Below are 144,179 nucleotides of genomic sequence, written 5' to 3'. Positions count from 1 at the left end.
CATGAGAGCAGCAGTGGGGTGGAGAAATAGAAAGAGAGACTGAAAGTGAGAGAAAATGAGAGCAAAAAAAAAAAAAAAAATCCTTTGCTCTGCTGTTTCTCTTTTATTCCTTTTTCTGCTTCCTTTCCTCTGCTTTTTTTACTCCTCGTCGCCTCTCCTTTCCTCCTCACTACTCCATCTACCTCCATTTCTTTCTGCTCTCATATCTCGTCTCCTTTATTCCTGAACATCCTATTTCCAGCTCTCCTTGTTGCTTTTTTCCACTCATCCTCCATACGTTGGGTTACTATTTTTCCTCAGGTAATATTAGTACATTCTTCCATGACGGAGATTTTGTTCTGCCTCTGGATCTTGAGTAGTCATGCCAAATTTAGCCACTTCTCCCCTTCATTTCTCAGGGTAAGAGGACAAACATGAACACAAAGAGAGAACCTTGCTACAGCCAGATGTCATCCATTTTACATCTGCCACTGTGGCCTGCTACTTTATAATGTGTGTGTGTGTAGCCACTCCAGTGCTAGCCCGCCCGTTCACTTCGTTGGCTGCCAAACAGTTAGATTTGCTCTCTGAGCACAGACGTTTTCCCCTGCCAGAACAGTTTGTCCCAGTTTCCCACTGAGAAACTCTTATAGACTTTGTTGGGAAATGTGTGCACGTGTGTGTGTGGGCACGTACAGGCATTTTGAATGTCTGTGTGTAGATGGATGTAGACGGAGGTGTTGCTGTATTTCTCTAAGTGTGAATGATGTCAGGTCTTGTGTCCCCGGGGGGATCAGGCAGAGAAGGCACGAGGCGTCGCTTGCATGTAGATAAAAAAATAAAATAAAAAAAAAGCTAAACTCTTAGAACCACACAACATAAGCGCTACTTGGCGTTCATGGTTTCGGGGCTGTCTGGAAGGCTTGTAATTATGATAGGCTTCAGTCCATACAAATCCCATCCTTTGACACTCCATCTTACACACACACACGCACGTTTGAACGCGCACAAATCTCCTCCTAACTTTATCATGTTGTTATATTCCCAACATATCATCCCAACTTGCCCCCAAGCTTAACTCGTTACAGGTCTGATTCAGTGTTACATCAGCTGGACAGGAACGCAAAGGCAACACCGCTAGCAGTGTTCGACATTATTGTAATTGCGCTACTTTTTTCTCAATAGCACAGCAGTGTAGGACATTGCTGTTTTATTTTCTAGTAAAGGTTCTTTCCATTTAATTAAATCCTGTTTTAATAAATATCAAGAGAAATAAGTTTGATTTGACTCATTGGGCTCTAGTTTTGCAGACCGGGCGCAGTGGGGGTGCAGCGCACCTGCGCTTTGCCAACTGGGTGTGGCCAGGCGGATTTTGTAAGTTTGGCACGCCGTGCGCCCTGGCACAGCTACTCCTCTTTCCCACCTCCGTCCCTCCTACCGGCGCAAGTCGGAAAGAGGGACGAGAGAAGGCGTGGAGTGGGTTTTACACACATCACACCAATCAAATGAGCCCCTCTCCTCGCCCCTAAATGCGCCGCGTGAAGGTGTAATGAGAGTTTACTCAATTCGCCATTGCAGAAGAGAGCAGCAGCGTCAGACAGCCAAACTCCTCCCAGGAGGAAACTGATGTTTTGGTCCGGGAGGTCCAAGCTCACAGTGTCCGAATATACGGAACTGCGAGCAGACCTCCACGGGCTGATGATGCAAAGGTAGCCTGGGAGGAGGTCACCACAATTGTAAAATGCTGCGTTTCTCTCGTGCGCGCGCGCTCTCTCTCTCTCTCGCAGTCTTACTCTGTTTCTTTTCTTTTGACTTTTCTAAGATGACAGGTGCTGAATATATACTCCCTATCTGATGCTGTGGCTGTTTGTGGTTGGCTGAGAGGGATGTGAACTCATTAGTTTGCAGCTGTTTAATCAAATCAGGTTGGGTTTCCATTACGCATGCCAAACATGCCAAACGTGCCAAACGGTGCCAATCCCCTTTGATCTGACATCAGATGTGACGGGACAGTCGATATAGAGATACATTTATGTGCTGTTGGGAATAGAATGATTTTATGTGTTTTACTATAAGTTGTGTTTCACTATATAAGTTTTAGATGTGTGAACAATGAGAATACTGAGATGATTTCAGCTGATCTGAATGTGTTTGCTTTGCAGAAGTGGAGAAATACAGGAGAGGAAGAGACATGAAGTCTGAGGAGCACATACCGCAATGCTTAGATAATTAGTTTCATATATGGTAAAAAGAATAGAAAGTGATATACAGATAGTAAGGTACAGCACGTGTAGGGAGTTGTGTTGTTCTCTTGTCTTTCAAAACAGGAACCACGCCCCCACCGCCAGCGGGAAGGAGTCAGATTAACACGAGGCAGGGGCGTGGTGTGGTGAAGGAGGAAGTGGAACTGCCAATGAGAAGAGGACAACGCCTTGCGTGCACAATGACACTCTGTTACGCTCAGATATACTGGGTCAGGGAAAGGACAGGAGGTCAGACTTTGTGAACTGACACACCTTTGTTGTTCATCAGGGACGTGAAGTTGAGACCCAGAGCTCTGTAATTTTATTCCTTTACTGCTTAATAAACTACATTAACTGAGACCGAATATCTTCTCCTATTGCTTCATTAAAGAACACACAGGACTGAGCTCACACATAGCACACTGGAGAGTAGGATGAGTCCAACAGTGCTGATTGCAGATAGTTGCATTGAACAGTGGTTTTGTGGCTATTTATTTTATTATTAATGTGCCTGATATTCTGGAAACTCGCCTGTGAGGTTTTGGTGACGTGTGCGCACTGTCCGCCGGTCAGACAAACTTCGGCTTACACCGGCTGCGCTCCCCCTGCGCTGACAGTAGACCTGGTTTCAGATGGCGAGCTTTTAGCGCACCTTCGGCGAAGCCTTTTGGCACGAAACTGTCACTGCGCCAAGCTGGATCTGTCGACACCTCCCCTTGCTGCGCCGCCACACTCATCTCAGCGCACCTCGGTCTGCCAAACTACCAAACTGAGCGCGCCTCGAGTTGCGCTGCTCGAAACTAGCTCTGCACGGGGTTTGCCACCCTGTGCCACCTGCGCTGCGCTGGGAAACTAGAGCCCATTGTCCTTAATACCTGGGGAAAAAATGGAGATCTTGTCATTATTTGAATATGTTTGCTGAATGCAGTCCAGGGCATCCTGGTGGCCCTGGGGTTTAAATTGGACCTATTATACTTTTCCATTATTTTGTGTCTTACATACTATGTAACAATAAAGGATGTTCATATAACTAAAGTTTCAAATAATGAGGTAAATGTATATGTAGAAGTAATCCCACTGAGCAAAAACCCTGAGGTTCCCAAAACACTCCATTTTGAATAGTTTTTTTCTACTCTTGCTACAGTCAGACTGTTCTCATGCACTATTTGTTCAGTTTACCACAAAAAGTAATGCACCAAAATTTGTACATATCCTATATAATAATGAGCCAACAATTTGTGTTTAACGCATGTATTTGGGTAGTCTGCTAACATGTGACCAATGCACTGAAATAAGTAAAGAAGGAAGTAATCTGGTAAGGAAGCAGATTAATGCCTGGTTCACACTATACAACACTTCTGTCTGTTCTGACACTGTCACTATGTCACATTACGCGAGTATGGAGTCATAAAATCGTGCCATGACTTGGCCGACAAACGTGACACACTACACGATGGTGCACACCAATTATCCCTGGTCATCTTTCATGAAGTGTGTGATGTCATCGGGTTATTCTAGTCCTATTTTTATTATAACTACTATTATTTCAGTCCCTGTGTTTGTGCATGTGCCAACCGACATGTTGTTGTAGTAACGTAAAAAAAAAAAATGCCAGCAGATGGCAGGAGCTACATTTGAAGTACTGTACGCAAACATGCAAGTCACTGAATCCTCCACAACAAGTTCCTGCAAATGTTTCACAATAAAAGCCTATTTAGAAAATGAAGCATTTAAAGTTATAAGGGGCTTTTTGCTTAAAACAGATACATGAAGTGTTGTTTGAAATGAAGGCGCGATGCATTAACTTTATTGGGCTATAATCGGGCTGATATTTTGAAATGTGAACCAGGCATAAAATTGTGAATGGGTCACAGAACATAGGACTCTGCCCTGGGACTTTCCCGAAAGGAGGCCGGAGTTCATAACCATGTGAATTTTCAGTGAACTCTGAGTTATTTTAATGTACATCATCACCATGTTTCTTTTCCTAAACCCAACCACAGTAACTTTACTTACCTAAACCTAAAGACACCCTACCATATTTCTTCTTCAAAACCAGAGGTTGGTAATCTTTGCAATCAAAAGAGACATTTTTGGCCAAAAACTAAATGAAAATCAGCCTAGAGCTGCAAATCATATTTGAGCCTTATAATAGAGGTAAGACAGTCTATTAAATTACCCTATAGGCATTACTAGGTCTAAATGAGCAGTAATGATTTACCACAAGGTAGCTACTCTGTAGTGGACTATTTAAGATTATTTGCAATGATGGTAGTGAAAGCAGACAAATCTGTCCATGCACTATAAAATTATTTATTTTCCCTCAAGAATTTTCCATTTGTGGATTTGGAATCCATAGCCTAGCTAGAGAGAGACTGCTACTGAGGTTCAGCAAAATTTAGAGTAAAAGGAGCCTGGTTGTACATGTATGACGCACATTTTAGTTGACAAAATGTTAAAACTTTTTTTAAGGATAGGATACAGTGTTACAGTATGACATCACTGCAAGTGTTTACATTACATTAAACACACTGCTAAATGAAGCTACATGCTAACGTCGGGGAAACATGTCGTCTCAGTTGCTGATGTTGATAATTTATCCCCGATTTTATATTGGATTCCTCCTGGAACATGTCTGGTTGTGTTTAAAAGCTTTTATTGGTGATGTTTTTTCAGTAAAAAGTGCTGCGATTCTCTGTCACAGTCATTTCCCCACCTGCAATGACTGAATACTCAGAGAAGAGTTTTTTTTTTTTTTTTTTTTCAGAAAGGGGGCCTAAAGAGGCAGGAGCTAAATGAAGCCTTCTCAAACAGAGGGTGAATACAGGTATTCCAGCAAAGACAATACAAGGAAAATTAAGTGTTTTTTGATCATTAAAGCACGTAAACATTTGCAGGTAGCAACCTTAAATACAAGTATGAACCTGAAAATGAGCATAATAGGTCCTCTTCAAGAGGCTGATCATGTCATTGCAGCATCTGTGGTTCAAATCCCTCCTCTCGCTAAACCCTCATTTCCTGTCACCTCTCTACTGTCAGTATCAAAAAGCAAAAAAACATCCTGTCCAGTTGAGAATCTACCATCCGCTGAAGCAAAGTCAGCAAGCAAACTTATCAGACAAAAATGTCAAACAAATGGCATGAACAGTGAGAAATCCTCTAGCCCTCCTTAACGAGAAGATTAGTCTCCGACAGGTAGAGCAGCACAAACACGGAGAGAAACAATTGTGTCAGGTTTCGTGGTAGAGGGAATGCTGCCCATGTCTACATCATCTGTCAAATTCTGAACAAGATACCAATGACAGGTGATGATTGGTATGACTTTTAGAGGGAACGATAAGATTGATAATAAGAGCAATGCAGAAATAAAAATAAAGAGATTTCTAACACTTCACAATGGAACACGCCTCAAAGAAAATAACTGTAACAGGGAAAACATTCAGAAGATTCAGTCATTTTGCCTTCAGAAACTTCAACAAACATCTCAAGTCTCTCAGGGACTTCCGGCAGCTCTAACTCCTGGCAATCCCAAGCAGTTTACTGATTGGTCTGTCCACCCACAGACTGGCAGCAATGCGCTGACTGTCCCCAGTTTGCTGGATGTGCTGGATGTGCAGATTGTTGCCCTTACATCTATTTTCATCCGGCGTCCATCTGTCAGTATTGACTAATTTGATAAGCTCAGTGAAGGAGATGCAATAAATAGAAATAGAGGACATTAAGTGAGTGATTGATTTCACTTATTACTGAATGATATATTTCCCTGTGTGTCCACTTTAAATGCAGGGAATGTGTGAACTTAACACTGAAAGTTCCAGTACGTTACCACAGAGAGTGGGAGGTGTTTACAGAGACAGGTGTTTGAGAATGTCATTACTGACATTATTTTAATGGAAATGTAAAATAAGTCCAGCAATCTTAAAGGTTTTGATTCTATGTCTTTTTCTTTTTGCAAGCACAATTCAGTATGAGTAACTGCAACAACAACAAAGCCATATGCTAGTACAGTATTTTGGGTTGTGATGAAGCGAAAATCGGTGCCTGGAATTGGGCCAGATGGCTCCCGACCTCGTCCTCACCTTTCTTCTTCAAATCGTCCTCTGTGTTAATTTAGTATCTTAGGCTCGGTTGGCTGGTACTCAGAGAAACACTGGAGACCAATTGAATCTGGCACAATCGAGTTTAATGTGTTCACAAGCTTTAACACATACAACTCATGAGTCAGGCTCTGGAGCAAGACTGAAGTTTCACTTTCTGAGCTCTTTATGCTCTTTTATGCTGGTGAAGATTCGAGAGAATCTCCACCCTTTTCCTTTTAGCTCTTCCTACCCGGGCCCAAACCTATTGGTGGCAGGCCTTTTTTGCCTTTGTTCAGATATGCCCGGGCATGTCTTAATGGTGTAATCTTTTTCCCCCGGCCTGGAAACCCCCAAACTCTCCCACCATTAGGTTTGAACTCGGGTTCACACTATTTTTTAAAAACATATGGAATTTGGTACTACTTCTATAAGGTCCCTTGTGCCTTTATGCAATATAATACCTTAAAGTGTGTGTGTGTCTATTATTACACTTCCAGGCAGTACATGGTATAGTATGTGTGTGTGTCTTCAATATATGAATACAAAACGTGTGTAAAAGTGTTTTGCCATACATGGATACATAAAAACATTATTATGTCAACTTCACTGATTAATGATTAATGATTAAATCTTACACTACAGTTGTTACATTCAGAGACGGTATAAAATAATGGATGTAGCCACCATGACGTCACCCATCGGTTTGTGAAGTCCTGTTTTGAAGCCCCGAGTCTGACATTTTGGCCATCGCTGTCTAGGATTTTTGGAGCCAGAGTGACCGTATATGGACAAGAAGGTGAAGCCGCTCCATTACGCTACCTGCTAGCTTGGTTATCTCATCTCGCATTTACAGCTATGATTAACTGGGATCATGCTAATGCTAATTTTTGCTAGCAAAACCAGCCTTAAAACCATTAAAACAAAATGTACTTACTGCAAAAACTGAGCATCCAATTCCTTAGAGGGTCTCTCAGTACAACTAAACACAGTGCAAGACTTTTTTAGGCTAACAAAATGTTTGAACAGAAAACACACAAAAAAAGCGACAAATACAGCTTTGTCTATACGCTGTTAAAGTGGGGTTATGCCATGGTGACATTATGTAACCAGCGTTGTTGCTTTGATAGTGGCATGTCAACAGATGGCACCCACCTGTCACGCCCTTAATTATGCACAACTTTAAGCCTTGATATTATTTAAATGGCTGAGTTATGTAAAAATTCACCTCCTGTACAGTTGTCATGAACAGGGAAATGAGCTGTAGAGACCAAAACTGTATTTTTTGTACCAGGCTGTAATCATGTTTATTTCTGCAGTAAAGTTGGGCACTTTAACGTGGGGGTTAAAGTGGGGATTGACTCGCTTTTGGAGCCAGCCATTGGCTTCATTTTTCAGTCCAGAAGTCACATTACTTTCCCAAGCACTTATATTGGCGTTCATTGAACTAAAATCAACAACAGTCAGACAACTATGAACAAGCTGTCTGTTGCTCAGCTGTCTATCTTGGTTGGAAACCTCTTAATGCATAAGATATCATTCTAATTTCAGAGACAGCTAGGATCCCTGTCTTTCTCAATTACTGAGTGTGATCATTGCCATTTTGTTGCTACAGAACACTTAAAGGTAAAGTGTTTAAGATTTAGGGGGTTTTGCTGGTGTTTAGCAGTGAATTGCAGATTGCATCCAGCTCAAGCTTCTTCCTGCGAGACTTCCTTCAGTGTTCATCGTTCAGGATCTCTTCCATGAGCCAAATTGTCCGAGAGCCAGGGTTGCCAACTCTCACGCATCTGGCGTGACTGTCACTCTCTCACACCCATTTAAAATATCTCACTCCACCGTTGCTGACGGTCATCCAGCCCATTGTGTGGTTTGACCACACAATGGGCGGCATACTGGATGTCCACTGGATCCGTCGCGTGCGCAATTTAGCCACGGCACAGACTCGCTCAGTCCTGTGCTGTCCTGTCCACTGGAACTAAAGCGATGCGCACATGAGCGGCCGGAATTGGCGAATCCTGAGATCATAATGTCACGCGATAATGTGTGGAAACCTTGGAGGCAGAGCCCTTGAATAGTTAGAGTTTTCATGGGTATTTTATTTTGAAAATTGACCGGATACTCTAGTTTTTTCTGTGCCTGACTTCCTGTTTGACTCATTTGGTCTGCGCAAAGGGTCGCACGGTGTCCGTCAAAAATAAACCCGGCGTGTATTTTTAGCGGAGCAGAGCGCCGAGCCACTTCTAGGCTGCAGCTGGTGGAGCAGTTCATATTGACTTGAATGGTCGCGATTAGCTCCAGCCCCCGCACCTCGGCTGGATCGCGCACGTGACGGATTCAGTGGACATCCAGCTAGCGTGGGAAGTCGCCTGTCGTCGATACATTGCTGATTGGAATTGTACCAAGACGAATTTACATTTAACTGTGTTATGAAACCATGTGCCCTGCCTGAATAACTAAAACACATTAAAAAACTTTTTGTTAGATGAGTCTGCTGAATGTCTTTATGCATAAATGTACACAGGTCATTGAAAGTCCTTGAATTTATCTATTTCTGTATGAATTAGCATGAAAATAGGATTTCGGGAGAACCCCCCGAACTCCCCTTGAAATCTTTCTTTTTGTCACAACAGGACAAATTACTGGATTTTTTAAGCAGATGATCAATACTGCCATCAGATTGATGAAACTGACCTTGATCTGCTCCATAAAACAAATATTGAGCATCTATGGACATATGTGGGGCTTAGGCCTGTAGATATGAGTATGTAAACTACACTCATTTCCTCTGTTTGCCACATATGCATATTAAAAAAAAAAAAAAAGATGTGCCACCATGTCCACGTATGTTCATGACCACGCACGCTCAAGCAGATAATATGTCACAAGGTAAAATCTCACTCCGCCCCTCTGATCAAAGTTGGCAACCTTGCAGAATTCTCCTCCTTTCTAAAAAAAAAACAGAACCAGTGACATAACCCGTTGAATTAAGTAGTTTCATGTTACAGTGTATTTCCAACATTGTTTGGCATGTAGGCACGGGCAGCTCATCCACCATCTGCTGAAGTGTACTCACCTTTTTTCTCCTACAACTTAAGATCCAGATGTTCAGGAGGTTTTGAGTGGGAGCTGAGTTACTGAAGAGGTCTCCCCAGAGAAAAGGAAAATTCAAAATAAGATCTCCTCTTTGTCCAGGCTATTTCTCCTAGACATAACCAAGCTCAATGTAGCATCAATATGAGATTTTGACCATTTTCTCATACTTCTTTAATTCAGCTCCTGAGAAAACGCCTTCTTCTCATCTCAGCCCGATCTTATTTGAGATCTTAAAATGCTTTTTTTCCTTTCTCACTGCAGCCATCTTTATTTGTCTGGAATAGTCAGCTCTTGAGATAACAGTAAGATGTAAAAGAAAACTTGATTAGCTTACAATTGGGCCTGCACATTTTCAGATATTTGTCTCAGCTCTGTGTATCTTATCTGTTCTTGGAGTTGAGAAACCTCTGCGAACCCTATGAGAACAGCAAAATAACTGTTGATGTATTCTTTTGTGGGCAGCAAAGTTTTTCTCTGGGTCTTCCTCCTCACAGACCCTGTGATTTAAACTGGTGAAAACACTGAAAAAAATCAGCTTTAAGTTACAAACCAGTGTAACTTTAATGCTGCTTGGTGCACATGAGCTTCTAACTTTGATGGCCAATGCGAAAATGTGAATGGCCCTATCTGGACCAAGTGATTGGTTTATTAGTTCTGGGCTACTGTAGAGACATGATGGTGCGACATGGCAATCTCTTTATACGGAGACCCGCTCCCTATGTAGATATAAAGGGCCTGCTCTCACTCCAAATTCGTCAAAATCCAGCACTTGGGCAGTGACCTACTGCGTCGGAAACCAATGAAAAAGGCGTCCTTTAATGGCATGATACGCAGCTGGTTGCCATTATAGTTTAACAGCACCTGGGGGTGTCAGGGGGAAAAGCTGCAGAACTAGGATGAAAGTTAAGGCGGCGAAAGTCTAAGTGACGCGGGCAGGGGTGGTGGATCGGTCCAACAAACCTCAACTTTCACCCTAGAGAGCAGTGTTTGCATCCCGTAAGATTCTAAAGCCAAAGAATGTTCTTTTTTTCCTAAACCTAACTACATATCTATGTTGCCTAAAACCAACGATGTGTGTTTGTTGTTGAATGACAAAAAAAGTCAATTTGCAGTGTTGTACCGACGTAGTGTGTTTATTTTGAAAGAGACTGTATGTAAATGTTAAATTTCCTGTGAAAACAGAAGTGTATCCTGAAAGAAGACAATGCATGTAACAGGCACAGTCTCCCAGAAGGTACGTTGCATGTTGTATGTGACATGGAAACCAAACGTCAATATGCAATGAGGCCTTTGATATAAACAGCTCATTGTAAGGTAATGAAAACACAATGATTCTTATTTTTAGGTGATTATACACGAAAGAAACCGTTTTCTTATACATATTCTCATACATCTCAGCCAATATATCCATCTAAATCCTTCACACTGGATATTAATTAAAAAACATATGGTACACTTCTTAAGATTCTTTAAAGAAAACTTACTTGATCAAACTCTCGTGTCCTCTTACTGTTTTTTTTCTTCAGTTTTTTCATTTATGTATTAATTCTATACATTTTGCCAACAGGCTTAAGGCTAGCCTTTTGCTTCCAAGCAGATCATTTTGTTCACATCTTCTCTGATGTATACTTTCCCTATTGATCATTATTGATTGGTGTAACAAGTCAATAGCAGCATTAAGTCTGCCTGTCAATAAGCACCACAGTAGAACAAATGTGCAGGTAGCCAGCTGAGTTTAAAAATGCATGTTAGAATGCAATGTTCCTTTTTGTTTTTTGTGTTTTTTTTACTGGTTTTCTAGATGACCACAACACACATGATTATACAAATGAATCCATTCTAAATAATAAATGTTCCTCACATAAAGAAAAGTGTTTTTCTGGCTGTTGCTGGAGATTAGTAACCGTTACCAATTGGTCTTTAAGCAACACGACAGAATTCACTGGGACTGGAAGCAAGTTTTCATTTGTAGCCACAGGCACCACCGAAATGTAAAAAGTGGCAATGACTGTAGATGCTTCATTAAAATCCTGATTCCCGAAACCTTGCAAACAACCTGACTCTCCTCGACAAAGACACAGCACTCTAAAAGAGTTTCCTGCACCTTTAGTGATGTGATGCACTTTCCCAAACTCTAAAACTAAGTTTGAAACAGTTGGAAATGAGACAGTGAAAATGTGGCAAAGTGACAAAAATACACACCATTCACACACACACACACACACACACACACACACACACACACACACACACACACACACAGACACACACCCACACAGGCACACACACACACACACACACACACACACACACACACAGACATGAGTCAAACTCAATAGTCTGGTGCTGTTATTAGGCTGACTATGTGTGCCTCTCTCAGCAATATTCTTTTGTTTTCTATATCCAGCCTCCCTAAACGTAACTAAACCACCTTGTGGGTATCTAATTGTAACCATGGTAATGAACTTGAATGACCCCATCAAAAGGAGCCCTAACCTTAGTCAGCCAAGCCCAGCTGGCAAAGAATAACAATATCAGCAACCCCTACCCTAACACATACCCTAACACATACCCAAACCCACACAAACACACATGCCCTCAGAAACACACACTGATAAATTGCATATGCAGAAAAGGAGAGAGAAAAATGCTATGTGTGTTTATTCATCCCCCATAGTGCTGCAGCATAAAGAAATCACCCCCCAACATCCCTGCACCTGACCTTCAGTGTTATTAAGGAGGCTTCTTTATTCCTGACACTCTCACAGCCCTTCCCTGAAGAAAGCAATTCATCCATTTTCCAATAACTTACCACCCCAGGCAATTATGTCTGTTTTTCTGCCACCTCTCTGCTTCTCAATAAAGTGCTCATAAATGGGGAGGGCAAAGATGTGAATCAAGGAAGTGATTTTGAAAAGATTGCCGGGTGTGTGAGGAAATGAGACAGTGAGAGTGTGTGTGCGTACGGAAGAGCGAGATGGTTGCGTTAAAAGATTTGTGGAGATACCAAAAGTGAAAGTGATATTAAAAAGCAGGAGTTAAAAGGAGAGAGTGAGTGGAGGTTGGGTGGCAGAAGTTGTGAGTTTGATATGTCTGAAGCACAGAGGCTGTGTTCAGCTCAGCTGGGTTCAGAAATTGCTTTAGCTATGCATGCAGTCACAGAAAAACTGTTGGCTTATATTAGAAAAAGAAAATTAAATGATATCTACATTACATCTACCACATGGATCGTTTAATGGCTTTCCTTGTTGATAAACGTACATCGTTTAGTTTTTATGAACAGTTAAATTAAACCATTAATAACTTAAGTTACCTTTGGTGTAACAATAGCTTACATCATTTTTTAAATAATACACTATCAAACAACTAAAGCTGAGCAAGTCAACTGTATCTGTATTTGTTCAGCTCATGGATGTATAAAGCAAACTGTATACAGCGTTGGAGGAGGGGCCCTGTTTATTCCTATGAAAGTTGCTCAGTGGTCTATGAAGGCAAAAGAAGTTTAGTTGCTGCTGTCTGGTCCAACACATTCTCATTCTGATGTTTTGGTCATGGACTTTCCATGTCCACATACGACGTTCAAGGTACCCTGGGTGCATTGGTTGTTGACATTCTGGGACACTGTGTAAAGTTCTGCCTGTTACATGCATTGTCTTCTTTCAAGATACACTTCTGTTTTCACAGGAAATTTAACATTTACATACAGTCTCTTTCAAAATAAATGCACTACGTCAGTACAACACCGCAAATTGATGGGTTTTTTTTCCATTCAACTACAAACACACATGGTTAGGTTTAGGCAACAAAAACACGTGCTTTTGTTGCCTAAACAAAAAAGAACAGGGTTTGGCCTTAGAATCTTACGTGACGTGAACACTGCTCTCTTGGGTGAAAGTCGATGTTTATTAGACCCATCCACCACCCCTCTCTCCTGCCCCCTGATGCTGCCAGGCGCCGTTAAACTATAACGGCAACTGGCAGCGTGTCATGGCAACGTTAAAGGACGCCTTTTTTCATTGTTTTAGATGCCAAAAGCGCCGGATTTCAACGACTTTGGAGTGAGACTGGGCTCTCCATGCCTGTACGTTCAAAACAAAAGTGGGTGTGGCTTAAAATGGAAATGGGTGGAGCCTAAGGAGATCATTTTTGATCATAAAAGTAAAAAATTGAATACAGCTTCCTTCATCATTTTTATGCTCCAACCTTGGTTGGCCCTATGGGCTTGAACAAAAATCCACCACTGAGCCAAAATAACCACATGAGACATGAGACATGAGTCCGTGGGATTTATTAACAAAAGTCATGTAAACAAGGTAGTAAAATCCCAGGCTGAGAGGCAGTAGGATCAGCAGTCCCCACACCACAGGCCTTTTCTTCTCTGCTGCTAGCACAGAGGCTCCTAAGCACCTCCTCCCCATGCCAGGTGCAACGCACCTAGGTAAGCAATGCAGCACACCTGGGTAGATCTACAATGGAGGGGAAAAAGTTAGCACAGAACACATACAGCTGTAATAATCATGAGTATGGATACTGACACATTTTACTCAAATGATACTTGATTAAAGCACATTATCTGTCCTGGCTCAACCCAACAAACAGTAGATTTTATTATGTGCAGCAGGACAGAAAAATATGTCCATAATCATCCATCCATCTTCTAACCGCTTATCCTCTTGAGGGTCGCAGGGGGGCTGGAGCCTATCCCAGCTGACATTGGGCAAGAGGCAGGGTATACCCTGGACAAGTCAGCAGACTATCACAGGGCTGACACATAGAGACGGACAACCATTCACACTCACATTCACACCTACGGCCAATTTAGAGTCACCAATTAACCTGCATGTCTGTGGACTGTGGGGGAAGCAGGAGTACCCTGAGAAAACCCACTCTGACACGGGGAGAGCATGCAAACTCTGCACAGAAGGGCTCTCTTGCTATGAGGTGACAGTGCTAACCACCACACCACTGTGCATAATCATGATTTGTCAATTTACCAGTTTTTTTTTTACCAGTTTTATTGATACACACTGAATGAAATACACTTTATAGTAAATTATGCTTGTTGTTTTTTTGCTGGCTATTTCTGATGTCAGATATTTTTAAAACATAACAGACAACAATGCAAGGGCGCCCAAATCCATGCATTTACATATCAATGCAAACTGAGGATCCTTCAATCAGTCAGTCAATAATGATTGATTTTTTTCTTGCATTACAGAGAAACTAATTCAACATGTATAAAATCTCTATGATAATAACACAGGGTCTCCTAAGCAGGAGCTTTGTATAATAGTATAAGTGTAATAAAAGTATAATAAAGTATAATAAAAAGTAAAGCAAATATAATTGAATCAATTTGTTTTAATTAAACAGTTTAAATCATCATTGCAAATGATTAACAGATGCATTACTTCTGTTAAATTACTTTAATTTAATGTGTCAAGAAAAAAAAGCTGTTAAATCCATCCTGCTGCAGAGCACTAAGGGTGGAACGGAAACAAGCTGCTGAGGCTGATTTGCAGTAAATGCATGAACTATGAAACCCTCACACATAGGTACATGGACAAACACACACACACACACATACTCACACACACAGTTTGTTTCACTCTGTTCTCTCAGACAAAGGTGGTATTGAACAGGATTTTTTCATCCTGTTCAGCAGCACCTTTGTCTCTGATAACAGCTGCCACATGTTGTGACTGTGACTCAGTGAGAGACTTGCAGCCTCCAGCTGTTAAAGTTGACCATGCAGACATCAGTGCGTCAGATGGCCAAGGTTGATTCCATTCACTTCAATTCAATATATCTTTTATGTCCCTCTGGGGCAATTTGTATAGAGGCTTCAGTGTGACACTGAAATAATTATAGACTTTTCCCAGCGTGTAATTATAATTGATTTATTAATTGATATATTGAAACAAGTATGAAGTGATTAATTAAATTAGCATTTGAATTGTGCAATTAAAAAACAATTAGTACAAAAACAGGTTTAAAACTATCTTTACATGTGCCAATTAATAATTCCACTTCATTATTCTGCCCTTAAATTATAAATAAATGAATGAATTTTAGATGTATTTTAAAAAAGGCTTTTAAATTTTAAATGGATTAACGTAACATCTCATGCTTCAAAGTTTCCATTTCATACAGAAAAGATGTGAAGATGATGTGACACACTAAGAAATACAGTGCATCCAACCATTTATCTACAGGTGATCAAACATTAGACCACAGCCGAGGGCTCTGTCTGTGCTCATAACACTAACACAAGGCATAGTCTCAACTATTGTTATCACATTTTTGTGTCTATATTTTAAAGGCATAATCATAAAACCTAATCAGGCAACAAATGTTGGTATTGCTCATTTCTGCAAACATGGATATGTTACATTTGTGAATCATTATGAAGCAGATACATTTAACATACTGTTTTTATAGAATGCTGGGGTGAAGGTGTGGTTAGGTTTAGGCACAACAAACACTTTATATTTAGGAAAAGATCATGTTTTAGCTTAAAACTCTCACGTTTGGTGGCGCAAATTCTGCTGGAAAAGCAAGGCTCAAGTGACTCAAGCGCTGTTGGGAAATGCAGCAATGTGTTATGAAAAACACCCAGGTTTGGTGCCATGAACAGCGATGGAAACGCAATGAAGTGTTGCCAAAAGACAACCAGTAGTCCCTTTTACACTGCCAGATTGTCGGCGAATGTTAGGCCGTTTAGACACACAGAGCTGGATTGGCGAGTTGATCCAAGGTGCCCAATTTTCCACCTCGTAGGGTAGACGTATTGGCAGAACCTTTTTGGTTTAAAAAGAACGAGGCAGCCTTCCGCAACGGGAGGGGCTGTTGATGACTTGTGGGAGGAGCTGTTGATGACACTGCACGTCCGACCCACTGGTGGTGGATAAACAGGAAACAGCTGATAGCAGGAATTAGCGAGAAGCTAGTAGCAAGAGGGAAACACAAACCTAACAGACACTGTAAAGATGAGCAACTGGGGAGACAAGGAATTGCGCGCCCTCCTTGCCCTCGCAAACGAAGAGGCCATTAACTGTCAGATGACGGGAACGGTGAAGGACGGGCCGACTTATGAGAGAATCGCCGAAGGACTGACCAGCCGCGGCTTCCCTCCCAATTCACTGTTTACGTCACACGCTGAGCTACAAGTTTTGTTACTTGCTCACGCCCCCCATTGCCCCGAAAAAGGCGCATTCTGTATAAACAGTAGGAGGCAGGCGGCATTTTGCCACACTCCCACGATTTTTATACTGCCCAAAAGCATTGGGCTTTTCTGCAAATTTATAACAATAATAATAATAATCATAATAAATTTTATTTGTAAGCGCTTTTAACAAATGCTCAAAGACACTTTACTGTTTTTTTAAAAATCATAAAATAAAGCAAGTCAGAATAAAAAACAGCAATAAAACAGTATAAAACACACAAACTTATACATTAAAAGCTAATTTAAAAAGGTGATTTTTGAGCAGGGTCTTGAATGTTGGGAGGTGTGTGCAGATACGGATGGGTTTGGGGAGTGAGTTCCAAAGGGAGGGGGCAGCGACGGAGAAGGAATTTGTACAATCTCTATTTAAAAAGGGCTAGTGTTGTCGTTTGTTGGTCTCAAACAGTGGTCTGCAGCTTTGCAACAATGTCAGCCATATCGCCAAGGTGTCACGCCATCCACTATCCCCTCCACTTCCCTATGACAAGGTCATCTCAGACACTTTTACATGCTACATATGAAGTGCACAAATGTAACATAACCGTGGTTTGCAGAATCGTATATTGCAAACATTTTCTTTTGGCGACTGAGCTGGTTAAAAAGCTGCCACACCCCATCAGAAATATTCATGAATAATTCTGAATACCAGATGAAAGAGTTTGAACTTCACAGAGAACATGCAAACAATATTAACTCATCTGTAGAAACTCTTCTTATTCTGCATATATTTACTTTCAACTCCTCCTTTTTCCCATTAAAATACTGCAAAATAAACCAATCCCCGACACCCTCGTGTCCGGCCCTGTCATGGTCAATTGAGCATCACAGATTGAGCTTAGCAGGATATTCGTGGTTAGAGAGATTTTCCTGGAGCGGCCACAAAATCAACTTTGTATCAGAAATGGTTCCCACTTTTGGAGACTGTTGCTGCAAACCTTTTTCATTATGGGTATGATTAATTTTAAAAATGGAAATTAAAGGAGACGTATCTCTTTAATATTTACCGTTGTGTCTTCTCTGTGGTTTATATTCTCATTAGTGTGCTACTCCCACGGCCTCCCCCCGCTGCCCATGTCTCACAGTTAGTTTCACCTCCTTCCCTGACAATGGTGTGACTTGTTTACAGGTGGAGCTCTCTAGAGAGACTAATAATACCCACAACTTAAATATCACTGCTGCCTACACCACACACCTCGGCTCAGCCAGGGAGAATGAGATGGAGAAAGCCAGCCAGCCAGACAGACAGACAGAGACACAGAGACAGAGAGAGAGAATAGCATTTGTGGTGTTACTTTTGCAACAGGAGAGAGGAAGTAGAAAAGTGTGAGGCATACAAAGAATGAAGTGTATTTTAGTCCCGTTGTTTGCTTGAATAAACATCTGGTATGTGACAGCGAGCTTTAAGGGGAGAGATCTTAACAAACACAGCTGCTGAACACATTTTATATCATGATACCAAGTTCGATTTGCTCATCGATCACAAAGGAAAATCATAATGGTATCACACAGTGTCCTTCCCACATCCATGCAGTATTATGTAAAAACTCACATACACACTTTGAAATGAAGAGATTCACAGAAACAGAAGTATTTTCAATCAACTTTCTTTCAGCTTTAATGTTCTGTCTCTCTCTCTCTCACACACACTCACACACAAACATATCACTTTCATTTGTCCTCCAAACTCTCATCCATTGACGCCAAAGTGCCTGATGATAGCTGGAACTTAGCTGGATTGATAGTTTGGACCCTGTGTATAACCACATATGTGTATGTGTCTACATACACACACACATACAGAACAAATGTACCCAGCAGTGAATGAGCAGTTATTGCAGCGTCTTCTGAAGGATCTGCGGCTGCATGTGCTCGACGTGCTGCGGAAGCTCCAATAAAGAAGGAGATGGAGGGGAGTGTGGGAGGAGGGGGGGGGACGCTGGACAGAGGAAATCATCTCCTCATAATGACTATTAAATCTCACCCAAAATGGAAGAGAGCTTGATCCTCCATGTTCAGTCTCCAAGGCCACAACACCAACTTAAAGGACAACTTCGGTATTTTTCAACCTGGGCTCTATTTCCCCATGTGTATGTGTGTGTATGATTCATGGGTACCACTCGTTCTAAAATTGGTTCAGTATTGAGCCGCGAAACGAGCTAAAACGGTGCTAAAACATATGGTAGCGGCCCTGGGGCAGTGGTGAGTGTGAATGAGTGGAGTCAGCTGTCAGTCAGTGTTGGAGCAGAAAGGCGGAGGGTGTCCCCGCTCGGTATTGTAAATGAGTATGTGTGTGTGAAGTGTGTGTTTTTTTTGCCACTGACTGGTTCAGATCACCAGTGCTATCTCTGTAAATAGCATACTAACTTAGCCTTTCCCTTACCTCTGGGCTGTGTGATGTCACGAGCTTTGCTCCACTGTGTCTGTAGCTCTCTCTACTCGTGGGACAGCCGTTTTCTTGAGGAAGAGGTGTTTCAGGATTGGATGTCTTCTCTTCTTCGGCTGGCAGTAGTCATCTTGGGAGAAGTGAGCACTGCAGACCTGATGGTCTGCAAGGCGCAGTGTCTGGACAGGAGTGTTAGCATCCATTTGTAGCACAACTAGCCACAACTTCAGCATCTCGCCGTCCGACAAAGGCAGCCTATGAAAGCTGTACGGGGTGCTGCGCGACATCCTGTTCTTGCGTTCGGGAAAAAGGCCTGTTTATTTGAGCACTCCAAAAACTCTGGTAACACTCCAGGGGTAGCACGTAAAAGACGCTGTCCTCTGACTCTTCTAGCGTAACACACACTTCACACACATACTCATTTACATTACCCAGCGGGGCAGCCCTCCCCCTCTCTGCTCCAACACTGACTGACAGCTGACTCCACTCATTCACACTCACCACTGCCCCAGGGTCGCTACCATATGCTATTTACAGAGATAGCACTGGCGATCTGAACCAGTCAGTGGCAAAAAAAAGCACTTTTATACGGGATGCATTTGCCCCCATTACCATTTTAGCTCGTTTCGTGGCTCAATACTGAACCAATTTTAGAACGAGTGGTACCCATGAATCATACACACACATACACATGGGGAAATAGAGCCCAGGTTGAAAAATACCAAAGTTGTCCTTTAAGACAGCTGTCTTGCACTATGTTCCTATTAACATTCTCCAGGTGATCTAAATGTTGTGGTTTGTTTTTAGTCATGACTCTGCTCACATTGTAATTAATATCCTCACAGCAGATCAATGACTTAGAGGAATACTTCAGCCCCAAAATGATCATTTGTATATCAATCACTCACCCTGTGTTACCTTGAATTAGAGACGAAAACTTTGTTTTTGTTGCAAGCCTCCCTGGTGAGCGAAGAATCCAAAAACTGAGAAAATTCTTGATGAATTGAAATCATCAGGACCCAAACTGAACAACAGCAGAACTACATCAAAACATCAGTTTATAAACACTCACATAACTCAGTATAATCCAAGTCTCATGTATTGAGTCGTTGGCACAATACTCCCCAACCACATGCATTTTCGCAAACAATTCAAAATACAATTTTAAAACAGTCTCATGCATGGACGAGTAGCATGGCCGGGCAAATGGATACATCTGAACTATGCTTCTGCAATCCATTTAAATCCTGCCTCCTAGCTTGTTTATTGACCAGGAAGTGACAGGTGTGGGTTAGTGAGTGAGCAGCAGAACTACTTTTCCTCCTGTCCTTCCTTTTGGAGCCAGAAGTGAACATATTTGGACAAGAAAGTGGAGCTATAGAGGAGTGAGGGTTGGATCTGACTGCCTGTGGTGACACCCTGCAGATTCCATTCAAGTGGCCTTAATGATGTGTAACTTTAAGCCTTGATAATATTTTAACGGAAGAGTTATATAAGAAATCACCCCCATACAGTTGTCATAAAGTGGGAATTAGCTATAGAGACAAACGGTTTATTTCTGCTGTCAAGTTGGACATTGTAACGTGGGGGTCTATGGGGATTGATTCACTTCTGGAGCCAGCCTCAAGTGGCCACTGCAGTTTTTGGCACTTCCGCGTTGGCTTCATTTTTCAGCCCCGGAGGTTCTTGTTTGGTGAAGTGTTCCTTTAAGCTGCACTCAACCAATAATTTTAGCTACACTCGCAGCGTGGCTCTAATTTTGGTCTCGCCACCACTTTGGTCCAGACTTCATGACATTTCATGACATGAATTGTCAATGAAGTGTTTTAATGCTAACATCACAGTGAGGTTGACAATTTGGGTTTTGAATTAAACTGCCATTGTATTTGTTTAACTTTTCCTCCACCACAGGAGTATTCAATTCAAATTTAATGAGGTCCAGTTACTAAAATTTCTTCCCAGCAAAGGTCCAAACCTCATAATGTCTAAACTGCAGCCTATAGCCTACCCCTTCTTTCAGCCAATAAAATCAATGTCATTTCCATAATTTCAATAATATTTAATGTCAATTTTTAAAATAGGATACGCTTACACTGAACTTGTGTGACACTTGCACTGAAAACAAATAGCTATCTTTACCATGAATTAAAGTACTTTCAGCACAATGAACTCAAGTCTACACTTCAAGTGAAAGAAAACAAGACAGAATCGTCTAAATAAAATAAATGAAAAGTGCAAGTGCAAACAGAGCTTTGAGCAGCCTTCTTTCTCTCTATTTATTTTTTAAATCTTCTTCCTTTCCAAGTGAGAGAAATGGGCCTTCAGTGTGCAGTGCTGCTTTGGTTAGACCAGAGAAAACAGTCTCAGACACAGTCTGGAGCTAAAAAGTAGGTGGTCAGTTGCTTCATGCTCCATGCTGTCATCTCCCTCACATCTCTCCTACACTGTTCTCTCCAACGAACTGTCTACGCATGATAAACAATCAATTTGATTGGCTCAATTAAGTGACGTTATTGCCATCTTATTCCAGTTTCAATCGTTTATTTATTTGTCACATGAAATCATACAAAGTACAACTCCAGTGGAATCTGATTCTATCCTCCTTCAACACGTGAATTATAATTTGGTTCTTTTTTGCCTCTTCTTACACTGTATGCTGCTGCTTCATAACTGTACATGTTTCCAAACAGGCTGCAGTGTGTGTGTGTTTATGGCACCACGGATGGTTCTGGAAATCCATTTCTGGTTGTGGACTGATTAAACTGTAGTTTTGGGTACAGCTGCTTCTGTTGTTTTACAAATTAAATCCACCACAGACTCAATGAATCTACTGATGTCATCGGTGATGTCGACGGCTCCGTGGAGATTAGTATCTGTTCTCATTCATTTATCAGAAATTCACGGATGAAAAAAAAAACAACATTTCTGTTTTACTGAATTGACAAGATCATGATCTCAGAATTGTGATAAAAGTTATAAATTAACAAGATTATAATATCATTAATTTTCTTAATTTAATGAAAACTTTTCTCATAATTCAGAGATAATAACCTTATTAAGTAAGAAAAACAGGGTAAATATATTTTATTCTCAAATGAATGCATTACGCCTCCAGTGACGCACATTTAATTTCGCCAGAGGGCAGCATACTAATTTCCGCTTTCCTTCCCGTGTCAGCAGAGCCGCTCAGCACAAACAACAAGTGCTGCCTGTTCACCAAAAAAGCACAATGTACATGAGTCTTACAAGTTTCTGAGAACTGTGGGTGGCTCTAATGGTCATTGCTGTGTGTCACTTTGCTCAGCTTTGGGTCGATACAACAGCGATTTGAGCTTCCACTGCTCTCCACAAAACCCCAGCCTTTGTGCGCTGTGGATGCACGATATCAGGAGGACAGGGTTTTCGGTGACCCAACATACTGAGGTCTGTAGCCATCATTCAGTGGACAATGAAATCACCACTACTGCTAATGGTAGACAAGTAGTAACAATTGACTCCATCTCATCATAGTTCGACAGAACAGCTTCAGTCGAAGCAGCTCCAAACATATTACCTACAAATCTCATCTGGACATCTGAACAGTGGTTTGCTTCATCACCATAAGACATCAGATTCTCTACCAAGTAAAATCTACAATACACAACTTACTTAGCTGATTGCATTAAGTAGTGACCAGTGTTATGAAGGTTACTTGTAAAGGAAAGGTAACACGTTACATATGAGGATAATGAGTATTTCTTGTTAGTGTGTTGAATTTCTGAAAGTAAATATTCTAAATCTACTGCCTGTTTTACTGCATTATTACTTCATTCCAATTATAGTATCTATATAATTAAAATTCCCCTCATACTATCATCTGATGGCATTTTGATCGAGGCAGCAACAAAATGAACAGAGAATTTTAAGTTATTTAACACAAACACGCAATACACACTGGTCATTACTTCATGCAGTCAGTTAAGTTAGACTAGATGAGTATTGTATATATTTTACCTGATGTCTTTCGGTGATTATGCAAAATGCTGGATGTCCAGATGTTTGGAGCTGCTGCCTCAGCACCTCTGTTTTTTTTTTCATCATCATATCTTCATACTGTTCATGGTCCACACACACAATACGGCTGCCCCCATAGTCGTGGTCCAAGACCATCGAGATGGATTGCTTCAAGTCCTCCTCAGACACTAGGGCTGGGCCAGGTTTGGACTAAGTGGTCAAGCCTAGCGTTCCCAAACACCAGCTTGTGTCTTGCTGATGTAGTTATTCCAGTTGAACGGTGATGGGACGGGACGTATTGTTGCTAATCCTCGTCTACCCTAAGCCATAGTGACGATTTCATTGTCCACGAAATGACTGCTGCATACCTTAGTGTGTTGGGTCACCAAAAACTCTGTCCTCCTGAATTTGTGCATCCACAACGCACAAAGGCTGGTGTTTTTGGAAAGCGGAGGAAGCTCAAATCGCTGCTGTATCGGCCCAAAGCTGAGCAATGCGACACACAGCAATGATCATTAGAGCCACCCACAGTTCTCAGAAACTTGTACGACTCATGTATGTTGTACTTTTCTGGTTTATATGCAGAACTTGTTGCTGTCTGTGTTAAGTGGCTCTGACTGAGATGATATGTAAAGTGGAAAATTGTATGCCTACCCCAGGCGAAACCAGATGTGTGTAACTGTACTTGTGCAGAGCCTATTGGTCACAGGTCTGGATAGCTGTGTTACACAGTGCGGATCTGGACTGCTGTCTGCTATTTAGTGACACCCACTCTAGCCCCATCATCAGGTCAGTATTTCAATTGAAACTAAGATGTTGAACAGGGTAAACATGAATGAATGAATAAATGGATAACAACTATGGGGTGAGGAGTGCTGCACAGTATAAATGTGCTTGCAGATGTACTTACATCGTTGGTTCTATCTGCCGTTAGTCCAAAGAATGTGCACTCCTCTGACTCAATTTCTCTCTGGACCGTATGTGCCAAAATTTCCAATATTTCATTTTGAATGGTGTCGGACATCCAGTTGTCTCTTCTCCCTCGCATCCCCTGGGCAAATCATAACATTATGTCCACTTGTCGTCCACTCCATCATTGCCTGCCATAAAACTCCATCCCAATGGTTGCGCCCCCTGCAGTGGAAGTCTCTCGTGTCCAAGATATTTTATGGATATAGAAAGCAGCTCCAAAACAACTGTCCTGGCAATTTTCTGGTCTCTCTCTGCCTGTTCAGCCTGTCTATACTATTGATTAGCTCCTGCTACTGCAAACTTCTCCCAGCTGTGAAGTGCAGCTGAACCAATGGGCTGACTGTGACCCTTACATTCTTAACTGATGTGATAACATCAAGTCAGATTGGAGGATCTAAGTAAATTCAAACGTTTTACATTTACATTTTTTTTTCATATATTTTCTGACAGGCACCTTATCACATGCTGTTCAAAATGTAAAACAAACATTCAAATACTTAGGATTAAAAAATAAGGCTGTGATAGATTAGTTAGGGTGAAATGGTCAACTATTTACAGACTGTGTTGTTCCACCTCTTGTCAATAGGGGGTGCTGCAGCACCCTTAGCACCCACCTTCCCACGCCTATGACTATGTATAATGTTTAGGATGCCACGTGCAGTGACAGACTCACAAATAAATTATCACCCAATTCTGTTTTTACCTCAAAATTTCTGTAGCTTTTTTAATTCTTGTTGCTATTTGTTCAGCTTTCCAGCCCACAAACTCCCCTTTAATATTTTCCAGCAGCAGCAGGCACCTGTCTCCAGCAAAAAACAATTTCATAAAACCACTGTACACTACCTGCCAAGCACCAAATGACACACAGGCAAAGTTAGAAATGAGATGGTGAACATATCTAGCAAGCTACAGAGCCAGATATTTTCCTCAGTCACTGGTGGAAACAGCTAAAAGCAAAGTGAATATTGGACTTACATTCATCAGGTGGACAGAAACACAACCCTAAATGAATGCTTATGTTGCTAATGTGCCATAACAACTTTATAAGGTGAGAATGACTGATGTGTTTATGGCTTGTCCCGCTCCCCCTAGTTGGCAGAGAAAATCAATTAATGCAGCTTTAAAAGGACTTAAGGCATGACTCTTTATTTTGTGGCCAAAAAATATTTATAAAAAGGGGACTGATAACACAACAAACAGGAGGGCAATAGAGAATACAAACATTCACAGGCCTATGAAGAGCATGAGACCTCCAGAAACAAAAACATTGTAGATCACTGTCCTTGACAACAGTATTTGTTTTTCAGTTCTTCTGATATATTGAGCTTAAAATGTCCATTGAGAAGGAAAGCTAGGTCTCACTTGCAGGGGATTCAGTCCCCCTGTTGTACATCACAGATTTACTACGTGCAGTAGATTATGTAATCAAGGACTTTTATAACTGTCAGCATATCCTCATGCAACAGTTCGTATGATATCCAACAAATTAGCGCCCTGCTAACGGCATCGTAATGATACATACTTAAACTTAAGTTACCTAGATTATGGTTTAGGCAAAGAGAGTTACGTAGCTTGGTTTAGCAGAGTAACTTTATGTAGGTTTAGGAAAAGAAACAGGGTTGGGCATCATCACATCACATATTTAACATGAAGTTATGTAGGCTACTTAATGTAAAGTTACATAGGTTAGGTTTAGTAAAAGAAGAATGGTTGGGAGTCGTCACGTTACATACTTAACATAAAGTTACTTAGGCTACTTCACAAAATGTTTCATAGGTTAGATTTAGGCAAGGAAATTTATGGAGTTTTGTTTAGTAAAATAAATTTACTAGGGCTGTAGTCTCTTGGTCGACTAGTTGATTATTTGGTTGCTATGCTCTCGTCCGACCAAAGTCTCATTGGTCGAATAATCGCCGTGTTACTTTCATAAGGAGAAAAGTGCTACATCAACAGCTTTCCAGGATTAATCCATTATTTCCTCCGGCGGGGGGACAGGCTAAGTTACCTGTGAAAATGGGGGTGTTTTCAAAACACATTATGTTCGTTACCTCTGTTGGATGTTGCTGTTGTCCCTGGTTTTATATGAGAAGAGGAAAAGATTGCTAGGCGCTAGGCTAATTTATACAATGTAAAACGCCATAGACTTGTGCTAATAACGTTAGCATGTTGTATTGGTGGGGGAAATGTGTCCAGATAAAGACAAGTGTTGGTCTGTCAGTTCTGTGATTTATAATGAAGTCAATTTGCGTACTTGTGTTTGAAACTGTCTCTATTAAGCCATGTTTAAAGTGTGTTTTGAATCAACTATATAAATAAAGTTTTATTTTAACTGAACTTTACAGCACTTAACACAGTCCTCCACCGCTGACTAGTGTTTTGGAGGTGTAACTGCAGAGTGACACAGACACACCAACGCACAAGTAAAAATAACGTGCAGGTTTTTTTCTTCCCACGACTAATCGATTAGTTGAAGATTATGTGCGACTTTAGTCAACCAAGATTTTCTTTGGTTGACTACAGCCCTAAAATTTACACGGTTTAGCATCACGTTACGTACTAAAGAACATAAGGTTACGCACTTTGCATAGAGTTACGTGGGTTAGGTTTTGGCAGTTGAAGTTGCATAGGTTGGTTTAGGATAGTACATTTACATAGGTTAGAAAAAGAAACATGGTGACAACGTACCTTAAAATAACTAAAAGTTTACTTGGTTTCACACAGAACACAAACACTGGTCTCTTGAGGGAAAGTCCTGTATTTGTTTGGCCCATTCACCCCAACCTGGGTCCTTGTGCAGAGGTTTGCTTTTTATACTACTTCCTTCTTTACTCCTCTCCTGATTATGTAGGTTATATATGAATTGCTGGCTCATGATCATGTGGGTTATATACAAAACTGGTGCATTACTTTTTGTAGGTACATGTATGAATAGTGCATGAAAGCAGCCTGCAATTGTTATTTGACAGAACTTATGGTGATCTGCAACTGATATGAATAATGCTAATGATAAAATGTACTGATTCTAGGGTTTGGGTTCATAAAGGGACTGGCATTGTGCTGAAACTCTGCTGAGTACTTAACTCCTAGTGAGGATATTGGCTAGAATATGAATTCTGTGGATAGATATAGTATACTCATTTTGTGCTAGTGGCACAGTAAAAATGTTACCTTTTACACTCCTGTATATAATTTAAACAAGCAGAGAGATACTGGAGAGAATATAAATCCATTTCTTTTTCTATTTTCCAAAGGGATGGCCTTTAAATTATCCATAATGTCCAGCCTAAACAGCCTATTAAGCTACCCTGTTTGCCTCATTAGTGGAGATGATAAGAGGGAAAATATGTGGAGTATCAGATTGTACTTCATTATTCAATTGGTTTTCCATTTTGGTGGGGAAACACTTATGAAAAGGGAAGAGGATTATGAGAGAGGCTGGGAAAGTAATGTTTGCCAGCTGATATCATGGGAATTCCTGAATAAATCCAGCACACAAACACACACGCATACACATGCCAGCACATAACACAAATAACTGACCCTTGCTGTTCCCACGACATCTAGTCTAGTTGGTCAAGTAGGAAAGCCCCGATGATCCATCCTAGAACATAAGAGGAATTCACAAAAAACATGAGTGAGTCGGGCCAGAGCAGAAATAGATGAGTGGACATGAGTGGCTTTAGTGAAACAGTGCCATTTTTGTCATTTTATTAGCAGGTGATTAGCAGCACTCTATGATGTAGTAACATTAAGAATAAAGTAGTGATATGCCATGGATGACTCAATCATTCTCACCTCATTAAATACCTCACTGGTGAGTCATTTAAAGCATGGGGGCAGCCTTTCTCTATATATTTTTTTCATAGTGTCAACAAATCCAATGAAAAGAAGAACACCAATAATGTGTTAGCCAGCCTCTCAATACTTGCCGACTTGCCTGCCCTGTCTGCACTCAGCGCCAAGCCCACTCATTCCTACTGACAACCCCGTCTCCTAGAGATTGCGTTTATATATTATTAAATTGCTTTCTCAATTACATTGTGCTTGCAAACGGAGGTTGGGTTGGATGGGCGAACAAAACTCTGAACTTTGACACCAAAAACTCCTGAGTCCCATGTGCGGTAGGGCTACACAATAAATCTTTTTTTTTCTTCTCATCATTGCAATGTCAACTTGTACGATAAACACATCGCAAAAGACTGTGATATTGCACTTTGAATATGGTAACAAGTCTGTGTAGGCGGTGCTATGTGTTGATACGAACCATTCTGTTATCTTTTTGGCCAGTGAGACAGAGCCCTCACTGTTGCTCCCTCCAGGAAATATACAGCACTGGAGTTCTTTGTTACTGAGGGATTTGTCTAAATTGCATTTCAGACCACATCACTGTCATCAAATCCACTGTCAAACTGTTTTAATTATATGACAATTTACAGAATAAGCAGGCATTCATAACACGCAAACTATGATTTCAACCTGGCTATAAATATGCACCGTGAAATGTAAAAACACAGTAAATGTACTTCACTGGCTGCAAGGTATTGAGTCCACTTAAGAACTATACTTCTGTTGCTTCACCTGTCTTTTCGGAGAAAAAAATTGCCCCAACTAAATGTGTCCCCAAAACATAGAATGTAAATGTGATTTTTGGACAACTGCTTATCCTGTTTGGGGTGGGGGGGGGGGGGTGGGGTGGGGGGGGGGGGGGGGGGGGGGGGGTTGCCTGTCCAGGGTACACCCTGGCCAAACTATCGCAGGGCTAACAGAGACAACCATTCACACTCACATTCACACCTACGGGCAATTTAGAGTTACCAATTAACCTAACCTGCATGTCTCTGGACTGTGGGAGGAAGCCAGAGTGCCCGGAGAAAACTCACGCTGACATGGGGAGAACATGTAAACTCCACACAGAGGGACTCCCCACCCCTGGTTTTAACTAGGAACCCTCTTGCTGCGAGGTGACAATGCTAACCACTGCCATTTTTGCATAATGTTAACACAAAGCAAATCAATACTCATTTAATAAATCACATAAATAATATGTGTAAAAAAAAAAAAATCTAATAATGACATGAATAATAATTACTAGTCCATACCCATTGAGTACAGCATACCATACCATGACTTAGTCATACCAAAAATTAGAAAAAAAAACAAACATTCGGCCACAGGGGGAGCCACAGCAATCGGTCGCATTTTAGCCATTTTTAAGCATTTTTCTGTTGTTATAGCGCCACCCAGTTGCCAATTAGAGTTAAATTTCTCCAGTCACTTTGAGGCGTCGTGTTCTACATATCTACCAAGTTCAGTAAAAATCGATATGGTGGTTAGCCCTAGATAAGAAATTAGCTCTCTAGCGCCCCCATTTTGTTTGATGGGGTCAATAATGGAGGGGTCCCCTCAGATTATGTGTGGTCATATGCCTACAAAGTTGCGTGGTGATCGGTGAAACCCTCGAGATGTTATACACCTTTATGTGATGAGCCACGCCCTCCACAATATGCATTGCCTTATAGAAGCTCAGTTTTAGTAAGTTTTTCAAATTTTGCCAAGAGGGAACTTTAGATATTGGTCTCTAGATTATGTTCATCAAGTTTCATGCAGATCGGTCAAACTTCCTAGGAAGAGATCAATTTTAAGTGTTTTTCAAAAAATTCAAAATGGCGGAAAATCTATATAACCAGAAGTTATGGATTCTTGAGGCAAATTTGTTCCTCATGAGGAGAGGCATCTCTGTGCAAAGTTTCATGTCTCTACGACATACGGGGCATGAGATATGCCCATTCAAAGTTTGCAATTTCAAACGGTTGCTATAGCGCCCCCCTTTGGCCAATTGATGTAATATTGCTTCATTTGCATCCTCCCATGACCCTCTACCACTGTGCCAAATTTCACATGGACTGACCAAGTCAGTGAGGAGAAAAACATGGAACAGACACACACACACACACAGTTTTTGTCATTATATAGTAAGATGGCAATTAAACTCATCATTAGGTTTTATCTGATTGGTCAGAATATGCACCCATGGAACTGAGGTTTATTAGACAAGTCCTGCCACACTACACTACATGGTTGATGAGGAGAGTGTGACAAGATGAGTGCAGACAAAAATACAAATGCCGGAGAGGAACAGGTTCCTAAAAAAAACAGCACGTCAGCCATCAAAAGACTGAAATATTTGGTCACAGGAGAGATGATGTGGCACAAGCACTGTGCAAGTCTGAGTCAAGAACTGAGTACATTTTTATTATCTGTTTATTTATCGCAAGTAATATCGTTATCCGGTACTGAACAACCTTATCACATATCACATATTTCCCTATATCGTGCAGCTCTATCTAGTCTGTGGCTAAAAGGAAGCATAATTCAGGTAACATTGTGTTCACTTCAAGACACGTTTTGTTGTTGTTGCAATTGACCTGTATATAAATGCAATTTCCAGGAAAGACAGTTGCTGCATAGGAAGCAAATCTTTAAAGCAGGATTGCAAATATGTTGTTTTATTTTAAACTATATATATCTGGAACTACTTTCAGTGGGTCGATGTTTGTAGTATTGAGTCACAATAAGCTACAGTGCTCATGTTCATCATACTGAAACTTGTCACCCAGTGCAACAGTGAGAATGTTAACATGCCCATTAATATTCCTCTGTTATTCTGAATTTGACAATATTCTGAAAGTGATACAGGCCATGTAAACAGCACACTCCATTTTTGGATTTTCCGAATTAGGCCTTTTTCTGAATTAAGTGTTTTTCGATTAAGGCATGTGGGATATGTTGGTATTATTCAGGGTAAAGGAGCGTTCTTTGGACACGTATACGCATTCAGAGTCATCTCACCTGGGGTTTTTACTGCAATTTGCATTACATGGCCCCTTGTCTGTTTACAGCCGATTCTGTGCGTTGTCATAAAGATGTTGAACACAAACCAACTCGTGACCAGTTTGCAAAGCTAGGGTGTAATGCATGCCCAAAAGAAAAGCCCACATTTCTGGTCAAAATTGAGAAACACATCTAGTATTAAACATTAGAAAAGTCTTGGATATAAACAGGTTTTTGAATATGCACAAATGTCACAACACCGACCTTTTCGAGAAGGTGGATGAAGGCATGAAGGAGCGAAGCTGTGGTTGCACGGTCCAACAAGTCCACCACCAGTAGGAAACTTTGCAAAATCCTAGTTTGATGCAAAGAAGCAAGGTTACAAGCAGCTCCAGCGGTTCCACTTGCTTACATTTTGACTTGATAAATGACATATCAGATGCACAGCTGCATGTAAACAGGAGTAATAGTGGAGTATTCATTTTCTTGACGATGCAAACAGCTTAGTGGGAATATTGCCTTTTTGGAATGAGAGTAAAAACCTGACTATATTGTGTGTGTACATGTAACCAGTGTTGCTATATGTTTTTGATGGTGTTTCTAATAACATTAACAATGGCTTTGTTCCATTCAGGTATCCCAGTAAGGCATGACAGTGTGACCAGCATGCACAATACCAGGACCCTGAAAGTGAAGCAGCTGTATTTTTATTCAGCCATCATTAACTTTTACTATTTACATCTGGGCTTTTCCTGCTGTGATGTATCAACAAGGCCAACGGAGATCTACGGAGAGGAGCGGTATTATACACGAAATCAGGTTTTGACTACAAAGGCAATACTTGTTAGTAGGATCAATTTATTGTTGGTTTTGGTCTTTTCGGGGATTAGTTGACAGTATGGAACTAACCTTGTCCTTTATCTGCTCTGTATCTTCAAGGATTATTTGTGAGGGAATTCAGTATTTCTTGGAAGTTATTGTGCTTTTAACATTTAACGCATTAGTGCCTTATGTGTTTCCTTAATGATGTAACATCACTGTGAAGTCATTTTATCCTTTGATAAACCTAAAAGTTGCGGTGCCTCTAATAGTAAAATGGCAGTTGCACTGTGCTGGGAGTTTGTTGCTCTAATAATGACAGTATTCTGCAGAATTCAGACACCATCATTATGGGTTCAGCCCATGAGTAAGACAACCCGTTGTGTTATGATTGTCATAGAAACCGTTTTATAAACTGCACTTTGGCTTTATTTGTGCGACCCCCTACTATCGCTACCACCACCACTCCCAGCCCCCTGCCGAGTTGGACTCTAAAAGCTGTAAATATGCACCTTTTTATCAGAATGTATTAATGAAATATGGAAGCATTCGGTGCATTTGAATTGTTTTTCATAATGTTTTTGCAAATTGAAGCTTAGAAATACACCTTAGGTGCTTCTCAGTATGAGGCATGTATTTTGATCTGTTGTGCCACTCAAATTGTTGTATTATTCTGGCTAAAATGCAATGAAAATTGTACTTCAGAGTGGTGGCAAAAGGGAAAACTAATCTTGTAATATACCTGTAATTCTGGACAACTTAATCAGCGTAACTAAAACAACACTGATTCAAATGTAGAAATCAACCAAAAAAAAAAAGCAAGAAGAAATTGAAAATGAGGCGCAAGCAGTGAAAAGAGCAGAGAAAGAATACATCAAACATTGCCTGTTTGCAGTTGTTCATTGTCTTATGTTTTTGCACACTCCCAGCTGGCAAAAATGATGTGCTGCTGAAGTCCCCATGAAAAAATCAAAAAAACATTAGCATCATAAAGCAATGCTTGACACATACGTTTTCTGTTTCTCTTTGGGAATGATGGTCAACAATTCTGAGGCAAACACTGTGGCTCTGCTAATTGTTTTTCATGCCGTAAGGAATAGATTAGGACCGACTGGTGACAGACTGTAGGCGGACAATGCTAGCCTGGAACCAGCACCACGGAGCGCTCGTTTTTGTTTTCACCCACATTAGTCACATGGGTAAGGCATCAATATGAGTGAATGGGGATTGGTGAAGCTGAGTCAGGCTTGTGGATTGTTCATGTTGAATTCTGTGTTTTTATACATGTGTGAACCAATTATTTTTCATAGCAGGGCCACTTCTGCTTCACAACTCCTTGAAAAATCTAGTTAGTGTAACATGGCATTATTAGAAAAAGTGGGCCTCCATTCACTTAATAAAGTGACACTTGAAAGCCTGACAGCACAGTGCTGTGACTTTCTTATTTCTAACTTTAGGAGAGTTGTTCATGAATATAAATCAAGACTTAACTATAAAACACTTGGGAAAAATATATGAAAATCCATTTAGAAATTTTGTGGTAAGCAGATGTTGTTTTGAAGACTTTGTTTGTGAGCTGCACTGTACTGCGGACAACCGTTATTAAAGATGCAATGAGAGAATAGAGAATGGGATGCAGAAGAGAAAGTTACAAACAGACCGTGTACACTAACAAGTGCGCACACTTTCTTGTCTGCACACACACACACACACACACACAAACATCAGTAGAGACGATGCTTTTGAAGGGCTTAATAGTGGAGATTATCATGACACACACACATATAATGTGTGGGCCCACATTACAGGCCTGCTCCTCAGGAGTTGGCCCTTCTATGACATTTAGAAAGGGCAAGCAGAGCATCACTCACACACACAGACACACACATACAGCTTTGACCTCCACACCATCAGGTGTCAGCATAGCACCCCCATACAGAAGCTCAATACTCAGATTAACATCAGGAACCGGGATTAGCTTGCCCCTGCAGGTTTTGGACAGCACACACTCATCTCACCTGGCTGTCCTGTAGCGCTCTGGTGCCACCCACGCAACCACACAGCACAGTAACACATAGAGCATCTGGTAGTAACACACACAACCCAGTTGCTAGAAAAAATGCATGCATTTTACGCTTCTGCAAACCACAGATATTTTATATTTGTACAATATTTTGTGTTGGGTACGTGGAAGCTTTACATTTCTCAACAACACTGTGGTGAAGGTGAGGTTAGATTATCACAAAAAGTGTGTGGTTATGGCTAAGAAAAATCACAACACAAATGATTGATGGCACCAAAGCCGCTGGAAAAGCTGGGATGGGTCGGTGAAAAACACCCAAGTTCGGTGGCTCAAACCCTGCTGGGGGTCATGCCACATGTCAGTGAAAAACACCAAGGGATGTAGGCTCAAATGCTGCTGGGAAATGCAGCAATGTGTTAGTGAAAAACACTCACATTTGGCACAAAAGCAGCTGGAAAAGCAGGGAGGGGTTGATGAAAAACACCCAGGTTCAGTGACTCAAATGCTGCTGGGAAATGTCGTGATGTGACAGGTGAAAAACACCCCAAATCATGTACTCAAAAGCTGCTGGAAAAGCAGTGATGGTTTTGTGAAAAACACCCAAGTTTGGTGGCGTAGATGCTGCTGGGAAACACCTTGGTGTGTCAGTAGGAAACACCTACATTTGGTGGCACATAAGCTGCTGGAAAAACAGGGACATGTTGGTGAAAAACACCAAAGTTTGGTGGCTCAAACACTGCTGAGAAACGCTGTTATGTGTTGTGAAAAACACCCATGCCTAGTGGCACAAAAGCTGCTGGAAAAGCAGGGATGGGTTAATGAAAACCATACAAGTTTAGTGGCTCATACGATGCCAGGAAATGTCACCATGTGTTGGTGAAAAACACTGACATTTGGAGGCTCAGACGCTGCTGGGAAACATTGCCATGTGTCAGTAAAAATCACTCAGGTTCAGTGTCACGTCACTGGTGGAAATGTGTCAAAGGGTCACCAAAAGACAACTGGTGTTGTTTGTTCATCTCAAACAGTGATCTGCAGTGGTGTGCAGCTTGGCAGCCGTCTCACCTGGTGTCACGTTGCCATTGCCTCCCCACCTCCTGATGACAAAATCGGCTCCTCTTGTACTGCGTCGTTAAAAAAGTTAATATTCTGTGATAGAAATGTAACATATCTGTGGTTTGTAGAAATGTACAATGTGCACATTTTCTCCTGGCAACCTGGCTGACACATAGAGATGCACGTGCAAATGCATGGAGAGGTTGAGATTTATTGTTTGACATTTACAGATGAAGGCTGACATCAGGGATTAAAGCTAAGGGAATGAGTATAGTCACTCAGGGTCCTCACAAGCATGGTAATATAGATGTTTGTGTGTGTTTTAGAGGAAAACAGTGGGAAAAGGGCCCTTACTTTAACCCTTACTGTATATTCATGAAAATCCCCCTTCTCCAGTTACATAAACAGCAGAATAATGCATTTTTGCTGTTTGTCATTTCACATTCACAAGCATATAAGATTCATTCTGGGACATTATTTCTGCTACAAAGTACAGAATAGTTGAAAAACTGCCTCGGCAACAAAACTCTGCCCCATCCTTGAGTGTCTGTGCTGTCTTACATAACGATGCCTCACCAGCCACCTCACAGCAAGTGAGCTTGTTCAAAATCCTTAAGAGGCGTCTCTTCCGTCTTTTAAATTGTCAGATTTAGCAAAGGATTGCCTGGCTTGACCGGCACACTTCTCACCAGTCAGTCAAAATCAGATCATTGATTTCTCTGATGCGAGGTTTGAGGAAAGGGCACACTAGAAAGTGTCTGAACAAAGCCACATACTGCTGGCCTGGTTTAGAGCGTGGCAGCATGTCAGACCTCTACGCCTCCTCCATTAGAGATGCTTTGTCCCATGATCTTCTCTATTTATTTTTAACAAGGAAATCTGGATGCTTCTGCAGCCGCGGTGTGCTTTTCATTCGGGGAGGTTAGCAGATGAGCTACAGCCTTGAGACTGGGGTCAATACAGCAGGTTTGGCTGTTTTTCATCTTCTCTGTCTGTCTGAGAGGCTGCAGCTCCACTGGTTTGATGAGTCACTCGCCAGGCTGCAGCAGAAAATAACGCTGTTCTACTGCCACCTTGTGCTCACTGTAATTGAACAACTCCAGAATCACTCTACACAAAATTATCTCATTGCTGGAAAAGCATTTGACAGTAGCACTTTTTTGAAAGGTGAAAACATTTGCTTTCACAAGGCGCCTCTGTAAAACAGACTTTAATTAATATTATGCAGAGAAATGAATTCAAATCATTTGTGTACAAAATTAATACCTAGTACCTTGAATCTATTTGAATACTAAATGTTAAATATAGGTAACCCAGAATTACTGTATTGAGATAGATATTGTAATGGAGTGAACACCATGTGGCCAAAAGTATAAGGACATATACCTTTGTGTAATTTTGGTTTAAGGCTATTTTTCAGGGTTGAAGCTTTAAAGCTACAGTTCGTAATTTTTATAACTGTGTGTCATATTCGCTGAAACTGTCACTATATTATGAGAGAAGTACATGATATAATGCCCTTCCTCCTTGTCCTACTGCTTCAATAGCGTTTGCTAGAATTTATCGCCCACGCAGTCAGCAACAACCAATCACAGCCGATAAGGCTCTACCACAACAGTCAATCGTGTCAATCACTGCTCGTGAAATGCGATCAAGCTGTCATACTAGGCAGTACTGATCAAACATGAATCAAGGTTTTACGCCATTGCCTAGTTCTTGCCAAAAATGTTTTAATAAACATATATTAGTGTACCGTTTAGCTGTAAATGAGAGAGTTTGTGAATTGGCTGCCATGTTGGAAATAGTCAACCAAAGTACCAAGCAGCTCCCACCAGCTAAACAGTACACCAAAATATGCTTCTGAAAACGTGAGGTGAGAAATAGGCAATGCGGTAATAGAATCTTATTTCATAGTTGATAAGTGCTGCCCAGTTTGACAGTTTGACCTCAGTTCACGAGTAGTGACTGACGTGATTTACAGCTGTGTTACTTCCTGTTTCAACTTGACAGTGCCCCCATGCACACAGCTAGGTCCACAAAAAAATGATTCAGAGTCTGGATGGGAAAAACCTGACTGGTCTGCACACAAACTCCATCTGACACCTTTGAGATGAAGTGGAATGCCTACTGCGAGCGGGGCCTTATCGCCCACCATCACTGCCTGACTTCACTAATGCTCTTGTGGCTGAATGGGAGCAAATCCTTGCAGCCAGGTTCCAAAATCTTGTGGGAAGCTGAAGCTTGAAACCAGAAAAGTTAAGACTATTATAGCTGCAGATAAATGCTCTTGATTTGGGGATGATATGGATGTCTCTGTGTCCATAAACTTTGGCTACAGAGTGTACTTTAAGATGCACAACCTGGAAGCCTAGGCAGAGGGGATGCTGCAAATCTCCTTCAGCTTTATGCCCTGGGTACATCTGCTGCATTTTTTCCTGTTTAACAAAATTTATAGTGGCCCTATTCGCTCTAAAAAATGATTCATGGGGTTAGTGGATAACACTTTAAATTAAGTTTGTTAAATTAATGTGTTTTAGTCAATTGACAACTTATTTTAAAAAGTTGGTCAAAATCAAAAACATTTTTTGACATTTTTGAGTAGGACGGAATTAAAATAAGTACGTTAGAATACCTTAAACAAAATTATTTGACTACTTAATATCACCCCAACTGTACTGAGTTGGTTCAACTTAATTAAATCATGTAGGTTGTACTAAAGTAATTGGGTTTGGCAGATTATAAAAGGCTCATAAGATTTACCCAATAATTCCAGATTCTTAATTCTTACCTTCATTTCTTTAAGATGAACGAGTGGATTCTTTTTTAGAGTATAACAAGTAAACAAATATGTCACAGTCCTCGCTCATATTTTGGCAGCCTTTGCATTTCTAAAAGCTGTAAAACCTATGTCCCTAACATACTCTCAAACACTCCAGGGTACAGATTGCATACACCTACACACAACGCACTGTAGTACACCGAGTTCCACTGTGCTGTACCTGCCTCTTCTTTCTTTGGTTTTAGGTCCAACAGCAGTTTGACCCAGACACCTGAGAATACAGCAAAGACAAATGTGAGAACAAGACAGAGCGAAAGTTAAGGGAAAGGAGAGAGAAATAGTGTGTGCGTGTGTGTGTGTGTGTGTGTGTGTGTGTGTGTGCGTGTGCGTGTGGGTGTGTTTGTGGGTGGACTTTCTTGTGTGTACATGAGGTACTTTCAATTCAGAAGCTGTGACATCAAACTGTCAGTGAAGCCCAGAAGTGCTGACAGGTAGTACACGCACACACACACCTACCTACACACACACACACACACACACACACACTCTCTCTCTCTCTCTCTCTCTCTCTCTCTCTCTCACATACTGTTGTAATTGAAAGCTGTCACTTTGAGATTTTCTCCTCCACAGGGATTTGCACTGGTTGGCTGCAGCTGCAGGATTTCACTCGTCTCTTCTCTTTGATATTACTCCTCACCTCTAGATTACAGTCCTGACTCTCTCTCTCTCTTACTGTAGTACATGATACACCGACTCCCACTCATTCCTCTCACACACAAACCTGCTAATAAATGACCGTCTCACACAGTTTTAGCTGTGAAAAACAACAACACACTAAACATCTGTAGATGAATAAAGAAAACACGGTGGCTCCTGAAAATGAATCTGATTCAGTTGGGTGACAGCATCAGTCTAATTGGCCACGGTTACACCTTGACTCGCCCAGGTAGTTGTGGCTTGAAAGTGACTGCAGTTCAAGTAATGGTAAAGCCGAGCCGTCCGGAGCAGAATAATTTGTTTGTCACTTCACAAGTCTCGCTATTCTCTGATGTCGAAATCTTCTCTTTCACTCCTCTATTCTCTCTCTACTATGACTAAACAGTGTAATTCATTCATTATGGATTAGGCCCTAAATTAGGTTAGCACATATTTAATCATTCATGTGGGCTCACTTCTTTGACTGGCCTGCTGAATCATTAATTAGGAGTTTTGGAGATGCTAATTTGTTCTATGATCCGCATGAGCATCTGAAAGTTGGATGAACTGCTGCCTGTTTTTATGTCCTGCTCTGTACCTGCACATAAAGAGTTTTCTGCAATATTTATTATCCGAGGACTGAGCATAAATTTTGGAATAATAGGCCAGACCAAGGACTTGGGTCCACTCACCCACACCACACAAACCCACCAGAGGTCATACTTTTTTTAATATCGACATCATGCTTTTGATATTAAGGCACGGGAACAGATGGAGGATGCGAGATAAGATGAGTTTGGATGAGAATATCCAACTAATGTGCACAAATGTGCACACACACTCCTATTCAAATTTTCATATCCCTACAGAGTAGCTAATAATACACTTTATGTGCTACAGTGTGTTTATGCAGTGTGTAAAAAAAAGAAAACTCTAGCAAGGCTTTTAAAACGGAGAATACAATACACATCAAAAGTAATCAGAGAGCTGCTGCACCAGGCTGCTTACTTTACATGCTAACGTCCTATAAGAAATGCATGGGCAGTGCATGACCTAGCTCGTTCAGTGTATTGGGCAAGCTTCCCTGGTGCCTTATTATTGTCATTATTATTACTAGCAGTAGCAGTAGTATTGTTTAATTTTTCAGAATGAAAAAAAATAGAGTATAAAAGAGGGGGGGATGATTTTGATTAGGGTTATTCGTGATTATGCCTGAGAGATAAGCAGACAGCTGACAATTTGGAGGAAGTGAAGCATCTCTTCAGTTTGGGGCATTTTCTCACTGTGGGTTGTGAGAACCAGTTCAGAGTTTAGGCAGTATCTGTTTGTCTGATGTCTGAAAACATAAATAACTACAAACTGTGAATTTGTTAGCTTTTCGCCTTTTTGCAGAATTCTGTTTTGTTATTACCTCTTGCTGAGTCGTCACACACCATATTTCAGGGTTGTGTATTCATAAGCCAGCAGACTGCTGAACAACTGGTGGGATGTGAAAGTTAATCATTTTACTTCCACAGTGACTGTATTGTATGCATTTGTAAAAGTGTCCTTCGCATTTCTGAAGGCCCTAATAATCATTTTTCTGAAAGAGCTTTTATCTATAAACAACGAGGTCCTTCAACGCACTATCAACACATTATTTTCAGCTAGGGTTACTGGTATTTCACTTTTTTCTGTGTTTCTGTCATTGACTTGAAATGGGCGGGGCTCTGTGGAAAGAATATTGTTATATACTTCCCTGGACCAATCAGAATAGAGTGCTGCAGGGATGATGTTTTGTTGTAGGATGAGGCAGAGGTTAGGGTTAGAGTTGCCCTACTTCCCTTGATACAAGCCAATGGAATTTTTCAATTGGATTTTGGATTATTGCCAAATATCAGCTCTGTGGCAAACAAAAGTTTACAATACTTTCATTTTGTTCAGTAAGATCATCTTCACAGATTAACACCACTTTTATGATTTTTTAAGCATAAATGCAATCACCAGACGTAAAAAGATAACATAAGGTTACACACAAACTACATAATATGACCTCAGCATCACCACCACAACGAGGCTGTAAAGCCATATTTGGCTAATGACGTTTTGTGGTCTCATTTAGCCTTTTTAAAGACACCTAAAAGCTTCAAAATTCACGAGTGGGGTATTTACTGACGTAGTTAATACTGTAGAGCAAAAAGTGAAAGTCTTGATAGCTTGTGTTAACGGCAGACCATATTTAAGGCATCTTACCAATAACCCATTTAAAAAAAAACCAAAAAAAAAACCAAAACACTGGCTTCAAGACAAACAGAAATATGCTAACTCATTACCTGGTTTTAATACTCATTTCTGCACTTCTCTATTTAGTAAAATGATCAGAATCTCCCGGGGATAAATTTTGAGGGGTTGTTTCTGATGACATCACACTCACAAGAGAAATACTTAAAGGGACAGTTCACGCCAAAATGAAAAATACAAAATATATATTTTTCCTCTTACCTGTAGTGCTATTTATCAATCTAGATTATTTCCGTGTGAGTTGCCGAGTGTTTGAGATTATCGGCAATAGAGACAGAGCGCAACGCGTCATAATCTGAAAGCCAGGCCCCCAAAGGGGAAACAAGGCTCACTTTCCCCTCCGCTTCTTTGCTCGTTCGCTGTCATTCTGCCTCTGCAGCCCTGCCTTCAAGTCTCCACGACTGAATTGCTAGCTAAAATTATTAGCTATAGCTAGCTAATAATTAGCTAATAATAAGATGGCAAAGGATTATTTTAGCACGCTATGCCTACCAGAGAGGCAACAGTATATTGATAAGCATAATATTGCTGGTCTACCTCAGTGTCCCTTCTCCTTACCTTGCTCGTCTTGGAAAAAAACATGATGTGGAGATTCTTTTTTAAGAAGATGAGCATTTTGGCATGCTCAGCCATCAGTCTGCTCCTACTGCCAGCACACCTTGTTGTTTTGCCTCTACATGCAAGTGCTAGAGCGGACCGCTGGAATGGACTGCTTGAATCGTGGAGCGCTGGGCACAATTATAACAGAAGTTGCATTCATACTGTCAATGCTTTAGCTTAACATACATAAATACAGTTAACTGTTACTCTAAAAAATACATTTGGAGGGTTTGAAAAAGTGTTTGCTGCACACATAGACATACCTCGCTTCCCCTTTGGGGGCGCGGCTTTCAGATTATGACGCCTTGTGCTCTGTCTCTATACAGATGTCTGCTGTCTCTCCAATAAAATTGAACTAGAAGGCATCTGGCCTGTGGTGCTCATAGTGCAATTTCTTTGGACCGAACAACACCTGCCAACTGTATCACTGCACAGAAAAAAGCTTGTATCTACTGCTAGCTCACCAAGTACTTAGAGCTAGCTAACATTACAGCTCAGCCAAGGAGAACGCCATTAATATTTACATGTCACACTGTCACAAGCCCAAACCTCTCATCAATGAGTAGACGCACGCTCCCTTCTGCGCAGTGATACGGTTGGCAGGTGTAGTGCGGTTGAAAAAAAATAGTTCCTACATGAAACTGCTCACAACAACGTTTGTGGATTACTTTGAGTAACTGTGTCAGGATTTTTTATAAAGAGACATTGCTGTTGAGTTTTTCAAATGTATATCTCTTCTTTTTTGGTGCTTTGAGGAAAACAAGCTGAGTGCCATTTAGTTCCATTATATATGAGACAAGGCAGACATCTCTGTGGCCGATATCTCCGACACTTTAATGTGACAGTTCACGAACAATGACAGACCATCAACAACACTAATGCACTCCCCCTCACACAGCAATTGAATTCACAAAGAAAACACTCTTACAGAACGTTCAAGCCAATCGCACCAAGAAGGAAAGCTGTGAAATACTTCTTTGTATTAATATCTAAGGAGCTTTCACATTGAAACAAGTCACTGCATAATGCTTGAATAACATGAGGCAGCATCTTTTATGTTAAATCCCTTGCCAATTAATCTATGCGTGAAAGCTTATGCATGTGCAGGGCTTGATAACTCATTTGGGGAAAATGCCCTCTGTTCCCCGTCTTACAGTTTCAGCTGAACGCCACGGTCCAGCTCTACTGTATCTTATATTCCACGCTCTGCTGCTCCTGGGTGCTTAGCTCTCTATTTGCTTTGGTGACCTGCTTATATTGCGGCCTTATCTCATCTCTTCTCTCACTTGATTACCCAGTGGTGGGGTTGTCTTCCCTCTTCAGTCAGCAAAGTCCAGCTCCAGTTGGATGAACTGATGTCCTCAGTTTCATGTAGTGTGGGCATTATAGCCTTTTTTAAACTTTCACCAACTCCAGCCTCCCATATGGCATATCTTTGAATGCAGCGAGTAGTGACAAGTAAGGCTGAATCATATTTATTGATCAATGTACAGAATAGATTATAGCCTCAGCCACGGCCAAAGTTGCACTATAGGCACATAATGATAGTCAATTCCTTTAGGGGGTGGAATTTTTCTTTGAAAGGACGCCAGAGGACACTGACGGGTATAAAATATACATAGAGCTTATACTCCTGGGGCCTCACATCTGAACTCATGTAGGATTTGCCTCCATATATTAATCCCCAGAACATTACAAAGCAAAAGAAGAGCAGATGTTATGTTTGTACCTTAGTAGAGCAAACACAGATATTTTATTGCACTTTATTTAATGCTGTTTAAAGGTGCAGTGTGTAGGATTTAGGGGGATATAATGGCAGAAATGTAATATAATATAATAACTATGTTTTCATTAGCTCATTATTACCTGAAAGTAAGAAAGGTTGTGTTTCATTACCTTAGAATGAGCCATTTATATCAACATAGGGAGCGGTCCTCGTCCAGAGATCACCATGTGGCACCGTCATGTTTCTGCAGTAGCCCAGACTGGACAAACCAAACACTGGCTCCAGATAGACGCTTGTGTTTTTGTGTTTTCGTGTCAGCCATCGTCGCCTGCAGCCCATCATGGAAAAAACACTGACTTCTAAAACTGGTTTATTCTGTGTTTTTACCGGTTTAAATGACCAGGTCTGTTTGTTTTGGAGTGATAGAGATGTCTGTAGATAATCTAGCTCCTGGTAAAAACCTCCTGAACATTAATCTTAAGTTATCAGAGAAAAAAAGATGAGCATACATCAGTCTCGTCTCATTGTCTCCAACAGGCTAAACAGTATTGGAGAAACACTGGTCTGTTTGTTTAAGAGAGGAAGAGACCTCTGCACAAAATTCGGTCCACAGTAAAAACCTTCTGAACAATTAACGCCGAAGGAATTCCAACCAGGAGAAGTTTCAGCTGGTTACAATGTGCAATTTAGATGTCGCTAAATCCCCCTAAATCATACACGCTGTTCCTTCAAATATTTAATTTCCACTTTGATGCTTTCATGTTTTCTTTAATGTTTTGCCCTGTGGGCTGGAAGAAAAGTGAGCTAATTTAGTGTTAATTGTATTTCACTAACTCGGCTTCTTCTCCGGAACCTTTGTGCTCCACTGTCTCGCAGGTTGCCTCATATCGCACCTGTGCCTGGATGGTGTGTGGTGGTGTGGCTCCTACTACTGCTGTTATCATTAGTCATACTTCTACTGTTATTATACACATATGATTATTATTATCACATACATATACTATCATATTAATATAAACTTACAACATATGCTACCACATTACTGGTATTATTACTAAAATTAATGTTATTGTAAGCTAATATCATCACTGTCTGCCCTTCATCTCTCTCTCTCTGGCTCTGTCTCTGTCTATGTATCATTTTGTCATACGGATTACTGCAAATTTATTATGCTGATCTGTTCTGTACGACATCTATTGCACGTCTGTCCATCCTGGAAGAGGGATCCCTCCTCAGTTGCTCTTCGTGAGGTTTCTACTATTTTTTTTTTTTTTTTTCACATTAAAGGTTTTTTTGGGGGAATCTTTCCTTATCCGCTGTGAGGGTCCAAAGAACAGTGGGATGTCTAACCAGGCGGCTGTTAGGTTGCAACTTTAAGAGAATTTTATGGTAGGATAACCATCTCAGAAAATATTGCAGTTCCACAGCATCACAGTATTACAGAATTTTTTATTATCAGTCAGAATAATCCTTAAAAGAAATAAAAATGGAAGGGTTATTGTTGGTTGAACAAAAGTTGTATTACTGTAACTGAAACGTAATTCTGTTTTATTCATGGAAGTATAACTAAAAAGTCTCCCCTTTGAAAATAACTAAAATAGAGTGGAGATTCTTTGTCCAGTTGCATTTTTTTCTTCAATATCATAGAACTGTACATAGTATGATAACCATCAACTTTTCTATCATGGCATGCCTTGATACCAGTATATCGTTGCAACCCTAGGTAGTGGTCATTTGAGCTTGATATGGCAGCATTGTCTCTTTTAACTGTTCAGACAAGAGAAGAATAAGAGAAACGTGTCTGTGTGTGAGGGAGTGTTATCTTTTATTATTATGAAACCTTTATTTAACCAGGTAAACCCCACTGAGATTACAAAATCTCTTTTCAAGGCAACCCTTGCAAAGATAGCAAGTGTTTCAAACCACAAACATGCAAACATTAAAAATGCATAAAACAAAACACACAGTATCAGCTCACAAAGTCATATACCAAGAGAACAGACAAGAGGATACAGATCTAGCTGAGGAAGCAATTACAAACTCCAAATGAATTAGCCTCCAAAAACTTCACTACATTTTTAAATGCCCTAATTGGACTCAGCCTACCTAACTGCAAATCTGCAAGAACTCAAGGCTGCAGGGGCAGGAAAAAAATAAGACTGTTTACACATTTAAGTGCAAATGGGAATGGAGGGTGTTATCTGAGCACAAACAATATTTACTAGTTTAAGTGAGATATACCCACACCATTGGGCAGAGGCATGCATATTCAACAGATCACAATAGTCAGGAGAGGGAGGAAATGTAGCCACATTTTTTTTTTCTTGCAGATTTTTCAATATGAAGTTTCAAACTTCAAGAAACATCAAGTGAATTACGCAAATAGCCTACACCACCATTGTCACTCAAATTCATACAGTAGCACAATTAAGTCACTAGAGGGCACCCTTGTGTCATGTACTCTCTGGAGAAAACAGGCATTTGTCAGGGTTTGTGGATAATTCATGGTCAAGGGGTGTAATAATCAACCATAAACCAATAACACATGAAACTGTACTGAGCTCCTTCAAAATCTGCCCACCCTTCTATAATATCAGTCGTCATTACCATCATCATTCATTCACAGTTAACGGGTAAGGTATCATTATTTTTTCTTATTAATTTTACCATAATTAGTTTTCAATAATTGCTTCTATTTGTCGTACCATACTGGTGCGATATAATGCAAACTATTTGTTGTCTTTTTTTCTGTTGAATTGTGAATTTTCATGATTTTTATACGTGATGACGTCATTCAAGGACTCGCTGTCGATGTCCGACAAGTCGAACAAGAAACGGAAGTGCAGCATGAGAAGAAAAAAGAGGTGTTTTGTGTATGAAGTTAGTTGGTTAACGTTAACTTACCTCTGAAGAAAGAAGTGAAAGCGGTGGGGAAGCCGAGGGAAGCATTTCTTCCGTCGACACTCCGAAATTAGACAGTCCTCCTGGACTAAGACGTCACTTTCTCTAAGAGCAGGAACAAAGTGTCAGGTATGCTCAGCGAGATAACAAATCGGCAAGCTAACGCTAACTGACAACGCGAGTATCAGACTGTGTCGCTACTTTTGCGTTTTGAGTTGTTGTTCATATATCCACATTACACAGCAACGCTTGATAAAGTAGATAACGTTAACCATGGATGTTTTGTGATTTCACATTGTCAAAATACAGCAACAACGTCAGGCTAACTTACAACAATGCCGACTAACTTGTTAACGTTACTTATAACCCGGTTGGCAAATGCACTAGCTAGCTAATGTTACAGTTAGCCTACTAACCTGTTAACATACATTTTGGAGACTTTAACTTCGGTGCCTTTTCCTGTCGGACGCCAGTTTAAGTTGGTGCAAGAGCGCTAAACATTCATGTTAACGCAAAAATTGCATGTCTCCCCAGTTTAGCTGCTGGTTGCTGGGATCAGTTACAACCGTGGTACAAAGGTAGAGATCACCTATGGAAAATGTTACGTCCAATGGTTTATACTGGTTTGAATCCAGACCTTGGATGGTGCATATTCCTTAATCAGCGTGTCTCAAACAAAATTACCAGGCACATTGAAACCATAAGGTCAGGTACTATAACACCAATATATGGGTTGGACTCTGAGGAAATAATGAAGCTTGCATGTGTTGTCTGATGCATGCACTGCACTTGATGGCTGTCTCAGTAGCACATTTTTTTACCCCAGAGCCCCCAAACTGGTCAATCCAGCTGTGATTAGAGTGTCAAACCTGATTTTGTACTAATATGAAAATAATATGATTCTTTTCAGTTACCTCATTGCGTGATGAAAAGTGCCAGGTTGTTATGGAGTGTCTGCATCTGTTTGGAGAGAGACAGTTGTTTCTGATGGATCACTTGCTTTATTTTGTCTTGTTGAAATCATGATATATTCTGTACTCTGTCAGCCAGGATGGATCCAGCACTTCTGAGAGAGAGGGAGCTGTTCAAGAAAAGAGCTCTGTCAACCCCAGCTGTAGAGAAGAGACAGGCTGCCTCTGACTCTGGGTCACACAAGAAGAAGAAGCCCAAAGCTGACAAAGAGAGTTCCTCTGGGTCCAAACACAGCGCTGGTAAGTGTAGAGGACTTTTTAAAAATAATGCCTGACATGTTTGACTGTTGCAGTGAATGGCTTTGTCCTGGCGTTGTAAGTGAGTCATGTAGAGATGGAAGCCATAGTGCCGCTGACAGAAAGTATCATTGTAATGCATGGTTCTGGTGCTCATCACTGGGCTTGTAAGTGTCAGCAAAGATGCACCAATCAAAATTTTCAGAGCTGAGACAGGTTGTCTTGTAATGTCATTACAGTGGCCAAGGCAGCACCAGTCATTAAGTGTTGTAATTTTAACAGCAAGCTCAAACACAAGGGCCTCTGAAAAAGACACAGCTTTTGACTTTAGTGATGTTCTCTTCAAAATCGGAGAAGCTCCTCCAAAACAAGGTATCATTTTCAGTCTTCAGACCTTCTAATTTCGCGATAGATATTTCTTCTCTGCATACCTCTTTAAATGATCAGATCAAAGAACAGCTTTCAAAATAAAATTGTTTACTACAAAACAGACAATGTTTAAATTGGATGCATCACAGTTTTGTATGTTCATAAACAGAGTTAGAGATCAGAACTGGATTTTAAGCAATGGGGCCTTGCTGTGTGCACACTGCACTGGGGCCAGGTGTTTGTGCAGTACCAGTTGTGCAGTTTCAAGAAAGTAAAAAAAACAAAAAAAAACAAAACAGTTTTATTGATTATTGAAAACCTTGTTTTTACTGAGTGGTAAATTTAGAGGCCAGCAGCTGTGTTGATTGTAATAATAATGTGTGCATATTTTGGCAAAGCTTTGTAAATTTCCTCTTGATACTGTACTATATTGCACATTGGCTACTGTAATGGCTCATAGACTGGCACCTACCAAGCCAAAATTCTTCAGCTTAGTAATCGCACATCACATCATTTGCATGTTGTCATTGCAACGTGGTTGTGCGCACCGTGCGCACCATGCACACTACTCCGCTATCTTGCAGTTGGGTATGGATGGACATAATGTGGCATCTGTAGTGTTTTTGTGGTACTGTTCCTGGAAAAAACAAAGGCTTTGAGAGCATCCCTCGGCTCTTGTACATCATGGCACCTCTTTCCTTTTCTCCAGCCATGGCAACAGCAGCTGAGGGTTGTGCTGTATCCAACTTATAATCATGTCCGTCAAATTGGAATTGGCTCTTGGTCCTTCAGATATTCAAGTGTTCGGGTTTGAGAGTTTGAATGGGGCTGAGCAGGACATTCAGGGTGACCGCAACATCCACATAATAAAGTAAACACGCCAAGTTCGCTCTGTGAGCTAATGCGTTATCGCTAATGAAGGATCAGAAAAGTGCAACAACTTTTTCTGCCAACGCTAGATATCAAACAAAAGCCAGAGACTGTATCGAATTAAGCTGCTGTGAGCTTTAAATTCACAACTTCTAAGCAGAAGGCAGAAGATAACATTATCTCAGAGCCTGACCTGGCAAAGCTTCTCTTCCTCTGGGCAGCCGCCTCTGTCTCACTCAGACTCACCCTGGGTCTGTGTCCGCAGCTGCCTGTACCTGAGAGCAATGTGAAAATGAGGAGCGCTCACCCTGCAGCTAAATCTGGGGATCAAAATATTCCTAGAAGTACATTGATGCTGACTGAACCCCCCCCAAAAATACTGCTTGACTTGAGGAATGTCAGTTGACAAAGGGTTCTCGGACCGATGATTTAAATTTTCAACTTTCAACATACAGCCTAAATTGAGGGTCAAGCTTTTCCAGGAAAGTGCAACTCTTGTGAAATCTTAGGGCTTATCCAATTGGAAATTGGGAAACTTGCATGTTTATTGCAGTGAGTTGTAGGCAGTTGTGGTGACTATATTAGGTTCCCTTATCAGTCCTAACTATTCTTGGAGTCACTCTTTGGACTGTATGTTGACCATTTTCTCATGTCGCCTGAGATATTTTTTTGTTCTCATGCTCCAGCTCTGCTTATAAATGATCTGATTCATAAATGGCTAAAACTAAAACATTCTCATCATCAGTAGCCTCAGGTGCTTTAAAAAACTTTAAATATTTTGGACTTTTTGACACCAGAACATTGTTAAAAACAAATAGTTTGAGAAATACCAGGGAGCTGAGTTTCATGGAATGAAATGAATTAGACAGGATGTCATATAATCCCAGGTCACTAAAGACCTGAGGTGTGCATTCAAGAGTTAATTAGAGTGAACGCTGCAGAGTGATCACCGTTGTGTTCGACACACACCCACACACACTTACAAGTGAAGACAGAAATAGAAAATTGTGCATGTTTGACAAATGTCCACTTCAGTATAAGTAGGTAACTATGACAATATCAATATCATAGTTTTGGCTCTTTGCATTTGACCTGATCTATGCCTACTGGAGAGGCACTTCCAACTAGCACAGCAAGGTGGGCTCAGCCCAGTGTCAGCACAAATGATCATTGTCAGTAAGTACTGTGCTTTGAGAATATGAAGGCTTTATTACGCCTTTTGGAAATTTGAAGTGACAAGGTTCCTTTGATCGTGATATACCTGGAAAAGTTTTGAAATTAGAATGTTTTCCAGGCCTGGATATGGTTTGGAATTAACTGAATGTTTTGGAAAAGATTTGAATTTACATTGTTATGGCTGTTATCTAAAATATGTTCATAAAAATCTGTCCAATGTTATGTGAAAAAGGTTCTTTTTATTACTATTTTTAAATCAACTGCCGCGTGAGCATTGAACCATCACTAGTATCACATGATACACATAAACCAGACCAGCATCGCCAAGGCTGCACTCCCTTTAGGGGTGGGGATTGCACTGTCACATCCGGAGAGAAACAAGAAAATGTCAGAAAAGCTGATGTGTAGCGGTTTAACTAAGACTTTTACACTGAGATCTGAGGCATAAAATATTCGTTAATATTCACTGTCACTTAGGTAAATGGCTAAACGATGCTGGTGATAGTTACTACTAGTGGATAGCTATCGTTAGCTTGAGTAAAGTCATTCAGTATAGCAGCATCAGACCGTTGTCTCCAGCTAAATCTCAGCCTATAGATTAAACAGTTGGCTCTTAACAAGTTGGTTATTTACAGACAACACTTAGCATAGTGATACCCAATAATTCAATCAAATATTCTTATTTGATTGAATCACAAGGTATTATGATCCAGACATCTATATATGTATAGATAACCAGAAAAGCAATACCTGAACACTGTGTTGGGTCATTGACCCAATTGGATGGGGGAGGACTAATGGGCCATGATGGTGATCACCCTTTGTTAAGGTATCGTGTACACTCAGGTTCAGGCAAGTTCACAGAATAATTATTAGACATGAATATGAAACAGACATTTGTTTAACAAGAAATAATTGCATACAGACTTGTCAAGATTATAAACCAAGCACATGTCAAATTGCATCGACATCTGCAGAATCTTTGGTGTTCTATACCCCAAAAGGGGTTCAGCCTTGAAGTACCTGTACGTGCAGGTCTGGTCTCTTGGCATATGCAGGTCGTTGGTGGCAGGAATGTCTAATGAGCAAGTAAAGTTAGTAAGTGCTAGCAGTTTGCTTAGCCACAAATGCCTGGGGAGTGCGTGTGTAATAATGTATGGCTGCATTGCTATATAGAGCGCTGCAGGGATGATGCTTTTTGTAGGCCGGAATGGAAGTTAGGGTCGCTCTGGTTCCCTTGTCAATAGAATTTTTGTCCAATGGATTTTGGAATGTTGCAGACAAAAAAAGGCAAATTAAAGTGTATGAAACGCACATTTTGTTCAGCAAGCTAATCTTCACAAATTAACACAACTTTTATGATTTTTGAAGCATAAATGCAATCACCAGAAGTAAAAAGCTAACGTTGGGCAATTAAAAAAAAACTACACTATGGTTCCATGACCAATATTTCCACCCATCCAAAAACCTATTGACTTTAAGATTAGGGAACAAGGAGTAGCATTTCTGGGTTTTAGGACTCAGTCCTGCACCTCCCCGTAGGCCGACCCTGTTAAACTACTGTAAGTCATGGAAATAGGAGATAGGAGATTCTGGAAAAGTTAGGGAAAATTTTGAAAATCCATTGGTAAAAATATGAGTGAATGCGGAAGTGAAAGTTTGCAAAGAATTAGAAACAATCAAACACATCTTCTTTGTAATTACCCAGCATCACCGTGTAGGTCAGGCTACACTTTACCCTGCCACCCTTCATATATCTTCCCTTTGAAGTTCCCTTCGTACGTCTGTTCTCTTAGCAGAAAAAAAAGGCTGGTACATAATTTAGTGACAATTTATTAAGCATCTTGGGGTTAGGCTTATACATTGTGCTCAAAATTACATGATAAATTACATCACTGTGCACCAACCAAGTGTCACGTGTTATAAGATAATGTTGCGATGCTAAACATGTTGACAACACTGGCATACACTTTACTAGAGAACAGAGAAACACAGGCTTTATTCGAAGCAGCAATGTTGTCCAACAAAGCTCGACCATTTGTTGTCCATCAGGTCCTGTTGGCAAACTGGGATATTGAAGTCTTTAGATTTGGACAGGATTTTCCATCTGTTTACAACATTTTACCTTATCTCATAGAAGCTAATTCTCAGCCAGCTCACAGGTACGTGCAGTACTCACAGGGCAGATGAAAACTAGTTGATATTTGGTCTTATTAGTGTTTTCATGTTAACATGGCCTCACTAGTACTATTTCTAGTACTATTGTTATTATTAGACGACTCGAGTTCTCTGCCTTCCTTCTGGTGGTGTTTCTGGTGTTAAGTATGGCTTTCGGGGTCCGCCTTGTGTGTTAAGTGGTAGTGAATGTACATGTGTGAAGAATTCCTCTGAGCAGGAATGAAAAGCTAACTAGACTCACTCCAAATCAGTGACAAGCCGCCCCCTTTCTTTTTTACATTGTTCTGTTATCTGGTCTCTTCCATCTGTATCTTTTCAACTGTGAGCAACTGAACACTGTTGGGCACGTTTTAGAAGTTCTTTTCTAATTCGGCCAACACTCAGGTCAACCCAGTTCAGAACTGAAAGCCGAATTCCTGCTCTTCCTTATCTTCATCCTTGCCTCACCCTATACCACCTCAGTGTGGGATTCCGGCTCCTTGCAAATGCTGGTCATTAGCTTGCCGCAGCTCCCTGGCCCCTCCTCCTGTAGCTGGTGATGTGTCTTCCCTTTGGCACAGCACCCACAGTCCAGCAGCTCATAGAGCACGGCCAAGGCAGCCAGAGACACGACAGTGAGGATGAAGAGCAGAAGGATAATGAAGCAGGCCACGTTCCAGCCGTCGTGGAAAGGGTAGACCTCCTGGACCTGCATGGAGACATGGGAGAGTGGGACCGCCTCTGGGTGCCACGGGAGATTGCTTGGGTGTATAGCAGAAGTGATGTTTGCCATGATTTCTGGTTTGAAGCGACAAAAACAGGGAGAAAGGCAGATTGTTAACGCTTGTGACAGTGTTCGGTTCTGTGTTTCGCTGCGATGTGGTGACAGGGAGACCAAATTAGAGCAGCGTGGTGGTTATAAAATACTTGTTTCCATGGTGAGAGAATGATTAAAAAATTAAAGTAGTTGAAGGATGTCTTAAAAAATAAAACTCTACAGATCATGTGCCTGAATTTCATTATCACTTTTACATAGCTAATGCACTTTTTGACAGGGACACAGTCTCACTAGAGAAACAATTGTTAGTTAAAAGAAAAGACTGTGTTATTAGAGCAAACAGTAATATTGCAAAAGAGCATAAACCCTACTGAGGCCATCTGCTCAGAACAAAAATAGACTTAAAAGCCTGGTAGAAGAGGATGGCTGCACAGGGGAATGTTACATCTATGCTTGGTTTGCAACTCTTCTGCCGTAACACCTGACACAAATGTTGAAGTCAAGGATCTGTAATCTAGTAATTAAGTTAAAAGATGTTCTGCAGTATGCGCATCGTCAGGCCATTTGGTCTCTCCTCAGCTATCCTTTCACATTTTCAGCCTACCATTTTAAAATCCTCAGGGAAGAGCGTGCCAGCATTTCTGCCCACACACACACACACTCATTCACACATGTGCACATACATGCTCCAAACACACATATGCACACAGACATTTTTATATCACATAGTGAGGCCAAGGAAGCTGACCCAGATTACTTGAGTGAACCACAGAACTGAGGAAGAGGGAGCGTAAGTGCTTCTCTTTACACTGGGCTAATCCTGTAAGGTTACGCTGTGTCTGTGTGTATTTCTTCTACAATCTTATAACTGCAGTTGAATATTTTGTATGTAAAAACAGACACTTTCATGTATGCAGGATAAATTTGTGGCGTCTTAGAGCAGGGTTCAATGTTAATGTGTTTTTTGTTTTTTTGTTTTTTATTTACCCTGCTGGGCAAGTAGATCAGAAAGCAAAGTCAGTTGTTACTTGCTCCTTTACAAATTTTATTATTATTATTATTATTATTATTTTATTAGTGGTTATCAAATCACAAAAAATGCTACAATCAGTTATGTTTACTCATTCTTTTGCCCACATTCTCTAACGCAGGGAAACTCAACTTGCTTTGCCTGGGGGTCAATTCTGCAAAATGACAGGAAGCCAGGGGCCAGGCACAGTAGCCCCGCATAGGTCAGGTGTATGCAGGGGTGTTTCTGGGATTTGGGGACCTTCAGGGCTTAGCCCAGACCTCAGTCAGGGGATCTGAGGGCTCCTTCCTGGCATTATTTTTTGTGTAAACTAGCTCTATTTTGGTGCTTTTTTAATACGCTTCTGCACCTTATTTTAATTAAATATACAAAGAAAAATCCCAGTATGAATGAGTTTATTTTGACTGTGAATTAGAAAACAGTTGGGGGGCCACCCAGCACCGTATCAGGGGCGAGATTTAGCTCATGGTGCGTAAATTGAGTTTCCAGGATACTGGAAATACTCAGTTGCATCTTTACCCGCTGCCATTTTCTTGTGAGTACTGCGCATGTGCAACAGAGATGAGAAGGAAGCGAGACAGCTCACTTTTTGGCGACTTTTATTTTCAGCTTTGATAAAACACCCATTGTGTTTAATTCTTTTTTCACCACGTGCCTGATCGGACATGTGAGTTTCTAGCTTTACTAGCTCAATCTTGCATTTCCCTTGCCCTGGGCAATCGGGCAATTGTTATTGTTGAGCCCTGTAAAGTATGACCTGTATGTGTGAGACTGTATTTTAGTGCACTTAAAAGAGACAGATAAAGGCCTCTTGTATGATGGTAATTCAGTTTTCCATGTTACTTGAAACCGTAACATGGTAGAAGCCGTTGTGGTAGTGGCTTCAGTTGTCTCAAGAGATTTTCACCTCAGGAAATTACATAAGGGCCAAAACACTGACGGTACGATTTTAGGTAGGCTGGGTGAGGCAGGAAAATAACGACTATCAAGGGGTCACACACAGTTAAGTACATTTACTGTGAGTTGTTAATTTGTTTATGGGAGCAGACTGAACAACAGCTGTTCACAGTTTTTACAAAATGTGGTAAGTGTTTAGTGGTATTTTCTTCACAGTCGACTCAACTTAACTCCCTCTTTAGCATCTTCTTATCACAGACCCAGCACATAATATCAACTTCACTTCAAGTTATTGCCATGACAACAACCTCTTTTTACTAATTTGTCTCGCCTGGTGTTGCCCCCCCCACCACCCCCACCCCCATGGTCTCTCTGCTCCTCTCTTTTGTCAGAGCAGTCACATACACAATAACAGATTGGCTCCCTACAGCATCTGTTATCTCACCCCAAAATGAGCCCCACCCCAGCCGCGCTCTTAAAGGTGTTGTAGGAATATATATTGCTCTCTCTGGCTACACAGCAGCTGCCTCTCACTAAATGCACACACACCAAACACAGTTATGCCTAATGCCCCAGGCTGGCTCCTCACAGCTGTCAGTCCCTCATTGATTTGTCTTAAGAGCTGCAGTTTGCACCGACTCATACATCTCCGCAAAGACAGGCAGGATGCATATGAGCACACATATAGTCATAGAAACACACACAGAGTTCCTGATGTTTGGTATTCTAGGGGGAAGAATGCAGACGGACAAATCCATGTTTATTTAATCCATTGCGTGTTTGCTAACTCTTGGCCTAAATATTGCAATTGCCACCTAAAGCTCTTAGCTTAGTTATTGTTGAATTACATTTTCCACATGTAGAAAGGAATTGGCTTCATAAATAGATGTGCTCAATTTAAACAATGTATGATATACCCTGTGAATGCTGGATTGCACACCAAAAAACCCTCATAGCTACACAGAAGAAGAACCTTAACTTAAAATCATGCTGTGGATTGTTATGATCTGTTGATGTCAACCACGCACACATTATACTGATGATGCTATTCTGGAAAAAATATGCAGACTCACCTGTGTGTCTGGCTCTGTCTTAAGAAGATGCAAGTCAACAGATGCACTCTCCTGTCTTTGGTGCTCCACCTATCACTCCGTCTTCCACTCTCTCCCTCCTCCGCGTTCACTCCTCGACCTGTTTTCCTGCCCAGCACTCTCGCGCACTCTCAGCCGCCGCTCGTGCACTCGCTCGCTCCCTCCGCCACTCCTTGCAGCTCTCCATGTCTCGGCTGAACGGCACGGGCTTCTCTCCATCATTGGCTCTCTCCTCTTAGCCCTGCCTCTGCACCATTCGTTAACCGGCCTGTCACAATTTCAGCGTCCTGCCTACAGTACAGCTCGCACCAACACAAGCTCCCGCCCACACCATGAATCATTCATGAATCAGTGTCTGTTTTCAGCTTTGATTGGCGAGTGCTGGGTCCAGACCTCAGACAGTCTCAAGGGGGGAGCAGCAATGTTGGACTCCAGCAGAGAATAAGACCAGCTGGCTGCACTTCAAATCATTCTTATGAGATTCCTCTCGTGTAGTACTTCTGCAGTATTTTTGTAGGATGCTTTTGTTACATTAACCTCTTCTACTTCCCTCCTCCCTACCACAGACCCATTTTTGTATATATCATCTGAAAGCTGGGAACCTGAACATTGATTTGAGTTGCAGCTCAGCACTCTGTGTGAAGTTTCTAGTCATAAATTGGTAATACACATTGTGTTTTGGTTAAGCGCCTATTAAACCTGTGAAAGTTTATAGTGTATAGGGGCTTAGAACATAATGATGGAAGTATATGATAGCTATTACCACTGTCAAATGTGTCTTGTAAATTGATACCATTTGTTACACAGATTTGGTGCTTAATTTAATAGTTTTTGGACTTGAGAGTTAACAAAATGGTCAAAAATCCCTTTAAAATACCACATCAAGACAGCAAGACTTTAAGGAACACCATAGAAAAATCCATGCTGTGAAATGGTATCAAACACTGTTGACATTTGGATATTTCCGTAAGAATTGCATTTTTTTTTTTGTCCAATTGGATGGTGAGCGTTCTGTTTTTATAACTGCTGAGAATCCTCCGTATTGTTAATATATCTATGAAAGCCACCCATCCTCTCAATGCCCAAGGTCTTTAGTTTGTGGTTGTAAAATATCACAAGGCTGTGATTACTCTGGAGGTCACAAGAGGAAATTTTATACAGTGATGTCTGCCTCAAAAAATGGTCTCACTTCAATGGAATGGCTGCTACAGGGACTAACACCATCATACATGAATGCAACTGGGCTCATTGAATCCACGTGTCTCAGATTTCCATTCATACACAATTTATGCAATTGCAAGACAGATTTTGGACCCCAGTGTGCAGAAATATTAAAATACAATAGGCAGAAATAAAACATTTATACTGTATCCAAAAAGCTGCTTGGTTTTTACCCCAGACTGCATGGGATTAGCATAAACTTGAACCCATTTTCATTCAGATATTTTAAGGAGTGAGGTCAAGGGACCCCTTAGAAAATGGTTGTGGTCTCTTCTCAGCTGGCGAAGGATAAAGCTGGCGATATTATATATTTTTTTATTTTCAGCAAAGGACCAAAACTAACAAGATGATCCAAATAACATGTTTTAGCGGTGTAGCCAAAGCCTACTGTATATTATTCCTTTGTGCCATAGAACTCCATTACTGTCCAAATATTATTACAAAAACATCAATGAAACCCATTGATGCGCTGTTCGCTATGAACATGTCAATATAGCTACTGCAGCTTATTTTGTCACTGCTGCCATAGCTACTCACTAGCACACTAAATGTGTGTTATTCAAATTTTGGAAAAAAAAAAATCAACTTTTGAAAAAAATTTAAAGTATATATTTTTGGCCCTTTTGTAAACAGTGACATCTTCGGGATAACAAATATGCTAGAGTCCGAATGCTACAGACAGGACAAGAAACTTGGAAAGTACTGAGAAACAAACTGTTGGTTTCAGTCTTTCCTTGGGAACTGTTCTGTTGACAGTAAGAAAAATGTAGAATAATGCATGCAATGAAAAATTTCAGCCTGATTAAACAAAGATTAGTGAACACCAAAGAAAATCATGTAATTTATTTGTTGTAATATAAGACAAGCTAGTGTGCAAATCATGTTTTAACTATTATGTACGCAACATTCAGAGCATTGATATAGCAGCAAACCATCATTTGCTATGTAAAGACAAAGTGGAGTAATGGCATCCTGACCAAAGAATGAAGTCATGCTGCCTCTGTGTGTTGTAACAGAGCTTCTCCTATAGTTTGTTGTGGTGAACTGAACAGGTGCGTGTACATGTGCATGCTGGATACTTCATTGCCGTCGCTTTGCACTGCACTCATACAGCAGTCATCAATCAGTGTCGTTAACCTAACCCAAGTGTAGCACCTAACCTTCGGTTCCCCCAGGTTAACAAACTCTCAGACTCAAGCTCTGTCAGCACTATTGCTGTTGTTTAGCACTGTTAATGGAGTTAGCACCATTAACTGCTACCTTCAGTTTGAGAACCATGTGCAGACATCCCATACGCTCTGAATTTTGCACAGAGCACCTTAAATGTTCATGATTTTAAACAGTTTTATCACAACAACCTGTGGTCTCTATCTATCCATGTAGTCCACTGGTGTCAGCCTAAAACAATACTGATGTGACATTTAAATATTTTGCCTTAACTGTTGTTACTCTTTTCCTCCACAGAGTCTAGTAATGGCAACTTTAACATCAAGACAAGCTCTGGGTACAAGTTCGGCTGCCTCGCCAAAATAGTCAATTATATGAAGGTAAGCCTCCGGAGACATTTTGTCTGTGATAAAAGGAACATTCTCTGGTAATTCAGTGGTGATTGTATTTATCTTGTTAATGCTTTTGCCTCTGCAAATGAGCACTATCTGAGACAATGGTGTTTTGAAGTCTCATGGACATTGTTCCTCTCCACATTTATTTTAAGCTCTCACAACAGCATCCACTTAATTACTAGATTTTAAGCATGTCGTCATCTCCATCAAAGCGCTTGAAAAGATTGACTTGTTGTCTGTTGTGTCAGTCCAGTGAGTCAGTCGTGTCCGCTGCGTAACATTTGGTCCCCAGTCTTTCTTTTGGTATGTTAACAGCTTGTTTATCATGCTGTGACTCTGCGAAGAGGCAGCCAGGCCCTGTCACACGAGCTGTCTGACTCATCCCTCGCTGCAGAACTCACACTCAAGTTGACAGATTTCCTTTTAATGTGTGCATTTTTTTTGGTGCCATCTGTTGAATACACAGTTTCAAACTGTGTAAAATAGCCTGACAGTTGGATGTAAGGCACAAAATTACTGTAGTCATTTGGCTGAAACCCTGTCGAGGTGGGAGCTAAGAATTGCTTACATTTTGAAATAAGCGCTTTGGAAGGTTTATACTGTGTTGACTGTGTGTGTGTGTGTGTATTCTTTATGTAAATCCATTTGCTTTTCTGTTCTGTACTCTCAGACAAGGCATCAGAATGGTGATACACACTTCCTGACCCTAGAAGAGATTCTGGATGAGACCAAACTTCTTGACATCAGCATGAAACAGAAACAGTGGCTCATGACCGAGGTGTGTTTGTGTTTCTTCAGTATGATGCCACCTGCTATTCATCACCAGGAGTACACTTCTTCTCACCCTACATCATTTCGCTGACCTGTTTTACATCTTAAATCATCTGTAGGCTGATGTGAGCCACAACCACAACATCTTGTATGTTGCAAAAGAAGGTAGCCATTGAGTAGAAGCTGAGTGATGGTGCAGATAACGCACATCCATATAACATTCAATACCATGTTGAAGATACTGTTGACAACACGTTAAGATTTATCCCTAAATAGATGAATGGTGTAAAATAGGAATGAAGTATTAAAGGGTAACTTTGTTTTTTTTAACCATTTTTCCATGGTTTTGTGTCTGAATGACTAATGGGAACAACAGTTTTTGAAATTGGTTCAGTATTGTTTGAGAACACTGCTGAAACAGTTGCAATGAAACCACGCGAGGCATTTGTGTGTCGTCCATTATGTCCACTAAAAGTCCTTGTTTTTGCCACTGACAGGCTCTGATGATTATTCAAAGTGTCTGACAACATTATGGAATGGATCCATACAGACATAGACATATTTATTATAAAGTAAGATCCTTTATGTTTAACCAGAAACAGCCCTGAAATAGCTATCACTAAAGCCACTAGACTAAAATCAACAGTAATAGTAGCGTGTATAGAGCCAGCATATTTTCACATCTGATTGGGTGAATTAAGAGATTATTTCAACCAAACCAGAGCTAATGATTGTTGGAACAGTGGAAAGATGAACCCAGATGGTATCACGAATTTTGTTTCTGTCAACTTTGAAGAAAGTGTGTTTGAGGAGGATAAAATTACTATTTATTTAAATGGAGTCTGGTGGGTTTTATGATAGCGATGTTGGGGCTGTTTCTGGTGAAACAAAAGGCCCGTTTCCACTGCAGGAACTTCGGGGTAAATTTACGGGGCCGGGGCCATTGGTGCGTGTCTCCACCGCAAGAACCACCCCCGAAGGACAGAGTTCCGGAACTTTTACAGGGGCTAAACAAGTCCCTGCCTCGGAGTAGGTACTCAGAACGGCCCAGAGAAACTCCTGGCTGGGGCTTGGGGATTACTTGGTGCTGATTGGATATACTCAAGGCGGAATGTGATGTCAACAGAAAGCAACAAAATAGCCGGCATTTTTAAAACTCAGCAGACGAGGGTTAGCTCATTCATAGCTTCCACCGCCATGTAAACAAACTCAATAACCGGTCCGTGAAAAACATATTTTTTCCAGCGGATATCTTAGTTACAACATGATTGAGCTAGCAAAGCAGTTTTGTGTTGATATGTGTGGCATTTATTCAGTTTTGGGAAATCACGATGTCTAGAAAGCATCAGCGGACAGGGACAGCTAACAGCAGCAGCAAAGCTAACATCAGGACGTCATCTGTTAAAAGCCCCCCGTTGTCGGAAACGACATGAAACTACTGCAGTTAGCTCATTCATGTTGTAACTAAGACATCCGCTGGAAAAAATATTTTTTTCACGGGCCACTTTGTGAGTTTAGTGAGTTATTACAGACACCACTATCGGCTAACAGCGAACAGTGTCACTATGCCACTACGTCGCCCCGGTCAAAATGGTCGCGCAACGATTACATCACATCCAGAGCCCGTAACTTTACAGGAACCTTCCTCCTATTCCGCTCTCTCAGTGGAGACACGGCGGTTGAGAGGGCCGAGCGAGAGGACGTTCCTGTAGTAGTTCCTGCCCCCCAGATAGTACCAGGAACTTCTTCAGTGGAAACGGGCCTAAAAAGGATCTTACTCTTTGACAAAACGGTCTATCTCTGTAGTGAATCCTTTCCATAATCAGTCCCTCCAGAAAAGTCCCGCAATTTTTCCGCATTTTCCGGCTGACCGGAAGTCGTCACACATCTGACGTCATTTGAAACGTCATCAGACGCATCATCAGATCACGCTAATGTCATTGCAGTATGGAGAAACACACTGTATTGACATAAGAATTTGTACTGTTTAAGTGCATACAATATGTGTTGACTTCATTAAAATGTTATGTTTACAGAAGATGTAGCTTACATGTTTTACAGTCACATTGTCTGGTTTGAGAGCTACAATATTCACTCAGGATTTTTTATTATTGGAGTCCATGTTTTGAAACTAATTAAATAACACTAAAGAGAACTACGAAAAAACATTTGCAGCTATTTTCGTAATATTCAGTATGATTATTATAGCAAGTGATTGCGTGACTTACTTTTTGGAGGTAGTAGTTTAAAAAAAATGTACTTTTTTTTTCTCCTTTTGTCATTAGCCGCAATTTTTTTCATTTGCCGCAATTTCCCACAAAAAAATCACAAAATGCTGCAATTTTTATTGCGATTTTTGACAAAGTTGGCTGCAGATTCAAGGGGGTTTTTTTGCCGAGAGATCCTGGAGGGACTGCATAATGTTGTCAGACACTTGAAATAACATTTTGAGACTGCCAGTGGTAATAACAAGCGCTATTAATGGCCATAAATTGACAATGCACAAATGCCCTGAGTGATTACATTGCAGCCTTTTTTACAGCTGCCGGCTCCAGCATTCTCGCTCAATATTGGACCAGCTTCAACAATTTTTATCCCCGTTAGTCACTTAGACACAAACACCTGGGAAAATATGGTCCAGGTTGGAAAAATACCCTTTAAGGTTTGCAGATAATTAGCCTGTATAAATTCACATAATTTTTACATCACAAAATCGTTTAAATACACATTGACATCTTCCAGCTGGTTCACTACTTAACTAGCTACTTAAAACTTGACATCTACTTCTTTACTTTCTGACAATCTAAGGCCTTGGTCAACAACCCGAAAATTGACGTCCGGGATGGGACGTATGGCTTCAAGCCCAAGTACAACCTGAAGGACAAGAAAGCCTTACTGAGGCTGCTGGACAAACACGACCAGCTGGGCCTGGGAGGGGTGCTGCTGGACGACGTAGAGGAGGGGCTGCCCAACTCAGCCAAGGCCATCAAGGTAGCACACAAGAAATGTCATTCATATGAAAGCACAGTTATGTCTGCACAAAGATGTCGCCTAGTGTGTACTGTGCATTATGTTTATTAATGGAGGGGACACACATTTGTGTCTCACAGGCTTTGGGGGATCAAATTATCTTTGTGACAAGACCAGATAAGAAGAAGATCCTATTCTACAATGACAAGCACTGCCAGTTTATGGTGGATGAAGGTGAGCATAAGTCAGCTTTGTCAGTCAACTGTAATAAATGGCTCTCTCTCAAATTGAAACTGTCTGTTTGTCTTGGCTGTATTTCTGTCTGTCACTGAGTGTCTGTATTTAATGTGGAGATTTAGATGATCAAGGAATTGTTAAAATTGTCACATTAAGATATAAAACATCACACTTTGGCTCTTTAGCCGCTACCATACAAAGGTTTGAGGTTAGATAGGGCTTGGGCAATATATAGTAAACATCTGGTCAGTTTTACCAGGCCGGTGTGGCTACACATTTGGACGAATAAACCAAATCATTATAGAAGTTCTTTGGATGTGTACAACAGGTTGTTGGCTACCCATTTGAGCTAACATCAATTAGCTGTTAAGATTGCACATACAGATATAAATGTTTAAACTTCTGTCAGTATGGAGATGCTACACATTGTTAGCTTGGTTAGATTCTCTACAATTCAGTCGTTAAGTTCATTTACTGAAACTACAGTTATGAGTACCACAAATGACAGTAATTCATTGAGTTATACCATCTTGCTAAACAAGAGAGATGGAAAAAAAGGTGTGACACCCTTCCTCTGACGCTGTCATTAGGTCAGAATATGTGTCTAATCCTCTATTACCCGTCATGTTCCATCAAAAGACTCAAAAGGTTTTTCATAGGTGCCAAAAAACAAGCGTCTCTCTCTCTCTCTCTCTCTCTCTCTCTCTCTCTCTGTCTCTCTCTCTCTTTTCCTGGTTTTAAAGGCTGCATTACAGTAAAGTGATGTCATTTTCTGAACTTGCCAGACTATTCTAGCTGCTCTATTATTTGTCTTTACCCACTTAGTCATTATATCCACATCAATGATGATTATTAATCAAAAATATCATTGTGATAATATTTTGTCAAAGCACCAGTAGTCTATATCAAGGTATTTGGTGAGATATATAGTGATATGTTCTCTATTGCCGAGCCCTACGTTTAGATTTGGATTTGCCTTTCACCATTTCATGTCATTGTACATTAAATGTCTTTTTTGTCAATTTAATATCTCAGTTTGAACTGCTAGTCTGATAAAATAAGTTTATATTTTCTATTTTTTGATTAGGTTGATCAAACATACAAAATACACAATAATTTAAACATTTTCATGGTTATTGCCCCTTTATTATACATGTTAATTTCTTATATATCTTATATATATATATATATATAATTATCTACATCAAAATCATCTTTTAAGCTTACTGTCTCTTTCATTTTGTACTTTGTATCCAGTCCTGCGCTGAGTTTGTTTTGTTATTTTATATCCAGCCATCCATTATCCGTAACCACTTCTGTTCAGGGTTGTGGGGGAGCTAAAGCCTATCCCAGCTGTTATTTAATGAGAATTATGATCAGAATTATGAAATAATTGGGGGCCTGGATGTTCAGTCAGTGTATTATTGGCTCAAACCTTTGTCTGTTAATTGCAGAATTCCAGAAATTGTGGAGGAGCGTTCCAGTTGATTCCATGGACGAAGAGAAGATCGAGGAGTACCTGAAGAAACAAGGAATCTCCTCCATGCAAGAAACAGGACCAAAGAAAGTGGTCGGTGTCCCCTGGTCTCCCGTCTGCTTCGTTTTCATTCCAAATTTAAATATACTCACCTTTATTTCACTAGAAACAAAGGTTTTAACATTTAACACTGACTGTTGACATTTGTACCTTGTTAATGAAGCATCTTAAATCAGTGTTGCTGACTGTGTTTCTGTGCTCCCTGCAGTTACCGGTTCAAAAGAGGAAGAAGCAAGGTGGGCAGAGGAAGAGACACTTCAAGACTCACAACAACCATTTGGCAGGCGTACTGGAGGACTATTCAGACGGTCTTCCTGTAAAGAAGTGAGATCCTCTCTCTTGCTGCTTCATGCCCTCAGAGGAGTGATGGAGAATCTGTAAATCAGACACGGCTGGAGACGGAGACCCTGGCCACACTACGATACAGACTTTTTTATGGCTGTCTGTTATTTCAAACCTAGCTGCTTTTCCTTTCTTTGCACTCCTCTCAGTGATCAGTGGTCTTGTATTACATGGAGTGAATAGCAACTGTGTTGTGGAATCCTTTTTAATTAGTTTATTGATCAGTGATAACTGAAGGACACTGGAGGAAAAGGGTACTGAGACCATTTAGGGACACTGAATGCCCTTACCAAAACCACCATCCTTAAAGGGGATGCTGCATCCGAACTGTTAAAATGTAAATGAGGTTTAAGTGTGTAAATACTTTTTTCTTCATTTTATTTAGTACATCACAGAGGTGTGAGTGGAAGCTTTGATTTTAAAGGGCAGCAGTCCTCACCTGATGGCAACCTTCCATCCTTGTAATAGGAATAGCAGAAGACAGGCTTGTGTTGTGCAGGGCATCACATTGAGGTCTCTCATCCAGCATGAAACATCTTGGACGTTACTTCTTGTGAAATTTCAAAGTATTTAAAGTTGTTTACTTTGCACCACTGTGGCATAGTGGTTTAAAACTTTTTGAATTTATTTTAATAAATTACACTGTTACAGGATTCAGCCTTGTTGCTTGATTTACATGCACTGCGATGACAATTCTATTAGATCAGATGCTAACATTAAAGGGGACCTATTGTGCTTTTCCATATTTTGTTTGTTAGATATAGTGGTACAATGTCAGATGTTCATATTAAACGCAGCCAAAGTATCAAATAATGAGGTTAACATATGCAAAAGTAGCGAAAACCTCAGACTTCAGACCATCCTGAATACTCTAATTCCAATGTTTTTTCTACTCTGGCTACAGTATGACATCATAGTGTGCTGAATTTCTTCACATGGTCATTTGCTCCAAGCACGCTACTGCAAGAATTTCCATTATGTGGCCTACACAGCTAAATGAAGCTACGTGCTAATGGCAGGGAAAGATGTCAACCTGAGAGCTGATATGTTCAGTTTCTCCCCAGTTTTGGATCATATTCCTTCTGGAACATGTCTGGTTTTGTTTGAAGCTTTTAATCGTCATTTTTCATGGTAGAAAGTGCCACTTTCTCCGTTACAGTTGATTCGAAAGACCCGGAAATGCTGCCCAATCAGAGCAGACTGGGCTTTTACAGAAGGGGGGCTCGTGTTGTATTCATGTGCTTCCCAAATGGTCCCATTTCCAGAGTTGGGAAGTTGCTATTCTGACTTTGGTGCATCCATGAGCTTTTAAGTTGTAATGTAGAAACAACATGGACGCTATAGATAAGATGTGTCGTGTCTTGTTGCTCAGAGTGAAGACTGATGTTGCTATCCAGGTATAGTTTAACAGTTTGAAACTTTATATTACAATGTGATTTTGTCCCAAACTTGTTGCTGCACAAGTACATTCTCTCAAACCACTAAAATGTTGCTTTACCTGACTTGTTTTCAGGTACTAATAAATCATTTTTGTATCTAATCTAGCTCACTCTAATAAACTAATGGTTACAATATAATAAACCATATTACACAGGAGCAAAAGTTAATACGCAATATGTGAATTAATAAAAAGTTTCTTAACATCACCCAAACATTTGCTTTTGCCCACCATGTGTCTCTGTCATATGACATCAACTCGACAACTTGTGTACTATAGGTTGGAATCACCAAGATCCACGATTCGATATATACTAAGTATTGTGATAAAATATGTTGCGATTTATTACCTTTTTTTCAACTGCAATTTATGTCCCCAAAGAAAAACTTTGTCAACATCTATTTTATCTAATAAGATAAAGTTTTCAGTCTGTTCATCTCACTTCAGACATTTTTTTGCAGCAAAATGAACTTTGTTTCTCATATTCTCGTAGGCTACTTAAAGTTTAATTTGTATTTGTAATATTAATAATTTATATAATTAAAAAAATCGATACTTTGCACTATGTGACAATGCGATGTTACCACACAAAAACATCGCAATACTATATACTACTACTAATACATGAATGCAGGGCACTAAAATTGAGTGTCCCAAATAGAGAGTGAGTACAGGTGTTGCAGCACAGACATTATGAGGGTTTTCTTGGACCATTAAAGGGTATAATAGTTGTAGTAGAAACCCTCTACACTAGTATGAACCTGAAGATAAGCATAACAGCTTCCCTTTAAAGTGTTGTCATTCATTTTGATAGAGAAGACGGAAACTTGTCTCATTTAGTTTTGGCATTGTGTCTTCTTTTCAAATTGTGCATATACACTGAAAACATTCTAATAACTCCTGTTTTCTTACTGCACTATTTACAACCTAGTAATAAAATTACTGGTAACCACTTTGATCATAAATGAGTACATGGAGCACACCATCAGCAGTTCTGAGGTTATTTAATTAATTATAGAAAAGGATACATCAGCACAGCAAGATAAAGATGAAATGCTTAATCAGCTGTTAGAGTAGAAAATATTTATCAGTCAGTGAGAAAAAGCACTGTTGAAGCTAGGTACATATTATATATACATTCATGCTTCCTTCTGGACAGGTCTATATAAATAATGGGTTTGCTCGCCATTTACAATCCAACATAAGAAGTAGCAGAACAAAGCTACATTTTAGCTAGCGTTGTGGCTAGCTTTAACAGTTTTCTTCAGATGGTGGTAGTTTGGCAAAATCTTCATCAGAAAGTCAAGCTGAAGGGTCTGGGGCTGTGAGGATAATAAACAAACATATTAATAAGTGGTGTTGTGCACAATGCTTTCCAACTCAGACATAGGACATGTTTGAAAATGTTGCACTACTACTTAGGAAAACAATAGACCTGACACACCATGATTTATAGTGTTTCCCTGAACAAGCTCAGTAGAGTATGGAAAAAAATGCCCAATGGAAATTAGAAGCTGCAATACTGCAACAAATTATGATGCAGTTTGTTAAACTTATGGTTCCCAGAGCTCTGCTGCTCTTACCTTGCATGCAGTAATGTGCAAAATCTCATAGGAACCTGCAGTGTAAATATGGTGCACGCTCTTTTTAAGTTAGCAGAGAGCTGTAAATAGGGCCTTGCATGTTTGAGCTTCAATTTATACTTATATGAACTATGTATTTCTTACAGTCTGCTTTTGCACACAACATGATTGAAAAGACCATTCATTATATATATATATATATATATATATATATATATATATATATATATATATATATATATATATATATATATATATGTGGAAGCTCTCAGACCTGAAAGAAATGCTTCAAAGACATGCAAGATCTGTGATTATATAAATGTGACTGAAATGTCCAACAGCTCAGAGCAGGGTTTTACCAGTACCCACAGTTACTGTCATGTCTGAAGTAGGCATATTGAGATAATGTGCTGTTATGTCTTTGTGAGTGAGTACTCATGCCCATCTCTAATACAGGCGCCATATACAAGAGGTGGGAGCACTGGCACTTAACAATTACAATGCAATCTATTAAAACACCCCCACAGATTTCAGCCTGCAGTTAACAATGAGTTACACAGGGCTCAACACTAATTTTTTAAAGTGGTCACCAAGCCGGCGCCAGGCATCAGCTTTTGACTGCTGATCTTTGGATACCTTATATTTTAACTGATTAAGATGTAAATCAGTTTACTAATAAAAACGTGACATAAAAGAATGTTGAAAAGGTTTATTACAGTAACTGAACAAAAAGCCTGTGTAGTTTTTTTTTTTTTTTTTTTTTCTTTTTTTTATCTGATGCTTTACAAAATTGAATCTTAACTGTTATCAGTTAGCATACCCACCCTCAATTTCTGGTACACAAAATCCTGGTAGGTGGCATTAATCTTACAAATGGCGGTGTTCTTCAGCCGATCAATGGGTGCGCCAGCTCTTGCAGCTTTCACATGTTGTTAAACTGCACACTCGTGTTGCTTAGAGCTCCAGTGCTTGTCTAGCCCTGTGGTTCTATAGGATGCACTACCTTGTACTAGTGAAAATGTTGTGTGTTGTACATACTTAACATTATAATTTTGCATCCAACTCAAAGATACTGGGATACTTTGGAAATTTACTTTTTTGTTTAGGTTAACGTGGTTCTATGTCAGTGGAATCAATCTGCATGTTTGTTTGGGATGCTGATGGGTTAGTCAAAGTTTTCAGCCACAGTCATTCTGTTAATTTGATTTTCCATTAGCACTAAAATAGATGCCTGCGTGCCTGCATATTAACACACTAACGCATGTGCAGAATTGTCTGGTTCCAGGTTTTGACAGTAACCCCACTATTTAAACATCACTAGGACAGCAAATATTAAAAATGTATTCATTTTCAGTGCCATTTTGCTGTTCCTATTTTTTATATGTCAAAACGTAGTTGCCACTGATGGCAACAAAAGGCCAAGAATTGGCTGTCAATTCTAGCAGCCCTTACTGTTGAGCTGTGTTAAATCAGCACCTCTCGGACAGACTCAGCTAAAAATTTTATATTTTGATGGTCCATCTGTGAGCACAACACATATTGGAATGCTGTGGTACCTGCGGTCTCTCCGTCTGAACCCGCCTCATACATCCAGAGCCGTAGATGACCGTGTTCTCAGGTATGACCTCACAGGTGTTGACCTGACAGAAGGCTCCAATGATACAGCCGCTGGTGAGGATCACATTCCTACCAACATCAGCTAGAACAACAGAACAGAGGATATTTGATACGGTGAGTGACACTTTTTATCGAAACGTTCCATCCTACTCTGCAGATGTGGGTTGCTCACACATGAACACACACAAAAAGCCAAACAAACCTTTGGATTCAATCACATTGTTGTCCCCAATTTTCAAAGCTTGTGATACTGTTGGTCCTCAGCTAAGGCAAAATGAACTTTTGATAGTTATGAGTCACAGTATGGTTACAGTATGAAATCATTTGACTTATGGAACAAGACTGGTCAGACAAAAGGATACCACAACCAACTTCAAATACATTGTTCATGCCAATAGTCATTGTCTTTGGCTCCACCTCAGACTCTGGGGTGATGTTTTCGGGGTACCTGCAGAGTAGAAGAAACAAACTTGTTATTGTTACAATACAGGCTGATTTCAAAACAGAGGTGGCCCATATGCAAAGATAACCCATCTTGTATGTGTAACACACGTTATACACTGAGATACACGGAATCCTGAATTAACGTTACCCATTAATGATCAGAGCTTGCTCCTCGATCAAATTGCCTTCTCCAATCACTATGGGTCCTGCCTCTGCGATGATACGAGCTTTTGGGTGGACTACCGTCCTGGGGCCTGAGGAAACACAGAATTGAAAAAGTTAATTTAAACCTGCTGAATTAGTTGAGAGATTAATCCGATTTAAGTGTAAGAAATACAAGTTTTATCAAGTCATCAGTGACTACTTGGAAGTGACCCAAAGCGAAACGTCTTACCTATGGTGACATCTCCTCTAATCTCACTTTCAACACAAACTACAGCTCCGGCGGCTATTTTGACACTGCAGGGGGAAAAAGAAAACAGTGATTGAGAACATGAGAGGAAAAATACTTATTATGTTAGCTAACGTCATGTAGCTAACTAGCCATTTCTTTAGCCGTATAAACTAGCTACATGGCTGCTTCATTATGGCTATTAAGTACTTATTTTTGTTTGCTGTTAACTTTTAGCTATGCGAGCAAACGTCAATAACGGGTTAACATTAATATTACCTTTTCTGAGCATTTTGTTTATCCGCCATTGTGAAAGATGAAGTCCGATGGGAGGCGCCGTTGATTCACTCGATAATCGATTTGGAGTCCTTGCTGTCACAGCGTGTGCGCATGCGTCGGTGGACATTTTTTTTTAAAGAGATGGCAATATAAAAAGATGACTGATGACTAACATGAGGATTATCTGATTAAAGACGGAAATTGGGAAGAGTTCAGCTCATTTGAGAAACGACTCTAGTCTGTACAAAATATCAGGGAGAAACGCTTGTGAACACAGATGCGAGTTAGTTAATTTATGGGTTGAAATAATATACGTTGCCATAGCAACAGACAATGTAGCTCCCTTCACGACCTCAGTACTCTATGTATATTAGAGGTTCAGTCATATTAAAGCTTGTATCCAACAGAAGGGTGTATCTTTCGTGGTCCACATATGAGTTTTATCTGTATGAAAACTATAAGGTGTTTCTCCTGGGTATATAATTGTTTAAATAAATTAACTTACGTGTAAATCCAACATATTCACTGCTGCGTTTGAACGCGTGAGAGGAAGATAATTGGCCGCGCAGTCTGTGGAAATACTGGATTTTAACGTTGGTTTTGGCCTGACCAGCTGTTTTATCTTACCGGACAGACAGCAGACATCTCTTGGATTACATTCATGTATTCAAAGGTAAGATATACACCTGGCTAAAGGCAAAAGTTGGCGTTTTGATTTTCCTCCCAAGGTTGGCGAAAGAAACGTTATGTGACCCGAGCGCGGAGTATGCCTATTGTGCGCTGTGCTGGGGTCATGACTCGTGACTGGGGTCAAATTTCGTGTGTAGTCAGTGTTCGTCAAATAAACTGGCAATTTGCGCAAATACAATACATGCACACGGACGAGGACACAGTTACTGGTCAGTCTTTTATGGTAGCAGTACAGGGATGTGGGGTTGAGCCATAGGTAGTGACCGTTTGAGGGCGACAAGACAAACAGGTAACCTAGGCGTCGATAATGTACTTTGGCCCTCGTCGCTCCCACTACAATGTCAAAACAAGGAAGGGTCGGAAGTGGTTTGTGCTGCTGCTATGGCAAAAAGGAAACTAAAAAAGTCCAAAGAAACATCTTCAGTCGTAGGGGGGAAGCGGACAAACACAAAAGAAATGACACAACCAGAGAAAAATATGTTTCCCCTTGCTGCTCTTGCTTTATTTGTAGCCGTTTGCGTGGTGCCGCTGACAGCCGAAATATCTACCTGTGAGTATCCAGGACTGTTGACATGAGAAAGAGCAGGATGGTGTTTCGTAGCTAGCTAGTTAGCTATAGCTAAAATCAGGTGTCCAGCACAATTGTACATTTATTTCACTCCTTTACGTGTTAAAATTGCCTTGCAGCAGTGTCGGTGGCTTTCATCAGAGATTCACCATGTTAGATAATGTTTAGTATTCGACTATTAAGTTATAAAATTGTAAGCTCGCGACTAACGCGAAACAAAACACCACCAGGTCAAAGATACAGTTGACAGTCCAAGCACGAGCTCCAGTCGTTTAAAATTCCCTCCTGGGGGTAGTTTACGGATTAATACGGCATGTGACCACAGAGCTCTGCAGCCATAACTTCAGCCCTCTCACATGCTTTCCTCCTCCAGACAGCAGTGTTAGCTGCCTGGCTGTAGCTTACAGTTAAACAGGGCGGTTATTTTACCTCTGGTTTTCCACCTAAGCTACCATTCGGCTATAACGATAGCAGTGAACGACTGGTTTGAGGTAAGTTGTAGTACAGGACACCGCCTGCTCAGCTGTAGCATCTACGAAGACATATAAAAGCTTCACTGTACGATTTCTCTGACTTGTACAATATGTCGGTCAACATGGAGTCAGGACAGCTGGGATTATTTTACGCATATATCTCTAGTTCTAAACAGTGCAGTGGGTTTCTGATTATATCACTAATCTGCACAATGTGTACTGCTGTTTCTGACTCCAGCTGGCCACCCTCATCGAAGACGCATAGTCCTGAAGATGGATGAGGCAAGTCTGACAGTCAGCAATGAGCTGGACACTGAGGTGGTGGTGTACTGGGTGTCACAGCGGTGCTATCAGGTAGGCTTAAACACACACCAGGTATTCTCCTCCTGTTTATTCTGTGACTTGTTTGAAATGAAGATGATGATGAAGTCTGATCTGGACCCTTGTTCCCTTGTATGCTAGTGTTTGTACCAGCAGCTAGGGGTGGTATCCGCAGGATCCAGTCCTGGCCATCCCAGTTCGGCAGACTTTGTTGTGAGCACACAGCATGAAATTACATTACAGCTCAACAACACTAGAAGCCAGGAGCTCTGCAAGTAAGTTGAATGATACAGACATGTTTTACAAATGCCTGAACTAGAAATATATATATAAAAAAAACCTTGTGCTGTATAAATGTTTGGGAAGTCTCATTCTATCAACCAATGCAAAATGGTCTCTTACAGCTTTAATAGACTGATGCAGATATGTTTTACAAATACATTTCTTAGTTTAATATGTACCTAAACAAACATTTTTTGTTGGATTGAAAATCTAATAGGATTTAGAGATATGTTCCTACACTGCAGTATGCTGTCATGGACATGATAAGAACATTTGAGAGTCTTCACAGATCCTTTACAGCTCCACTTCAAAGTTTAGATGTTGCGGCACATCTTAAAAATAGTACTCATTGCCTAACCATCCAGCATTTAAGGAAAATGTATTTTTTTTTATAAAATGACATGACATGTTAGTAGACATAATTCGACATACAGTAGAATTTCTTGCACATTTTATCAAGGTGAGTGTGGCATGTCAACAACTATCTTGTTGAATGACAATTTGCACATTAAAACAAAAGGTCCATGTTATTACTATGGGCATATGTACATACATCAATCAGTCTTGATGGTGTCCTGCCTGGTTTAGCGTATACCTTTGACTTTCAGTGTTCCATTCCACTTTGGGGAACATGGGAACTACTCTCTGTGGGTGAAAAATCTGAACAACTCCTCCACGGTCAACTGCTCCATAGTGACTGATGAGAAGCCTGTCAACAGCTACATACGTGAGTGTCAAGTGTTTTCTGTCCTACAAAGGCTAATTGCAGAAACTATGCCAACACTGAAACTGAGAAAAATGGCTTCAAAGTTTTTTTTGACTGCCCAGCCAAATGTGTTATAGGTAGCAAAGTGGTAAAGCACAAATTACATCGGTTTTCATAAAGTAATTTTTATGCCTGTGACCTCAATAATGCATGTATTACCCTAAACAGCTACATAGGTAAGTCAAAGGCAAAGTGTTGAAAGGGGCCAGTTGAGGTGGTTCAGGCATCTCCTGAGCACCTCCTGTTAGAGGTGTTCCTGGCACGTCCAACTGGTGGGAGGCCCCAGGGCAGACCCAGAACACGCTAGAGGGATTATATATCTCGTCTGGCCTGGGAACGCCTCGGGGTCCCCCAGGAGGAGCTGGAAAGTGTTGCTCTGGAGTACTTAGCTCAGCCTGCTGCCTCTGTGACCTGGCCTCGGATAAGTGGTTGAAAATAGATGGATGTAAAGGCAAAGTGCAGCAACTACAATTTTAGTGTCTTATCTTTTTCAGGAACAGAAAAACTGTTTTTATTTCTTACTTCATTCAATTTATATTTGATTCATTTATAGATGTCTGTTTTAAAAGTGGCAACAGAGAAACATTTAAGCAACCGTCAAGTATTATTTTGTTGTAATATATTCATTTTATCAGGTTTGACCTAAATTAGGATGACTTGACATCATCATTGTATTTATCAGTGATTTTGCTATGGTCGTTGTCTCGAATCTCGATATCAGTTATTTTGTCATTGTCATCACCCTTATTCTCATGTTCACCATGTAATACGCTTACTGCAGTTTTCCTTCATCCAATAAAATCCCAAGTAAGAGCACACTAACTACTTTTAATGCGGTTTGCCTTGGGTTTTTGGTTGGATTTTGTTGTTGCTGCAATTTTACACCCTTTTTTCTCGAGAACAGAACGAGATTGAACCAGAAAATGTTGTCACAAGATACAACAGATATCCAAAAGTTTAATTTGAGCCATAATTCAATTTTGACCAAAACTGTAGTTCTGTGGTCAGCCTTTGTAGGGCAGTTTTGATGCTTTATTCATCCCTTCTATGCTGCACAAATAACATGCGACATTTAAATAATGTTCTGCTTTTTCTCCACATAGCAATCCTAGTAGCTTTTCTCATCTTTGCTGGACTGGCATTGGCATCTGCCATTGGAACAAAATTATTAGGGTAAAGCCATTTTGTTTTTTATTCATTCAGTTAATTCCTAAGTAGAGCTGTTATGAGTTTCATACTGTTTAAGAAATCAGCATTGTCATTTGTATGTATGCAAACAAAATTGAATCTACATATGATGTATGAAATTATGATTTCATCAATTTCTTGATATATTTGTCACAGTGCTGTGGCATGAACATCTCTTGCTAAGATTACTGCCAAGTACAGAGAGCTCCTGCTGCTGTATTCCTCTGTCTCAACTGTGAGCTGTGAGTTTGTGTGTATTACAGAATTACTCCTAAACTGGCTGATTGCTTCTTATCCAGGCTCGACCTAGTGAAGGGTATCCTCTTCCGAATTAGCGGCACCATGGAGACAGAGAGGCTCATCAACTCTGTGAGTGTTTGTTTAGAGGATATTCTGCCAAACCCTGTAAGACTGTAAAATCTTTTTAGCTGAGATGGTACTGGAACTAAAATTAGTAACCAAATATCTTTATTTATTAGAGTTTGTATTTTAAGTTTGCATTAAAACGCTCTTCAAATTTGTTATGAAAAATTTAACAAAAATATAATGTTTTTTAATCATTAGAAATCTCACCTATAATTATTATGTTAGATGCATCACGCAGCTTTCAGGGACTGTTAAAGGGACAGTTCACCCAAAAAGCAAAAACATATATTTTTCCTCTCAGGAACTGGGCTCCCCTGGCAGGACAGTGTCACTAGTTGCTGACAACATCCTCCCTCCACCACCCAGCCCCAGCAAGAGGCTGCGCTCCCTGGACACATTTAGAGGGTAGGCCCCTACCTCATCTCACCCCTCACCTACATAGCTCAGCTTCCTCAAACAAAGATATGAACTGAATTACCACTTGGCCTGATCTGGCCTCATACAGAATCATGTGGTTCTTACTGTAGCAGGCAGCCGTCACTGGGAATTGTGACTCATTAATTAGGACCCTACTGATAATATTAACGTGGATCCGGTGCCTTGAAGTTTCAGTGTTTGTTTCAAGGGAGTTTTCTTCCCTGAAGTGACCCATTTAGCTGTTCTAACTTTGATGCATCATCTGAAACAAATATATCTAACTTTGCTTGCCTGTTTGGTCTGATCTCAGTGCAATTCCTCTTTTATTTCCTGTCAGTATCTCCTTAGTCATTATGGTGTTTGTGAACTACGGAGGTGGACGATACTGGTTCTTTAGACATGAAAGCTGGAATGGTGAGTCTCACCTGCTTCTCCACAGATCTTTGCCTCCAGCCTTGGTATTGTTGTTGATTTTGAAGCCTGTCTTTTCCGTTTTGTCTCCTTATAGGCCTCACTGTCGCAGATCTAGTCTTCCCTTGGTAAACTCACTTTGAATTTAAACCTTATGTCATTTTCACTTTACTCCTCTGTGTGTCTCATTTTTTCACACTTGGTGTTTCCCTCCTTCAACAGGTTTGTCTTTATAATGGGGACGTCCATCGCGCTGTCAATCAACGCCCTGCTCCGTGCGGGCTCCACACGCCGCTCACTGCTATGGAAGGTCGTGTGGAGGAGCCTGCAGCTCTTCCTCATTGGCCTCTTTATCATCAACCCAAACTACTGCCAAGGAACATGTGAGTATAAACAGCGCACTTCTTTGATGTTGACTGTGACATCGCAAACCATTTAGATAATTAATATACCCTCTTCTTTGATACTGTTCCAAACTGTTGACTTATTTCTTCCTTTCTTTGTTTGCTTGTGTGTTTCCGCCTGCATGTGCGCTCGCTCTAAATCCTCATCTACTTCACAGTGTCTTTTGACAACCTGCGGATCCCTGGTGTGTTGCAGCGCCTGGCCTGGACATACTTAACTGTAGCCTGCCTGGATCTGTTGGTGGCGAGAGGTCATCTTGACATCCTTCCAACGGTCAGCCGACAGCTCCTCTCTACTCTTGACTTTCTATTTTGTGTTCAACTGGTGCAAAGATGACCTAAAATAAAACTGCCATGTTTGCTGTTTACGTATCTATTGACATATGTCAAAATTCTGATGTTCCAGATAGTAAATTTATTTTGGAGGCAAACAAAAGGTTTGATTGAAGAGTGTCTCTGTTCTCCAGGATGCTTGGTGGTCCCCTGCCCTTGACATCTTGCTGTACTGGCCAGCCTGGCTGTGTGTGCTTCTCTTAGAAGTCGTCTGGCTATGCCTCACTTTCCTACTTCCTGTTCCAGGTTGCCCAAGGTGAGTAAATCGGGGCATGTTTGTGCGTTGTTTACCATCAATGTAAAAGGAGAAATGCTCAGCAAGCAACAGGGTTTTGTCCACTTCTGAAAAATATCTATGTCTTTGATCCTTTGTAATAAGTGTTTGTGTAAAAAGCAGTGACGGTTCAGTCTGATTATCAGGCGATGCTTGTAGTGTCTACACATTTTTGAGTCAGACCCAGATTCAGGTGCAGTTTTATCAATTTATTTATTTATTGAAATACATTCAAAGAATTGCACAGCCAATTACACAGACAACAATGTGTCATAAAGAAATACTTAAAGGGACAGTTCACCCCAAAATACATATTGTTTTCTCTTACCTGTAGTGCTATTTATCAGTCTCCATTGTTTTGGTGTGAGTTGCCAAGTGTTGGAGATATTAGCCATAGGAATGTCTGCCTTTAAATAACTCAACAGCAATGTCTCTTTCCATAAATCATGACCCGGTTACTCAAGATAATCCCCAGACCATGTTGTGAACAGTTTCATGTAGGAACTATTTTCTTTCAACCGTACTACACCCGCCAACCGTATCCCCACGCGGAGGGAAGCATAGCTGTAACGGTAGCTAGCTCAGTGGTGCTAGGTGGGCTAAGCAGTAGACGCACGCTTCCTTCTGCACTGTGATACAGTTGGCTCGCACAGTTTGGTTGGAAGAAAATAGTTCCTCCATGAAACTGCTCACAACAAGGTCTGTGGATTATCTTGTGTAACCAGGTCATGATTTCTGGAAAGAGACATTGCTGTTGAGTTTTTCAAAAGCATTTTTTGCACTTTGAGCACCACAAGCCGAGCTCCATCTAGTTCCATTATATTGAAGAGAAGGCAGACATCTGCATGGGCGATATCTCCAAGACTCGGCAGCTCACACCAAAACAGTCTGGACTGATAAACAACACTACAGATAAGAGGCAAAATATGTATTTTTGATTTTGGGGTGAACGGTCCCTTTAAAATTTCATCCTTGCTTTGGTGTTTATTTTTAAACCTTAACCTTGCTCTCAATACCCTTTATCCTACATTGATAATGCTGACTCTTCTGAACAGAGGCTACCTGGGTCCAGGTGGGATCGGGGACATGGGCCTGTATGCTAACTGCACCGGTGGCGCGGCTGGTTACATTGACCGATGGCTGCTTGGAGAGAGCCACATCTACCAGAATCCCTCTTCACGGGTTAGCGATCAGCAAAACAACCCAAACATACCAACAGAAGTCACGTTTAGTCTTTTTATAACTTGGGATGTTGAGCTTGAGCTTACATATCAGGTTTCTCTCTGAAAGGCCCATACACTGACCCCCAACCATGCTAATGCTACAGGTGATGCAAGGATAAACTTATTTGCAACTTTCCTCTTCTGTTTCCATTTTAATGAAGATGATTTATGCAACTCGTATGCCATACGATCCAGAAGGTGTTCTTGGCAGCATTAATTCTATCCTCATGGCTTTTCTTGGATTACAGGTTGGTAATGTGTATTTCTCTGGTTCTCTCTCACTCTTTGCTTCTTGCTTTTACTCATATTTCTGATGTCAAATTGATAATAACATAGCTAACTAGAACAAACAAACAAAATCAAATTTGAATTTATTGATTGCACTTTTAATTATCCTCAGGCAGGAAAAATTATCTTACACTACAGAGATCTCCACAGAAGTATAATGTCAAGGTTTCTGGTATGGGGTCTTGTATTGGTGAGTACATGAACTCTTATGCCTCTGTAGTATGTATCAATTTATTGTCACTTCCAAGTATATTAAATGAGTCATTGTTTGTTTTTTTTAGATGAATAATAAAACCTTTTATAACACACAGGGAGTCATATCAGCAGTTCTGACCAAGTGTTCCACAGACCAGGGCTTCATTCCTGTTAACAAGAACTTATGGTAAAGTTTGCTTTGACGCACTTTCAGATGGAAGAAGTGGTTTTGCTTAGCAATAGCTGTTTATATCTGTTGACCAAAGGTTTGAGGAAGTCGCTGAGGGGAGTGGGCAGTTTAAGAAGTTATGAGACACATCCCCAGCTTTTATTATTGTCTTTAGTTCATAGGTCTTTTGTTTATGTGTTAGTACTTTAGTGCTGTAGGATTTTATTGTGGCTGGGATGCTATTACTTGTTTCTTTTGGTGTTTGCTTGTTTGGGTTTTTTAATGCGTACTGCGGAAATAAATTTTGCAGTCCCGTCTTCCCTGTTTTAAAAACACGCTATGTGAGATCCCTCTCCAACTTTATACTGATGTATATTCACAAAATTCCAGTATTTTCCAGGCTTCTACAATTGTGTCTCATTGCTAGCCAGCTACCTCCCTCATCCTATGTATCAAACACACAATATTTCATCTTAAAAGTCTAACAGTTCAACAGTGCCACCAGGCCAAAGTGGGCACCCATCCATGCCAGTGCATGGGATCATCGGCACAGTCAGAAGCTGTTAACCATCAGCACATATGGCTGCTAATAAAGGGGTTTTGTGGAGTTGCTGTGTCTTGTATTAAACTTTGACAAGAGAGAAGTAACAGATAAACTTCAGACTTATTGAAGCTCTCCAACCCTACAGGCATATCCTTGATAAATATTTGTAGTAGAATGTTTGTGTTCATGTCACTTCTAGGTCACTGTCCTATGTGACGACGCTGGCCTGCTTTGCATATGTGCTGCTAGTTCTGGTCTACTACACCGTGGATGTGAAGAAGTGGTGGTCTGGAGCACCTTTCTACTACCCTGGTGAGCACCGCACTATATTGTCTGATGTATGCTCAGAATTAGACAGTGTTAACAATAAGCATTTTGTACATAAAAACATACAGTAAGTATTTATGGTAGAGCCATAACACGCAGAGGGGGAGTAAAAAGCATCTGCTACCAGGCTGAAGAGTTGCTGTGTGGCTTTCTGCATGTCAAATAAACCTTAAAAAATCTAGAGTTAAAAGGTAGTTGTCAGTGCAGTCCCTATTTTGCCATGTTTTTGTGTTTAAGTGACTAATGAGAACAATGATTTTTGAAAATGTTCCAGTATTGAGTGAGAGCACTGCAGCCAGCAACAGTACAAGCACTACGTCCACACCATCAATTTACATCCACTGAAAATGCTTGTTTTGCCACTGACAGGCTCAGATGGTTCTTTTAAGTGTCTGACAACATTATGGAGAGGATTCCTACAGAGTCAGACCTTTTTAGGAAAGCGTAAGATCCTTTTTGTTTAACCAGAAAGAGACGCAAAATCCATTTCAATTTCAGTCCAAGCTTGCAGAACAGCAATGGACGGCAATAAGTGAAGTTAATGCAGGAATAGAGTCAATAATAACAATTAAACAAGAACAAATTTAGGCACTCATAAAAAAGTTTTGAGCCTTTGAGGAATCTTCCATTTCTCACACTATAACAGTATTTTCATTTAGTTTGATATGAATATAGAGGTCAAGTATTTGTGGAGATGTAGTAAAATATTAGTACTTGATTACTGATTATTAAATCTACACAATCGCCAATGTGTCTCAATTCTGTCTGTAAAGGTGCAGAGAAATTAGATCTACCACTTTTAAATTCAGTTTCCACTCTTATTATGTGCGTGCTTCCAGGTATGAACTCCATCCTTGTGTACGTGGGTCACGAAGTGTTTGAGGACTACTTCCCCTTCCGCTGGCGCATGGTCAACAGCCAATCCCACGCCGAACACCTGACCCAGAACCTCGTGGCTACTTCCTGTTGGGTCTTGATCTCCTACTTGTTCTACAGAAAGAAGGTTTTCTGGAAAATTTAGAAGTGGAGCCTCTGAATAATGGGACATTCAGACAGCAATACCAGAGGACATTGTTTACTGTTGCTGGAGTTTAAATCTAAAAACTTTTGGAAAGCGGGAAATGCGATACTCATTTTGTTTTGTTAAAATGACCTATGGTTGTTCTCTGTCATCTTCTGTCAAAACAGCACATCCTTTATATTTTTGATTTTCTTTTTGATTTTTTTAGTCACTACTTTAAAGGACCATACATGTTTAAAGATATTTTCCAAAGATCCTCAGATATGAAGCAGCTGACCCCTGCTAAATATCTTAACTGACTCAGGAACAACTTGTCAAAGAACACTTTGAGAACTGTGCAAACTGACAGTGTTAATTTGCTATCTGACTGGGCTTTAGATGCTGGTTTTCATTCCTCATATTGTACCACAGACAACAGCGGGTTAACCAGCCCTAGGTGACTTCCCCTTGGGAAAATCCCTGCTGCCATCTTATGTACTGTCGCGTTACTCTGAAAACTGAAGTGGGTTTTTGTGAGATTGACAGGAGCAGCAGGAGGAGGCGTTAAATTATGTACCCTCGAGAGAAAGGACTAACAAGAATGTAGTATGATCCTCCGTCATTTCCTCTGCACAGTGGAAGGTGGAGGTGATACTTAAACAAGGGTAAAACAGAATGCAGAGATTTTAACATATGAAAGTTAAACATCTGCAATATATCATTCCTCAGCTGTCAGTTTTCCATTTGCAATCCTTGCTCAGCAGGAGTCCAGTGGTGTGACATATGTTGCTGAGGGGAAGTGAAGGAGGGCATGTCAGATGACTAATGAAACCCACTGGAGGTTTCTTGCTTTGCAGTTTGGCCAATGCAGAAGCATGAATGTGTATGAGTTCATCTTTTTGATCAGGTGTTCAAAAAAATAAGTCACAGAACTGACTTTTTTATTTTGCTACACATGCCATTTTTTATGTTACCATTGGCAGAAATTGTTTCCCCTTCTCTTGCCAAAAGTTTGCTATTATTGAGTCACCAGTTTTTCACATTTTGTCAAATGTTTAATGAGTTCATAGAAAGCTATTATACTGTATGTTGCACGTGTACAGTAGTTTAATTATGAGATTTAGAAAGATATATTTGATCATGTCTTTTCTCACTATAAAACTGTTGCCATTACTCCCACAGTACTGTAAAAATCCACCCCCCCCCCCTTCCTAAGATTGGCAGTTAATATTAAGATTACATTTATTAACATGTTTAACAAAATCATGGTTAAAATGTGGAATATCTGAATGCTGTGAGAGATTTTGGAAGAACTGTTCATCTAGTACTGTCAAAATTGATTAAATTAGTTTTGCCAGACTTTTATACATTTATTTTTTATATTCACCATTGAAAACCACTTGAAAATAAGTTTATGTAATAAAATATATTCCAAAATATTATTGCTGTTTGAGTTTGGTTTATATTGTAATGTAAGGCCTTTAAAGCAGGGGACATACCAGTTGCAGATTATATACAGTCAGGTCCATAATTATTTGGACAATGATACAGTTGTCATTTTGGCTCTGTACACCACCACAATGGGTTTTAAATGAAACAATGAATACCTGCTTAAAGTGCAGACTCTCAGCTTTCATTTAAGGCTTTTTTCAAAAATGTAGTATGAACCGTGTAGGAATTACAACCATTTCTTCACACAGTCCCCCGACTTTAAGGGCTCATAAGTATTTGGACAAACTAACATAATCATCAATTAAACAGTCAGTTTTAATACTTGGTTGCAAATCCTTTACAGTCAATGACTGCCTCAAGTGTTGGACACATAGGCATCATCAGATGCTGGGTTTCTTCCCTGGTGATGCTCTGCCAGCCCTTTACTGCAGCCGTCTGCACTTCCTGCTTGTGTTTTGGGTGTTTTGCCCTCAGTTTTGGCTTCAGCAAGAGAAACGCACGTTCAATTGGATTCAGGTCAGATGATATGACTTGGCCATTGCAGAACATTCCACTTCTTTGCCTTAAAAATGTCTTTGGTTGCTTTTGCAATATGCTTCAGGTCATTGTCCAACTGCACTGTGAAGCATCATCCAATGAGTTTTGAAGCATTTAGTTGAATCTGAGCAGATAATGGTGCCCCAAACACTTCAGCTTTCATCCTGATGCTCTTGTAAGCAAGACAAGACTTCACTAGAATAAATACAGAGGGTTTATCACAAGATGCAAACCATTGGTTAGCCTTAAAAATGGAAGGCCAGATTAGAGTTTGTCAAAAACCATCTAAAAAGCCTGTACAGTTGTGGAACAGCATACTATGGACAGATAAAACAAAGATCAGCTGCCAGAATGATGGGAAGACAAGAGAAGGAAGAAGGGAAGGAACTGCTCATGATCCAAAGCACACCACCTCATCAGTGAAGCCTGTTATGTCATGGCCATGTATGGCTGCCAGTGGAACTGGTTCTCTTGTATTTATTGATGATGTGACTGCTGACAAGAGCAGCAGGATGAAAGCTGAAGTGTTTGGGGCTACATTATCTGCTCAGATTCAACTAAATGTTTCAAAACTCATTAGACGATGCTTCACAGTGCAGATGGACATTGACCTGAAGCATACTGCAAAAGCAACCAAAGACATTTTTAAGGCAAAGAAGTGGAATGTTCTGCAATGGCCAAGTCATATCATCTGACCTGAATCCAATTGAGCATGCGTTTCTCTTGCTGAAGCCAAAACTGAGGGCAAAACACCCAAAACACAAGCAGGAAGTGCAGACGGCTGCAGTAAAGGGCTGGCAGAGCATCACCAGGGAAGAAACCCAGCATCTGATGATGCCTATGTGTCCAACACTTGAGGCAGTCATTGACTGCAAAGGATTTGCAACCAAGTATTAAAACTGACTGTTTAATTGATGATTATGTTAGTTTGTCCAAATACTTATGAGCCCTTAAAGTTGGGGGACTGTGTGAAGAAATGGTTGTAATTCCTACACGGTTCATACTACATTTTTGAAAAAAGCCTTAAATGAAAGCTGAGAGTCTGCACTTTAAGCAGGTATTCATTGTTTCATTTAAAACCCATTGTGGTGGTGTACAGAGCCAAAATGATGACAACTGTATCATTGTCCAAATAATTATGGACCTGACTGTATATATATATATATATAAATATACATTTGTTTTTCTCCACCATAGCAGACAGGACCCCAGGTGCAAGCTGTGCAAAGAGGCCCCTGAGACAGTCCAGCACACAGTAGCAGGATGTAAGATGCATGCTGGGACAGCGTACATCAAGTGGCTTAGATAGTGTACAGGAACATCTGCACCGAGTGTGGACTAGAAGTCCCCAAGTCCCAAGGGACACACCACCAAAAGTGGTTGAGAACAACAGGGCTAAGATCCTGTGGGACTTCAAGTTCCAGACTGACAAGCACCTGCGAGCCAACCACACACAGTAGTGGCTGACAAGGAGTAAAAGAGGGCACTTGTGGTAGATGTGGCAATCCCAGCTGATGGTAACCTCAGGAAGAAAGAGCATGAAAAGACTGAGACGTACCAGTGGCTGAAGGAACAACTGGAACAGATATGGAAGGTGAGACCCAAAGAGAGTGGCTTCAGTAAAGTCCAGGTACAACATCTGAGGTCTCTGTCTAGAAGAGTGCACTCCTAGGAACAGCTATGGTACTGTGCAGAACCATCAGACTCCCAGGCCTCTGGTAGAGGATCAAAGCCATCTGGGACACAGTTAAAAAAAAGAAAAAAAAGAGGGAGATGAAATTTGCATATTTTATTGCTTGTTATGTATTATTGTTTGTTAGGTAAGAAGAAAATGAAAGGGCAAATGCCATCTGGGCTGCAGCACAAATAAAGGAAGACACAATTTGCAAATGTTATTGATATGTTTTATTGTTTGTTAGCTAAGTTGTTGGTTTTGATTTGTCATTTGCTCTTGTTCTTTTTTGTAATAAAACAATACATATGAATAAAAGTTAATAGTTAATAGTTTTTTTTAGAGGGGCACCGAATATGCTAGCTCTGGCACTGACACATACTAATGTTTCTCTAAGAATAATAACTGCTAGTCTTATGAAGGCTATGTGAAGACTTTATATAAGAATATATAGTTCAAGTGTTACAGTTCAAGTTCACTCTCCAAGCTGTGTCTCCAGCTCTACAGAGTACAAAGGTGTAGTTTGCTTTATTGCTCAATAAGGCGTGGGAATCGAGTTACAGTGTGGTTGCCTTGTGAAAAAAAAAAACCAAGTTGTGAGAGTGCCTCTGCGTCTCGCGATACAATTGCTCCATCATCACTCGTGTCTATTGTGAGAGTTTTTGCGTTCTCGCGCGACTTTGTAACTTTCCCACGCCTGTTGTTTTGGCGTCTGCCCTCTGCCCGTCGCCACTCCCCCCCCTCTTCTCACCCCTCTCCCTCCCCTCACACCTCCCCCTCTGTCTCCCTCTGCCTTTCCTTCCAGTCTGCTTCTTCTGTTGTGCCGTTAGCTTTGGTGAAGGGGGCTGGGGGAGGGATCTCGCGATTGTTGGATTTTTTTTTTTTTTTCCAAGGGGGGAGAGTTATTTGGAAGATGGCGCCCGTTGTTACGGGGTAAGTGCTGAAATTCAAAGCATAATGATATGTTAAAAAAAGTTTTTTCATGTGGTAGACCGTTGCCAGTGTGTAGTGTTTTTAAGTGATGTTTCTGGGTGTTAAAGTGTGTTGGCTCTGCCTCAGTAAGCTTAGCTCGCACAGTGCTACTTTGTGGCTTGATGTGGGGTCAGTTGTGTTGAACTATTCTTCGTAGTATCGTCTCGTTTCTCTGCCATTTGTTGAGTTGTCGTATTACGATATTGACTCCGTTTAAAACTATTTCCGAAACTTTTTGTCAGTCAGCAGTTTTGCATTTTAACTTAACTACTTTTTTCTGTCTGTTTAATTTCCGTTTCAACACAATGTAACGTTATTATTTTCACAGACTGTTACTGTGTTACAGTAACGTCATAAGTGTTGCTATAAGCTGTCGCTAGATTTAGCTGGGCATCATCCTCAGCACAGATTAATTGGTTAAAGTTGATTTCCTTATATCTAAAAGTAGCTCAAATAAGTCCATAGTGCTACTGTACCACTGTCCTGCTAAACGTTCTATCTCCATTATTACATACTGTGTACATAAGCACCAAACCAAGTATAAAAGCAGCCTAGAAACAGGCAAAACCTTCACCGTGTGTGAATCTGTGGTCTTACACCTTTGTCTGAGTTCTTAACACAGTGTATTACAGGTGCCACTGACATTGTGCACTTTGTCACTCTCACACTCACTTCAGTCAGTTCAGTTCAATTCAATTCAGTTTATTAATGTCATTCTCTATACAGCAGCATACAGTGAGGTCCAGGTGCAGTAAAGAACATGGACAGGACAACATTAAAGTGCAGTAAAATACATTGCGAATACTCAGAAGAATAAAAATAGCTAAGTGCAGAGAAAGAAATATTGCATAGTAATAAATAGGGATGCACAATAATTTTGACACATCGTTGGTATGAGCTGATATTGGCTTTAAAATGGCAGAATTGGCCAACATGCTTTTTCTTTTTTTGCACAACGAATGAATATTACATCTACTGAGAAGGATTCTATTTCTTGTCTCCATGGGTGTGAAAAAAAGGATATATTGATAAAGGTATCAGTTATCAGCCAAATGAGTTTTGACATATCGGATACTGGTTAAAAAAAAAAAAAAATCCAATTTCGTGCATACCTAGAAATGAACTGTTAAAACAGCAAAATTATAATCTGGATAACAATTAAAATTATTTTCAGAGTATATAAAAAACATGTACATCAAGTACATTTTACATTTTCAGTCTATGCAGTGTCAGTAAGCAGTTGTCCATGCTGTGTATGCGTCCTCGTGATGTGGACGAAAGTGGCTAGAAGCTTGTTTTTATCTCTGCAGCACTAAAACCACGTGTAAACACTCTGCACCCTGATGTCTTTGTTTTGCAGGAAGTTTGGTGAGCGACCTCAGCGTTTAACAAGGTAGAGATACACATAGGCACCCCTTTAGAGTGTAAACAAGTCAAAGCACTCAGATCAATGCAGAAGTGATAACAGCTTGATTGAAGCTGAGAACAGTTGTGTTTCTCTGTTAGTGTTAACACGTTTTTCCCCTCATTTCAGGGAGGCTATGAGGAATTACTTGAAGGAAAAAGATGATCAAACAGTTCTCATACTGCATGCAAAAGTTGCACAGAAGTCATATGGCAATGAAAAAAGGTTTGTGTGGGACTCTTAAAAGCTTGTGTGTACTTGGTGGAGTAAAGGTAGGTAAAAACTGAACTGTGTGGTTTTTTTTAACCTCTGCTTGTGTCATTTAGGTTTTTCTGCCCTCCACCATGTGTGTATCTGTTGGGCAGTGGCTGGAAGAAGAAGTTAGAGAAGATGGAGAAGGAGGGTTGCACGGAGCAGGAGGCCCAGCCATGTGCGTTCATTGGGATAGGCAACAGTGAGCAGGAGATGCAGCAACTCAATCTGGAAGGGAAGGTGGGTAGGAAAATTATATCTCACATGAATGTGTTGATTGTCTGAACACACTCTTCCCATACTTATCTCATTCTAGCAATAAACACGGTACTTGTCAGGCATGTCGTTGTGTTTTATCATTGCACCAATGTCACTAGTGAACTCTCAGGAGACAAGGGAAGTGAAAGGGAGACAAACAAAACCGCACACACAAAACCCCCTAATCTGTATTATTTATTCCCCTTGCATTAGCACTTCTGCACAGCTAAGACGCTGTATATCAGTGACTCAGATAAAAGGAAACACTTCATGCTGTCTGTGAAGATGTTGTATGGGAACAGTGCCAACATAGGAGTCTTCCTCAGCAAGAGGATCAAGGTCATCTCCAAGCCATCCAAGAAGAAACAGTCCCTGAAAAATGCAGATTGTGAGTCACAGGATGTGTCAACACACTCATACACACTCGCTCATGTAAAGACAGCTGGATGGTTTCACCACACACTGACACTTATCTCTCTTCCTTCCTTCCTCCTTTTCATCCTTTTCTTTATCCCCAGTGTGTATAGCTTCGGGGACTAAGGTGGCGCTGTTTAACCGTCTGCGCTCCCAGACAGTCAGCACCAGGTATCTTCATGTGGAGGGGGGGAATTTTCTTGCCAGCTCCCAACAGTGGGGTGCCTTCTACATCCACCTCTGTAAGTCTTTATCTGTGTACCAGTTCGAAAATATTTTTTCCCCATTTTATTTTATACTCTGTGTTAATTTCCATGGTTTCCATTTTTATTAATGTTTCATGTGTCTCTTGACTATTGCACCGATCGGGAGCACCTATTTAAAGGTCGAGAGGAAGGTATTTATTTTTGTGTTCTGTGTCATTTTGCTAGTGGACGATGAGGAGTCTGAAGGAGAGGAGTTTGCTGTGAGAGATGGTTATATTCACTACGGTCAGACAGTCAAATTGGTTTGCTCTGTTACTGGCATGGCCCTGCCCAGACTGGTACGCATGTGTCTACATCAATTCATATGTCAGTTGTCCGTCGTTTGTGAGAAAGTGAGCAGTCATTCCACTGGTGTATTTAATCTACATGTAAGGGTGTTTGCAACTGAACAGCTGTGTTTGTGTTTATTTTCAGATGTTAACATTATTTGTTTGTGTATTTTTGATGGTTGCGTTTGCCTCACTTCCTCAGGTCATTCGCAAAGTGGACAAGCAGACTGCATTAGTGGATGCAGATGACCCAGTGTCCCAGCTTCACAAGTGTGCCTTCTACCTAAAAGATACAGACAGAATGTATCTCTGTCTCTCACAGGAGAGGATCATCCAGTTCCAGGTGGGCAGTCACACACACACAAACACACACACACGTGGGTTTAAGTTTTTTGTTGTTGTTTTCTTTTGAGTGATTTTAATTTTGCTTTTTGAATCAGATTCTTGTAAAATCACAGTTCCAGTTTTTTGTTATTGAATAAAAAAATACAGATGGGTTAGTTTAAAATCTTTTTTCTTTATCTTGAGTTTTCCTAAAGTTGCAAATTTGGTGGAGCTGTTCCAGCTGTGGTTCTCCCCACCCTATATGGCCACTCCAAAAAAATTGTCAGTAATTCTCTCTGTCACTTACCATAGAAACATGGGAATATTTTGGCTATCATCGTTGCTACAGGTTAATGTTGTGCCCATCAGTTTTAATTATTCTAACTTTGTCTCTTGAAGAAGAAGTAAGTCTTAAACTTGTGATGTCATAGGGTATAAAGACAATGAATGGTGAAAGATTTTCTAGATGACACTACAGCACCCAGGGGAATGCTCTAAGTGTTTAGGTAAATTTTCTGTTTCACAATATCAGGCTCCCAGGCATTGTCTATGGAGCAGCTCCAGTCCAGACTTTACACTTCATGACATCACAAGTTAGAAACTTACCTCTCTGGTTTCTGGCTTTGAGAGAGAGTCGCTCATCTTCACAAATGTTGACTGAACTTTCCTAGACCACAGAATTAACATATTGGAATTCTTAGTTCAGGTGATGTTAACCTTTAGGCTGTTACTTGTATTACCAGTTTTCGCCACAGTGTAATCTTTGTCTTCTACCTGCTGTTACATGTAACTAGTGTTGTCACGATACCAAAATCTTTGTTTCGGTACCAATACCAATATGAATTTCGATACTTTTCGATACTCTTCAGTACTTTTCCTAAGGAAAAGTCCTTTTGGCTACAAACCTTTAGAACAATAAATAGTAGGGGTGTAACAGTACCAGAAAATCATGGTTCGGTAAGTACCTTGGTACGGACGTCACGGTTTGGTTGCTCAAATGTTTCACCAAGTTGGTGTTGTCTCGTGTTGTCTCCCTTTGCGAGGCAGACTTTCTCTTGTCTTTTTTCACGTACGCTAGCTGCGAATGTTGATACAGGTGTTGTCATACACACCACTTGCACAATATGTGCTCCAATAGGAACAAGGAAGGTGTTTGTGTGCATAAATGAATTAAATAAATGAATGAATTGAATCAATTTAAAAAGTACCGGTATTTTCCAAATGCAGTATAGTACCGTTTGGAATACTCTAGTACCACGGTACTATTTTAGTACCGGTATACCGTGCAACACTACATGTAACACGTTTTTAAACTTAGCAACCTGGAGATTTTTGTCAAAATGCTCCTTGTCTAAGGGATTCATAGTTAATTTCTTGCCTAATGTTTTTTCATATACGCAAGCTTGTACCTTCAACCTTTTATCTCAACTAGGACGGTTCCAAGTTGATCCAGGTTAAACTATGAGCCTTAAACTATGAACCTGCTATTAACATGGGTTTTGATGAACAGAACCCAAGTGGACAGCTGAGACACATCACCATCCACACCTGTGTCTATCATGCCTCACCAGCTGACCACCTGTGCTCACATTTCGTTACTGCCTGTGTCACTTACACTAGAGAATCAAAGATATATTACATACACACTCTAGCTATCATGCTTGCCAGTCATGTTAGTGTTTATGTCGATACCACTGAAATATCACTGTCTTCAGAATCCAACATGTCTTCTTCCATAGGGCAAAATGATGGACGGTCACGCAACACTTTGTCCAAGTTATAGAGCATTAGCACGCGCTCTCACCTTTTTCAAAAACTGTTATCATGAGTTGGGATATTGCTGCTGTTTTCTGCCTGCAGACGGCAGAATATTAACCTGTCTGCCCACAGCAGGTGTGTGTTGTGAAATTAGTACCCACACAGGTCTCACCATTTGTTTTAATGAGCATTCCAGGGCAAGAGAAGAGTCTCATTTTCCTGTCTAATCCTTGTCTTTGCCAAGCTCCTCCCTGACATTATGGTATCTTGCTCAAGTGTGTTTTTCCCCTTGTTAGATATAAAAGTGGGAAGTGAAATTTATCTCTATGTTGTTGTTTTTTTTCTTTTTCTAAAGGCCACACAGTGCTCCAAAGAAAGTAACAAGGAGATTGTTAACGATGGGGCTTCCTGGACTATCATTAGCACTGACAAGGCGGAGTACACCTTTTATGAGGGAATGGGCCCCGTCCCAACACCGGTCACGCCTGTCCCTGTGGTGGAAAGTCTGCAGGTATGCATGCAGCCCTGTCTGTTGAAAATATGCTTGTTATGCGTTTTATCAGTGTCATTCGGGTTACCAACTGCTTCCTCTTTTAGATGTTATTCATCCCTGTAGGGACTTTTTAAAGACAAACAACCTTTTCTGTATTCATGTGTCTAGTTAAATGGTGGAGGAGATGTAGCTATGTTAGAGCTGACTGGACAGAACTTCACCCCCAACCTCAGAGTGTGGTTCGGAGATGTGGAGGCTGACACCATGTACAGGTGAGTGTTTGTTTATATCTGTGTGTGAACATGATTGTGTAATGACTCAAATAAACCTCGTCTCATCCGTCTGTCCGCTCAGATGTGGGGAGAGCGTCCTGTGTGTGGTGCCGGACATTTCCGCCTTCAGGGAGGGCTGGCGCTGGGTGAGACAGCCGGTTCAGGTTCCTGTCACGCTCGTCCGCAATGATGGAGTCATCTACGCCACCGCCCTCACCTTCACCTACACCCCTGAACCGGGGCCCCGACCCCACTGCAGTGCTGCTGGCGCCATCCTGCGGACACATAGCACCTCTTCTTCATCACCAGCATCCTCGTCTTCACCATCATCCTCGTTGGGGGGGCTCGGGGACGGCCACGGCGCTTACAGCAGCAGTGACTCGGGCATGTCGTCAGGGGCGTCGACCATGTCGGTGCTCTCATAGTAATACTTATTCTGTTTGTGTGTTTTGAATGAGTGAGTGAGAAAATATGTGCATGTACTTGTGAGCCAAAGAGGCTCATGGACCTGTGAAGAATTGCACACAGACTCCGAAACTCTTCGTCAAAGATCAACTGTGATCGTCAGGAATGCTGAAGAGAGTTGGGATGAAGACAAGCTTGAAGAGAATACTTGGGAAAACAGAAACTATTCTTTAGCTCCCTCTTCTGGTTTGTTGGGGACATGTCAAAAGCTCTACTCAAAGGATCTTGATATTCAAGAAGTTCACCTTAAAGATGAAGAATCTGCCATCTGTCTCTCACAACAACCTGATCTGTACAAGAAGCATCTTGTTTTTATATGCCTGTGGATTTGGAAGTGATTCTCACTTTGCTCTCTTTCTACTGAGATCATGTTTTTACTGAAAAGCTTGTTGATTCATCTGTCGTGTGCAAGGGAAATTTTTGTTCTAAGAGTAACATAGTTTTTACGGACCAAGGAATATTATTATATTATTTTATTCATATTATATTTTATAAGCTTTTGCCGAGGTACATTTTTTTATGATACTGCATAGTAATATCACAATATCACTTTTGTTACCAAATAGAATTTGTCTTGTTTTTGACTCCTTTTTGAGTTTTGTTTCAATCCTCTAGGTCACTGGGCTTAACTGATCAGTCCCTGAAACTTTCCCCAACTTTTTATATCAAAGATGACATATTTGATGAATGAAGTGTATGTTTGGGATACTTTGTAATATGCTACCAGTGTATTCTGGGAGACCAAGGTCTGTGCTTTCTAATCATGTTTGTACCAGAGTGTTTAAACTCAAATCTAAACAGTCCCTTTTTTACCATAGCTGCAGTGCTTCTTATTTCACAGTGGTGAAGCCTTTACACAAAATTATAATTTATGTAAATTACTATAAGGCTAAGAAACATAGAAGGAAGGTCAAAACTAATACCTGTCTAGTCATTCTGTGCACATTGCTCAGCCTTTTTGGAGGGGCCTTAAGTTTTCTTTTGTGTTTGTGCTTATGTGTTGAAAGAAGAGCTTTAACGTCGTCTCTGCCTTGTAGCCTTGTAGCCTTGTAGCCTGTAGCTGTGTTCTCATAGTCCAAGTACACTCAGTAAACTCAGCAACGTCACGCTGGGATTGAGCCTTGTTGAACCTGGTTTTGTCAAATGTGTGATCTGACTCCAAATACAGTCCAACTTATTTTGATACAATCAGCTGTGGTTTTGCTTTGGGTCCCATACGATGTACGGATTCAAACTCCCAAGTTTGTTCTGCCTCTCCGTCTGCCTTATGCAGTAGGTTTAATATAAAAATGTAACTTTGAACTCATTTACTAAACTAGTCAGGAATTACGTTGTTGCCTTAAGAACCACTACCCAGTTTGTCCTGTGTAATATTTCACAAATAATCCTCATTTACATCAGTCTTTTTGTTTGTACTGTGTATCATGTTTCAAAATTGAGTTTCAAGTAAATGTGTTGACCAGCTTACTGCTAGTTTTCATGACAATGATGTGAATCGCCTAATTTGTGTGCATGTTTTCAGCATGCCTGAGAAGTAGCTCAACAACTACAACAATCCAGAGACACCTCTTTGTGCAACACAATTACCACAAGAAATGTTGGCATTGTACGTTTCTGCAAACTACAGATAGATTACATTTGCACGTTATTAGCAGATGTGTCACTTACACTGTGGTTAACTTGAGGTTAGGTTATGGTCAAGAAAAGATCATGTTTTAGCTTAAAATACCTGGTCTTGGAGGTACAATCCCTGCTGGAAATGCAAAGATGCCAAAAAAAAACACTTTTTGTGCCACTATCCTGTCAGGAAATGCAGCGAGGTCCCAGCAAAAAATATTCGCTTTTCATGGCAGCAAAACACCCACATTTGGTGCCTAAAAAGTCGCTCAAAACACAGCAAAGACTTGCTAAAATCCATCTGTTTTTGTTGTTTGTCTTGAGGAGTGGTCTGCACCCCATCCACCACCCTCCACCACTACATGACAGAGTCAGCTTATGTTTTACATCACTTTAAAAATGATATTGATCTGTATGAAACGTGCAAATGTAATGTTTTTGTGGTTTGCAGAAACCTACAATGACAACATGGCGACTTCCTGTGGCACCTGGGCTGCTTTGAGGCACCATTGAGTCCCATCTGAGCAGTCCTGTCTCCATCATTTAATTTTTTGTGATCTCAGCAGACACTTTGATGCTTAATCTCTTGATTTGATGAAGTGTTTTATATCAAGTCGGTCACAGCAGTTTGCTAAAGGATGTAAGTATCACTAAAGCATAGTAGCAGTCTGGTTCTGGGGCATTTGGGGTCACAACTGATTCAATCCAAATTATTGATTGTTGGTCACTGCACTGTCCAGGTCACACTGTTCTACACAGTATCTACTAGGCCAGGTGTGATGTAAGTACTGTCATAACGTCAACTGTGAGCGAGCGTGCTAAATTGACCGCAGCTTGTCATCATCATACTGGCAGCTTTTTGAGCATTTTAATGGCTCTGGCATTAAAGTGTCTTTACTCTCATAGCCCTAATGTTGTTTGCCACTGCTCTCTCCCGATATGATGACATCCCTCCGTCTTTTCAGTCTAGTGTATTACTAAAACAATCCACCAAGGTTCTTCAGTGAACAGTCGTGAATAAAAACAAGCTGAAGCTGAATGTCACTCGTGAAAGTGTTTTGGTGGCTGTAAGAGTATTTCAATCAGTTTTTGTGTTGGTTTGTTTTTGCTGTTGTCCTCCTTTGTCTCACCATCATCAATGAGCTGAGTGGGAGCTATAGGACTACGCATAGATGCAGTGATAAAAAATGCATTCGTACTCTACACTCAGTTCCTGCAGAGGCCGTACTGGGCATGTGCCACTTTGGCATGCTCCACAGGGTAGGGGTCAAAGCAGCCCCACTATTTTTAAACTGGGAGCTGAGTAGTTAGAATGAAACCTGACACTTTGTTACTGTTTAAGTGTGTGTAGCCCTGTGGACTGTTTATGTCCCTCACACTCTTGATGTTGATAGTAACAATTTTAGTTTGAAGAGTGTGTGCGTCTGAGTGTGTTTAAGAAATGGTAAGCCATGTATAGACGCCATCAAAAACCTCACTAACAGGTGCACAAACATTTACTAAGTCCATTCGCATAGCTTGAGGCCCTGTGAACAAGGATACAACTGTCAGACCCAGACAGCCTGGCCATGACGTGACATATGACACACTATTCCTGGTATGATAGTCTTGATCTCACTTCCCATAGTGAGGTCTGAGAGGGCTATTATTGATCCTACAGCCAGTAGATAAGTGAACATAAAAAAACAAAACAAAAAAACAACAGAAAAGACAAAAATCACCCAGTGGGAGCGACTGTTGCGTTGGTTTTACGCATCAGCATGATGGATTGTAAGCTCAGTTCTGCTGGCCTGTCCAAAACCTGCATATTGAGGTCACTGGATCACCGCTGCAGCTCTGTGTGCTGGGTTGGGGGGCTGGGGGGTGGGTTGGGAAACATAATGAAGTGTCAGGGGCCCTGTTGCTAGAGATGCAGAGAGAGGGTCAGGGGGAATGAGGGGAGAGGCTGTCAGTTCCGCGTAAGAACGTCACATCTCGACGTCTCTTTTGGAAAAGGAGTGACAGAGGAGAGCCAGACAAGTGCGATTATCTGGCGCATAAAGAGACCAAACAGCCTCCAGCTGGACACCAAGAACAGAGAAGCAGTCTGCACCCTGAGCAGGATTATAGGCGCACTTTGTCGTCCTATTTTAACAACATTTAGCCTTTAAAAAGTGTTTTTTAATGCGCCCTTAAAATTGGTCCCTGAGATGTTTTTTTCACAATGGATCTAATGATGGATGAACTTCAGGACTTGTTTATCTCAACTTTTTATTAGACCAAGTATGGAATTATAAAAGCATTATCTTTCAGTTTTTTTCGGAGTACCATTGCTCTCCTTTGGGGTATTTTTACGCACAGCCCTCTTGTGTTTGGGTGAAACTTTCTTAAGTGCGTTGGAACTTTTTGTGCGCTTTCAATTATTATCCAGCTCGCCTGATTCCTCAACTCAACCATCAGTATCACATCTCGCTCCTGGCTGTACTTGTGATAGCAACACAGATTGCTTTATACTTTTCGCAGACCGGCTGCGGTGCCTCCTAAACGGGGGTTGGGCACCTTGTGTTTTCTTTCTCCATATATTTTGAAGTGTTTCTCAACTGTGGACGGCAATATAATCTACCATTTGAAATGCTGCCTCTGGCCCCTCTGTTTCTCCTCGTTTTCCCCGCTGCGCTCTTTGTGGCCGCGCAAGGCGCCGGAGACCTCCACGGTTTCACGTTCCACGCTGGGAGCGCAGGTTTCGACCCCGCAGGTACTACACAAGAGACACTGAATCAAATAGGAAAGCTGTCAGTTGTCACCCTTGTGCTTGACAAAGCCATTGCATCGCACCAGAGCTGCCCTGTCATCGCCAGTAATGGGCAATTATTATAGGCACGACATCAATCTCGTGTGCGCACTGGCACTGCTCACAATGACAGACGGTCATGCATCTGTTTCCAAATGCATTTGTCGTGTGATTGATTCTTTTTTTAAACTTGCCGTCTGATGATGAAAAAATACAAACTTTATATTTTATTTGCACAAGTTGTGATGACTGGCGTTTCTACGGAGCCCCGAAAGGAGTTTCTTTTTTTTAGTATTGTGAGCACAAGTTAATTATCTTGTAGGAACAATATAATTATTTAGTGTGAAAAAGTTATTATCTTGCAGGAACAAAATACCTACCTTTGCACACAAGGTAACTATCTTATAGGAACAAGTTAATTACCTTGTGCATACAAAGTCATTATCTTGTAAATATCTTGTGGGAACAAGTTAAATTATTTTATGGGAACAAGGTAATTACCTTGTGCATACAAAGTAATTATCTTGCGGGAACAAGTTAAATCATTCTGTGGGAACAAGTTAATTATCTTGTGTGTACAAAGTAATTGTCTTGTGGGAACATCTTAATTATCTTGTGCATACAAAGTCATTATCTTGTAAATATCTTGTAAGAACAAGTTAAATCATTTTATGGGAACAAGGTAATTACCTTGTGCATACAAAGTAATTATCTTGCGGGAACAAGTTAAATCATTTTGTGGGAACAAGGTAATTATCTTGTGTGTACAAAATAAATATCTTGCGGGAACAAGTTAATTATCTTGTAAATATCTTGTGGGAACATGTTAAATCATTTTATGGGAACAAGGTAATTATCCTGTGCATACAAAGTAATTATCTTGTGGGAACAAGTTAATTATCTTGAAACTATATTGTGGGAACATGTTAAATCATTTTGTGGGAACAAGGTAATTACCTTGTGCATACAAAGTAATTATCTTGTGGGAACAAGTTAAATCATTTTGTGGGAACAAGGTAATTATCTTATGTGTACAAAATAAATATCTTGCAGTAACAAGTTAATTATCTTGTAAATATCTTGTGCAAATCATTTTATGGGAACAAGGTAATTATCCTGTGCATACAAAGTAATTATCTTGTGGGAACAAGTTAATTATCTTGTAAATATCTTGTGGTAACAAGTTAAATCATTTTATGGTAACAAGGTAATTATCTTGTGTGTACAAAATAAATATCTTGTGGGAACTAGTTCTTGTCTTGTAGGGGCAAGATAATTATCTTGTGTGTGCAAAGTAGTTATCTTGGGGGAACAAGTTATGTTGTGGAAATAAGTTAATTATCTTTTGCATATAAGATAATTATCTTGTAGGAACAAGGCGGGAACAAGTTAATTATTTTGTGTGTAGAAAGGGATTATCTTGTGGGAACAAGTTAATTAATTGTAGGAATAAGTTATTATCTTGTGGGAACAAGTTAATTATTTTTTGGGAGCAAGTAATTTTCTTGGAGGAACAAGTTCATTATCACGTAGAAACATTTGAATTATCTTGTGGGAACAAGTTATCTTTTCCCCACAAGATTAAAAATGATCACGTTTGGGGACTTTAGGGGTGCCTTAAGTTCATGAACATGTATTTATTTATTTATTTATTTAAATGGACAGAATTACATTGTTTTTAAGGCCATGTGCATTTTGGTGACACTGAATGATACAGTGACCCGCCTCATTTTAAACTACTGCTTTTTTACAGTCACATCTTGAAGAACACTTCACATTATCTGAACAGCTACTGGTAAAATGTGTTTTTTGTCTTTGTCAGTCTTGCCAATGCTGCCCAAAACACAAAGGAAACAATGATCTTTTCTTTCTCACTATATTAACACAATCTTCCAAGACTTTTTCAGTATTTGAAGAGCGTAATGTCAAAACAGTGCCACGTCAACATAGTTAATCTGGCTGCTTTTGGGCTCCAGTCCAGTGCCATGGACGCCAACAGCTTTAGCTCACCTGTGGTTGAACTCAGGTCATGTGGAGGTCCCACAGGGACACAGATAAGACATACACACATGCATTTGAGAGGGCCTTTGCATACACCATTGATATTCGATAGCCCACCTAGCTGAGAGGTTTCCTCACTGTTGAGAAATGCAAGTTTCATCAACAACCAGGAGATCACTGTCTTTGCTCTGTGCACTGGTGTGTAAACTCTTTGGGAATGAGCAGAAGCACACGGATCATTGCATGGATGACAGATAGTTTCTCTCAAAGGTCTCCATTTTGAAATACTGACAATTTCTAGTGAATCAGGAAATTGTCAAGGATTTTAACTATTTATTGACATGCAAAATAATTGTCTTGAAAGGAGCCTCTCCCATCTGTCATGAAACAATGAATCATTTGAGCCATTTTGTCCCCTCTCTTATATTCACTTAGTGTTCTTTCTGCATTTTTAGAAACCTTTGCAGTCAAGTGGTTCATGCCACAGCATCATCTTGAATTAGCATACTCCTTGGTCCTGTGCTGATATTTGGGCTGGTGGCAAGAGGATTTGCTTCTGAGATTAATGCCAATATTTTTGCAATAATGTTCTGAGAATAACGTCAGAACTCTGAGAATTTTTTTTTCCCCAGACGACACTTCTTCCCATAGCTTTATTTTTCCTTACATTGTGGGTGGGGAGTGGCTAATGTTACTGGAGCTGGCTTTGATAGTGGGTTTAACTAGCAGACCTTTGACCCTGACCCCCCTCCTCCCAGTCCCCTCTGCTCCTTTGAGCATCAAAACACACAGTCACAGAGACAAAAATGGGCTCTGACTCAGTATGGCGGTGATGACGGAAAGCTGTGTCTCATCTTCTTCTGTATTAGTGTTCCTTTAAGCTTCGGACACACTGTACAATTTAAAGTCTAATAACAACAGTTGTTTTCACCCTGATGACGGATTTTCTAGCAAATCTCCGTTGGCATGTGACCAAGTACATACTGTCTGAACATACTGTCTTCAAACCCCTGGAAGCTATTCTAAACATAGCAAACATGATTTTGTTGTGTTGTCACTGGCAAAATGTTTTGTCATTTACATTTTGTTGAGACTGAAACTCTATCTATGAACACATGTGCAAACAGCAATTTGACCAAACTCTTGGTTCAGTGGTATCGGCCTACTATTAATTCTCAGCTCTGTTAACCAGTGGCAGAAATTTGTCATAGCGGTGGCCAGATAGTGCCAATGAGAACCAAACGCCATAACTCTAATTTCAGGAATTCCATCATGGTGTTTAGGTGTGTATACATGGAGAGTTGGGGAAATGCATACTGATATACTTTGTTTTCTTATTTTACAATTAATGTTATTAATTATCTGATGTGCACAGACTAATACCAGTACAGGTAACATTTGGAGTTCCACAACAATTGTGTTTTAATGTGTTTACCTGTGTTAGGTGATTCATTCTTATTCAAATAGGCTGGTTGCCATTTTCTTTAAAAAGACAAATGTACAGCTTTAATTTGATGGAGTTCATTGATTGTAAGGAACACAACGTTTTCTGGGAACAAGCCTACTGAAGTTTAAAAACACCATACAAAGGCCTTCAGTTATTTTTTATTATTTTTGTGAGGAGGGTGGGGGAGGTCATCAATTATATCAGGGTGGCCCTGGGCCCCCCTGGCCACTCCTTGGCAGTGCCACTGCTGGTGCAGACTTACTGGATGTTTGGTTGTGATATGATGCTAATCTTGAAAAGAAAACAAAAAGCGCCAGAACTGTAACAATTCCCTTAATGATCCCCTTATACATGTTTACCTAATACAGTACAGACAGAACTAGTTGTGTTTTCAATACAAATATTTTTATATCATTGGTGGCACGGTGGTGCAGTGGTTAGCATTGTTGCCTCACAGCAAAAGGGTTAATGCTTCGATCCCAGAGTTGGGGAGCCCTTATGTGCGGAGCTTGCATGTTTTCCCCATGTCAGCGTGGGTTTTCTCCGGGTACTCCGGCTTCCTCCCACAGTCCAAAGACATGCAGGTTAATTGGTGACTCTAAATTGCCCATAGGTGTGAATTTGACCATGCCTAGTTGTCTGTCTCTATGTGTCATAGTCAGGCGACTTGTCCAGGGTGTACCCTGCCTCTCATCTAATGTCAGCTGGGATAAGCTCCAGCCTCTTCGCAACCCCCCAACAGGATAAGCCGTCATGGAAAATGAATGAATGAATAATTATATCATGCAGTGAATGTCCAAAATCAAACTGGACATTGTTGTTTATATGTGTCCTTCATAACGTCTGGTCCAAACTTTGTATTTTAAAAGGAACCATGGCCATTGATTTTATGTTTTTGTTGAAACTTTGGATAAACAAAAAAATGAGACTTAGAGAAGAATGAATGGAGCGATTCCTTGAGTATAATTGTCTTAACCACAGTTACCCGGTACTGAAAAAATCTGATGTTTTTCTTTATATCTCGTGTTGAGTGAAATAATGATTGTTGTAATGTCATTGCCTTCCTGATGTAGACCTCTGCATGGTGGTGTATCCACCATGTATTAGCGAGGCGGATCGCTACAGCCTGGAGGCCCTGCGGAGCATCCATCAGATGATGGACGATGACCAAGATGGAGGGATTGAGGTGGAGGAGAGTGTGGAGGTACAAAACTCACTCTTTGTAAAGTGTTTACCCCATTTCCTTAACTGTTGTAAATCCCTGTGCATGTATGATCTTGTAAGAGGAAGACAGGGTAAAGCTGTACAACAACAGGTGTCCTGGCTGGTGGAAGAGTCAAATGCTACTTCAAGGATAGCAACAGTATAACTTTGCTTTTGGCTCAGTGACAAAATCAGTTTGCACTAATAGAATACTGCAGACTGGTGACCTTCATGGTCAGACTCAGTATAACTCCTCTTAATGTTTCCTTACTCCAGCTTTCCTTATCCTTCAGCCAGTTTGTTATATATTTATCTATTGCTTTTTGTACCTCTGGAGCATTTTTTGTCCACAGAAACGTTTTATAAATGAGCCAAAAACAAAACAGATTTTTTATTCAGTCCTGTTAACAAGTGATTAGTCATTCATCTCTGCATGTAGCTCAGTGCGTGTGTTTAACGGCATATTTACTGCATGTAAAAGCTTGTTTGTGCAGATGCGAGTGCATGCTTTGTGATTTTGTTTTTTTGTTGTTGTTGATAATGCAATGATGTCTACAGTGAATAAGTATTTTGCCCAAGGAGTGTGTGAGTCTCTAGTTGTATGTCACATTGGTAGTAAATCCAGAATTCTAGCATGCCATTGCCCTCCAGAATGCAGTTTAGGGATACAGTATCCGGGGGCTCGGGTTGCAGTTGCCATAGAGATGCCGGGGAGGGGGGGCCGGGCTCATGAGAGCACAGCCCCAAGATTCCTCTAGCCATCATATGAAGCCTCCGTTTACGGCCAAGGACACATTCCAAGACAGCACACACACCCACACACACACACACACACACGCACACACATTGGTGTGCAACACACGCAATGCTTCTGCATGTATTCTAAATAAATACAGTCCCAAAACACCCACTCCTTATTCCTAGATTGAAATCCAAGTACACAACTCAGTGCAACACTCAACTAACTTATTCTGGACAGAGTGCTTTGCGCTCAGCTTATGGTATGTGCTCTGTGACCTCTAACCTTGCTCTTTAAGGTTGCATCTGATTAAAAAAGTCTTTATTTTCATGTCCTTTGTAGTTCATCATTGAGGACATGAAGCAGCAGCAGACCAACAAACACAGCCACCTGCACAGAGAAGACCAACACATCACAGTTGAGGAGCTCTGGAAGGGCTGGAAATCGTCTGAAGGTGTGTGTGTGTGTGTGTGTGTGTGTGTGTAAGAGAGAGAGAGGGGGAGTGTGTCCAAAAATGTTCAGCTCGATTTTGTCTCACTATGTCATCTTTCCTTGTCTCACTCAGTGCATAATTGGACTCAGGATGACGTGCTTCGCTGGCTGAAGGATTTTGTTGAGTTGCCCCAGTATGAAAGGAACTTTAAGGACTTTAAAGTCAATGGAAACACACTCCCTCGGTGAGGATATCCAATGACAATGCTATAGTCCTCTGAGACTGATGCTGTGTCTCAAATCTGATACTCCTGTTAGTATGTGGTACACTGCATACACTATGTACTTACTTGTGTAGTGCAAAATGTTGACAGAGTGGTGTTGTCTTAAATCAAGCATGGCTGGTGTGCAGTTACCGGAAATGATGATTGCAAAATTTGTTGGCTTTCCCTCTGCTTGGCAAATTGCAGCCAAACATAAATGTAACCTACACTCATAGATCATATAGCTTACGCCACAACACATGTAATGTCACTGTGGACATGTGCAGCCATGGATGGATTACTGAATGGACCTACTAGGACCAGGCCCAGGGGACCAAAGTGTCTTTACCTGCAAAATGTCTCTTAAATTAACAGGTACAGATCAAGAAGGGAGTCAAGAAGTCAACAAGGAGATGCAAAAGAACTACAGTGAGAAATAAAGTAACAATTAAAAGGGGCATAAATAACCATAAAACACAAAAATGACCACAGAGACAAAAACATCCATAAAAGACACAAAGTGACCTCAACGATATGCTGAATGACTACAAACAAATTACTGCAAATTGTTTAATGACCACAAAGGGACACAATGACCAAAAAAGACAAAAAATGATCTACAGAAGACACAAAATTACTACAATATGACCAAGGTGATACAAAATGAATATAGGTTGAAAAAACAGCTATAAAAGACACAAAAGGACCTCAAAGATATGCGAAATGACTACAAAGAGACAAAAATAACAGAAATGACCTTAAAGATACCCAAAATAATAAAAAACAGACACAAAATTACTATAAACAGATACAAAATGACCACAAAGGGACACAAGATGATCACAAGGGGACAAAAACAAACAAAAAAGACACAAAATGACCCAAAAGAGACATAAAATAACCAGAAACAGATACCAAATGACCTCAAAAAGAAACACAACCACCTCAAATAGAAACAAAACTGCAAAAGATGCATAACGACTACAAAGAGACAGAAAACAACAACAAAGAGAAGCAAAATCCACCACAAAGTCTGTGTCTTGCTCCTCTTTAGGAGAGGTGGTGGGGCCACTTGCTAATCTGTTAACTGTTAGCTAGCTAGCGCCATGTAGGCAATATGGCGACCATTGAGGGCGAGAAGTGTCCAATTTTCCACACTCAGCTTTTTGATTGTTATGAATGTACCATCCAGGTAGTCATAGTGCACTTCCGTCCACTTCAGTTGCTCTTCCTGAGGTTTCTACCGTTTTTTTCCCCCAGTAAAGGGTTTTTTTTGGGGAGTTTTTCCTTATCCACTGTGAGGGTCCTAAGGACAGAGGGATGTTGTATGCTGTAAACCCTGTGAGGCAAATTGTGATTTGTGATATTGGGCTTTATAAATAAAATTGATTGAATTGATTGATTGACTGCATTTTGTGGTAATTCTCAGTGTGAATGCACTTATGCACTGAAAATAGCAAGCGTAAGTACAGAAGTATCTGATTTGAGACACAAGTCTTGTACGATGTTGTACAAGCTGTTCACTGTAAAACCAGTTGTTGTAAAGAGTCATGATATAACAAGCTGAACTCTGACATCTGTGTGCAGGATTGCAGCCAATGAGCCTTCATTCCTGAGTGGCTATCTGAGGGTACAGGACCAGAGAGACAAACAGAAGCTCAATATCAAAGCTCTGGATGTCGTTCTGTTTGGACCGCCTACACGTAAGGAGTCACCCTATTCCCTTGCCCTGATCTCATGTGTCTTTAGTGTATCTGTTCCTGTTCTGCCTATTTTCCTCTTCAGCTCACATTCCTACCAACTCTCCCAGTTTCCTCAGACTTCTGTTCATTTTAATGTTCCCCCAAGAAAGCTCTAGCAATTTCTCATCCTTAAAAAAAAAAGAAAGAAAAAATTTAAAATAAACTTGCTTATTTTATTCACACCATATCTTGTCAACCTGGCAACTCAAATGTTACTCATTTCAAGGTCAATTTAAAACAATGTGGCAGTGTCACAGTGTGTATGTCACAGTGGGAAAAGCACAGGTGAAAGTAGTAAACTCAGTGGTGGGGAATCCATTCAGCTGATTCGAGTTCAGGTTCCTGGAATTGTGCATGCTGGCTTACTGACTCACTGTCATGGCTTATAGAGACACTTGGATAGAACACAGCCATTGTTAATGTCATTAGTAACACCTGTGCTTTTTCTAATGCACACATGCACAGTGTTGAGGAGAAGTCTAATCAGGCATAACAAGTGAAAACATCCGTGTGGATGGGTGTACAGGGGTTTTAAAGCTAGTTTTAACATTTACAAAATAAGTTTTGTGATAATTCATGAAACTGTCACTATATCCTGACAGTGTACCAGCTTTCAAGAGCACAGCAGCAGGTTGCATCTGAGGTTGTTAAGCAACCTCAACAAGCAGCATATAATAGCCTGAGTGTAGAGCTGATCTTCGTCCAGGCGCTGTTTGTGCATAGGCCTGTTGTCCGAGGCACAGATGTAAAGCTCAGGTAGCCCTGCACTAAAATGATCAACTTCTCCTCCACATTAACCACAGACTGATATTTACAGAAGAAGGGAAAGATATCTGTCAGCTGTGATTGGTTGGTCCTTGTCACATGACATGCAGTGGTGCTGCTGTGCTCCAAAAGTTGAACTCAGTTTATCTCAGGCTGGCCATCACAGCTACATTGTCTACATTAAATCTACATTAAAAACAATGGATAGTGGATATTGGATAAACAATGGGTTGGAAAAACATGGCATGTGTACGGCCCTTAAATGGGCTAAAACATTTTTTGTCAATAGAAATATGAGAGATTCTAGTTTGGCATGTTTTTCAAGGTGTTTTGGGCTTACTTGGTGTTTCTAGCTTTATGTGTCACGTTCAGTCTATTATCCCATCATCTGTGACACATTTTTCATCCATCCACCATTAATAATTATCAATCGCCTTCTGTTTCACCATAGGTCCCCCTCATAACTACATGAAGGATCTGCTGCTCATTGTATCTGTGGTGATGGGAGTTGGAGGCTGCTGGTTTGCTCAGGCCCAAAACAAAGTCAGTAAAATCCACATAGCCAGGATGATGAAAGATTTGGAAAGTCTGCAGAGGGCTGAACAGAGCCTCATAGATCTGCAGGAACAGTGAGTATTCCGTTACCAGTCTCTCTCACTTACTGTACATCATGGAGTTGACTTTGCTTTGTTTGATTGTACTAAAAAATTTCACTTTCTCAGACTGGAGCGAGCACAGGAAGAAAAACGTAATGTCGCTGAGGAGAAACAGAGCCTGGAGGAGAAGATGAGGGATGAGATCATGGGGGCGCAGGAGGAGGCTTACCGACTGCATGAGCTGAGGCAGGGAGCTGTCAGTGAGCTCAGCCGCCTCCGATATGCAGAGGAAGAGCTGGAGCAGGTAGACACACCACTGGTGGAATGCTGCACTAGATGCTACTTGCAATAGTTTGGAAAGTTTGAGCGCAGTTTCTAACAGTTTTTCTACATACTTATCTCTAACATTTGACTGATGCCATCCTTCTCAGGTGCGTGGAGCACTGAAGCAGGCAGAGAAGGACATGCAGGCTAGCTGGACGGCCTCAGAGGCCCTCCAGCTATGGTTGCAGCTGACACATGAGGTGGAGGTCCAGTACTACAATGTCAAGAAGCATAGCGCAGAACTACAGCTTGCCACTGCCAAGGAAGAGGTAATGCATGATAAAGGGGGACGTACATGAAAAACACATAAGTAATATTTAGATCGACTGCATTAGATATGTAAGCATGTAATTGCAAAAAATGTAAAGGGCTACATTTTTATAATATCCAACAACTTGCCTAGATACCTATCAACTTACCTGCACCTATACTTCCTTACAGGCAGAGAGGATTAAGAAGAAAAGGAGTTCTGTGTTTGGCACGCTCCATGTCGCCCACAGCTCCTCTCTCGACCAAGTTGACCACAAGATCCTGGAGGCAAAGTGAGTCGCAAAAGAGCATATGCAAGTTTTGTTTTTGTCTGTCACAGTGAATATGTAACACATGTCACAAAGGTATTTGTATCTTCCAAAGGAATGCCTTGTCTGAAGTGACAGCCTGCCTGCGGGAGCGCCTTCATCGCTGGCAGCAGATCGAGCGCATCTGTGGCTTCCCCATTATTAGGAATCCTGGCCTATCAAACCTCACTGCTCAGCTCTACTCGGACTCAATTCCCCTTGGAGTTCCCAGAGTGCCTCAGCCATCTTGCTCATGCCATAGCTCCATCCATGGATCTATAGAGGATCTGTTAGAAGAGTCTCCAATCTTACCACAGATGCCAGGTAAATCACAGGAATGATAACTTTTTGATACTTAATTTGGATCTACAATAGTGTCCAGTGTTCAGATCTGTTGACTGCTGAGGCCATGATCCCTCATGTTCTGTTAATTTGGCACCCATCTGTATGTATATGCTATATCCTCCTGAGACCCAAACTCTGGTTTGGTATACATTTTTAATTTATTTTAGCTAACAAATATAAAAAAAACGAAATATTGTCAATGATAATTAGGTCCCTTTGTCCTCAAAGAGACGATAGTAAAGTTCCAATGTCTTCACACGAGTACTTCCAAATTAACAGTGTCTTAGTTTGTTACTGTTGCTAAAATTGGTCAAATGTGTTGCCATATCAAACTACAAACATTGTTAATCACAAATAAACAAGTTTCAACTATAAAATGTGATCAGGTTTTGGACCTTGTCCATTTTTGTGTCGGGATCAGACTGACTTGGCAGAGATGGCTGACATTTTGTTTTTACATGGATTAGTGTATTGTGCTCTTACTACCACTAGATGGCACAAAAAGTGTCCATGAACGAGGACAATAGGATTAAGTTAAGTAGAATTAAGTCTAAGATCAAGTAAACCCAAAATGCGATGGCCTCATATGAGGACACAGCCTCTTGGGAGGGTATGGTATCAGTCAATTCAATGCTGCAAATTTAGCAAATCAATCTAAACGCTGTAGATAAACTGCTTCACAATTGACATGATTTGCACATAATTATGAACCAGGAGTCAATGGTACAAATACATGATTTAAAAAAAAAATGTGTGAACTTATTTTCCCGTCGGCCACCGAACTAACAAAGATGTATGGACAAACCTTGCTGTACTAGTTTAAGGTCATAAAGTAGAGGTACATATTCATTGGTAAATCACAGTCATATGTTAATGATCAGTTTCAGTGATTGGTTTGTCTTTGGCTTTCCACCAGTTCCAGTTCCACCACTGAAGCGCTCTCCTCGAACCCGAGGATCCACCATATGTCGATCACGTCGTCCCGGTGTGATAACTCAACCACCAACCACTATGATCTCCCCAGACCCTGACCTTCTTATCCCCATCCGAGCCCCATACCCTCATGAGGAAGAGGGACTCCTTATGAAAACTCTAAAGAAACAGTACGTGTTCTTGCCCTTAACATTTAGAGGCCAATCTGTTTTAACACACAGCTAATGTTAAACCATTAGGTATTAGCAACGCTTTTATTTCCTGACTCCTTCCTTCTTTCCTTCCTTGTCTTTTCTTTCCCTTATTTTCCCCTTCTTTTCTCTCAACAACAGAGACTCCCAAGAGAGGTTCACAGACACAGAATATATGGCCTCACCTCCTCTAAGCAAGATGTTCCCTAGTCCCAGTGTTGACACTCCCTCTCAAAAGCTCTATCATGATGAAACTGAACTACTTTCAGACAGCTCCATCACAAATCCTTTTAGTACAGAAGTAGAAGCTGTTGTTGAATCTCCAGTTCGCAAAGTTTCTGTAGAAGAGCTTGAAGCTTCTGCAGATGTTTCATGCAGAAAGGTGCCAAAAGACACAGTGTTGGATACTTCTTTGGAAGTCCCCTCTTTGAGGACATCCAAAAATGAGTCTTTGATTGAAGCTACATCAAGGAAGATATCCAGAGACAGGAGTGAAGTTCCCATGGATGTTGCAGTTAGAAAGGAGCTATCCAGTGAGCTGGATGTAGAATTCCTCAGCCGGAAAGTAGAGAGAGATACAAAGGGGGATTTGATGGACACTACTTCAAAGAATGTATACCGAGAAAGAGGTGATTTACCTCTGGATGTGAGAAAGCTGATTTGGAATGATTTAGATGCAACAACAGATGTGACATATAGGAAGATGCCAAGAGATATGATGGGGGCTTCAATTGACAGTGCTTCAAGAAGGATAACACGAGATGATGTTGAGCGTCAGTATGACTCAGTATCCAGAAGGATTACAAAAGATTCAGTGGGAACGTCCTTAGACACAGCGTCTAGAATGCTTCCACGGAACAAAGGAGAATGCCAGCTTGATTCTTCTGTGAGGGTGTTAGCAAAGGACAAAATGGTTGAAGCAGCTAGAACACCACCAAGAAAGATATCCAGAGATGAACTAGAGTATTGTGCAGATACTGCTTCCATAAAGATGCTACCCAGAGAGAGATTTGAAGGACTAATGGATAGCTCGTCCTCTGCAGAGAAGAAAGAGTTTGGTTTGGAACCATCAAGTAGGAGCATACTGAGAGAAGAACTCGAGATGTCCGCTGGTTCTCTCAGAAGGAGAATACTAAGAATGCCAAGAGATGACCTAGACACTTCCATAGACACTCCCACAGGTAAAATCTCCTGGGATAGAGTTGATGTTCCAATGGAAATTCCTGAACAATCAGTACTGAGGGAAGAGATGGGAGTATCTGAATCAAGTCAATCTCTAGGTCGAATTGGACAGCCAGACCTTATGGTAACGTCCCAGGTACCATGGAAGTCCTCGTCAGACCTTTACACTGGCCCATTGAGCCAGCTTGTGTATGATGGAATCCTTGAGAAGTCCTGTAACTCCATGGCCATTACCCCAACCAGTCTCTCTTCCTCAACACCCAGCTTACCCCAGGGCAGGCTGCCAGCAGAGACAGAGCCACCAGTGCCACCACCAAGGGCTGCCATCTCATCTCCAGCATCATCCTCTGAGAATGGAGATGAGAAGAACAAGCACAAGGAAAAGAACAAGAAATCCTTAAGGCTGAAAAATCTTTTTAAAAAGAAAAATGAGTCAACTCCAGAGAAGATTCAAAGTGGTCTTCAGAAACTCTGACGATCAGCTTAGAATGGTTTCTTTAAGTCTTTCTTTATTATTATTATTTTTTTTATTGAATCAGAAAGTAGAGTTTCAGAACCTCACTGAAGATATCTCATCTCTGTTTTCTTTTCTGTTTTAAGTCTTATGTAGACATATGGTTGATGCCATATATTATTTTAGATGCATATTTTTTGAGGGTTTGCCTATGGTTGAAGGATTGAATGATGTTTAAACTGACGCTGCTCTTCTGTGTAACAGAGGCAATGCTTGAATTCACGTTAAACCTCGATTGAAGACATTTTATGCTGAAGAAAATCAATGCATTTTAGTTCTATGCAAAAATGTAGTTTAATTAAATAATGTCCCGATCAAAGCTGATTTCTATATGTGTTTTTGTCTTCATGTTCTTCTCACATGTTTGAAGTGGGAGAGTCTAAGTTGGAATAATGTGATGTAACATATTTCCATGCACTAATCAGGACATAATCATGTTTAAATCAGAATCTGGTCATACCTGGGGGATGATTCGATTTTCAGATTATTAAACCCCACCGATACTGTTCTAATGAAGCAGATTAGGTGAGTTTTTTAGGTTTGGACTCTGAATAAATAATATCTAAGGATGGTCATCTCTTAACTTTACATTTGAATTTTGCTTATTTATTGTTGACTATTTATTGTTACTCAGGATTTACATAAGATTTGAAACAAGTTATCAGGGGTCTTAAATATGTTTGACAGCTGAATAGGTCTGGGCTGGGGAAATGTAGCCCAATGCGAAGAATAACTTGATATTATAACAAGAAAGAGAAATCCCTTTATTGCTTTCATATCAGATTTTGTATAGATTGTCCAATAATATTTTGTGTATTTATGGAAAGAGGTGTGTCAGTGTTGATCTGTTGTTTCAGGTTTAGACAGCCTCTTTTCTTTCTTTAAACCTCCAGTTAAGTTCAAATGCCATTTTCAGTCAACATCAGCACTTTTAAGGTGTGGTACCCCTGCAAAATGTTGCTGACACAAAGTAACTTTTTTTTTAATGACACTGTCCTCTGATGCACAAGTCATAACTGAAATTGCTGACTACTTTTCTGCTCTTGAAAATGGGTCACCCTTAACATAGCCAATACTGACCCATTTCAGAAAGCACCTGTCCTGATCCTGATCCTGTGGATTGGCCTGGGACAACCCACGTGTAATTGAAAATGTTCTGCTTTGTTTTGCCAAATGCTCACGAACAGTTTGCTTTCTAGCTGTTTTTTTTTTATGAGCACATTTAAATGCATATTTTTGAATGCTTGTGTTACTGATTTTATGTTTATTTTCTTGTTTACATGCAAATCAGGATCTTGAGTTTATTAAAAATGAATTGGAAAAATAAGAAATTTCTTTTAATTGATCTGAAAATTGCTCATTGAATAAGTTTTTTTATTTTTTTGTTTGTTTGCTTCGTTGCTTGTTTGTTTGCTTGTTTTTCCTTGTCTTAGACAAGAACAAGACTTAATTGTAATATGAATGTAAGATGTCAGACTGTTGTTATCTGGTGATTTATTAACAAGTGATGATAGAGGAAATAAACAAGGAGATTTAATTAGGAAATGCTGTGCAATGTTCTGCAATAAAGAGCCTAAACATTGCCAGCATGGATGTATTGTTATTGTTGGCGTAATACAATACATTAAAATCACCATAAAACATTTAACACAGTTAGCCAAATGAAGGACAGAAAATCTGAATATACAAGCAGCCAGAGTGAATTTAGAAATAAACACAGTAGTTTGAACTGCTCAGGGCCAAACCTCTTCTGGTGACCTCTTTGGTTTGGTTTTTACTCATCATCTCCACTAGAGGTCAGGAGAGTAGCCAGCAGTTAACAACATTTCCTCCAGTAAACTGATTTCAAGGTTATCTCTATTGTCCCACAAAGTTGAAATTTGTCTGCTGTCATGCTGCAGCCATAAAGACAACATTCCACAGAACATTCCAAAAAAAAACATACATACAAAGTAACAAAATTTAATAAATAAAAGTAGCAAGCTTCTAAAAACCTCAAGGCAAGCAGAAACAGCAAACACATCAGCAATAATCATAAAAAAAGGAAACCCTACTCCCCTAAAATCCCTTAAACGGCTTCAATATCTGCCATTATTTAGAGGTTTCATTGACACAGAGATAAAGGGCTTTTTACATCTTTTTAATCTGCTACAAGGGACTCTGAACCTCCTACCAGAGAACAGTAGGTGCTACTTGTGTTGTAGAACACAGGATGGGTCACTACTATCCTATTAGCTTTCCTTAGTGTTGCCTGTTTGACCCCTATAGTCTTACATGCAATATGCATCAGTTGGAGCATTTTGGACTTTAGCTGCACAGAGAGGTTCCCAAACCAAGCTGTGATGCCATATAAGCCTCTCTAAGACTGCCTGATACAAAAACAAAAATATGTTTTTGACCAAAACCATGAACTTCAAGTCAGCGGAGGAAATGCAGCCATTGTTATAATCTGCTACGGAGACTATCCCCAGGGGTGTGTCAAGTATATTTATCTAAACACACAATCTGTGTCCTCAGTATCTATTATACATTTCATTGAGTTACATACACTTTCAGCAGGCCACTTATCTGCAGTTTCAGTCTGTCTGCATGATGAGCTCTGCAGTCAAGCTGTTTGTTACTGTGGGTTTCCTGTTAAGCTTTACTGGTCACATGGTCTTCAAAATGTGGTTGAGGTTAACTTCATTGCATAGTCTGTATGTTGTAACTTTTTTCAAAAATGACCAAGGCACTAACATTGGAGGCAATCAATCCGCAATAAATTTGGGCAGATATCTAATGTCTGCTGTCTAATTTCATCAGTAGGTAAATAAGGCATTCACCTGCATCATTATTTACAGCGTTGGCTTTGAGAGTAATCGTCTATGAAGTTTTTCATTTTATTTTTTTTTCTCCTGACATGCTGTGGGTTTTTACAGTGTTGTTCAGTGGCTGAACTGCACCATTGAAAAAAAAAAAGTGACCGCATAGCAGCATGCTCTCATCTCATTGCCTGTGTACATGGTCCCAAATAAATTCAACTAGAATAATCACTTTAAGATAACCACATTAAACAATTATAAAATAAGATATATATTATATTTTATTTTATTTCATTATATCATAGGCTCATGTATAATGCTACTTTTTTATTAATATTTGAATTATACTGTACCACTAAATAAAAAAAACAATATCTAAAAACTATTTTTTTAAAAAGTTTTATATAATATACAGATGGTAAATAATAATATATATAACACACAATGAGAGTTATAGTAAAAGGGCCAATCAAAAAGATCATATATAGCCTGTTATGTATATTACAGTATAACATTAATCAGTATGACAGTATTTACTGCTTTCTGGAATACTGGAATTTTCATCTTGCTTTCATTTCAATTTATTACAATGAGATCATTTCTGATATTCATTATTTCAAAAAGAATGGACATATCTGTATTACTATTTCACATGCTAAAACAAACTGAAATATAATATTGCCTTTGAAAATATTTTGTTTTTATTGAAATACAGCTTATAAATGAGAATTCAGCAAGTACATGGTTTTTAAATGTAATAACAATGACAAGCAAAGAAGCAACCACAGTTAAAATTCTCCATAAAATATATACTCTGTAAAACTGTATACAATACGTGCCGACAACTAATTCTTAATACTCAATGTTAACTTAAAAACAAATAAAATGAAGGTTTAAATCAGATGAAATGATAACATGATGACAAAAAGCACATTTAAAACAGGTTATGAAAATGTGAAGTAAAGAAAAAAAAGACAGTTGTTTGGTGGATTTGTAAGAGATTGGTGACAAATCATGCGCTGGCTCAATTGGTTCAGCAGTGTCTTAAACCACAGGATGTACTGAACTGAACAGAAAAGCAGAACCCAATCACCAGAATAAATGTTGCCATTGTACGTTTCTGCAAACCACAGATACTACATTTGTAGCAGATTCGTTGAAACTTTACATTTCAAAAATGTTGTGGTTTACATGTGCTTATGTTTAGTCAAAAAAAAAAACCCATTTAATTATGCATAGGAAAAAAAAAACATGTTTTTGCTTTTGGTGGCACAATCCCCACTAGAAACACAGCTTTTTGTGGCACTGTCCCAGAAGGAAATGCAGTGGCAGCGCAAGCTTGCCGAGTAGTGCGCTTGCGCTTTTAGGTTATTAATAAGGTTATAAATACAGTCAGTTGCCTTTGCTGAGTGAAGTTTTTCAAAATGTATGCTCATCAGCACATACATGCATTCAGCAATGGCACAGGACCGTTTAATTGGACTTACTGTCATCAGTATCAATTCAGAACTCAGAAGCTGTCATATGATGACTTATTAACGACCTTGTAGGCAGGTAATGCAGACATGCATGCCTCTGTAGAGCCTCCCTCAACTGATGAAAAATGCCTGTGTTATAGATCTGCTGTAGTGGAACATATATGCACAGTTTGTACAGTTTAGGGCACAACATAGCAATTACGCTTTGGGCACCCAAATGGCTAGCAGCAGCCCTGATGTCACTTTAGAAATGTGACATGATAAAAAACGTGCAAACGTAACATATTGTTGGTTTTCAGAAACGTACTGCCAGCATTTTCTCCAGGCGACTGGGCTGGAAACACAAGAGGATATGACACCTTTTTTTTTAAAGATATTTTTATGGGCATTTTTTGCCTTTAATTCATAGTATACTGAAGTGTGAAAAGGGGAGAGAGAGGGAGAGGGAGAGACATGCAGCAAAGGGCCACAGGCTGGAGTCAAACCTGGGCCGCTGCGGCAATGGCCCTGTACATGGGGCGCCTGCTCTACCACCAAGCCACCAACGCCCCGAGGATATGACACCTTAAACTGCGGACCTGAATCTGACACGTTTGAAGTGGAGCTCATTTTGCTCTATTTGGTTTCCTCTTGAATAAAACAAATGTGCTGGTTCTGTCCGTCCTCTCTCTATTGGTGTGTTTGTCCATCCTTGGCCCGGAACACAACTCGTGTGAAAAACACATCTTCACCCTGAGAGACAATTTCGCATTTGCTATTTATTGCAAAGTTGTAGCATCAACTGTTCTGTCTAAACCGTTGTGACTGCAATGCATTAACACAACTACAAAGATGACAAGGTAGCTGTTCGAGTGTGAGATGCTGATAAAGACTTATGTAGAAATTCCCAAATTCCTCCTGTTTATTACCTGATCCCATCTTTTCTGTCCTCTGGTGTCAGGTCCTCTCTGAAGAATTTGAGGTTTGTTATCTGCAAAAATGAATACAGCATCATTACAAAGCAGCACCCAACTACACATCCAAAAAATAGTAGTCTAATGGGAGGTTCCTTTATTGTATAAATAATTGATCTGACATGTTCTGTTTTGAAACAAAAGTAAGGAAACTTGTAAGATAACAGTAGGTACCTGTTTTCTGACAGAAGTGATAAACAAAAACAAAGATGATGAAGGAGGAGAGAATAGTGAGGGCTGGAGCGAAAACCATCATCCAGGGCACAACAAGTACATGATCTGAGATGCACCCACTGCAGTCAGAGTTGGAATCTGGAACAAAATTACAAATGTGGATTACATCTTCATATTTTTTAGTTGTTGCTGTTTTTCTCTTTGGTTGGGCTTCTTTTTCTACCATCAGGAAAACATCATAAATATATCGGTGTCATGTTAAGATGCTTGACTTACATCTTCCTCGATAATGGACATTTTCCATCTTAGACCCATCTTTCAATTTAGTCAGTATACAAGCAGTATGTCTATTGCTGAACATTGTTACTTAGGGATTGATTTTACATCAGCGACGCAAAATCTGTAACACTTTTTATTCCATTTGTAACTTTTGGTTTCTTAAAGGCAATTTTTTTCCAAAGACTCAGGATGCACAGTATACAAAGATAACCTGTTGAACTTTAAGAATAACTTACAAGCCTTTAAACCCATGAGGTTCCCTTGTAATTGGAAGGAATTCCTTGTAACCTCATGTAGCCTACGTAATTTCAGATTAGTGGCTGCTTAACTCTGGAATCAACTTGAGCAAGTTTGCATACTGGACTTAACTTCATGATCACTCACAAACTTTGATATAATAGAAAAAGCACATTTTTGTTTGCTGTAAATTGCTAAAGTCACTGCATTCTGTAAATTAACATTAAAAAAAAGTCAGGCCTGAATGCTTACTGAATATGATCCTTGTTGTGATGTTGCCATATCTGTAAATAGTTCTGGATGTAATGAATTCTTTATCCTCCACCTTGGTCTGTTCAGTTCCACAGTAGTAGAGACCCTCATCAGAGTGAGTGATGTTCATGATCAGCAGGTCATAGGATGCAGAAGAAAAGTTTCTCACAAACTGAAAACGAGGCAGAATCTTCAGAGGGTCATCTTCGGTGTTGACCATCTTTGAAGGGTGTTTTGTTTTAAGGACAAGAGGAGGCTGATTCTCATGAGAGCAGTTCCTGTACCACACTATGTATACTCCAGATGATAATTTGCAGTCACAGTAGAGAGTGATGTTGTCTCCTGGTCTGACTGTCACCTCCAACACTGATCCAGAAACTGAATCATGACTGCAAGAAACAGCTCCTGGAATACAAACAGTTGTAAAATACATTACAACAGGTTCAGGTTCCTGCTCAACACAACAACAATAAGACCATAAAGGAACTGTTCTCATAATGGAACATAACCATTGTGATTAAATCATTTAAATTTTTTGTGAAAATAATTACCTAAGAGAATGAGGAGAAAAACGTGTAGCCCGTCCATGTGTAATGATGAGAGAGAGGTAAGAGACAGCAAAACAGGTCTTACTCACAGATATCACACTGTATGCAGACTTTTCTATTAAAGGAAGTAGCCTATAAGAAGTGTTGGGCCAGTCAAGTGTGTGTTTTTTAAATTCTGTGGTTGTTTTCTATTGGTGTAAAGATGGGTGGGCTTTGACATTTCCTACTTGATCTCTGGAGGTGTTAACAGCCCAACAATACCTGCAGTAGTGCTTTTGTAGAACACAAAGTATATTTTGGGTCAGGGTTATTATATATATAGAGTTTCTGATGCATATGTAGCAGAAGTAGACAATCCCCCAATTAGGCAATAGTATGGGATGGCATTGTCTCAGAATCTGACAGAACACTTCAAATACAGAGTCCACTGTGTAAATGTAATGTTTTTAGACTGTAAATTTTCATTTTCTTGTTACTATGAAGCCTGTTGCCCTTCTGAAAGATGGACCAGGACTAGTTTTTAGTAGCAGCTGTTTTAAAAGAGAGAGTGCTGCTCTTGTGATAACCAGATGGACAGAAGTTCCCAATCCCCACAACTCTCACGTTAGAATACACCAGTAGGTTTGTTTGTATCATGGAACATGATAATAAAGTGGTCAGAATCTAAAGGCTGTAATCATGTTGTTGAAGTTTCAATCATTAAAAGATAAAAGAACAGAAAATAAATATGTACTCAATAAAGATGAAATGTATTAATAGAGTTTCACTTACTTTATCTAAAGATTATCAGATATGAAGATGCTGAGGCTGAGCTTTTTTGTAGGTAAATGTGTGTTGTCATATATTGTTGTTTGTTTGGTTGTTAGGATTGTGTGTGTTTTGTTGATGTTCGATGTATATATGATGTAAATTGTACATATTTGGAATTATGAATAAAATCTTAAAAAGTAACTAAAAAGTAACTAAAAAAGAAAAGAAATTAGAATCACTTCAGGCATCATTTATGTCAGCCGATGTGCAATATGAATGCATTGTGTATAAGGTCAAAAGGTCAACAAACTGGGTCTAAATTAAGAGAAAACTAGTCCATACCCATTGAGCGCACAGTTGCCCACGTACAGTTTCACACGGTGTGTGTTTGGGATACAGGTCATAGGAAATTGCAGATTAAATAGTCAACTGAACCCATTAAGAAGAGCAATGTATTCAGACAGAGTTTTTGTGAATTTGATAGTACAATTGCTTTATTGAAAGTACAGTGGTACCATTGCCAATAGTGGGATAGTAAGTGGGCTAAAACTGTACATTAGTAGTTAGTTAAAGTGTTTATATGTTGTATTGACTTAAAAGTGGGGCGCACTGGTAGTTCACATGGGAAAGGTGCGGCTAGCCATTGTTGCAGCGGTGAGGGTTGGAATCCGGCCTTCGTTCTTTGCTGCATGTCTTCCTTGCTCTCTCTCTCTCTCCCATCCTTCCTGTCATGCTTCACTGTCCTGTCAATTTTAGGCAAAAAAAGGCGTCCTGTTCTACATATCTGCCAAGTTTAGTAAAAATCGATATGGCGGTTCGGCCTAGATAAGAAATTAGCTCTCTAGCACCCCCATTTTGTTTGATGGGGTCAATAATGGAGGGGTCCCCTCAGATTATGTGTGGTCATATGCCTACAAAGTTGCGTGGTGATCGGTGAAACCCTTGAGATGTTATACACCTTTATGTGATGAGCCATGCCCTCCGCAATATTCATTGCCTTGTAGAAGCTCAGTTTTAGTAAGTTTTCCAACTTTTGCCAAGAGGGAACTTTAGATATTGGTCTCTAGATTATGTTCACCGAGTTTCATGCAGATCGGTCAAACTTCCTAGGAAGAGATTGATTACAAGTGTTTTTCAAAAAATTCAAAATGGCAGAAAATCTATATAACTGGAAGTTATGGGTTCTTGAGGCAAATTTGTTCCTCATGAGGAGAGGCATCTCTGTGCAAAGTTTCATGTCTCTACAACATACGGGGCATGAGATATGCCCATTCAAAGTTTGCAATTTCAATCAGTTGCTATAGCGACCCCCTTTGGCCAATTGATGTAATATTGCTTCATTCGCATCCTCCCATGACCCTCTACCACTGTACCAAATTTCACATGGATTGACCAAGTCAGTGAGGAGAAAAACGTGGAACAGACACACAGACAGACACACACACACACACAGACAGAGTTTTCGTCATTATATAGTAAGATAAGATGAACTGTTAGTGTATATCATAAATTATTAAGAAAATGTTTACCAACATTTGAATCAGTTATCTGGCAGGTGCAGCCATCACATTTCTTTGGGCACTGACTCTCTTATATGTGGATTTGTGGAATCTGTGTGTATCACTTGGGGCAGGTGTTTCTGGCTTCTTCAAAAATACCTCTGTGGGTAACTTTATTTTATTCTACATTTTAACCCTTTAACCGTCAGTGATTCCAGTCAACAACGAACTGTGTTTTGTTGTTATGACACTTTAAACAAAAATGCCTAAACATTGTGTGTTTATTAGTGAGCAAGACACATTTTGAGTTTTCTCAGCTTTGACACTGGAAAATAAAATATTGCAACTCAAAATGCTGACTTGAATAGGTGGGCAAAAAGGAAGGATATCATGGCATCTGAGTGTAAAGCAAAGTGATTTCACTAAAATGCAAAATGGTCTTCTTGCTGGTGGTGCTGGTAGAAAGCTCAGGGAATCACCAATGTCTGTGGGGTTCATCCTCAGAGCACCATGAATGGTGCTACATGTCATGCCAATCCATGTTGTTGAGATATTTCATATTTTATCTGGCCTTGTCATTTTGTTGCACCAAGGATGGGATGGGCTAATAGGAAGTTATACTGACACATAGTTCTTGGTCATAATATTAGGTACAAATGATACTGAATTTAGATGCAGCATGGCATAATAGAATTTATCTCTGACTGCTTGGGTTCAAATTTTTTTGCATAGTGTTTTTGGGTCTTTAATTATAAACTCCACTAGAGGTCAGGAGAGATGTTACCAGCTAGTGAGTCTGATTGTTCAGAGCTTACACCATCATGATCTCTCCACCCTCTTCTGTTTGTCCCAGCAACATTTTCATTTTCAGTTCTTTTGAATATCCTTGATGTTTCTGAAAGAAGTGAGAATTGAAAATAAAAGCACATACACAAATTTCAAGTTGTAACAAAATTAAACAAAACTATGGAGGAATTAAGCTGACAGACAAAAATTAGTAAGAAATGGCAACAAATTGCAGTCAACAACAACAAACGTATTTTCTGCAAGGTAATTGTTATGCACTGTTTTTTGACAAAGCGTGGACAGTCAACTCAAAAGAACACAGTGATGTGGTAATGAATGTCTGCTGTCTTTCTTCTTTTGATTCAGCAGTGAGTAAAATATTTCCCTGCACCATTCATTGTTGACTGTGATGTGAAGCTACTATTTAAACGCTTTACGCTTAGTTTGAAAACCTTTGTTCCAGATTGACATAGATGCCCCCCTTCACACCTCTTTCAATCCACATGTGTTCACTGTCCAATGAGTGTGAACACATTGCTTTCCTCAAAGGAATGACCCTTGCTCTTCAGATGTATGTAGACTGCTGGGTATTGATGTGAAGAGCTGGCCCTCCTATATTGCACCATGCTTTTGCTCAGCAGTTGTTTCATCCTCCCAACGTGATATAGGTCTGTACAACTCTCTCTGCACTGGACTGTGTGTATTACTTTGCTCAGCTTATGTTTGGGTGAATGGTCTTGATGGTGGACAAACTTTTTCTCAGTGTGGTGCAGAGTTTTGGTAGCCGCAAGCTTTTAGAGCTGTTGTACTGTCTTAGCTCTCTTTGTGATGTGCCTCAGTACTTGTAGGCACATTCTTGGCCCTGTGATGAAGGGCTATGACAACCGCTGCTTGTGTTCTCTTGGGTTATGAGAGCCTTAAAGTTAATACTAAAAGTTGCGAGTGGGTTTCCTGTAAGCTGCGGTATCAAGGCTTCCGTCCTCTTTGATGTGCATTGCTCAGTCTGAGAAAGCTAGTCTATTGTCTTTGAAGTCTTCTCATGTGAATCTGATATTTTTGACCCAAGTGCCATCCACAATCTAAACCAATGGCGACATGGTGTGTCACTGAAGAAGCTCTCAGTGCTGTGCTGCAGATTTCAGCCATGCAAAGGTCAGCCACACAACGCAGCAGTTGTTCTGTCTGTAGAAACCATTGGTTTTACTGAAGTAGGTGGTGTTTAAAGAGAAAGGCCCAATCCCAATACCCCCCCTTGTACACTACCCCTTAGCCCTTGGCCCTTCCCCTAGCCCTCGCCCACTACCCCTTGGCCCTCAAAGTGAAGCAACGAGGGGTAGGGGTAGAAATATTTCCCTAGGAATTGGGACACCACTCACTACGTCACTGCGTTGGTTACATTCATGCATATGTAACTTTTTTATGTAACTATTTTATACAGGAAGCTGCGAGCCATTTACATTTCCAACCGGCATCTACAATGGAGTCTCATTCATCCTAACAATTGTGTTTGCAGCATTCATCATGCTTCATTTGATGAACGACAGACGACTTCTGCTAGCTAGCTAACCAGCTAACATTACGAGGCAGCATAGTTATACTAGCTGCCGTGTTATGGTAATGTGAAAAGTCCGACAATTCTGCAGAACAGGACAGATGACAGAGCCAGATACTGCGAGCGAGCTAGCTAGCTAGCTAGCTAACAAGCAACCAGACGATGGTAATGTTAGCTATGTATGAACTTTTTTCCCTGTCTCTTGCTCGGTAGTAAATTGCAGCAAGGTGAGAAGTTAAGCCTCTATCCACCTTATTTTTCACGGAAACACGGAGGCAAAACAGAACGCAGCCAGCTTCCGTTTTTTGTGCGACACTTACGGTCCAGCACTCTTACCACTGTGTAAATGGGAATCGCCTTGTTTACCTTGCTGAGTTTAGCTATATATATGTATATATCACATTTTCACGTCACTATATCACCGTTTAGACTAATCTGATGTTTATAAAGTCTATGTCGCTGACAGAAAGAAAGAAAGAAAAGGGAAAAAAAGATAGAAAAGCAGCGTACACCTCACATATTTATTTCTCACAGGTGCGCACACGTTTGGCTGGCATGCAGAAGCACCGTCTGTGTGTCTGTGTGTCGAGGGTGCGAGCTGCAGCTTCAGCTGCTCAGGTAGAGAGGCTGTGTAGCCCGGTGTGTTTTTTCGCTGATTCGGTTCTGCAGGTTCTCTGCTGGTACACTGGAGACGGGGATCAAGCAGTTTGTCTCACTCAGGATAGATTGTGCTTTTTTGGTTCATAGTTTATGTCAGAGCTACAGGCTACAGTGAGGCTAAAAACAGAGTTCATATGACGTTTTTCAAAACAACTTTTTATGTCGGGGCTGCAGCACACTTGGATCACTACGGATGAGCAGTATGGAGATACTTTGTGGATTCAATTTTGTGCTCTTGGACGTTAGTCTGGGGCGCCGTCTGCCATTAGGTGTGCTGGCCGCTCCCCCCGCCGATCTCCGCAAGGGATGTGAGGACTCTAAAACTTCACCAGGGCCTCCGTTGGCATATGGGTGAGTAGATAATGGTTGAATTTTCATTTTTGGGTGCACTATCCCTTTAACAATCTCACTCCTCATGCCTAAACCTTACCAACACAACAAAAAAAGACATGAAAGTAGAAAAGGTAGGGTTGGTCATGCCTCCTCTATCATAGTAAACACAAGTTTGCCTCGGGGAGCCAGCAAAATGGTTGATGGGTGATTCTGTGTTGAGTGGTAAATCTATCACTGCCAAATTTGCTGTGACAAAATTTAAACCCTGGTTAAGACATCTTTCTCTGGTTGGGTAAGCTCCCTTTCTTACTGCTTGTGATACAATAATTTTAAACTTGAGAGTTCATCTTTATGTCCATGGTGTATTGGGATGACTGTGGCTTTATTATGAAATCAGAAAAACTCTCTCCAGAACTGCACTGGGAAAATGTGATGTAACTGTCTGGAGTATCTGACTTTTCTTATCTAGCTCTTAGCTTTTCCTAAAGCCTCTTACAGGATGTGAGATTTCACCATTTTTTTTAGATTTTAGTAAGTTTAGTGCAAGCTCCACTGTGCCTCATGGATCTAACAACCTTGGGTACAACATCAAGTTTGATGTATACAGACTGTATGATGACAGCGCCTACTGAATCGCAGGCTATGGAGTATAATAGCTTCCCATACTGAGTGCGCAAAGATGTTGCACAGATTATTACTTCTCCAACTGTGAAGCACAACATAGAGGGTCACATTATTAAATAACCTACCATTTTGTGGGCGCTATATACTGAAGTGTGTTTGTGTGTATGCGTGTTTGCTAGCTGCTAGGTTGCTCACCTGGCAGCTACTTCCTTCCATGCTTCATCCTTCTTGACGTGATCAAGGTAAGAGCTGGAGGACGCACCATATAGGCAAAGCTTCTGGGGCCACAACTCCACAAGGTCTTCCTCTTTGCTGGAGACATTTGACTCAGGCATACAGTGTTAGGGGTGTTTTCAACAACTCAACTCAACTTAAATACAGGTGGTTTCTGCAGTCTGCAAGTTTTACATCCGGACCATTATTCCCAAAATGTGCAATGATATGTCTGTGAAGATTCATACAATTTATGGGGGACAGAAACATCTTAAAGAATCTACAGCAAGTCCACTTGTCTTTGACTTAGCATCTCCAAAAATAAATACGACTTGGATGACTGAGAATGTTCACAGACATATTTGATAATATTGATTGCTGAACTCACTTTGCTGGAAAGTATGATGGAATCTCTGGTTTGAGAGTGTCTTTAATCCTTTAATCTGCTGTACTGGAGATTTTGGCAGGATTTCCTAAATGTGTTAAAGGTTGTACTTCAGCTTTAAATCTACTTCCACTTTGCAGCTGTCAAAAAAAGCTTTCTGTGCCAGTCAACCATATGAGTGCTCTCAGCTCTCTACTTGCATTGCCTTTATTTCAAAATGTGATTTGTTATTTGAGGTAACATCCAAGATTAACAAATTAATTCTCCAACTGCATTATAATAACCAGCTTGGTTGGCTAAGAACTCACATGATCAATTTAGCTGGCTAGCATAACATTAACCTGGATAAATCACAAGTCAATGTTTAGAAGACAGGGCATAGGGCTTGTTAGTGTTTGGTGTGATGCAGTGTGACGTGTGTGTGTTTTTGCTGTATGCTTTGTGATCATTTCCAAGAAGTGAATGGTGAACACAGTGAAACCATGCACCAACACCTTCATCAGGCCACTAATCTGCAAATTCAGTCTGCCTGCATGAGGGGCTGTTTTTGTCTGTGGGTTTCCTGTGGGCCTGATCACATGGGCAACTGAATCTGGTTGAGGTAAACTTCATTGTCTCTCTGTATTATGCTGTAACTTCTTGAAGGAAGACATTTAAAGTGTAGTTATCATTGTTTGTTTCTGTGATTTGTCCATAACAAATATTACCCCATCTCTACCCCCCTGAATAATATAACATTATTCTCAGAGAAAAACTGACACTGGGAAAATAGTTTATTATCACCTTTTTAAACAAAGAAATGCTTTTCAACTGAAAGAAAAACCTTACCCATATTTCACACACGTTTCATTGCTGTTTGTTTGCAAGGGAGATAAATGTCAGAAATATAAACTCTAATAAAGTAATGTCACAATTTATATATATTTGTATAAATTCTAAGGCTCTCTACATCCTACAAACATTGATGGCAGAATAGGTGGTGAAGTCTGAGCTCTGGGTTTTCTTCTTTGGTCTCTGTGATGTCTCACGGATTTCCACTGCAGCATAACACACATCTTCATCCTGTCATTTGACATGTATATTCACATAAAAATTGTCATGTTAATACTAAACACTTTTATTGAATAAGTAAAGCTGAGTTTAAAGGGTCAAAAATATAAACATGAAAACATGACATCAATTCTAACATTGACTCAACTGAATAAACTCTAGCCCCTTAGTTACTGTTGCTAGGTCAGACAAGCACGACAAAAAGAAAAATGGCTACGCTGGTTCCATTTAGCTGAATGCTGCAGTAACCAAGCAAGGACTACAGCAGTGATACTCAACTGGTGGCCTGTGGGCCACATTTGGCCCACGACAGGGTGAAATGTGGCCCCCCAACCATTTTCTAATCCACAATAAAAATAAGTTGATTCACAATTGGTTTTTTTTTGCACTTTTGATATAAATAAGGTGCCAGAGTGCATAAAAACATGAACATATAGCTTGTTTATCAAAAAGGATCCAGGGGATGATCCCCTTGAAGCCTGACAGAGGTCTGGGCCCCAGATGTCCTCAAATCCTACGAACGCCCCTGTTTAAACCTCACTTATGCTGGACTTCTGCAACTGGCCCCTAGCCACCTGTCATGTGGCGAAAACGGTTCCTGGCAAAGCAAGTTGACTATCCCTGGACTATAGTATGCAATGGGAGGATATAATCACAATGTTAACTCTTATGAACAAGGCAAAACAACGGGAACTGAGGCTCCTAGACTCAACAAAGAAGGGAAAAGAAGAGACTTAGGGATGTCAAGACTATCAGTCAACATTGCTCCTGCACTGCCAGGCCTATGTTCTCTTTTCTCCTGGTGGTGTTCAGTACAGTACTGTATCATGTATGTATCACTACAGACCATGGTGCTGACCTAAACATTAGTCTCTCTTTACTGAAGATAGTTACTTTAGTGACTTTGGCGCAACCATACAGCCTGGCAACCTGACTACGATAATTCATGTCATCTTAAAAATATGTCAGCATCCAATTTATCTGTCTTTTTTCAAAATCTCTTTAACGTTACCATAGAAATAAGAAGGAGGCAAACCTGGCTGACACTGGCGATCTAGGCTAACTCCTCTTGATGTAGCTATACATTAGCTAGCTAGTGTTTTGCTAACATTACTAACTTAAGATGAGACTAGATACAGTGTAATATGTCCGTGAGGATTATGACAGTCCTCCAGTAACACCTTTTAACCATTTTCAAAGTTTGGTTAACTTTTCAACACAGATGAGCCAAGCACACGGCATATAGCAGGTTCTGCCGCCTTCCAAGCAAGCTCAACTGTTATTGAAGCACAAAGCAAAAAGGGTTGAGACTTAGGAGGGGTCAATTACTGTACTTTAAGTGTTCCCGTAAGCTACGGTATAGTTATGTCTGATAATTCAAAATGTCTACCATGAAAAAGCTCTATACATATGAAGGAATGCTGTGAATCACCTTTTCCCCTCTTGTTTGGCCTCTGGTGTCATGTCTTTTCTTATCAGCTTTAGGTTCCTCAGCTGCAAACATGAATAAAGCATCAGAAAAACTTCAACACTCCAAATTCCACAATACTTAAAAAAAGCACTGAATGACAGATAAGGTTCAAAAGCAGAACAAAACACACAAGATATTCTTGTCACCAAAGTAATACAATGTACTGAAGAAAGAAGGACTGAGTGACATATAATAGTGAAATATACAGCAGGTACCTGCTTCCCGACAGAGGTGATAAACCAGAAGAGAGGAGAGCACAGAGCAGAGAACAGTGAGAGCTGGACACAGAGAGAACAGCAGCATCCAGCACACACCACAGTCTTGTGTAATCGGGTGGTAAGGCTCAGTGGAGTCTGGGTAGCATACAGTGTTATGTCAGTTAACTCTGCAAGGGTATTGTTGTAACTCTGATCTCATAGAAATATATACAAAAAAGAAATTTGTGTTTCATTTTACTTATCTGGCAAGAATAACAACACTAACAATGCAGCTAAAAATGGACACAAAGAAAAGACACAATGGACAAAAATTAAGACAAAGACAGAATACTTACTGAGTACTGTAATGATCCTTGTTGTATTGGTGCCATATCTGTAAATGTTTTTCGAAGTAATTTGTCCTTTGTCCTCCACTTGTTTCTGTTCACTTCCACAGTAGTAGAGGCCCTCATCAGAATCAGTGACATTTACAATCAGCAGGTCATAGGAGTCAGATACATAGTTTCTCACAAAGTGGAAACGAGGAAGAGGATTCAGAAGGCTGGCAGTAATAGTGGACTGTCTCCATGCATTACGATTTAGTTTTAGGATGAGAGAGGGCTGGTTCTCATGAGAGCAGTTCCTGTACCACACTATAAGTTCTCCAGAGGATAATTTATAGTCACAGTAGAGAGTGATGTTGTCTCCTGGAGTGACTGTCACTTCCAACTCTGATCCAGAGATCCAATCATCACGACAGTGTACAACTCCTGGAATACAAAAACAATCACAAAAGCAAATTGAAGTATAATGAGTGGAACAGTATTTCATAATACACTAAATGCAGTTTACTGCTCAATACATTAATGCTAAAAATGTAGGCATGTATTCTTTATCAAATTAGAATGAATAAAATATCAATACTATCAATACATCAAGTGTACTAAAACATTACCCAGGAGAATGACCAGAGAAATACGCAGCCCGTCCATGTGTGATGATGATCTGATATTGAAAGACAATGAAACAGGTCTTACTGCCGGATGTAACGACCTGCGCAGACTTTTCCATTAAAGGAAATGTACAGTATGATTGGCTAGTTGAATGGAACATTTGATTCTGTGGGTGTTTTCTATTGGTGTGATGCTAGGGGATGGTCTAGCTGTGAAGATTAAACAAGGTTTCTTCAAATGTCACTACACAGGAACTTCTAACTCCAGACTGAATCCTTTCGGACTTTTTGGACTTTTGGACTTTTTGGTGAGATGGTCGACTTGAGGGAGCAAAGAAAGTAAAGTTAGTGTTTTGTCAAACTTAAAGGGATAGTTCAGATTTTTTGAGGTGGGGTTGTATGGGGTACTTATCCATAGATAATATATTACATACAATAGATGTCAGTTGGCACGCCCCCAGTTTGGAGAAGCAGACTGGAGTCTGACATGGAAGCTAAGCAATGTACTGCTGTAGAGGGGTCAGCAACATAACATAATTTAGCCGGTAAAAAAAAGAAGAAAAGAAAACCTACCTAAAAAACAACAACAAAAAACAAATCAGTTTAAGTGTACGCTACGATATTACATTTATAAAGCTCTCTTCAAAGTCAGACTCCACTGAGAAAACAGTGATTGAACACTGCTGAACACAGGAGCTGCTGGTCCACTGCTGCCTCAATCAGTTCGTCTGTTTGTGTTATGGTGTGATTTTGACTTTGAAACAGGGTCAGTTCAGATTCACAGAAGTCACACAATGACAAAAACGAACTGATCAAAGCAGCAGTACATCAGCAGCTATCGTGTTTTGTGAGCTAAAATTTCTTTTTTTGTCAATGGAGTCTGGTGGCTTTGACGAGAGTATAGATGGGGACCTGAAGCTGTTAATGGGCTGTCTGACAGAAAGGTAAAGTGAGGAAAAAATTCTCAATGCAGCAAACACTTAAAAATAATACTATTTTTTTAGGTAAAATATGTTTTGTTATGAACCCCATCTACAGCAACGCATTGATTAGCTTCTGTGTCAGACTCCTGCGTGCTTCTCCAAACTGCGGACATACCAACCAACATCTACTGTATGTACTACACTGACTATGGATAAGAATCCCATACAACCCCACCTCAAAAACATTCAAACTATCCCTTTAATATCTGTATGAAAATCTCACAGTAGCTGTAAATATTAAAATAATATACGAATATTTCTGTCTTTATTTCAGTTAAGACCCTCCTTTGTTAAAGCGGAACACCACTGAAATTAAGAATTCAAATATGTTAATTGACCAAGGACCAAGCCAGAAACCAGAGAAGTAAGTTTCACACTTATGCCTCTAAAGTCTAGAGATGCTCCATAGACAATGAATGGGAGCCTGATTTTGTGGACCAAAATTAGCTTTATTCTGCTGTAGTGTTCTCAGTACTGAAACAGAAAATGTACCCATATACTCAGAACATTCCCCCGGGTGCTCTCATTGTCATCTCCAAATAGTTTTCTATGGAGCAGCCCCAGACCTAATACCCGATGACATCGCAAATTTGAGTTTAGCACTCTAATAATTGGATTTGGGAGAAAGTCGTTCAGATTTACTTATGTGCTGTCTTAGACCACAGGAAAACATTTTGAAAATGTGGGTAGTTCCCCTTTAAAGGGCCAGTGTGTAATATTTGGCATGGTTTATTGTCAATCTGAATCTGAATCTGAATATTCTACCCATTAATATGTTTATACAAGTGTATGATCGCTATAAAATAAAATTTGTTTGGTTTTCGTAGCCTTACAATTATGCTTTTATATATATATATATATATATATAGCAAGGGCCTTGCTTTAGAGAGGTCGCCATCTTGCGCCGCGATGTATGTACGGCAGACCGAGTGGACAATCCAGCCAGCCAGAGAACGCGTTTCGTGTGTATAAATGAACCAATGAAGACTGCGGAAGGAAAGAAGAAGGAGGAAGAAACAGCAGAGAGTGTTAGTAGTTCGTCGATAGAGAGTAGTGAAAAGTTTTTTTAGTTATAAAGTTTGCGAATGGACCACACTTACCACGCAACAGGAGAGAATGAACCCGAACCGTCATCTGCGAGGAAAAGAAGACGCAACTTCCTTGTGATGCACTCTCTGCTGCCCTTTTCCTCCTGGTGATATATCTCCTAACGATGGTAGCAGTAGCACCGAATCCCATTCTGTGCATTCAGCCTCTCTTCTCACCCGCTCAGCATCAAACACATGGAGTTCCTTATCTGCATGCTCCACAGGTATGGCTCTGGGTCTGTGTCCGCTACAAGAAACTCTTCAAAATCGCATTCAAAGTCGCCCATTGCAGCTACTATAATCTGGAGATATTGCTAGGCTAAATAAACAGCTGAGCTCTGTTCACTGGCTACGCTGTCAGTCAGTGTGCGGGCTGGAGATTGGCGGAGCAGAGAGGGGAGGGGGGTCCCCACTCAGTATTGTAAACGAGTATGTGTGTAAAGTTATGAAGTGTGTCTGTTACGCTAGAAGAGTCAGCGTTTGGGACGGAGTGGAGTGTTACCAGAGTTTCTGGAGTGCTCAAATAAACGGGCCTTTTTCCCGAACGCTCCTCTGGTCTCCTGCTCGTGAGGGATTCATTACAATATCGTAACATGGTTTAGATTTCTAAATAAACATTCACCTTGTCGCTAGATAGACCTACTCCTGAAAAAGTCGTGCGCAAGGCTTTTTGTCCCTACGAGGCCACCGTCATTTACCCGACGGGAGGGGTGAGCGAGTGAGCCCTGCAATCTAGAATTTGACCACTGATGTCACTGTTTTCAACGGTTTTCAACTCATTTTACACACTGGGCCTTTAAGAATTGACCTATGGCTAAGCCACGCCCCCCTACACTCACTCTGACAAACTATCAACATTCAGTGACCGGTGCTATGGCAGGTGTCACAGTACACGGTATTTCGCAGGAGGCAACTGATGATTTTTGGAGACATAACAATCAGATGTCATTGAGAAGTAACCAAAAGGGCCTAAACTACGCATTGGAGGGATATATTAATCATTTTATTGTTGAGAAGGTTGATGAAAAGCTTACATTACAAGCCAAAATTTACAGGTCCCAGTATAAGCGTGATAAACCACATCTTGTTGCCGTCACCATCAAAGACAACAAGATAGAGGATCAGCATTGTTCCACTGAAGTTAAAGTTTCTGGCTCAGAATATGAGAAAAGGATAGCAGCCTTTTTACCTAATGTTAGCTAGAGATGTTAAAGATTACTTTATATTTCTTTCCAGCAAAGTGACAATATGTTGTCTCAAACACGATGTCGACTTACCTTAGAACAGATGTAGACATCCTTGTTAATATTATTCATGTTGAGTTGATGTTGTGGTCTACCGCAGAACTTTATCCAAAGGAGACACTTTTCTCGGTTGAGATGTGGTTTAAAGTGTAAAAAAATACACCTCGTCACCCAGCCTCTCAGGATACCTTGTGTCGGAGTTGTATGTACCCCATGCACACAGTTTGTCCATTTTCAATGGACGCCCAGGCAGAGAATGCCCCAGTGTATGTGTATGGATATACGCACTGTGATTGGCTCATCGCATCTGAAGCGGGGCTTAGCCATAGGTCAATTGTGTTGAATCCTTGATGAACCCATTTTAAACTCCTGAATCAGAAACTAAGGTTGGGTTTCTTTACTCTTGCTAAGTTCACATAACAAACATATAGGCCTCTAGTTTCGCAGACCGGGCACGGCGGAGGCGCAACACACCTGCGCTTCGCCAACTGGGTGTGGCCAGGTGGATTTTGCAAGTTTGGCACACCGTGCACGCTGGCGCAGCTACTCGTCTTTCCCACCTCTGTCCCTCCTATCTGCGCAAGTCAGAAAGAGGGAGGAGAGAAGGCGTGGAGTGGGTTTTACACACATCACACCAATCAAATGAGCCCCTCTCCTCGCCCTTAAATGCGCCGCGCGAAGGCGTAATGAGAGTTTACTCAATTCGCCATGGCAGAAGAGAGCAGCAGCGTCAGACGGCCAAACTTCTCCCAGGAGGAAACTGATGTTTTGGTCCGGGAGGTCCAAGCTCACAGTGTCCGAATATACGGAACTGCGAGCAGACCTCCACGGGCTGATGATGCAAAAGTAGCCTGGGAGGAGGTCACCACAATTGTAAATCAATGTTGCGTTTCTCTCGTGCGCGCACACGCTCTCTCTTTCTCTCTCGCAGCCTCACTCTGTTTCTTTTCTTTTGACTTTTCTAAGATGACAGATGCTGAATATATACTCCCTATCTGATGCTGTGGCTGTTTGTGGTTGGCTGAGAGGGGTGTGAACTCATTAGTTTGCAGCTGTGTTAATCAAATCAGGTTGGGTTTCCATTACACGTGCCAAACAGTGCCAAACGGTGCCAATCCCCATTGATCTGACATCAGATGTGACGGGACAGTCAATATAGAGATACATTTATGTGCTGATTGCAGATAGTTGCATTGAATAGTGGTTTTTGTGGCTATTTATTTCATCGTTAATGTGCCTGACATCCTGGAAACCTGCCTGTGAGGTTTTGGTGACGTGTGCGCACTGTCCGCCAGTAAGCCAAACTTCCACTTACACCCCCAGCGCTCCGCCTGTGCTGACAGTAGACCTGGTTTCAGCTGGTGAGCTTTTAGCACACCTTCAGCAAAGCCTTTTGGCACAAAACTGTCACTGCGTCAAGCTGGATCTGTCGTCACCTCCCCCTGCTGCGCCGCCACACCCATCTCAGCACACCTCGGTCTGCCAAACTACCAAACTGAGCACGCCTCGGGTTGCGCTGCTTGAAACTAGCTCTGCGCGGGGTTCGCCACCCTGCGCCGCGCCGGGAAACTAGAGGCCGTAATGTCATCAGACCACAACAATATAAAAAGCATTGCAGCCTTGTCTTGACTCTCAGTCTCTGACATCACATTTCACTTCAGCGAATATCTGCCTGAGGAGGTGAGATGATGCTTCTGGGGACAAACCTCCATGCTGTGAATACATTGCTCTTTAATTTTCCACTAGGGAGAAAAAAAATAGTACTGATTCAGTGTGTGCCTGAGAGTGTGCACTGAAAGCATGCCTCTGTACACACAAACAGAAAGGTGTGATCTGCTCACCAACCACAGTTTCTCTGCAGTTTTAAAAATAAACTCACCACTGTTCAGTGAGAGACAAAGGTTTGTGTCTAAATGAGAAATGAAATGTGGTTATTTCTGTGTTTCTGACTGAAAGCATCATGTATTTTCATATTACAGCGAACAGTTTGATCCACTGTGAGACTTCCTATATCTCAATATAATCTGGTCTGTGAGGTTTGTAATCTTTCAGCTCATTGTTTTGGTTTAATTCCCTGCAACTTAGCTGTTTTGGTTCACTCTCACTGCTCTCATCAGCATCATTACAAGACACATCAGGCTGCTATTTAAAGCAAAATCCTCAAACCCACTGTACACAACCTGCCTGCACCAAAGGGCAGACAGACAAAGGTAGCCACTAGCTGGTTAACATAGTGCAGCATTTAGCAGCCAAAGAGTCAGAAATACGTCTCTCAAGAAGAGCCAGTGTATTTAGATTAATGTTAATGTTAGTCTGCATCTGCTGGATGTGTAAATAGCATCAGCAAAGACACTGGCCACTGGTCCACATCTTCAGTCTCTCTGTGTGTTGAGCTCTGCAGTCCTTTGCATGGCTGTTTGTCAGTGTGGGTTTCCTGTGAACTACTGATCACATGGACTACAGCACATGATGCTTGTGGTTATCTTACTTGTCAGCTCTGTATTGGACTGTAACGTCTGACATACTGTGTGATAGAAGCACCCAACCAATGCTGGAACTCGCTCATACACTGCCCAAGGCTGTTTTGTCTCGTCAAGCTCCTCGATCATGTTTTTCATTGTTCTCATTATTTAGATTCCTGTTTTATTTTGTTACTCATGTCTCCTCTGGTTTCAGATCCCCACTTCCTGCCCTTGCGTGTTCCTGCTTCTATGATTGTCTGCCCCACGCTGATTTGTTTCACCTGTGTCCCATTACCCCTGCCTCCCTTGTGTATTTATTCTGTGTGCTCCCTGCTCCATGTGCCAATTTGTCTTTTTACTTACACTCCGTTTACACGTACAAGGTGATTTTGATAAACGGAAACATCTTCCTTCGTTTGTGCCCTTCATTCACACGCAAACGGAGATTTCTCCTCTGAAAACGAGTCTTTCTAAAAACTCCGGCCAGAGTGGAGATTTTGGAAAACTCCGGTTGCACGTTTGCATGTAAACGGAGTTATAGGCAGCCGACGTCACAGTATGCGCCGGAAATTGCTCCTGTGTCAAAGATGCGACCTATGTTGCTATGGTGACCATGGATACATTCAGAGTAGCAGTTGCATTTATGTTGGTTATCTCCCTTCTTGTCTGTTTGCATTTTCAAATACAGCTGCTCTATTATGTCGAGGAGCAGAGACGAATGAGTGCTCAGAGGTTAGCAATTTTGCAACAACTTCTCCCTCCAACACAAAGAGTCGGGTCCGACCTGGGGGAACTGCTGTCTGGTGGGAGAACTTCGAAAATGAAGTGGTTGTCCCGGAGGAGTGGTGTGAAAATTTTAGGATGTCCTGGTCATCGCTGCTGTCACTCTCCGAATTGCTGCGTCCCTACATCAAGGCTACGACGACCGTCATGTGGTCCCCTGTCGGTGTCACAAAAAAAGTTGCCTGTACCTTATATTATCTGTCCGACGAGGGTAGACTGCGTAAGACAGCCAACGCTTTCGGTCTTTCTCGATCGACCGTCTCAATAATAGTGAGGGAGGTGTGTGAGGCAATAGCTGTGCACTTAGGTCCTATGTACATCAAACTGCCCACATCCGAAGACACAGCAACTAGTGCAGAAATTTGAAGAAGTGCACGGCCTCCCTCAATGCATAGCTGCTGTGGATGGCACACATGTGGAAATAAAGCAGCCATCTGTGAATTCCACAGATTTTCTCAATAGGAAAGGGAGATTCAGTTTGAACGTCCAGGCTACTTGTGATTATAAATATTGTTTCATTGATGTGGTGGTTAAATGGCCTGGGAGCGTTCATGACGCCCGCATTTTTGCTAATTCCACACTCAACAGCCATTTAAGAGATGGAATAATCCCACCATGTCCCAAGCAAATAGTGGAGGATGAAGAGGCCATACCAGTGTACTTACTTGGAGATCCTGCATACCCTCTCCTCCCATACCTAATGAAAGAGTATGCGAATGGGGGGGGGCGGGGGTGCAATGTTCAGGAGCAGTACTTCGGACTGTCTTTGTGCCGTGCACGGATGGTTATCGAGTGCGCATTTGGGAGGCTGAAAGGCCAGTTTGGAGCCCTAAGAAGAGCAATGGATATCAACCTTAATGACCTTCCCTTCGTAGTGTATTAGGGCTGTCAACGAATATTCTAAATTCGAATTTAAATTCGAATTTAAATTCAAATTTGAAAAAAAATGGACCTTCGAATGTGAAAATTGATATTCGATTGTGGAGAAAAAAAAAAAACACCACCGCAGCTGTCCTCTTTGCGAGTGGGCGTTGGCCTGGACCGCTGCACTGAATGCACTGCATAAACGCCAGGGCCACAACGCCCGCGGAAGTGCTGCTGGTCCACAAGCGGTTCTGCTCCCAGCTGTTGCCTCCGTCACCCCCTGGCTTGACACATTTGCTCGCGGCACCGAAACGGAGCTGTGCAGCGTGGCGCAGCTGGTGTGGATGACACAATCGGTTAACATGGGCGCCGAAAGGAAACTGGCTTCGCCTCTCGGGTCAGAGAGGGGCAAGCGAAAGGTCCGCGGTCGTTTCTAACGTAATGTTATAGATAATTGTTTTATGTGTTTTAACGTGTAGGTATGTAAATGTTTTCAATGACGTTTATGTTGAAATAAAAATACCTACAAGTAGTTATGTTTCCTTGTATTAATACATTTACAAGTATGTTTCCTTGTATTAGTTTGCCCTCTTGTGGACATAATGCGAAAAAAAAAAAAAATTCAAATGGTTCGAACCTATGAGTTATTTTTAGAAGGAATATTCGAATGTCATTTTTGAGCAATTTTGAGAGCCCTATAGTGTATGCGTGCTGCATAATTACTGCAAGGCTGCCATGGACACTCTGGATGACACCTGGGTTACCGAGGCTATTCAACTTGACCGGGACAACCAACCTGATAATCCACCAACTGTCAGAGAGGGAATGTCAGCTGAAGCGAAGAGGGTCAGGAGAGTCCTGACACAGTTTCTTGACCCATAAAGGGACCTCAAGTGTGTGTGTGTGTGTGTGTGTGTGTGTGTGTGTGTGTGTGTGTTAAACTGGTTTAACAAACATGTTCAAGTAGCCTACTCTGTTTAAATTTATACATTTTAGTACAGGCTAATGTTTGTGTTTGAGCATTCTCGTTCACATTTTTGTTCTTATACTCAACACTGTTGTGGCCCAGGTTTACAGTAACTAATGGTATGTGGGTATACTTCACTGTGTGAGTCTTACACAATAACAGACACAAGTCTGAATGCTTTTCAACCAGTTTAGTGCTGATCAGACACAACAATTGTTTGTCATTAAGGTATTAAAGAGAACAAAAACTGTACAAATAAAATGCCTCTGTACTGCTTACTGCTTCCAATTTAGAAGTATTATTAAACAATAAATAAAACAGCAAATAAACAATAAATAAAACCTGAACAGTAACATTTCCAAGAGGCTTCAAGAGGTAACATTACAATAAACAAATTGCATAGCTGCTCAAAAATAGGGCATACAGTGTTTAAAGGAACTCACTTCAAACAGCTTGGAATTCACTGACCTCAATCATATAAAAAAACATTGGCAAGGTAATTTAACATTAAACAACCAAAAAGTGCAATTTCTGCAAACTCTTATTGCAGCTGCCAAGACATCAGACAAACCTTTATACTTGCCTTTGAAAATGAAATTTGTGTAAACTGTTATTGCAACCCCTGAAACATTAGACAAGCTGTTATACTTGCCTTTTTACATTCAAAAACCGTAAGGAAAGAGTCAAATTTTGACTATCTGTCTTGAAAAGTGCTTGGGTGTACGAGAACTGCCCTACGCCCTCAACAGATCTGAAGGACATTATATTATGTGTGTGTGCTCCACTGCCTGAGGAGTTTTGTGGGAATACCTGATGCATTGGATTTGGCAGATATGAGTGTTGTGATGGCATGTGGGAGTGTTGTGATGACATATGGCCTTGCTGGGCTAGTGTTGTGGTGTAGTGTGGCGGTGGCGCCTGTGCTGGTTGTGGTGTATGAAGTGTTTCCCGCAGGAAGGAAAATCCATCAACAATTGAGGATGTAACCCTATACAGTGTATTAGAAACTTTAGAAAAGTTGTCAGTGGCTCTTTGTTCTGAGGCCTCAATGACGTTAAGGAGTTGTCTTTTGATATGCTGGTCTTCTTCAATAGCATTTTGCTGCTGAGCCTCTGCTGAAAGCAGTTTCTTCAGACGCTCCTGGTGGTGTCCTCTTAGTTTGGCCTTTACAAAGTAGATCAGAACAAAATTAATTACAGCAGCATAATTTGCAGTAAAAAATCCAGTGTTGCAGTCTCACTCACTCACACAGATTTCAATAATGCTGGCTAAGTTTGTTACCTAAGTTGGTAGGTTTGCATAATCAACCATGATCTATCAACAACACGTCAACAAACAATGAACCTTTACAACAAATTAATGAATACATGAAGTGTATGCCACAATGACACAAACATATCACACCACATCACACATATCTGTCTAATGAGGTCCGACATACAGGTAACTAGGGTAACGACAATTGTATACATACATTTAGAAGAGCTCTCCTTCAGGATCTCCTTCAACAGACACAACGCTGGCATCAATATCATCCGATGTTGACGAGGCTTGAGGCGAGGCTCCGGGCGAATGCTCCAGGTCATCAGTTTCGACACTGGTGGCCAAAGTGGTGGTGGCTGGCGAACCACCCCATACCTGCTCGCACTTTTCAAAATACAGGAGGACTACTCTTCCATGCCCAGACCTACGGCCTGTGTCCACAGCACCTCTGTATTTCCGAACTGCCCTCAGCTTGGTTGTGAAGACGGCGCGGGTGATGTCCTCCTTTCGATGAGGAAAATCGGTTGATGGGGTTGTAGCGCTAGATGCGTTGGGGTAGTGCTCTAAAAAGAGGGTAAGTATGTCGGCATATTTACTTTGGCACGTCTCCCAGTCGATGTTCTCCTGTAATTTTGTGGCTTTGTAATCTAAAGTTACATTTAACAGGAGCTCTACCTCCTGGTCAGTCCATACGAATGATGATCCTGGCGCCATTGTTGAGAGAGAGAAAGTGACTCGTTGTTGTTGTTGCTATTTTCGGGATTCTGATTGGCTAATGTGAGGTTGAGCTTCTCATTACACTGCCACCTACAGGTTTGGCATGCTCTTGACAGCATATACACGGGTTAGTGTAAACAAAGATTTTTTTGAGAACGGACAGGTGTGCACAATGTTATTTTTGAAAACGGAGACGGTGAAATATCCGTTTATGAAAATAGCTGGCCACGTATTAACAGGGCCCTAGTGTCAAGAGCTCCAGCATTTTCCAAGTGTTAGTATAATTCAGATCCTTACTGGTGTTTCTTGACCTTGCCTTTTGTTTAGCCCTTTTTGGATGGTCTGCCTGCCTGCCTGTGTACTGAACCATTTGTGAAATTTAAGTTTTTCAACCGAACTTTTTTTTTTAAGTCATACACTTGTGTGCTCATTCTTGTGTACCAGTCTTGTCAAAAGGTTGCTTTCCCCTGCCTTAGGCAGCCACCTATATTTCCTATAGGAAGATCCATTACTGCATCCAGCATATAAAATAAATAACCTAAGAAAGATTTTTAAGGAGTTTGAGTGATATTTTTTGATATGTCATTACCTTTTTGTCTAATATTCTATAACATAATTGACGACAACATAATTGATATGTGGGATGTACAAAATCTACCGCTGAAGGAAAAATGGATTGAAGGTTAAGTTCAGATTAAAACAGGAACATTGTCTGAAATTAGTAACTGACAGACATAATAATGATTTAAAACAACTCTTTGCAGTGCAAGTTCACTCTTCACAAGAGCAAGCTCGAAGTTTGTGTGGGCCACCCCAGTGTACAATAAGGGTCTCTACTTAAACCCACAAACAAATTCTTTCACAGATACAAGAGCCGGAGACGTGCATTCAAGTCAAAAACTCAGTATTTATTACAAAAAGGGGGATTAAAGGGGCAGTAATGGACCTAAAAAAAAGGAAAAAGGATTAATATTAAAAACTATAAAGTAGCTGAACCAACAGATTACAGTATGGATGAAAACAAGCAGGAGTGTGGAATACACTACCTGCTAAAGAAAAAAAATATCAGGCAGGGTACTCACCGCGGGGAGATTCTATCGCAAAACCCCAATATCTCTTTGCCACATGCACACCGTGATCACTGCAAAACACTGCAAACTGAGGTAAAGCTACAGACTAGTTTGTGTGCTCACCCCACTTCAGGCCTACCACACTGCATGCAAGGAAGGGTGTGTATACCACGCATACTCCCCACAGATCCTCCCTCTGCCCGAAAAACTAACAAAAGAAAGTACAATATAAATACTTGGTTGGTTCTGGGGCACAAATGATCTCAACAGGAGTCAGATTATCACACGGAACAAATCAGACATCAAAGCAAAGATGGATGGCAGTAGTCAACTTGTGACAAGCTGAGTAAAAGTCCACAATCTTAAGAGTATTTAAGACACGTCAACCGGACCGCATGGCACCTCAGTCCAAGCAAAGCAGCAGTCTGGCACTTCTCCAGCTTTGACCCTGTAAGAGACTGGCACTGGTGGAGCTGACTGGCTCTATACTGTGACTCAATCAGGAGAAAGATGAAGGCTGACTCATGTCCTCTTCAGCATGGGCCTACAGGGCCTTTGTCAAACTGAGTTGAGAGGGAAAACAGCTACACCACAATTCTGCACAGACACAGCAGTCCCACCACACAGCTACCAGGCCTCAGACGAAGAGGCACTAATTGCTCTCACCTGTCCTTATAAAGAGGGAGGGCTCTCTAACCCTACCTACAAGGGGTGGTGCTTCTAACCTAAGTGCCAGCCCTCACATTTGGTTCGCACAGATTAAAATTAATTAGATCATGTTCGAAACTGAACATGACTTGAATTTTTTTTTTTTTTTTTAATGAGTTGCTCCAAGCTGTGCTTTTTCCTACCCATCCTCAGCCCCTAATCATTGCCGCTGCTTGACCTAAATGAAAAGGTGAGGTGAGGTGAGATGAAATAAGATGACAAAGGTTAGGATAAGATAACATTGCCTTTTATTTATCCCATGGCAAATTGCTGTGCAGCAGTTACAATACAAAGTTATAGACTAAAACAACAAAGTAGAAAAAGCCATGTGTAGCAAATATTATATACAATACATAGCAAATATGAAACTATAAAGTAGATAACAGTAAGGGGCAAAACATTAGAATAAGCAAACAATAAGATGCAAAAAATAACAAACAGTAAGGCAACTAAAGGTGCAACCAATGTATACAATATATGTACAATGACACAAACAGGTCACCAATCACCATGGTATGTAGAAAGCAAAAACACTCTAGGTGCAATGGATTTTTTTTTTAATTTAACCTGCATGAACCAAATTATGCAGCAGTTCAAAAATGTAAAATGTAAAATTCATATGCTTCTAAGCGACCTGGTACTGGTTCCACCAGTGGCTTCATTATAGTCCCTACAACTGAAAGATATGCTATGATTTCAGTTCTGCAGAGTGCACACAATGTAGAGAAAGCAGTAATGATTAAAAAAAAACAGACCTGTGAGTTTGATCTGGCTGGAGGAACTTTCTTGTGATCATCATTTAATTGCAGATATTTCCAAAGACTGGAGCCTTTCAAATTCTTTGCCGATATGGCTGATGCTCGAACTTGTTTTTTCACTACCCACAGAGCACAATTTTCCTATAAATATGAGATTTTCTTCCATTTGAATCAGTACTAATTTGTTTATAAAAGTCCCTCAGATATCCATATGAAGTGGCTTCAGCAGTACCGGTAGCTGTGTTGTCTGAATATCCATTAGCACTAGCCATGCTGCTCTTGTGTTGCCTTATTGTGACACCCATGAATGTGTGGTCACATTATGTGATTTAGTTGTTTTAGTTTTTATGTGTTTATTGTTAAAGAAGAGCCTTTTTACAGTAAATTTTACATGTATTTATATTTGGAGTCAAGTCCTGATTTTCGCCACAAGGAGGCATTGCCTCTTTAGTGAGACGGCTTGGTAACGCTGATAACTCTCGTCTTAAAGGCGCCTTATGTAAGAATGTGGCCAAAACGATTACTGCACTCAAATTCAAAATACTGCCGCGAGTTGTGCCCCTCCCCCCATTTGAGCAAGTCCGGCTTCTCTGCTGCTAACGCTGCTACCGGGATACAGCGGAGGAGGAGCCGGCTGCTAATGCTATGTACTGGGACACTGCTAACGCTGCTACCAGGATACAGCAGAGGAGGAGCTACTAATGCTATGTACCGGGACACTGCTAATGCTGCTTGCCGTGCTGCTAACGTTTGTTTCTCAAAAAAATCAGTCGGGTCGATGACCCACCTGCACATGGGCTACAATATATGATCGAAAATGAATAACAGTTGAAAGTATTCAAAATGTCCATCCCCGTCTAGCTATGATGCTAGTTAGCCAACTTTGGTTAAAGCTTACCTGTCGAGGAGAAGAGTAGTCACTTCGACATCCGATTTCAGATTCTTCTCCGCTTTCAACCGTCTCCACCGTTCAAAAGCATCTCCTATATAGACCCTCGCTTTGCCTTGAGTTTTGTCTTGGCGTTTTTGGGAATCATAACGAGGTCTTTTGGGTTTAGTCGCACCGTCAGCCATTGTAGCTCAGTCGTAATTGGCAACCCGGATGCTGAGACTCTACTGACTGCGTGACTGGTAGACGGCGGTGGGTGGCGCAACAGGCCAAAACACAAATTCAAAACATAAACATGATTTGCAGACTGTAAAAAAATTTTTTAAATGCGAATATTCTGGCTGTACTATTGTTGTCGGTGAGATCAGTATGTTATATGAACATTATTCCTTAGTCTCTGTGACATATTAGGAGGATTTTATGACTATTTGCTTTAAATTTCTTACATATAGCTCCTTTAAGTGCAACAGAAGCGAGCGAAGGAAACACACTACCTGTTGCCTGTCTCATCACTTCATTGTTCTTTCCAGAACAAATACAATCTGACTACAGACCTCAAGCTGGGGTTCGTTACATTATTGTTAGCATGCTGGGTGTTGTATTTTAGCACTCTTTAGCGTGTTCATGCACAGCACTGCCTGATGGTGTGTTTATCCATCCTGAGCCCAGTACACAACTCTCGTGTTAAAAACACTTCTTCATCCTGAGAGACAAAATGACATTGGTCATTGAGAGTCATTACAATAATTATAATGCAGATTTAGAGATATGAAACTGAAAAAGGTTCTACCTGATTCTGTCTTGCTTGGTTTCTGGTGCTGGGTCTTTCCTGATGAAACTGAGGTTCTTTTTCTGTATAAATAAATACAGCATCATTACAGAGGAGCACATGAGTGCACACCATATATATACACAATGACTCATCTGATGCCAGTTTCCTTAAATGACTATAATGCAAGACTAGAAAAGATTTACTTGAAATGAATTGGAGGATTTAAAACACCCCCAAACTGATACAGTGAAAAAGTCCGACATAAGGGAGCACAGTCCCTGTTTTGTCACAGAGGTGATAAAGTTAAAGGAGGAAATATAAACAGTAAAAGCTGGAGTGAACATCATCATCCAGGGCATATCACTGGAGTCTGGATCAAACAAAGAAGATGAGATGTTTAAAATTTCTTGAAACATCAAACTGTACTGTTGTATGACACATTTGTGTGTTTGTGCGAGTTTTGGCATTATAGAGCAACTTTCAAAAAGACCATGTTGGACTTTAGGACAGCACTGTTTACACACCTGTGAATAAAGAGCAGTCTCTTAAATTTCTCACTGTTGTTTTACATTTGAAATGTCTGCACACCTGAAGACATTTAAAAAGGCATTACCCAAAAACCCCAGATCCATCCACCCCCCTGGCTACACCTTTGTTATGCAAGTTCTATTTTTCTAGTCAGTCTGCTGATGTAGTTTGTCCTGCTGTGACAACTTTAAGACATCATTTACTTCATTTGTTTAAGTTGGATATGTTAGTGACATTAGGGGATGTCCTATATTGTTAATGTTGTAATGAAGTATTGCTAATGCATTCCCATGTTAGTTGGGTCAGATATCAGACTGTTTTGCCTCTTTTTAAAGGTGCAATACACCCAAACTCACACAGTACATTAAAGGAAGCAACTAATCTGAATTTGGTTTCGTTGTGGTTTAAATTAATTTGTAGATTAATTATTAAGGATATTTCTGACATGAACAAATTGAGCTTACAAAGTGAGATTCACAGGAGTTACCTTTTTTCTGACTGAGGTGATAAACCAGAAGAAAAGAGAGGGGAGAGGAGATGCAAGTTATTGGTCAATACAACAAAGCTGAGACGTTAGCGTGGACTCAATATCAAAATAGAATCAGTAAAATATGTTCATCAATCAACAAAAAAGGATTAGCAAAGATTACCCAGGAGAATGACCAGAAAAACCTGCAGCCTGTCCATGTGTGATGATGACCTGGCATTGAAAGACAATGAGACAGGTCTTACTGCTGGATGTAACAACCTGCACAGACTTTTCCATTACAGGAAATGTAAGTTGTGATTGGCAGGTTGTCCTCTGTAGTTACATACGAAGGTATTAGAGGCTGCCAAGGCATGAGATGAAAGCATGTTTGCAGTGTAGAGCGGCCTCGTTTTCTGAGGCTCTGACAGAAGACTTTACACATATATCTTTACACATCTATCTTAAGTTGCCATTTTGAAAGATAAAAGAGGACTAGAGTCTCAGCTGTCACAGACAGTGTGCGCAGAACAAGTGAAGATGAGTTTGCACAGTGGTGAGATGGCCCACTCACTGGAGCAAAAATTTATTGTCTGCAAAAACATGAAATCAATCATATTAAATGATTTTGAGCAAAAGGAGTTGGAAAGAGAAACAAACACACTTTCCATCCATACGTTTATGTAAAGCTTTTTGATGCTGTAGCTCAAGCTGTACATACAAAATCATGGATAGTTAATAATATAACTAATACACCCAGTGCTTAGCTGTAATCTCCATGGACATTTAATGTTCTTAAAAAAGAATGTAAAATAATTTGATAACTGTGAGACACTGCAGTGTGTGTAGCAGTGTGACCTCCAACAATTAACTCCAAGGTAATAAAATTAGCCAGATTTTACATTTATTTACATTTACATGTATTATCATGGATAAAGAGGGCTAACATTTGTGTTTCTGGACAGGACTACCAGAGTAATATTGGAAAAAAGTTTGAGATTAGGATACTTGTATAGTAAGTCACAGTACCTGTTTTCTGACAGAGGTGATAAACAAAGATAAAGGAGATGAAGGAGGAGAGAGCAAAAGGCTTGAGTGAACATTATCATCCAGGAAACATCAGCGGATTCATTGGAGTCTGGCTCAACATACATGTTGGAAATGCTTACGTTCACTGGCCAAGTGTCAGGGATTGTGGGTAATGCAGTCGCACCTGTGATTGATTGATTGATTTTTGTTTTAATGAAAATACAGTACACAAATGCGCATACAATACTATAATGCTTCAGGATATTGCAATAAAGTCAAAGACTTATTTCCATTGCCGTCCTGCAGTCAAGTCTAGGAGGCAGGCCGGAATAGTGAATGACATGTATTTGCAACAAAAAAAATCCCATTTTTACATTAATAGAAACAAACAAACAAACAAACATCAGTGTGAAACACTCACAATTAAAATAATGATTAAAAAAACACCACTCAAAACCAGACCAGAAACTTGGACCTTTTTTGTCCCTTTGCTGTCTGAATTCTACCTGAATTCTGCCCAAATACATTTCTGACCTTTTGCTACACTTTGAACCATCGAGACCTCTCAGGTCTTCTGGGACAGGTCTGCTTTGTGTTCCCTCAGTCAAGACTAAACATGGGGAAGCAGCATTTTGTTTTCATGCACCACAAATCTGGAACAAACTCCCAGAAAACTGCAGGTCTGCTGCAACTCTTGCTTCTTTTAAATCAAGGCTGAAGCCTTTTCTGTTTATCGCTGCCTTTTATGAAATCAAATATTCATTCACTGCACTATAAGTTTTCTTCTTTCTTACGCATGTTTTCGTTTATCCTAGCTTGTTATATTTTCTATACTCTATATCTTTAATGGTGTTTTTGTCCTTCATAATGTGTGTTTTTTGCACTTTGTCTTGATGCTTTTGACATTTTATGTAAAGCACAAAATTGGTTTGTTGCTGGAATGTGCTATATAAATAAACCTGCCTTGCCTTTAACAGTGAGCCAATCCAACTCTTCAAAGTGGTTTGGGCTAGTATGTATTCTTGGACTGAGATTAAAGGAATACTTGGCCCACAAAATGACCATTTGAATTTCAATTAGTCACCACATTACCTTGAAGTCATAACAAAAACTTTTCTCACATGCCTGTATGGTGAATGGAGAATCCAAAAGAGGTGAGCATTCTTCATGAGTTGAAGCAATTACGGACTATGTTTAACAACAGCAAAACTATATTAGAGCATCCATTTACAAAGTCTGACACAACTTGTGCAGTAAAATCTGAAACTAATTTATCCAATCAGGATGCTCAGTACATCCACTACATATGCATGGTCGCAAAAATGTTAATGAAGAATGTTCGCCTTTTTTGGATTCTCCGTTCACTGGGGAGGCATGCCAGAAAAATCAAGTTTTCTTCACAAACTCAAGGTAACACATGAGTTATTGACATAAAATAACGATTCTGGAGAAGTATTCCATCAAGGATGACCCTTATTAGTTTGTTCTGGGCTTTTAGAAGCGCTTTTGTTTTTCTAGATATACCACAGCACCAGGTAATGCAGGTGTAATCATAGTGTCATTGAACTGATGGTGTAGCTAATGTTCGTATGGTTTCCTTGATGTCCTTATGGTTTCCTTATCAAGGAACTCAGATTGATACTTTGTCTTTGAATGAACCTTTACAATGACAGGGATGGCTATAGATTCACTGGTCAAACTCTGTTCCAGTTCACAGTCAGGATAGGTAACATGGCATTTTACCTGTATCTTTGTTCCATTGCAGTGCAAGCGTTTCACTCGCATTTGCGACTAAATATAGGAGTGTGCGAACTGTAAAAAATATTTAGGGGCACATGTGCGCATAAAAAAATCAGCCGAAGCAGCCTATATTTTTGTCGATAAAAAAATATGATAATCTAACCGCAAATGTTGGAGGAACTCCAGCCGCCTTCCCTCTTCCCTCTTTCCCGTGTGACACATGATCAGCTGTAAAACCGCTTTGCGCTGGCTGTCCCATTGTTTGTCTATGGAGAGGACGGTAACGCCTGACAAAGCGGCACCGCTACCCTTGTCGTTGCGCACCGCTCGGATTTT

The 144,179-nt window shown here is 40.6% G+C and overlaps 8 protein-coding genes across 11 annotated transcripts; 4 read left to right on the top strand and 4 right to left on the bottom strand.

Annotated features, from left to right (window-relative positions):
* Positions 1-45,584: 45,584 nt before the first annotated feature.
* Positions 45,585-64,550, top strand: gtf2e2 (general transcription factor IIE, polypeptide 2, beta). Of its 2 annotated transcripts, none has more exons than XM_033624689.2 (8): positions 45,585-45,810; positions 46,732-46,892; positions 57,943-58,025; positions 58,711-58,818; positions 61,620-61,802; positions 61,922-62,015; positions 63,473-63,588; positions 63,764-64,550. In XM_033624689.2, exons 2-8 carry the CDS (start codon positions 46,733-46,735, stop codon positions 63,881-63,883), a joined length of 864 nt encoding a protein of 287 aa, XP_033480580.1. In that variant the 5' UTR covers positions 45,585-45,810; position 46,732; the 3' UTR covers positions 63,884-64,550. The 2 variants fall into 2 exon arrangements, with proteins under 2 accessions (XP_033480580.1, XP_033480579.1); XM_033624688.2 differs by having other exon boundaries at positions 46,728-46,892.
* On the bottom strand, positions 51,122-55,379 carry smim18 (small integral membrane protein 18). The gene is made up of 2 exons (XM_033624691.2): positions 55,240-55,379; positions 51,122-52,259 (listed from the first exon to the last, which is right to left on the bottom strand). The coding sequence occupies exon 2, from the start codon at positions 52,252-52,254 to the stop codon at positions 51,931-51,933; it is 324 nt and encodes a 107-aa protein (XP_033480582.1). The 5' UTR covers positions 52,255-52,259; positions 55,240-55,379; the 3' UTR covers positions 51,122-51,930.
* Positions 64,551-66,322: 1,772 nt separating the features above from the next.
* On the bottom strand, positions 66,323-69,772 carry LOC117255604 (dynactin subunit 6-like). The gene is made up of 7 exons (XM_033624690.2): positions 69,650-69,772; positions 69,374-69,438; positions 69,128-69,233; positions 68,898-68,983; positions 68,738-68,785; positions 68,475-68,617; positions 66,323-66,657 (listed from the first exon to the last, which is right to left on the bottom strand). Exons 1-7 carry the CDS (start codon positions 69,676-69,678, stop codon positions 66,565-66,567), a joined length of 570 nt encoding a protein of 189 aa, XP_033480581.1. The 5' UTR covers positions 69,679-69,772; the 3' UTR covers positions 66,323-66,564.
* A 423-nt stretch (positions 69,773-70,195) lies between these two features.
* On the top strand, positions 70,196-81,327 carry hgsnat (heparan-alpha-glucosaminide N-acetyltransferase). 3 transcript variants are annotated; one of them, XM_078164736.1, is made up of 18 exons: positions 70,196-70,322; positions 71,619-71,734; positions 71,843-71,976; positions 72,592-72,710; positions 73,853-73,922; positions 74,237-74,306; positions 74,605-74,708; positions 75,058-75,134; positions 75,229-75,259; positions 75,354-75,514; positions 75,694-75,809; positions 76,003-76,124; positions 77,198-77,324; positions 77,527-77,613; positions 77,766-77,843; positions 77,965-78,035; positions 78,761-78,873; positions 79,728-81,327. In XM_078164736.1, the coding sequence occupies exons 2-18, from the start codon at positions 71,654-71,656 to the stop codon at positions 79,907-79,909; spliced, it is 1,743 nt and encodes a 580-aa protein (XP_078020862.1). In that variant the 5' UTR covers positions 70,196-70,322; positions 71,619-71,653; the 3' UTR covers positions 79,910-81,327. The 3 variants fall into 3 exon arrangements, with proteins under 3 accessions (XP_078020862.1, XP_078020852.1, XP_078020858.1); XM_078164726.1 differs by lacking the exon at positions 70,196-70,322 and adding an exon at positions 70,669-70,889; XM_078164732.1 differs by lacking the exon at positions 70,196-70,322 and adding an exon at positions 71,261-71,398.
* A 3,030-nt stretch (positions 81,328-84,357) lies between these two features.
* On the top strand, positions 84,358-91,939 carry rbpja (recombination signal binding protein for immunoglobulin kappa J region a). Its single transcript, XM_033625384.2, has 11 exons — positions 84,358-84,482; positions 85,882-85,914; positions 86,056-86,151; positions 86,253-86,418; positions 86,650-86,824; positions 86,955-87,092; positions 87,282-87,394; positions 87,588-87,728; positions 89,823-89,978; positions 90,129-90,232; positions 90,315-91,939. Exons 1-11 carry the CDS (start codon positions 84,463-84,465, stop codon positions 90,655-90,657), a joined length of 1,485 nt encoding a protein of 494 aa, XP_033481275.1. The 5' UTR covers positions 84,358-84,462; the 3' UTR covers positions 90,658-91,939.
* Positions 91,940-94,238: 2,299 nt separating this feature from the next.
* On the top strand, positions 94,239-110,981 carry stim2a (tromal interaction molecule 2a). The gene is made up of 12 exons (XM_033625345.2): positions 94,239-95,048; positions 99,606-99,736; positions 100,817-100,928; positions 101,040-101,151; positions 102,757-102,872; positions 104,128-104,305; positions 104,399-104,576; positions 104,704-104,865; positions 105,038-105,138; positions 105,230-105,477; positions 106,415-106,601; positions 106,764-110,981. The coding sequence occupies exons 1-12, from the start codon at positions 94,925-94,927 to the stop codon at positions 108,277-108,279; spliced, it is 3,165 nt and encodes a 1,054-aa protein (XP_033481236.1). The 5' UTR covers positions 94,239-94,924; the 3' UTR covers positions 108,280-110,981.
* A 741-nt stretch (positions 110,982-111,722) lies between these two features.
* Positions 111,723-115,178, bottom strand: LOC117254756 (uncharacterized). Its single transcript, XM_078164712.1, has 5 exons — positions 115,044-115,178; positions 114,493-114,897; positions 113,725-113,862; positions 113,506-113,567; positions 111,723-113,329 (listed from the first exon to the last, which is right to left on the bottom strand). The coding sequence occupies exons 1-5, from the start codon at positions 115,078-115,080 to the stop codon at positions 113,267-113,269; spliced, it is 705 nt and encodes a 234-aa protein (XP_078020838.1). The 5' UTR covers positions 115,081-115,178; the 3' UTR covers positions 111,723-113,266.
* Positions 115,179-122,597: 7,419 nt separating this feature from the next.
* On the bottom strand, positions 122,598-125,617 carry LOC117255136 (uncharacterized). Its single transcript, XM_033623751.2, has 5 exons — positions 125,516-125,617; positions 124,917-125,330; positions 124,579-124,716; positions 124,325-124,386; positions 122,598-122,904 (listed from the first exon to the last, which is right to left on the bottom strand). The coding sequence occupies exons 1-5, from the start codon at positions 125,550-125,552 to the stop codon at positions 122,788-122,790; spliced, it is 768 nt and encodes a 255-aa protein (XP_033479642.2). The 5' UTR covers positions 125,553-125,617; the 3' UTR covers positions 122,598-122,787.
* Between the last annotated feature and the right edge of the window lie 18,562 nt (positions 125,618-144,179).

Source organism: Epinephelus lanceolatus, chromosome 3 (genome assembly GCF_041903045.1).
Source record: "Epinephelus lanceolatus isolate andai-2023 chromosome 3, ASM4190304v1, whole genome shotgun sequence".
In the NCBI taxonomy this organism is placed as follows: Eukaryota; Metazoa; Chordata; class Actinopteri; order Perciformes; family Serranidae; genus Epinephelus; species Epinephelus lanceolatus.
Note: the sequence above shows the minus strand (reverse complement) of the source record. Positions and strands in the feature narration are given on the sequence as shown.

Coding starts and splice junctions, on each gene's coding strand:
- stim2a (XM_033625345.2), top strand. CDS start 94,925: ATGCTGCCTCTGGCCCCTCTGTTTCTCCTCGTTTTCCCCGCTGCGCTC. Junction 95,049..99,605: donor CGCAGGTTTCGACCCCGCAG/GTACTACACAAG, acceptor TTCCTGATGTAG/ACCTCTGCATGGTGGTGTAT. Junction 102,873..104,127: donor TCTGTTTGGACCGCCTACAC/GTAAGGAGTCAC, acceptor GTTTCACCATAG/GTCCCCCTCATAACTACATG.
- LOC117255136 (XM_033623751.2), bottom strand. CDS start 125,552: ATGGACGGGCTGCGTATTTCTCTGGTCATTCTCCTGG. Junction 125,331..125,515: donor TTCTCTGGTCATTCTCCTGG/GTAATGTTTTAG, acceptor TTTGTATTCCAG/GAGTTGTACACTGTCGTGAT. Junction 124,717..124,916: donor AAGGATCATTACAGTACTCA/GTAAGTATTCTG, acceptor TATGCTACCCAG/ACTCCACTGAGCCTTACCAC.
- smim18 (XM_033624691.2), bottom strand. CDS start 52,254: ATGGCAAACATCACTTCTGCTATACACCCAAGCAATCTCCCGTGGCAC.
- rbpja (XM_033625384.2), top strand. CDS start 84,463: ATGGCGCCCGTTGTTACGGG. Junction 84,483..85,881: donor ATGGCGCCCGTTGTTACGGG/GTAAGTGCTGAA, acceptor TTTGTTTTGCAG/GAAGTTTGGTGAGCGACCTC. Junction 86,152..86,252: donor TCATATGGCAATGAAAAAAG/GTTTGTGTGGGA, acceptor TGTGTCATTTAG/GTTTTTCTGCCCTCCACCAT.
- LOC117254756 (XM_078164712.1), bottom strand. CDS start 115,080: ATGGACGGGCTACACGTTTTTCTCCTCATTCTCTTAG. Junction 114,898..115,043: donor TTTTCTCCTCATTCTCTTAG/GTAATTATTTTC, acceptor TTTGTATTCCAG/GAGCTGTTTCTTGCAGTCAT. Junction 113,568..113,724: donor TCACTTCTGTCAGAAAACAG/GTACCTACTGTT, acceptor TCATTTTTGCAG/ATAACAAACCTCAAATTCTT.
- hgsnat (XM_078164726.1), top strand. CDS start 70,721: ATGGCAAAAAGGAAACTAAAAAAGTCCAAAGAAACATCTTCAGTCGTA. Junction 75,810..76,002: donor ATCTTGACATCCTTCCAACG/GTCAGCCGACAG, acceptor TCTGTTCTCCAG/GATGCTTGGTGGTCCCCTGC. Junction 76,125..77,197: donor CCTGTTCCAGGTTGCCCAAG/GTGAGTAAATCG, acceptor TCTTCTGAACAG/AGGCTACCTGGGTCCAGGTG.
- gtf2e2 (XM_033624689.2), top strand. CDS start 46,733: ATGGATCCAGCACTTCTGAGAGAGAGGGAGCTGTTCAAGAAAAGAGCT. Junction 46,893..57,942: donor TGGGTCCAAACACAGCGCTG/GTAAGTGTAGAG, acceptor TTTCCTCCACAG/AGTCTAGTAATGGCAACTTT. Junction 63,589..63,763: donor AAACAGGACCAAAGAAAGTG/GTCGGTGTCCCC, acceptor TGCTCCCTGCAG/TTACCGGTTCAAAAGAGGAA.
- LOC117255604 (XM_033624690.2), bottom strand. CDS start 69,678: ATGGCGGATAAACAAAATGCTCAGAAAAG. Junction 68,786..68,897: donor TGTATTTGAAGTTGGTTGTG/GTATCCTTTTGT, acceptor GAGGACCAACAG/TATCACAAGCTTTGAAAATT. Junction 66,658..68,474: donor TTCAGACGGAGAGACCGCAG/GTACCACAGCAT, acceptor TTATCCTCACAG/CCCCAGACCCTTCAGCTTGA.